This window comes from Mustela lutreola, chromosome 6 (assembly GCF_030435805.1).
Source record: "Mustela lutreola isolate mMusLut2 chromosome 6, mMusLut2.pri, whole genome shotgun sequence".
Lineage (NCBI taxonomy): Eukaryota > Metazoa > Chordata > Mammalia > Carnivora > Mustelidae > Mustela > Mustela lutreola.
The window spans coordinates 154909463-155052928 of NC_081295.1; the positions used below are offsets into that span (position 1 = coordinate 154909463).

Consider the following 143466-nt stretch of genomic DNA (forward strand, 5'->3'; position numbering starts at 1 on the left):
TACTTGTGATGTCTCTCTCTGTGTCAAATTAATAAATGAAATCTTAAAAAGAAAAATAGAGCTACCCTATGATCCAGTAATTCCACTACTGGATATTTATCCAAAGACAATGAAAACATTAATTTGAAAAGGTGTATGCACCCCTATGTTTATCGTAGCATTATCTACAATAGCCAGGATATGGATGCAACCCAAGGGTCCCTAGATAAGTGGATAAAGAAGATGTAAGAAATATACATATATCTTGCACATATTATGGAATATTTCTCAGGCATAAAAAAGCGGGAACTATTGCCATTGGCAACAACATGGATGGACCTAGGAGATAGAATGTTAAGTAAAATAAGTCCGAGAAAGACAAATGCCATATGATTTCGCTTATGGAATTTAAGGAACAGATGAAGCAAAACCAGAGACCAACACAAAAACAGACTCTTAGATACAGAGAACAGACTGCTGGCTGCTGAAGGGACGCTTACAGTGACGAGCACTGAGTAATGAACGGAACTGATAAATCTCTGTCATACGCCTGGAACTAATCTTACACTGTATGTTAACTATAATTCACTTTAAACATGAGTGAACTCTAGGAAAAAAAAGTATTCATGTAAATAAAATGTTAATGATGTGAAAACAAAAAAGACTAAGAAAAGGGATATAGGTCTATTTTCTTGTGTAGATAGATAGAATACCTCTGGAAAGATACAGAAGAAGCTGCGACTTTTCTAAATCTGATGTTTTCTCCCAGGAGTGGGCAGCTCCAAGCCCCACACTGCTGGTTTCAGCAGAGGCGAGTGTCCTCACTGACTGAAGGCGTTGGGGAAAATAAATAGGATGAGCTCAGCTTGGCTCTTCCCTTCTGAGGAGAGGAGGCTTCCATGGCCTCTGGGGCTCCTCCAGGGTCAAAGGCAGGCTGAGGCCCGAGATCACTCAAGAACAACACAGGGTAGATCTCCAAAATTTCATCTCATCGTTCTTCCTGAGGATACTAGTGGAAAACTTGCTCCAAATCCAAATGTGGGTGTGAGCCAAAAAAGAAAAGCACTAGTGGAAACAGAGGGTCCTACATAGGAGGGGCAGCGGGGATTCCTGGGTATGGAAGGGAAACCCTAAAATATCTGTTAGCCGTGTGGCAGGCCCAGATCGGAACAAAAGCACGGTGGGCTCCGCGATTGTGGGTGGCCTTCAAGAGGAAGCCAGAGCTGACGCTGCCTCCGCTGCCTCCGTGTGAAACTATTGAGAGCGGAGAACAGCTCTACAGAGTGGGAATCAATTAGTGAAACTGAAGCCACAAAACAAAGAAACAAGACTCCAGAGAAAACAGAGTTGTAGGAAGAAGAAACTCATACTACACGATACAACTTAGCCCTGAAAAAATACTGAAATATTCCTATTTATTTTAATTAACAAGTTACATAGGTAAGTAAAAGGGATATAATTGATTTTTTAATTTTTTTTTAAAGATTTAATTTATTTATTTGACAGGGAGAGATCATAAGTAGGCAGAGAGTCAGGCAGAGAGGAGGAAGCAGACTTCCTACTGAGCAGAGAGACCGATATGGGGCTCGATCCCAGGACCCTGGGATCATGACCTGAGTTGAAGGCAGAGGCTTTAACCCACTGAGCCACCCAGGCTCCCCTAACTGATTTTTTAAAAAGATTTTTATTTATCTGAGAGAGAGAGAGAGAGAAACAGGAAGAGGAAGAAGTAGGCTCCCCGCTGAGGAAGGAGCCCAAAGCTGGGCTCGATCCCAGGACCCCAGGATCATGATCTGAGCAGACGCTTCACCGACTGAGCCACCCAGGCGTCCCAGATAATGCCTCTTCCAATGATGGCACAATTATTCTTGAGAGAGGAAGAGGAGGGGCAGGGTTAGAACCCCAAGTCCTTATCTGTCCTATTAAGAAATAAAAGGAAAAATACCTAAAATTGGGGGAAAAAATTAGCAATGTGTAAGTCGGACCTGGGTGGCTCAGTCATTAAGTGTCTGCCTTTGGCTCTGGGTCATGAACCCCTGGGACTGAGCCCCGTGTCTGGCTCCCTGCTCAGGGAGGAGCCTGGTTCTTCCTCTCCCTCTGCAGCTCCCTCTGCTTGCCCTCTCCTGCGCGCTCTCTCTCTCTCTCTCTCTCATAAATAAATAAAATCTTAAAAAAAATTAGCAATCTATGTGAACTATTTAGAACTATGGAGGTAAGCAAATACCAGAAGAAAGAGCCGAAAGGATTCAAACGGTCCCCTCGGGGAGTGTGGCTCAGGAGGGGGTTCGGGACTGCTATTTCTCCACCAGAGGCCTTGCATTATTTGACTTTTTAAATCATGCATTACTTTGAAATACATTAAAATTTAATTTAAAAAGCATTTTTTTAAAAAGCAATTTCTCACCCTGACCCAGTCTCTCAATGGGACTTCCAATTTCCAACCTTTAATCTACCACCATAAATGAATGGGATTCTGGTTGGAGAAACTCTGAGCTCACAAAATCCAGCACGGATGAGAACATACTGTCGCTCAGCAGAACACAGCTCCGCCTGGTTGAAGGGCTGAGAACACGTCCCCCGAGAGGCCCGAGGAGTCCACGTGGTGTGACTTGCGGCCCGCTCAGCATTCCCGAATAAATACAAGCAGGGATCCCAGAACCACACCACCTGTTTAACAGGCTCTTAGGCAAGCTGGAAGCGTGAAGTCGAAGCCCAGCGCCGTCAAAGCTAGTCTGTGACGAAGCAAAGTATCCAGTCAGCCCACGATGGCTGCAGCGTCAGCTAGGGGCGCCTCTTAGTGTAGCCGGAGAAACCACAGGAGCCCATCCTTTAGGCACTTGTGATAAACACTACTTTTTGCAATAATTTTTCACGAGCCTGGGGAACACCGAAGTCAAGTGCAGGTTTTGCGTTACGTAGTCCCTAACAGAACCGAGAGGGAGGGTGCACATCTTTGTAGGAAAACCCAAGAGCTTGTCTAGGTGTCGGAAGGCACGGCACCCCATCTCCATCTGGAGCTCGATCACAGGAGTTGAGGGCTGCTTTTCTGGAGTGTTAATTCCCCCAAACTTCCAGCCGCCTCACCTACAACGAGATCACAAGATCACGTTCTGGTAGCGAGAAGACCCTCTCTCTGCCAAAGGGGCGGCAGCTGGAGAGCGGGACCCGAAATCATTAGGGCTGAAAAGATACTGGTGGGGTGGGGGGCAGGGTGAGAGTGTCCTCCAGGAGGGGGAGCTGTGGGTTGGTTAGGATTCGGCATTTCTAGGTGCCTTGGCTTAATGTCATCTAATAACCACCAAACATACTGTAGCTCCTAACAGTGGTACACACGTCTCAACTTTCAATTAATTCCCATACTATGAACCTAATTCTCATGAGGTCCTTTTAACCAGCGGCGCTTTTCATATGTTTCGTTTTTCCAGTAACTGTTGAAGATTTATACAGAATTTCTTAACTACCTAAAAGGAAACCCCGAAGAAGACTATCGACTTTCTATTAATTTATTTCCACTTTCCAGGCTACCGCAGCAGCCCAGTCAGCTGCACGGGGCCCCTGCCTCGAGAGACATTAATTCCTGTGAAAACCAACTAGGAAATACAGCACCTCCGCGAAATTCTCAGGCCACCCAGCCCAGTTCTCGGTCGCCAGTATTTGCAAGTGGTATTTCAGAGTATTGTAGTCTCTAAGCTCCTTCATACAAGACGGGTTATTGCACGTCATGACGGAGAGCACGTAGCAAGTCCAAAATTTAACCAGGAGGCTGCTGTTTATTTCACTTTTGACGGTGGAGTCGAGTTTGTCCTCAAAAATCTCAGTGAGGATGGGAATAAACTTCAAATGTTTGGCTCTTTTCTGGCTCACGGGGTTCAAGTAACACCAGCAGGCTACACTCTGCAGCAGCAAGACTTTGGCCTTGAGCGGCATCTCACGATCTCTCAACAAGTGAGCCACTTCCTTCATGTACTCGGTGGCGAACTTCCCAGCGGTTGGTCCTCCTGCAAAACAAGCATTGGCACTTCAGAAGTATTTGGTTTATCTACGAGCTCCGGACATTTGAGTGGTGATGCGTCCGTATGCTTTCTCGTTGTGTACTGGTTCTTGGACTCATCTGCACTCCCCCCCCCCCCCGCTGCTGTGCTGCTGTGAACATGGAAAGGGGTGTTGGAAAGCAAAAAATGGGCAAAGCGCTGGAAATTCCTTGCCTGCCCAAGGCTGCTCCCTCGTTCCCTTATTCAAGCACGCAGGGGTCGGTATCTGAAGGTGAACAGAACCGGCCGTGCTCTCTCATGGTCTTCTTCCTGACTCGCTGCCGTCAGTACTTGGAAAATACCAGAGTATTCAAGCAAACAAAAGGAAAACCCAAACGCTGCCCTTCAAAACCAGCAGGATCTGATGGATGAGAGAAAGAGGTTCTTCATGACTTGCCGTCCACTGCTATTCCGTTCTGATTTCTCACCTCTCAGCCCAACGCTTAAAGATGGGGACCAACGTGACCTGACGAGATTTTCCTTGCTTTGGTTTCTGACCCAACCTGGTCCTAGACTCTACGTTCATCATACACCTGAACCCCCGATTCCCCTCGTTCAAATCTCAAACCCCAAGAAGATACAGCCACGAAAACATGGGGTGAAGACTGTTTAGACGGTGAGGAGTAGCTGCCGTGATTGGCCAGGTTCTGGCGGCGGGAGTTGTGACAGGGCTTGGATTTCTCTCACTGGTACGACCACAGTCCCACAGGCCCAAGATTGGAGCCAATGATAAAGCTTCCGCTGAAGCCTGGACACAAGCGCTTCCCTGCTTCCCACCAGTATAACTAAGGCTACATGACATCAAGTTAAGGAATTCTGGCCCTTTTGTAAATAGCCAGCTCTTCCCCAAAGGGTGAATAGAGCGAACAGGCACCTGGCCTTCTCATGCGGTGGGCTCCATTTCCCCTTCCTCCCCATGGGAGTCTCCTGTCTTCCTTCTCACTCTATGCCAGTGGTTCTCATGCATTCTGGCCCCGAGGAACCCCTCGGTCCTTGCAGAAGGTAAATGTTTTCTCTCAAGGACACCATTTGGAAAACGAAGTCTATCAAACTCCATCTAGGTAACTCGTTTGCCCGTTAAAAAAGAGATCAGTCTAGGCTGACTGTCCCTAGATGGAGTTTGATAGACTTAATAAAAGTAGGAAAATTCTTTGTCCTTTATTTGATGGTCTCCCTCTTTCAAAACAAGAGATCCTCGAGGAGAAAATGATCGGTCGATGTCTTCGGTCCTACAAAGAACTAAAAATGTAGGCAAAGGAAATGTCACTGGCATCTTAAGACCAGAGCTCTGAAAAAAATCACTAACTTACAGTGTTATAATAAGCAAAAAGATTTCGGAAGGGCTGTTAGCCAGCTGGTTCAGTCCGTACCTGTGAAGGCCAGAAGTCCGATTCTATATGCAGCTTGAGCTCTCTTCTCAATGGCTAGAGATTCATTCTTTAATAAATGGCCAAGCAACACAATTTTTTCTTTGTGAAAAATACTCTCAACTGAAGGAACATCTTCTTTCTCCTTCTCCTTCATGAAAAAGTGGTTAACGGTGACATTCCAGAACTTCTTCAGGCGCCAATACAGCCCCACAAAATAGTGGCAAATCCACATCCAGCATTGCACATAAGCACGGGTGTTAGCCATGGCGTGAAAAGGGCCTGTGGCGGGCAGTAGCTGAAGTTCAGAGTCAAGAACTCTGGAACACATCACTTAGCAACCCGGGAGAATGGGACACACCAATCCGGGGAAGCAGGGGCGCCTTGATTCTTCAGGCTGGCATCGAAGGCGCTCTACGATTTCCGCTAAACCGAGTTTCCTTCACTTCTCTGGTGTGTAGCACATCAGCTTCGACCACACTGGTTTCTCCTTACACACACGAGGCACATTCCTGCCTGGGCACCTCTGCTTGGGCAGCGCCTGCTAGGAGCTGGCCTGTGTGCACTGAACCTCCTCCCGTAGGACTATCCCTGTTCCGTTTATTTGTCACGTAATCCGACCTTTTCTCCACATTCCCGGTGTCCTCTATCGATCCGGTCACGCAGCACACTTCAGCCACCCCTCGGCCCACTCAGGGAGATGGCTCTGTGGCCCTTCTCTTGCCTGAACTAATTTTCCTGCTGTGACTGCATCATTTGCTTCATCAACAAGCAGGCTGTTACGTTTTCTCATTTCAAAAAAAAAAAAAAAAAAAAAACAACACAAAACACTTTCTTGACCTCATAGAACCCCTCCACCGAGTTATTGCTCTGCCCCCCTTACTATGAAAACTCTTCAAAGAGGTGTCACAGTCACCATTTCAAATATCCTTCCGTCCTCTCTTGGATGTAGTTCTCAGAGAGATTTCCAGCCCATGAATCTACTGGGATTGTTGGTCAGCCTCGCTGAGGACCTTCGTTCTGTGGAATCCAATTCTCAGTCTTCGGCATTAGATACTTATTCCTTGAGAAGCTTTTTTCGCCTAACTTCTAAGCTGTCATACTCGATTTTTCTCCTGCTTGCCACCTTCCATTTTCTTTTGCTGGTTCCACCTCTATGACCTCCAATAGCAGACTGTCCCAAGGCTCAGGCCTTGTAGGCTCTTCTTTGTTTCGATCTATACTTCCCAGATAAAATAAGCCAGTTTTCATGGCTTTCCAGTGCCATCCATATGCCAAAAACTCCCAATTTAATATATATATATCTGTCTCAAACATTTTCTCTTGAAGTATCTCCACACCCAGCATGGGCCTCCAACTCAAGACCCCGAGATCAAGAGTCACACGTTCCACCAACCAAGCCAGCCAGCGGCACCCCCGCTTCCCAGTTCTAACTGGATTTCTCACCTGAACTCCAAACACAGTCAGTCACCAACCTGACCGCCATCTAGTTGTCTGTGAGGCTTCTCCAATACAGCGTGTCCAGGTCAGACTTCCTGGTCCTCCTCTCCAAGCCTGCTGCTGCTCCCTTCCTCTGGTTTTCTGCTGACTCAGTAAAAGCGATCACTGGTATTTAATGTCATTCGGTGGATACTTACGCTCACAGCTGCATTTGAGGGGCCCGTCTGTGAGGATGCTGGTGGGGCTCCAGCTAGGAACACTCATGAATGAAGGCTCCTTCATCCTCGGGGGGGCTCACGTCTCTGCTCAGACATAACACAATTCAGAAACACAGCTCTTTTTTCTTCCACTAGCTTTACAACAAATCTGAGAGGGAAATATTATGATCCTCGTTTAAAAGTGAAGGGATTTCAAGATAAGGATAAACACAGGTTGAGCATGAGGTGTACGGTGTTGTGGCCATGCCGGTGTAAGGAGAGCATGGGAAAAACAGAACAGACTCAGCACGTGAGACTAATAATTCAAAAATAATTTTTATTTTAACTTACATGATTGAAAGAGTGATGGGTACAAATGCCACAAAACTAAAAGCACCCCTTCGAGCAAAAATAAAATGCAGAAATGAATACAAAAGATATGGAATTACTCATGCAATATTCAAAAAATTAGAAAAAAATACCCAACAAACCAAACAAAAAACTCTGTAACATTGTGATTTGAATTTCTATAAAAAGAATCATTTCAACATTTAACATAGACTATAGACTATATATACTAACTGTAGACTGTACAGTGTACCTTTAAGATGAAAGATATATGTATATATAATATTTATAAATATACAAATATATACACACATTATAACTTCACAGTTGAAAGAACTATTTGCCAGGAAGCCTGGCAAACAATTTTTACTTTTTTTTTTTTTTTTTTAAATGTTAAGTAAGCTCTACACCCAATGTGGGGCTCGAACTCATGACTCTGGGATCAAGAGTCATGTGCTCTACCAACTGAGTCAGCCAGACACCACGACAATTTTTACTTTAAAATGGAATATGAGTTGCTTTTAAAGGTCTTGCTAAAATGTAAATATTTAAAACGACACCTCAATGATATTTTATACAAACACATCCAGAATACGGTTGATACTGCACAGTTTAAATAACACTCACACATATTATTTTGAGATCTTGGCATATCCCTTCTTGTCTACTCTTAAGAGGAAGAAAAGCTACTGAGTGGTCTTGTCCTTTATTAAGTGGGCTTGCTACCCTGATAGGGAAGCAATAAAGGAAGCTATTATTTTAATGATTTGGCCAAGAGATCCCACCCAGGGATGAAGGATTTCTCTGGGGCCAGTGACTGTCCCTCGGGGCATTCTTCTTCTTAATCTCATGGCAATTCCTGCAGAAGCAAGGATGGTTTGGATCATCCTTCTGCCCTCACCCCATTAAGAGTCCTCCATTTTCCAAATTCTTCTACTGGAAACAGCATCACAGCTTTCTGAATCCATGACTTTTGGTTTCGTTTGGTCGTAGCAGCAAAATATCTCTATTGTAAAAGTATTGTAAAAAAAAAAATGGCTCTTGTTTTAAAAAGCTTAAACTTTGAATGTTTTTTTTAAGGAGTACGGGTATAATCTTTATAAGGTAGGTCTTCGTCATCCACCTGTCTTTTAACCATCATGGAAACATGCTTTGGGGATTTTCAGGATGGAGGAAAGAAACAAAAGAAGTAGTGGAGGCTTGAGGAAAATGAAATGAAAAGAAACATTAACTTCTTACAATGTGTCCCTTTTACCAAGTTCTGCAGGCAAACTTTTATTTGAAGAAATTCTTTTTTTGTGCTTTGCATGAAGGTGAAATTAGGTAGCTAATGGGGCCACTCAACCCTGAGAACACGACAGAGAAAAACTGCAAGGCGTAGGACAGTCATCAAAGCATCACGTGACTATTTTAGGCTGCTAGAAGAACTTCCAAGAAAGTACAAAGATGGCTGTTTTAAAGATCCATACGTATGAGATAAATGGACTCTTCTACTAAGTATGGTCAGACGCAACGGACAGTATAATCTACAGAGCAATACACATCCGGATTCGCCTGGCCGAAGGAAAGGCAGCCGGGTCCTGGGAAACTCGATTTTGAATTCCATCTATCACCTGTGAATTTCCAGACAACCTCAGCAGATCTCGCTTCAAGTCGTAAGCCTTCCAGCTCGATCCCAGCACCAGCTTGATGAACGGGGCCACTCAGGAAGACAGCTGTGGGGGACAGTTCCTTAAAAAGCCGTAGCGACTTCGGTCCCATGGCGTCCTCCACCGGGAACACCGTCTCGAGGGAATTTGTCTAGCTGCTCATACGCCAGCCGCCCGTCTTCTCCTGCACACAGAACATCAAAACAAATGGCAGCTGGAAGGTAACTTTTTTATTCATCACTCAAGGATAATGAAACCAGGTGTTTGGAAATGGATCGCTAATGTTATTTCGCTAATGTTAACTTTAGGTAAGGAAACCATCTTCTGAGAATCTTTTCTTTTTAAAGATTTAAAGTTTTTTTTTAAAGATCTATCTAAAGATTTAAAGAGAGGAGGAAGCAGGCTCCCCGCTGAGCAGAGAGCCCAACGCGGGGCTCGATCCCAGGACCCCGAGATCACGACCCGAGCTGAAGGCAGAGGCTTAACCCACTGAGCCTCCCTTCTTTTTTTTTTTTTTTTTTTTTTTTTTTTAAGATTTTATTTATTCATTTGACAGACTGAGAGAGAACGGGTTAGCTCATTTCATCCTCCCACGGCCTCCATGAGGGAGAAGTGCAGATGCTCCCATTTTATGGAGGAGCACATCAAGGCCCAGCTCACCTATGGACTCCCAGACCTGGGAGGCACTGTGATGGAATCCGGACCCACCTAGACTCTGTGGGACTCTAGGGAAAGAACTGAACTCTTCTAAACTGTAGTATATCCATGAGCAAACTAGGAACTGGCCAGATATTTGCCGTTTCTTAAATAGGGTTAGTTGGCCAAGGTATCTGGGGTGGGTGCCGCTGTGGGAGGAGCATGGTAGGAATGGGCCCAACTCAGGCAGGCCCTCTGTCACGGTCTCTGTCTCACCTGGAAAAGTGCTGTATTCAGTGTTCTATGTATCAGGGTTTTGGGTAAATACTTTGTTTCAAATACAGGGTTCTATACCAAAGCAATTTAAAAGGTGGGGAAAAAAATAACATTTGTCTCCGAAAAGCCAAGGCATGCAGAAACAGTCAACAGAAATCTCCAAAAATTGGTGGCCTTTGCTTAGAGAAGAGTTCACCATGTTCTTTGAAATGCAGGCAAATCCCTACTTTTCCATCTGATGTATTACTGAAAAGCTTAAAGGTACCGCCCCTAAAAGCAAAAACAAACTTTTGGTTGATCAAGAGGCTTCTGGTTCCAGGGACTACAGTGTATTATAAAAGCCATAATTACACTCCTTTTCGAAAACCCACTAACATCAATGTATTCCCAGAATTTCATGAATCTTTTAAAGTTTTTTTTTCTTCGCAATGAACTTGTGATTGAGCATAACTCATCAGCCCCATCTTTGTTCCTCTTGTATTAAATGCATGAATGCCTGCTTCTTACTGCTATTTGCCTGTGATTTCCACCGCACCCCCCCCATTTCCTAATCATTGTTTTAGACAGAAAAATCAGAAGGAAGTATTCAAATAATTTGCAAATAAATGTCATCTGTTTGAGATAACAACTGACGGAAGTGACCGAGCCCAGCAGGGGTCCTTTGCAAAGAGTGATGTTTCAGCTCAAGTGTGAAAGCCTAACTTTGGCTTTTATAAAAGACCTGTTTAGATGTGCCAGCTAGGTCATGTAAACAAACAAACAAAGTCCAAAAAGTCCAGGAGAGGTTTCAAGCTTTGAAGTCAAGGACCAGCCATACTGAAATCCCTAAACACTCTTAAAATATACTCTGTATGACTTCTCAGGAAGAAATTTATTATGCAAAGTTACGGCCATCAAATGCCCGTAGAGCTTCTGTCTCACACCCTGGCATTCTTTTAGTCTCTGGCATTCCCTCAAAAGTTCTTGCTTGTTCTGTAAGGGATAAAAGAGACAAACCCCCAAAGCGGACTCTTTTCACTCTAGAGAACACACTGCTGGTTACCAGAGGGGAGGGGGCTGGGAGAAGGGGGAAGAGACTCCTGGGTCCTGGGAACCTGCTTCTCCCTCTTCCTCTGCCCTCCCTCCGCCCATGCTCTCTCTCTCTCTCTCACAAATAAAATACTTTTCAAAATATAACATATAAAAAAATTTCTTGGTCATTTAAACAGCACCTAGAAAACAACGTAATTAAGAATCTCAGAATATGGAGCACCTGGGTGGCTCAGTGGGTTAAGCCTCTGCCTTCAGTGTCCTGGGGTCGAGCCCCGCATCAGGCTCTCTGCTCAGCGGGGAGCCTGCTTCCCCCACCCCACCCTGCCTGCCTCTCTGCCTGCTTGTGATCTCTGTCAAATAAACAAATAAAATCTTAAAAAAAAAAAAAGTTTAAATGAGCTAACCCATGCAGATCCCTCAACGCGGTGCCCAGCCCAGAGCAAATCCTCTACATTACGGCAGAGACACGACTAGGCTGGGGCTACCAGGCCACCTTCCCCCACGGACATTCAGTGCGCAGTGGTCTGTGCTGGCTTCTCCTCTGTTTTTTTCTTATTTTTTTATTTTTTATTTTTTTAGGATTTTATTTATTTATTTGACAGACAGAGATCACAAGTAGGCACAGAGGCAGGCAGAGAGAGAGGAGGAAGCAGGTTGATCAAGAGGCTGAGATCATGACCTGAGCCGAAGGCAGAGGCTTTAACCCACTGAGCCGTTCAGGCGCCCCCTCCTCTGGTCTTTTAACAACCCTGTGAAGCAGGTAGGATGTTGAAGGAGAGAGGGCCGGCACTCTGGGGCATCAGGCAGTGTGGTCCAAACCGGACTGAGATCCAGCCCGGACGCAATGGAATGTCCACAGCTAATGGGGAAACTGTTCTGCCCAACATGGCGGCGACCAGTCTCCTGTGACTGTGCAAATGTAAACAGTCACTACTCAAAATTAAATAAAATTAAACTTCAGTTCCCCATTCACAGTAGTCCCACGGAAATGCCCCAGGCGCATGTGAGTACTGGGACAGCCCCATTATCGCAAGGGGAGCTGGTGGGCACAATTACTGATTCAGCCATCTGTGTGAGACTCGATTTCTGTATCAAAGGCGATTCAGAGTGTTGAGTTCAAACTTGTTACGTATTAGAATCATCTGGAGGCTTGTAATAGTCCCAGGGCCGAGGCCAGTGGAAACAGCATCTTTGGAAGCAGAGCCCAGACCTGGGTCTATCTTCAAGTTTCCCTGGTGGTTCGAATGCGCAGCTGGAGTCGAGGACCACTAGCTGGTGGTGTGAGGGGGCCCAGGGACTGGGGGACCCACGCAGGTGAAAAGCCAAGGTGAAGGGGCGCCTGGGGGGCTCAGTTGGTTAATCGTCTGCCAAAGGCTCAGGTCATAATCCCAGGGTCCCAGGATCAAGCCCCACATCAGGCTCCTTACTTAGTCTCTCCCTCTGCACCTCCCCCTGCTCGTGCTTTCTCTCTCTCTCTGTCTCTCTCTCTGTGAAATAAATAACTAAATTATTTAATAATAATTGGAGATACTGCTGGGGGTGCAGCTGAAGGGAATGTCGGGGCACACCCGGCAGGAACCGGCTTCTTCCTCTGGCACTGGACTGAGGGGCTCTGCTGGCTCTGCGTCACTAACGTCGGGCTTACCTGCATCGTGGTTTCAGAGCATGAAGGGATAAAGGAACCTCGAACTAATAACACCCTGGGCACATTTTTAGGGAATTAAATAATCTGTATGCCTAAGACTGCCATAAGGAATAACTGTCTCATCCTTTAAAACAGACGCTGGCTGGGATTTCTGCGCAGCAGGCAACATATTCAATAGCAGAAGGAAGTGTTACTACCCCAGTAGCTGTAAGAAAGGACACCTCACAATGGACGGGTTCTCACGGTCATCATAAAGGCCCGGAGAGTCTCCCTTATGCTATTAAGCTACTCTAGTCAAACCAGAGTGGCTCTTTTCCAACGAGTATTATCACCCGGATTAGATTTGAGGACTTTCGGGAGTCTGGTATTTACACATTAAGAACAGGTGTAGGATTAAAACAACAAGTCTCTCTGGGGGCAGGAGTAAGAAAGCTTCTCTCCACCCTCGGCGCAGCAGGAGTAAACGTATGCAGCTCGGTAGGCGGGACGCTTTCCCAAGTGATGCGAAGGGGGAGATTTATCTGGGTATTCCAGAACGGAAGAAACACTTCACTTCCTGGTGTCAGGGTTCATGTGGGCGTTGGCCCAGGGGGCAACCAGGGGGTCGTCGGAGAGCCAGGGTGAGGCCCTGGAAGCAGGGGGTGCAGCATTCCTGGGGGCACAGCCCCGCAATGTTGGCCCCTCAGGGCCCCCCTGCCCCGCGAGTGCCAGCCCTGCCGTCCTAGCAGCATCCCTGACTACTGCCCCCACCTCACGGCTCCAGATAGTGCACACCTGGATCCATCTAGAAGGGCTCCAAAGAGCGACCCTCCCCCTCAACAGCCAGATGGTGAGAACGGGCCATTGAAGCAACATGGACGTTGACCAGATCCTCATACCCCAGGTGTGTCACATGCCCTGTGTGTGTCACGTAACCCATGTGTCACATACCCTGTGTGTGTGTGTCACATACCCCATGTGTTACACACCCCACATGTGTGATGTACCTTGTGTGTGCGAGTGTGACATACCCTGTGTGCATGACATACGCTGTGTGTGAGTGTGAGCAGAGAGCCCACAAAGGGAAACCGCTCAAACAGTGCACACGGAGCCTTTCCTGCCACTTCCCTCCGAGAGCGCCGAAAGGAAACAAGTGGGTAAAAAGAACTCACCGAGGGACAAGAGGGTCTCTGAGGCCACGTCTCTGATCTCTTCGGTGTCGGACTGACACAACGTCAGCAGCAGTCTAATGCTTTCAGTGGCCTGCAGGGAGAAAGTGGTGAGACAGGGCTGACAACTGTGACTGGGCTCCCAGAGCGCGCAGTACCCCGCAGCTCGAGGGGACAGTAGGGCCATGTCACTCAGGGAGCCCCAGCCAGTCTCCTTGGATGCGCAGTACCTGACCTTCCTGGCACGAAGCCCCCACCATCCGCTAAGTCCCCCATTTCCCAGAGGACTCGGCCGTGGGGAAGCCGACCGACTAGCCTGCCTCGCCAGGCGCGCCCGCTCCTGGGAGTCCTTTCCGCTGTGCCTCCCTGCTCCCCACACCGCGCTAATGGAACGATTCCTAATGTTTAGCTTAGAGACCAAAACAGAGGCGCAGAGCCAAGGTCGGTGGTGGGAACTTGTCTGGGTGTTTATCACTCATTCATCCAGCACTTTCTGAACCGGGCAGTTCGCCAGGCATGGGAGACTCTGCGATGAACAAGACAGGGTTCTGGCCCTTAAGCGTATACTTGGCCCATTGCTCTCAGACACCACTTCCTCTGTGAGGACTCCCCTGGTCAGACCAGGTCACGGTTCCCAGCCATGTGCTGCTCTGGCCCCTGACCCGCCCTCCCAGGCCTTTTAATAAGCGGGACTGTAAACACTCAAACAAGACGAAATCAGAGGAGACAAACCATAGGAGACTCTTAATCACTGGAAACAACCTGAGGGTTGCTGGGGGGGTGGTGGTGGGGGATGGGGTAACCGGGGGGCGGGCCTGAAGGAGGGCTCCGGATGTAATAAGCAGCGGGTATCACACAACTGACACATCACTGAGCTCTCCCCCTGAAACTAGCACAATGTTAACGACACTGAATTCAAATACAGAATTAAAAAAAGAAAAAGGAAAGTGAACAAAAATATCCCCAAACGAATACACAGTTTACACAGCAAAGGAGGTCGGACATGCCGCTAACACCCGTGCTTCCGAACACGGGAAGAGAGCTGCTCCATGTCCTTGGCCTGGACTGGCTCAGAGCTGACCCGCTGGGGCTCTGAGGCTGGGTTTTACCTGCAGGCTTTTCAGGGCCAGACAAGCCGCCTTCTGGAGCTGGAGGTTTGCCTTGGTCAGCACTTCACAGTAGTAGAGCAAGGCCTGAAACAGAGGGAGGGACACCGTTTGTAAGCTTCAGCAGCATCCCTATAAATAAGACAGGTCACACCACCTTCAGAGCAGGGGGAAAAAAAAGCCATAAAAGTTTGTGTTTATTAAAAGAGCTATCTCTTAATTGAATACATTAATTGCTTATATTTTACCAGGTCACTGATCCTGGGAATCTGAAGTTGGAAGATCCGAAGTTACATTTGCAGCTTTCCAGGGACCCTGAGGCCTAGGGAAAGTGCTATGAGGGTTTACAAGGAAGGAGAGAAGAAATGTGTTGGCCCCGTGGAAAGCTGCACCAGGCCAGGGGAGATCCGGGGAAGACAGTCACCTTCTACACTTCCCAGGGCAGATTCAGGAAAGGGATGTGTGGACTGGGCCAGGAAGGGTCAGATGTCAGCTGGGAAGCTCAGGGGGAAGGGGACATTCCAGCAGGACGGAGGAGCGGAGCAGGCAGGACGTGGCGTGATGGGAGTCTGCCTCACGAGTCTCAATGTAAAAATGAGTTCTTGTTTTAACCAAGCTCACGTCGTTCTCAATGTCTTACTTTTCCTACATCTATTTCCCGCGGCCACATGTCTCGTCAAGGTCTTGATTTCGTGCCTGGATCACCACCCACCCATGTCTGCTTCCAGCACCGGACGACAAGGGACCCCTTCTTCAAGCATGCGTGGTGTCCTTCAGGAGTGCACCCAGCAGCTCCTCTCTCAGAAGAGCAGAGGCCTCCTTTCTTCATTTGTGCCCAGCACTGATGTGGAACGCCTGCCTCCTTCTGGATTTTTCCAGATCCTAGGAAGTCGGCTCCCCACTCCCAGCTGCTTGCTGTTCCTGCCACGCTCCCAGATGTGCCCGGCGGCCGTTCTCTGCACAGGGAACCCCATGAGCTTTGCTCCCCTTTGGAAAGACCTTGTTCCTGAAGATCTTAGAACTGGTTGGAGAACCAGGCCCTGCTTCACCAGTCACCATGCGACTGGCTCTCTACCATCTTCTCTCTGATCTCCTAGGACTCATTTTCCTTCCTTCTTATCAAGCTAAATATCATTTCTTACATCTGTGCTTATAAGTAGCCATCTTTCCAATACACCTCTCCACTTGCTCATGTGGGATTTTGACATTTTACTCAACTTCCTGTGCTTTGGTCTGTTGATCTGCAAAATGGTTGGAATAATAGGCCGCTCACAGGGCTTTGTGAATGTTCAGTGTGGTGACACGGCTCAAGAATTGAAAACAGGTCCTGGCACAAAGTAAGCCCTCCATAAACAGAACTGTAGGATGACTTTTATTCTTCTACTCATCTGAGTACTCATATAATTGCTTATAGGGAAAGATACAACAGTGACTCCCTGTCTGCTGAAGCTCCCTGAAGGGGAAGACCTTGGTTTTTGGTTGTCTTTTTAAGGAGTTATTTATTCATTTTAGGGGGGAGGAGCAGAGAGAGGAGGACAGGCAGACTCTCCAGCAGACTCCCTACTGAGTGTGGAGTCTGAAGTGGGGCTCGATCCCAGGACCCTGAAATCATGACCAGAGCCATAAGCAAGACACAGATGCTTAACCGACTAAGCCACCCAGGTGCCCCTGTTTTTTTTGTTTTTTAAATTTATTTAATTCTCAGCACCTAGATTGAGACTTCTACTTAGTGAACGGCCATGGGATGTGATGACACCACAGTGCCTGGATGGAAGAGCCGGACACTGTCGCCAGCCGTCTGCTGGTGTGTTTGCTCACGGCACGGCGTACAGCTGGGGTTTGACGCCGCCTGTTTCCTCGGTTCTAGAACAATCCCACACTCTTAAAAAATGGAGATGTGATTCACATTCACAATTTATACCCTTTCAAGCATATAACTAGGTGGTTTCTCGTGTGTTCAGACGCCATCATCACGACCTTGTTCTGGATCATCTTTATCGCTGTGCCGGCTGCAGTCCATCCCGTTGCTCCTCCGTCGAGTTCCAGCCAACTCTGCTCGCTCTCTCGCTCGCTCTCTGTGCATTTGTCTGGTCTGGCCATCTTGTGGGAATGCGATCACATGATACATGGTCTTTTATGTCCTGTGCCTTCTGTCAGCCTCGCAGCTTTGCGGTGCATCCGTGGGGCAGCCTGTGGCAGCATTTTATTCCTTTCAGGCTGAATGAGACCCCACTGGAAGGAGAGATCCGACTGTGTACTCGTCATCTGATGGGCATTTCGACTATTTCCAGTTTTTGGTTGTTATGAATTAATGATACTAAATGTCTCATTTCACTTTGGCTTTTGCAAGGTCCTCATCAAGTGTGAGCACATAAAGCTGCTCTCTCTTCCTCCATTTCCCTCTGATACCCCGCCAAGAGCCTCCAAGGTTAAACCACCAAACCAAAATTTAACCAGTCCCCCAAACAGCTTACATGGTCCTTGCTCTCAGGTGCGTTTGCGTTATAACAATGCTTCCAGAGGGCTCAAGTGCTAGATGTGGGCCCAGGTCAATCCACCCCTGGTAGTAGGATCTTTGGAGAAGACTTCTGGACTGTCCCTTGGAGCAGGAGGCCTGAAACTCAGCAGTCTTGAGCAGAAGTGGACACTGTTTTCCGACTCGAGAAAGCATTTGGCCGTTCCCTTGGCCTTGCAGAGACATATGATCTCAGAGAGCAAGTCGGCCTCCTCCTGCTCATTGGGAGTTTGAACAGCTGCCCGAGAAAGGGTGACAGTTGGGAGACTCAGCTTGGTAAGAGCTCTGGGAAGCAAATAGGAGGCGCCCTGGAAAGCAAGATGTCCCCATCACCTTGCAACGTAGTAAGCATCCCCTCGGCTGGGTCCTAGATGATTACAGCAACAACAACATCTCAACAGACAGAAGAATAAAGATTTCCCACTTATCTGGGTGCAGGGTTTGGGGTGGGTAACAAGCATAGAAAATGAACCTATATATGACATTCAGTTTGTTTCAATGGCTACAGTTTTCCGAAGGTCTGAGATTTACAGGAACGCCAGCTCTCACCGACGTAGTTGTGTGTGGTGTTAGCCTTTCACATCTGGTGATACAGAATTAACGTACTAACTTTTGTTGCTTCATATGCGAAAACATGGAAAGAACTCAAGGCTTGGGGAGGGCGGGTCATACATTTCTAGGTGGTATCTAAGTTACACCTCCTGACGAGTGTGCCGCCGAAGCCGTCTTCAGTTAGCGAGGCTCATGCGTGAGAAATGACTCTGTGACCTAAGGATGAGAGCTGGGCTGGAGATGCAAACACCCCGCCCTTCCCTTGCTTAGCTAATGCCTTAGAAAAGCTAAGTGCTGGGCGCCTGGGTGGCTCAGTGGGTTAAGCCGCTACCTTCAGCTCAGGTCCTGATCTCAGGGTCCTGGGATCGAGTCCTGCATTGGGCTCTCTGCTCAGCGGGGAGCCTGCTTCCTCCTCTCTCTCTCTGCCTACTTGTAATCTCTCTCTGTCAAATAAATAAGTAAAATCTTTAAAAAAAAAAAAAAAAAAGCTAAGCCCTTCTCAGAGTTCAACATTTGACCTTTCCCAGGACAAGAAGAGGCCAAGTTTAATTTTCTTGACCTGATCTGAGGATTGACATGAGTTATTTTTTTATTTTTTAAGACTTTAAAAAATAAAGTCTTCTTTATTTCTGCTGCAGGGGGAGCAGCAGAGGGAGAGGGAGGAGCCAAGCAGGAGCCCGACACGAGGCTTGATCCCCAGATCCTGAGATCATGACCTGAGCCAAGGACAGATGCTTGATCGACTGAGCCACCCATGAGTTAGTTTTGAGAAGAATTATTCAGATTGTCAAGGGCTCCCCAAGGACCAAGGCTGCTGCCTGTACAGGGCCCCCGTGTGTTTGAATTACAGATGCTTGTTACCCCTGGATGGTATGGAGTTAAAGCCACAGACGAGGTCTACTGCCTCTTCCCTGGCAATGTGCAGCTATAGCTTTTAAAATCACAAATATTCTTGTTCTCTGAGTCAGTAGCATGATGACTTAGCCCCAGACCACTCATAAAATGTGCGTGCATGTATGCTCACCGTGGCATTTTTCAGAGTTGGAAACTCGACCAATGCCCATCAGTATGGAATGAGAAAATAAATTATGGAGTATCCCTGAGACGCACAGTCCTCCGTCAAACCAGACGAAGGGGATTAACATGTTCTAATAAGGAAAATCACTGCGATATAGTACATTTAAGTTACACAACAGAACAGTGTGACCTCATTTAAGAAACAATCAATCATATATGTGAGCAGATACATAGGAAAAAATGAGAAGGAACATACGCCAAATTATTAACAGTTCCTGGACCTATGGATGTTCAAATATTTACAGTATATTTTTGTAGTCTATATAGTATTACATATAATAATACATATATATAATTATATATTGTTAATAGGCAGTAGAAAGTTATTTTGATAAAAAAACAGATGGCAAAATATGCATAGTAAATGGCTTGCTGGCTTGCTGTCCATGATTTGGGGCTTTACCTTTTCCCTGAAATGCTCATTTCTGGAGGCTGCGGCCAGGTAAAGCATCACAGCCCGGCTCACTTGGCCGTCGTCCCCCGTGAGCAGCAGAGCCAAAGTCCTGAGTACTTCCTGCTGGGCGGGGAGACTGCTGGGCGCAAGGTCACGTATGGCCTGGAGCAGCTTCTCATCGCTCAGCGATTGCAGAGTCTGAATCAAGGAAACTAGCAAGTGAAAAGAAAGCAGAACTTTCTAGTTCCATCCATGTCATTGCAGTAAGTCAATCAGAGAAAGACAATCATTACAGGATCTCACTCACATGGGGAATTTGAGAAATGAAACAGAGGATCATAGGGGAAGGGAGGGGACAAGAAGATGGAATCAGAGAGGGAGACAAATTAGAGAGACTCTTATTTGATCACAGGAAACAAACTGAGGGTTGCTGGAGGGGCGGGGGTGAATGGGGTAACAGGGCGGGGGATGGGCAGGAAGGAAGACACGCCATGGGATGAGCACTGGGTGTTACACGCCACTGATGAATCACTGAATTCTCCCTCTGAAACTAATAATACGCTGTGTGTCAATTAATTGAATTTAAATATTTTTTTTTTTTTTTTTAAAAGAAAGCAGAGTTCATCATCTGACCATAGGGTAACAAACTCACTAAACATATAAATACGACTCAGGTATATATACGATCAAAGGCTCAAGTATGAAAAATGAGCCCATAACAAAGGTGATGTTTCCAAATAGTGAGAAATTATTATTTTCACTCATGAGTGAACATTTTCACTAATATTTGAACTATTACATCACTCAAATAACTATATGAAGGCAAACAGCAAACCATACGAGGGTATGAAGGTGGACCTCCGTCTCGTATGGCCAGACTGAAATAATGGGCAGATGAATAGTCCAACGTAAAAATAGAGAGCAAAGAAAATACAAGCACACACTTTGTCCAGTCTTCCTGATGATAGCAAACGCTGCTGTTCCTCTTCTAGTCTTACCCGTATCGCAAGGCCCTCACCCCGAGTGACCTCAGCTATCCGTTCTCTCTGTCAGCACTTGGGCAGAGAGGCAGCCAACTAGGAGAAATCCAGTCGGTTGGTTGGAATATGGAGAGGGCATGATAAAAATCTAAAATTCTGAGTCCTGTGTGGACACGCTGACCACGTTCCAGGACTGAGGAATATATTTCAATCCCTGACGAGGAATCCAGCATGGGTCTCAATTAGCCACACAAACATTAGGGTGAGAGCATGTCTCATCAGTGCAGATGGGAAAATATAACCTAATATCCATGTTCCATCGGTAGAATGGCATCCTCTCTACTGTGGACAAGAGTGAATTTTGGAGATTTTTTTTTCTTTTAATTTCCTTTTTCCTGCTGGGGATGTTTTGGTCATTTTACTGCTTTATAAATAAATACCCAAGCAGGAGGTCTCGAGACAGTAGTATGTATAACAACCAAACAATGGAAAACGATCTTACTGTTCAACAATCATCAACCATATTAGTATGCTTCCAAAGGCAGGGGTGCTACAAAACTTAAAGAAGTTTCAAAGAATAACATGAGATAGAACATCAAAAAAACCCTAGGTTAGGGGTGCCTGGGTGGCTCAGTCAGTTAGGTGGCTGTCTTCAGTTCAGGTCATGATCTGGGGGTCCTAGGATCGAGCCCTGGATCCAGCTCCCTGCTCAGTGGAGAGCCTGCTTCCCCCTCTCCCTCTGCCTGCCGCTCTGCCTACTTGTGATTTCTCTCTCTCTCAAATAAATAAATAGATAATCTTAAAAAAAAAAAAAAAAAAAAAAACTACCCTAGGATATACTACTCTATCAGAAATCATCACAATTTGGAAATTTACCCAGAAAACTGCTTTAGTAAGACCACGACAAACTGAGAATAAAGAAATGACAACTATCCCAAGGTGAGAGCCTCTGGTCTCGGCCTTCGCTCTCCTTCCAGAGCTCCGGACCAGTGTCTGCGGGTGGCGAGGGCTACGCAGGCTCTCCCATGTTCCGGCTGGTGTGGCCGCAGGTAGAGGAGGATGTGAGGCTTCTCCCTGGGACGAAACCTCAGGGGCAGACATGTCCGTGCAGGGTTTGATGTTCCAGAGAGAAGAGCTAAGCCCGGTGCTGTGCCAGCCCATCCGATCCTAAAGAGCGTACCTCCTTCCCACCCCTTTTCCCCAGCGCTGTCAGGCCTCAGTGGGTTTACAGAGCATGGACGTGGGAACCAGAATACCAGCCCCTCACGTCCTGACTCCACTCCTAAAGGAGTTTTCCCTCCATGCAGGTGCTTATTTTATTTCCAATACTTGAAGCCCCACACTGCTAGGCTGGTGGCCGTTCGTCTGACTCCTTGGATCCCCAGCTGGAGATTCAGTTTCCATCGTCTGTCCTTTCCTTATCAACGTGCCACTCTATCTGTTTCTTCTTTTTTAAGATTTTATTGATTTGAGAGAGAGAATGAATAGGGTGGAGGAGCAGAGGCAGAGAGAGAGAGACGGACAGACAGACAGACAGACTCCCCGCTGAGCAGGGAGTCCAATGTGCGACTTGATCCCAGGACCCTGGGATCATGACCTGAGCCGAAGGCAGAGGCTTAACCGACTCGAGCCACCCAGGCACAACCCCCATTGCCTTCTTGTGAATCTCGCTTCTGCTTATACTATAAAAGCACCACCCAAAAGGGCAACCTGAAATAGTCCCCACTGTAGGCTTGATCCCACAAATGGCGAATACAGTACATTACTGAAGAAAAGAAATGACATCGGTAAGTCATTTAACAGTTTCTCCATCAACATTACACCCCTGCTGGGTGACTGAGACGCTCTGAGTAAACCCCCGCTTCTTTGACGCTCTGAGTAAAGCCCTGCTTCTTTGACACTCTGAGTAAACCCCCGCTTCTTTGCCAAGAGGCTCACTAATGTTAAGGGTCCAAAAGTCACTGAAAAGGCAGATCTGAACCCAGCTGTGGACTTGGGGGAAATGAAAAGGCTCCCCTCACTAAACACTACACCTAAAAAGCCCAGAGTGGACTCCAAAGGGAGCCAGTGCACAGTGTGACAAAGAACGCGTCCCACCTTGCTTGGCCAGCTGGTTCAAGTGAGTCTCGAGGTCGCTCACACTGTGGCTGGTAAAATAAACGTAATACTGGAAAACGGTGACGACTTCCAAAGGGAGGCTGGAGGGGAGTAGTGGCTCAGCCCGGTCCAGGATCTGGGACACCAGGGTTCGGAACACTGTTTGGAAGGGAAAGATGGAAAGCAGCTTTGAAGAGACATGACCGTTCATTCATGTTTTACTGCGGTACGTGGCAGAGAGAAGTCTGGGAACTGAGCTGGTCCTCAGCATGCCGCTCGGTGAGTTTCGCATTGATGTGTACACACACCTGTCCCCGCCATTAGGGACGAGGTGCAGAACTCGCCTGGCTCCCCATAAGGTAAGCTTGTGCCCCTTCCCACCGTAGGTTACTAATAATCTGACTTCCATCCACATGAATTAGCCTCGCCTGTTTTTGAGCATCATGTAAATGGAATGATCTAGTAGGTGCTTTTTGTATCTGGCTCCTTTTACTCAACAAAATATCTGTAAGATTCATCTACACGTTGCTTAGAGCAGTAATTGGTTCTTTTTAAAAACTGCTGTGTAATCTCCTACTGTGGGAATCTGTTACCGTTGATATAAGCACAATACATAGAGACGATACTATGCATATGCACATCTACATACATACATATAAACCCACAAAATACACTCATTTTCTTGCCGGTGGGCATTTGAATTGTTTCTGATTTTCGGCTTTTGTAAATAAAGCTGCTACAAACTTTCCTAGGCCTGTCTTTTTTGTGAGTATAAGCAGGTACTTTCCTTGATATATTTAGGAGCGGAATTTCTGGGTCATAGGGTAGGGGTACATCTAGCTTTAGTGGAAATCGCCCAACAGCTTTTCCCAAGTGGTTATTTCCCGTGGCACTCTCAGACTGGGGGCATTTTAATGAAAAAAGCCTACAACCACCTAAACAGCAATATAGGAAACACAGAGCTTTTAAAAGTCATTGCTGATATTCTGAAAGACTGTCCAAGTCTTTCTTTTCTTAGATGGTACTGAGCGGATGCTGCTTTCTCTGCAGAGTCAGTCACTGTCCCCGGGGAGGGACCCGCTGGTGCTCGCTCACAGGTCAAATGGCAGAGGTGCTGCCCCCCGATGGCCGCCCCTTACCTGAGTCTGCAAGCCCGGGGTGCTCTCTGTTGATGGTTCTGGCAAAGCTGGCTTCCAGCTGCTTTATAACTCGTTCGGCCGAGCTGTGGTAGACACCGGCTGGGCTGCAGCACTTGGTCCAGAAGGACAGCAAGGACAGCTTTTTGTGAAATTCTGGGATGGCTGGAAGAGAGAGCAACCCCGACCCCACGTTGCACATTTTGAAAGAGGCAGGTGAAGAGATGAACCTGTGTGGGGGCGGGGCAGGCACCAGGACCCCCTTTTCTCTCTCTTTTAAAAAAAAAAAATTTTTTTTTTTTAAAGTAGGCTCCACACCCAGTGTGGGGCTTGAACTCACGACCCCGAGATCCAGAGTCTCGGGCTCCACCAATGGCCAGGCCATCCAGCCGGGGGCGTCCCCTGTGGTGTTGAATCGGAACTACAAGATCTCTCTGTACTTGGCAGATTTTCCAAAGGACCCAGAAGTTATGACCCCTCCAGCCTGGGCAACGGAGGACATGCAGCCAAAGCAAAACTGTTTGCTTTCAGTGAGAGAAAACACAGCAGCTCTACTCTGGAAGATGTTCTCACTGTGTCCTCTCTGGTAACTTGGCAGCAAAACATGGGGGTAGGCTCAGAGAACGAAACCTGGGGCGGGTTTTCTGAAGGCGCTGAACAGAGCTGGCGGGGGCTGGAGGAGTCTGAGCGGGGCCGGGGGCCTCTCCCACTGAACTCAGGAAGAGTATCACGCCAGGCAGACCAGGGTCAGCATCTCCCTGGTGTGTGGTTGTGATGGCCTGGGAGCGCCTGAGAGCAGGGAAGACACGAGTCACTCACACCCGGAGTGTCTGGTCCCTCTTTCTGCCTCTCAGCCATCTGCCCGGGTCCCCTTTCTCTGGCAGAAAAAGTCTGTGAGATGGCCTACACGGTGGATGCTGGTGCTGTTTATGGACTAGTGTCTGATGTCCGGGGCTGGCCGGCCCTCTAGAAAACACAGTGTCTGCTGGTTGGACTCCGAGGTGTTCAGGAGACCACACCGGGGAGGGGACAGTCCTTTATTTTATGGCCCGAGCATGCGCTCCTGCAGTCCGGAGGCAGCAGGGAGGAGATGCGGCCAGCGAGCACAGGCACGGAGGTGGGACATGCACGCACTTACCTTCGATGACGGAACTGATGTTCCCAATGTTCTCATCGCTGACTGCTGACAGCTTCTCCACCACCTGGATTTGCCTAGAAAGCTTCTCTAAGAGACTGCTCGCCACGAATGGGGTTTTGCTTGAGAAGACAATTTGCTGAGGAGACAAACAGAACCAGGGGGTCAGTTCCTCTGCTGTCAGTGGAGGTTTCCTGGCCCAATCGCCTCCTTCCTAACTCAGCGGTCAGGCAAACTCAACCCGTGCGGTGTTTGAGTTCCGGCTTGAGAATGTTCCTCATTCCAGGCTGATGACAAGAGCTGATGAAATCACACATGTTTTTGTTGCTTTATAACCTTTTTTCCGTGCCTGCATAGATTCTGGAATGTTCTCAATAACAGAGCTGCAAGGTTCTGATAAAGTTGCCTTAGCTTTTTATGTATCGTAAATCTTGTAAATCCTCTTTGAGATCATGAAGGCATATTTAGGCTGCTTATCTCTGTGCTAACAGAAAGAAAGATTTATTTCACAAGTAGTAATTTTTCACAGCATGGATTGAGTTCCTTGTTTTCAAGCTGAACATGAAGAACATGTTGTATAATAATCATGATTATAATCAAGGCTATCTCGTTCTAATTAATGAGTGCTTTTTATGTATCTGGCACTGGTCTGAGTCCATGTATTAGCTTGTGTGATTTCCTACAGCCACCCTGTGAGGTGGGTACTGTTGATAGTGCATTTTAAGCATTTATTTATTTAGTGCCCGAGCACATAGAGGGCAGAGGAAGGAGGAGAAAGAATATCCCAAGCTGAGTGCAGAGCCCGACGCGGGGCTCCATCTCATGACTCAGAGATCACGACTTGAGCCGAAACCAAGAGTTGGATCCTTAACCCACAGAGTCACCCAGGTGTCCCTTGGTATTCCATTTTACTGCTGAGGAAACTGAGGCCAGAGAGATCAACTAATGTGCCCAAGACCAAATACATAGCAAGTGACTGCACCTACGTGCAGGTCACAAGAGCAAAGCGCATGAGAGAGGACCGAAGTCAGTGGCTGCCTGGATGTTCTCGTACTTTCTGTGTCCCTTGGAGACCTGTCTCGGTCACGTGGTGGGCATGGAGGCAGGATGCATCCTGTACTAAATCCCCTAGAACACACAAACAGGATTTTCAAATTCAGAAGTCTCGTGAAACAGTTTTGTACTGATGCCTTTCCTGTAAGTAAATACAGGAGAAATGAACTGATTTGGGGCATGATTATAACTATTATGATTCTTATGGAATGCCCATTTTTATCTCTTTGCAATTACATGCCAAATGCAGGCATTCACTCACCGATTCAGCAGCAGATGGGAGTTAGAAATTAAGTTTCTAATCCTTACTTTATTCCACATCTTTTATATCTACCTCTTTTGTTTTCCTGGCACTGATGTCCCCCCACCGAAGAGCTGACGTGTGATAACCATGGCCTGAGTCTGCACAAGAACACGGCACCGCACAGTCTGCTGATTGCTCTTTGAGAGAAAACATCCATTCATTTACGGCAGACAATTCTCCTACATTTCACAGAAAAATGACTTTCCCTCTAAAAGGCAAATGGATCCTTGGCTCAAGCCAGAATCAGGCTCAGCAAGGAGGAAGGATGGTGAAAACTGTCTCATTCAAGGGCTTGGGGAATCGAAAATAGCTAGAAGTAAATCACAGTCCTTGCCCATTTTGGTCTGGAAAAAAAAACTAAAGAAAGCACCTCCTGCCAGGCTGCCGGTAAATGGCTTGCAGGAAACAGCTTACCAACTCGGCAGTCAACGGAAGAGATCAACGGGGATGGTGGCCAACTTAGTGACAAGAGTCCTCACTGCCAACCAGTTTCCCACAGCGTCTGAGGTGACTCTGTGGCTCTTGATTCGGGGAGGAGAAGCATGTGCTACACTGCCTCAGTATATTACGGAAGAAGCACACTAACCCAGTTCTGGTCCCTCTGCGGCCCCTTCCTCCTGTCCCTGCCTCTATCTTGCAGTGGGTCCCCTGCTCTTAGGAGCAGGACTCCTCCTTTTAGGTCCCTTCCTGCCGACCTTGACATATGCTCTCGTGTTCTTCTCCTGTCCCCCGCACGTGCAAGCAGGCTGGAGCACACAGGCCACCAGGCACCGAGGGTGCATTTAAATAGATGCTCAGGAGAAAATGCTTTGTCAAGACAGCGACAGCACTTCCTGCAACCGAAGAATTCCCAAATCTGTGCTCCACTACTGTAAAACCTTGACCGGTAGACAGCCCGAAATGAAAAGAGAGTTAAGGCCCACGGTGCCCCAGAATGAGAGCTAACTGGTAATGATAATGCCCTGTGAAAGTGTTCTTTCTCGTCGCTGGTAAGTCTTTATTCCAGATCTGGAAAGCTGGGGTTATATGCTGCGGCAATTTGCCTTTAGCTGTCCGGGGGGTAGAAAGCCAAGTCAGGACACAAGTACACACCAAAGGACGCTCAGTAACTCTCACTTTCAAAGTCCATTCATTTATAGCTGGCAGAACACAAAAATTTTTCCTTAGTCACATGACTCTTCTCTTTTATCAAATGATTTGACATCAAGAACTAACCTAGGACCTCTTAAAGTGTGGAGAGCTAAGGGAGTGCCTGGGTGGCTCACTCAGTTAAGGTCTGTCTTCGGCTCAGGTCATGATCTCCGGGTCCTGGGATCGAGCCCCACATCGGGCTCTCTGCTCAGCAGGGAGCCTGCTTCTCCCTCTCCCTCTGCCGCTCCCCCTGCTCTTTCTCCGTCTCTCAAATAAATAAAATCTTAAAAAAAAGAATAACGTGTGGAGAGCTGGGTTTTATGATAAAAAAACCCAGGGCTCAGGGAGGATGGCCATGCCCATGAGAATGTTTGAGTTGCCCCAACTCAAAGGAAGACGGTTCTCTTATTCCTGAATTTTCATTTCTCTGGCGTAACTGAAAAAGGAAGCCCACCTTGGTGCGTCCACGGCCTGGGCTCTGAGGCACGCGGTCAGCAGTCCTACCTGAACGAGCTGGGTGCAGTACTGAAGGTGCCTGACGATGGTGATGTCCAGGCTTTCATTCCCCGTGGTCAGCGGCAGAGGGCTTCCCGCCACACTAGTCCCGACCCCTGTGTCCTCTGTCAGTGCTTCGCTAAGGTGCCCCCTGGCTTCAGGGTGTGTGGCTCTGTAGGTCCTGGAGCAGGAAGGGGAGCGAGATGTTAGTTTCTTTTGGCATGGAAACCCCGGGTCACCTCAACAAAACTCAAGAAAGGCCCCCTCTGGCACCCATTGAATGGGAGGCTTTCGCTAAGCCCGCCTCGAGAAGCCGAGCTACCTTTCCAAAGCTGCTTCTTGGTTCAGCCTGGTCAGCCCATGTGCCTTGTTAAAAGATCGAGCAAACAGATTGCTCCCAGAGTTCTCTGGTTGTTGCCCCAGCACAATGAGCCCTTTGTAAAGCCAGCACACCAAGGAGTCTTTGAGACGGGCTCTCGTTTTTGTGCTTGTTATACTTGCTTGCTCTGTGGATGGGAAATTGCCAGATTTTCTGGGATTAAACTGTCCTCTGTATTTGTGGTCGCCCCAAGAGCAAGACCATTAAGAAGTAAAGTCAAGGCTTTTTCTTGGCCTCAGATCAATTGCTCCTTGAAGAAAAGGAGAAAGTTGCCAGCAGGAGACATGACGTTTTGCCCCAGACAAAGGCTACAAGGGGGCATCTGAATCTTCCCAGGCGGGGCTGGGGTTCTGCCTCTCATGCCTGGTTTCAGCCTCGCCGTGGAGCTGTCTCAAGTTGTATCGTGACGGGCACTTAGACTTACAAATAAAATCTGTTGCCTCTATTATCTAATTTTGTTCTGAAAATTAATCTGTGTGGGAAAGAGGGAGTAGCTGTCTCATTTCACACATGGGAGGGCTGACTGGCACAGATATTCACCACCGTGTCCTTTTATACAGCCGGCGGCAACCGGGCAGCTAGTGGTTTCTGGGTTCACAAAACCCCCTGCCCAGCACCTGGGATTTAGAAAAATCATGCACCTGAGCTTAGAGGCCTTGAACATTTTCCTCCAATTAACTTTCACCTCCAAGGGGAAAGCACTCTGCTTGTGTCCCGGCCATCAGCACATATTTAAAACACACACACACACACACACACACACAATTTCCACAATTTCACCTAATCCCGCTGATGACATAAAGTCAATCAGTTTAGACAATTTAATATCAGTGGTCTACAAAATGTACAAAACCCGTGATGGTTTTGTTGTTGAAATGATTCTGACCGCAGCAAAAATGGAAGTTTAGACTGAGGTCTGACTTTGACCTACCATGTAACAGCTTAAGCTAATGAGTAGACGGATTTTTGGTTTAGAAGCACTTCACAAGTTCAGTCAGGCTAGAAAAATCTCAGCACAGAATGTAGGAATATAACAGCAGCCTTCCAGTCATTGAATAAATTTTGTTGGCCAGGCCCTTGGCTTGCTCAATGGATAAATCTGTTTCTCACTTTTTTGTTTCCTGATTTTGAAAGAACGACCCCTCCAGGGATAAGAAAGCCCTCAAAAATGTTATTATAACATCACCTAGGGAGGTTTGTGAAGATGAGACAGTGGAGTTCCTCATAGCTGGAAAACCTGTTTGCATAACACATCAGCAGTAAAGATGGTGAGAATCCACGCGTTCCTCTGGGGAAGTATGTGTGTGCATCTTTTCTCCCCCGGCAGTTAATGAAGGTGGGTAGGCTCGACTGTGTTTGCTTTGTTTCCGCTGAAGTCACAGAATGGACCCCAGACTCTAGCTCCAAACACAAGTTCTGGCTGTCCAAGAAAACACGATTTCACCTTCATCGCCCCCTCCCGCTCACCCCTGCCTGTCCGAGAAGATGCAATCAGGTCTCAGCCACCAGTCGGTCATCCCTCATGCTAAGGGAAATATGTGCCGGGGCTGAAACCTGGCTTTGATATGTGCACCAATAATCTTGATCTGGAACTACTTTGTCAAAGGGAGCAAGAGATAAAGGGGTGGGAAAAGGCAGAGACTGATATAATGAAGACATTAGAAATAGGACCCAGATGGAGGAGAACCCAGTACAAAAGGGTCATCCAGTAGGACTCCTCCGGAAACACAGCATATCTAGTTAATGTGGAATTAATTACACTGGGGTCAGGTAGCAGGCCCCGAACCGTCCGGGACATACGTGTATACACACAAACACGTCCCTTTCGTTTATGAGGAAGAAAAGCGATTCAGTTGTCCTTGAACAGCACAAAAGAGGTGAATGATACGAAACATCGTCCTGGAGAGTAAAAGGGAGCTGAAGGTCAATGGCCGTTCCCGGGGGAAGTTCTCTCCTCCTGGGAGGGGCCTGGGGGGCGACGGACAGTGACAGAGAACCACTCTCCAGACCTTAGAGGTGCCAGCACACACGAACTTTACACTTACCTATTTTTCTCGGTCTCGGTGTCCGAAAATACCGAGTCCGCGCCTCCGCCAACATTACAAACCTCTTCCCCGTCCTCCTCGTCAAAATCAGAGGTGTTCAGGAAATCAAAGCTTTCTAAAGCACTTTCGACTGTAAGACTTAAACTGGAAGACCGGCTGCGGCCTCCGGCCGGCTTGCACTGCAAAGGCAGAAGGCATCAGGGAGAAGATCAACATAGCCAGAGGCAGAAAACACCACACGCAGCATTCAACTTGAGATGCGACACTTTCTGGGTTTTTTTTTTTTTTTTTTCAAGCTTTTATTTTTTGTTGTGGTTGGCGTAAAAAAAAAAAAAAAATGCATTTAAACTCTTCATATTAAAAAAAAAAAAAGTACAACGATAGATTAAAATGACACAGCATCTGGGATTTGTTCCAGAATCATCTGGCGAGAAAGAAGCAGCAAGAAGGACAGAAAAAACAAGACCGGCTCTGAGCTGACACCGTGGAAGCGGGAGATGAGCACACTGGGGCGCTTTCTAGGATTCCTTCTGTTTCTGCCTGGTTTTATAATGGGAAGTTGAGGGACTGTGATAGCCCAGAGAGCCCTGGGAGACAGAACTGCTCTAGCCCTCCCTCTGCCTGGAGCTGAACCCCAAAGGAAACACAACCAGCAGACGAGTCTGAAGAGCCATGGCGTCAAGGCCAAATATAACCGATCCGTAACATTACACGGCCATGTCTGCGCGGTCCCGAGACAGAAGCTGGCTGCCCAAGGAACCCATTCTGGGGCTGGAGGATTCTGTATCGCCAAACACAGACAGAAGCAGGACAAACAGAATAAGGCCAGTTGCTATGGGCACAGAGACGGAAAGACATCGTCCCAAAGTATTCAAGAGGACGGACGCTGGGGTGGATTGAAGAGGACCGGTCCTGCAAGGCACAAGAACCAAAGGCCTCCTTCCAGTGAGGTGGCTCTCCTTGCTGACTTCGTAACACAAGGCAGGCAGCGCCTTGCAGGGGTCTGTCTCTGAGACTCAAGATGGCACAAAAGCACGGGGGAAACCGTCTTTCGGTCTTTAAATCAGAGTTGTTTCATTCACCCTCATTGATCTCCGTCCCCGAGGCTGCATCACTTAGTCTCTGATCCTCAAGAGGCTTAGCATCCTAGGAACGTGAAGGGGGAAAAAGAGAAAGCTTTGTCTAGCGGATGCTTCGATTCTGGCTGGATCCACAGCCACTTGCCCCAGGTCTAAACTCAAATGCTGTTTTCCATCTCAGAGAGAGAGAGAGAGAGAGGGTGCCAGTCCAGATGCAACTTACTTCTAGGTTCTTCTTTCTTAACCAGCTATCTGCCCAACTTAACCTCACCCACTACGGATGCATTTAAACATTGATCCTAACAAAGGGATGGCCCAACACTTAAGGATTTTCAAGGCAGGATCATTTTGGAACAACAGCAGATGGAGATAATACTCTGGAAGGAAATCTGTGACCCCCAGGCTGTTATGACTCACAGACGGCTTGCTCAAGGTTCGCTGGCAGACGCCGCTATCTTAGTCAGCTAGATGCCTGCAGATGGGAGCTGCTCTCCCCACTCGCTTCTCTAAGGCTTCTGCTGGAGGTGGGGGTCAGTTGTGTCTTTAAATTTCACACCTTTTGCCCACTAAGCGAAGCTGGTCAACTCTGCAGACCAGGGTCTATTGAGGTGGCAGAAGATGTTTTCACTGGAGTGTTAGACAAGCAGCCTCTATGCAGGAGTCCTGAGCTGGGGCTTCGGAGAAGTGTTTTCCAGAAAGCAGAGGCAGAGCGCCCTGGCCTGCTTCTTGGTCTGTCCTGAGTGCTGGAGGACCTGGAGAGTCAGGGCAGGAAGTCTCACCTGCCCTGGGGGCAAGCCCCCTCCGAGGTCGTGAGCACCATCGAGAGGGATAAGACAGTCCGAAAAGCCTTGGAAATGTGCTCCCACGTGCCACTGAGAAGACCACGCTTTACAGACACTCGCACAAGGGGATGAGACAGCCTTCTGTGGGCGGAATCTCAGCCAGCCCCCTGCACCGCCCCTTCTCCAGTCTGGTCTGGTTGATAGGTCAGGTCCCCAAAGAACTGCTCTTTTGTGGAAAAAGGAGTCAGTTCGCCTTCCGTATAGCAAGGCCAGAGTGGCAAAGCTGAGAGCACAGGAGGTGGCCGTGGGATTTGGGACAAAACTCAGGTTCTGTCTTCCTGGGCAGTGTTTTAGAAAGTTTATGCCCGGTGGCAACACAGACATTCTGGTGCGACAACAGCAGCCTCCTTCCTGGGGCCTCCTGCCTGAGGGGATCATCCCTCTCGCTCTCCTCTGCCACCCGCTCTACCCTGAGCTGTCTGAGCAGGGGTGAGGCTGAGAGAGAGCGAGCTCTGGTGGTGGTGGCATGGGGGGGGGGTCCCTGGTTTCTAGAGCACAGGAGATGATGACTTGCAAGTCCCGACTCACTGGTTGGGACCAGACCAGACTGGAGAAGGGGCGGTGCAGGGGGAGGTGGGGTGCAGGGGAAGGCAGGGCGAGGGGTGCAGGGAGAGGAGGGGTGAGGGGCGTGGGGGTGGGAGAGGGGAGGTGCGGGCCCGTGGCTCCCACATCACAGTTGCCTCACTCTTGACTTCAGTCAGAAAGGGACTCTCTCCGGTAGCATCTCAGGGAGATTATGATCCCAAAGTGCCTCCAGCTCCCTTCTGGGACTGCGGTGACTAACCCCGGGGCTGGAGGGGTTCAGACCTTCCGCATGCTGGAGACTGAACTCCTAACCAACTCGGGGGAAACTCATCTGTGTGAGGGAAATAAAAACGAACTGGTGTTTCAAAGTCGGGGCCATTCAGATGACGACCGTCCCTCAGTTCTGTGATGCAGGGGGATAAAACACCAAGACACACTACTTCCGAGAGAAAGCTGGCTTCAGACGCCTCTCTTCGCACCTAATCTGATTTCCCTAAAATGGTACTTACTTTTAGGATGTCATCCAAGTGCATGACTTCTTGGTTCAGGTCCTGAAACTCTTTGTACTGCTCCTTGTGAGGCTCCAAGGCAAGGAAAAGCCCGCTAAATGCATCCTCTAGGCTTCCATCCAGGAAGGAGCGACAGCCTTCGGATTCTCCACTGACGGAGCCCTCCAGGGCCAGCCTCTCCGTGGCCCCCGGCACCTCCGCCGAGGTCAGCCTCTTGACCAGCTGCTTCGTGAGGTTTCCTTCAAACGTGTCCAGCTCCACAGGCTTGAGCTCGGAGGCCTCATCAGACTCCTGTAAGAGGGCCTCTGCCATGTCCTTCTCCAGGAACAGGGGGGTCCCGGGCCCGTCTGTGTCCCCCTCCACATGTGGCTGTGGCTCTTGGCCTTCTCTGGAGGAGTTTCTAGAAGATGCTGAGCTGGAGTCACCCGAGCCCTCGTTCCGGGAGGCCAGGCTGCTGTGGTTCCGCTCTGCAGGGGTGATGGTAATTTCTGGGTTTGCTGAGCCTGCGGTGGACAGAGGGCCGGCTGCGTGGGGGGTGTGGGCACAGTCCCCGTTGGGCAGGTCACTGAAGCTGAGAGACAGGGGCGTTTTCTCCTCAGCTGCCTTTCCGTGGTCAAAGACGTCATCAGGTAGATTAGACTGTGGATAAAAGGCATCTTGTTATTATTTTAAATACAAGCGATATGCTGGGTGGGATTTCTTTCCAGACAAGATGCCAGGCAATTAAAATACACAACCAGCGCTTTCATAATCCTAACATGTTAGCTGTTGATTCGGTCTGTGCGCGTGTGTGTGTGAGGCGAAAGAAAAGCCTTTACAAACCATTTCTGGTGTTGAGTCTCGGTGAAAGTTCATTATTCTATTCCTAGGTTCAACAGTTTTCAGAAGAAAAGATTGGGGGGAGGGGAGGGAACAGAGCCTATTTCCTAAAATCCAGAATCTCACAGTATTTGGCAGCCAAGGTTATGAACACTACAATTTTATTTTTTGGCATTTATCTTAAAAGACGTTCCAACACTCATGCTAGTTCACTCAAAAGATGTGATGCTTTGTTCTGCTTCAGTTCTCATAAATTATTTTAAAAGACCCTCTACCCACAACTCCCAAGCCCTTGAAAATGTTCTATTAATTTAGTCACCGTGCCACAAATAACCGAAGACCAGAAACATAGTTGCAAAGCCTCCGTAAATATGGGAGAAAAAGATGAATAAACTTAAAGCTCTCCCAGAGCCGCATCTAGAAATACAACGTCCTCTTGTCAAGCCGACCCAGGCTGGGTCAAGTACACTCTGTGATTCATGAAGCAGAACTCGGAAGGGAGAGAGGTTACAAATACCCAGGTAATCAAGATCATTTGTTTATGCAGGCATCAAAATGATTTCCAAGTCATCGCTCCCTACGCTGTGGCCTGTGCCGTGTCTCAGGGCCAAGAGCTGCTCTGTGGGAAAAGTTTTCTAGTGATTGGAGATCAGCTCCTTGGAAATGGATCATTTCTCTTGGGCTCTGGACTGATCTTTTAGGTAAATGATTAAGTACCAAGTGCATGTCTATTTGAATTCTGTGGGAAGCAAGGAAAAATCACAATATTGCTGGGAATAAGCCCAGGAAACAAAAATGTTCCTGGTAGTGAAATGGAGTAGACAGAAAGACAAAAGCTCCTTGTCCTCCCCGGCAGTCCTCCTGGTCCCCCCACCACTGCTGGACTGGGGACCCCCAGATCCTAGCCCGTGCAGTTAGTTCAACCCTAACTTTACATTCTCATCTGGCTGGAGGGCAATTCATTTTAACCACGGGGATGAGTGAAGGGACGTGTCCTTGGGACACTCAGGTAACCTCTGTAGGCTCAGGGTCGTCTCTAGAGAATGCTTTCTTCTGTGACCACCCCCCACCCCCGAAGGGTGCTGCTCAGAGTTCTGGGGGGCGGGCCTGAGAGTGGAAGTTCTAGAAACTTCTCAGTAGCTGTCGAGGACCAGGTGGGGCTCCAAGGGCCCCAGAGATTGTTTAGTTCGGTGCCCTCTGTCTGCTCCCCGCACCCTCCACCTCGGGGGGAGAGACAGGGGGAACTTCTGGAGCATCTCCCATTAGCTCTGGGCCCTCTAGGTGGTCCTGCCCATCTCATCTCATCTTCAAAGCACAGCCCTGGCCACCCGGGGTGCAGGGAGGCTCGGTGAAGGCAGGGGGACCGCTCAGTCGGGCTCTTATTCAAATCCCGAAGTCCTCGCCAGCCATTTACCTAAACCCGACGTGCACCTGTGTGAGTGGCCAGCGTCAGGAGTCAGACTGAGCTGAGACGCTCTGGTCAAGGGGACTTCCGGGGCGCCAAGGGGACCCGCCCACGAATGGGCACACGACAGGACAAGGGAGTGAGCTCTAACGAGACGTGGCATCGCGAGGCAGGACCCCGACACGGGGATGGCTGCCAACCGGGAAACAGGTGGTCCTGGAGCTCAGCCCCGCAGGATGGGGAGGTTTAGGCGAGCAGGAGGAAGTGTCTTCCAGAGGAGCAGTGGCTGTGCACCGACGGGAGCTCAAGAAGGGGGAGGTGCAGCTGGAGGGTGCTTGGGGCTCTGGGGGCTGCAGTAGGGGACCAAGAACGGGCAAAGGCAGGCGAGGCAAGCTTGCTGAAGGCCGGACAGGTACAGCCGCTCTGAGGGCTCTGCCTTTATCCAAAAGGCTCCAAGAAGCCGTGGAGGTTTTTCAAAACTCGCTCTCCTTTAAATTATGCTATTAAAACCCCTACCAACTCCCTCCAGAACTTACAGTACGTGAGCATGAACATATACATTATATCGATAGCTGTGTATACAACAGCATCTGCTATATGTCCATTTTTGGCCCATGTGTTCATGCACTTCTTCCTTCTAGAATGTTCCTATTTGCCTTGGAAACTCCACTAGGTTAGCCTGGCCCTTCTCATCTGTGTCTTGTAATTCACCGAATTAGAAGCAATGATTATCATCGTTCACTAGAAAACTTTTTAGTCCTTTCCTTTCTGGACGTTCAAAGACTACTCTTATTTTTCCCCATAGGTAACTTTTCTATGTCTGTCAAGAGCAGACCCTTCCACGTCCGTATGTTCATGTGTGATTTCTCTTGGGACAGGACGCATGACACAGGAACCGTAGGTCCCCCGCTTTATTCCTGACTACAAATGAAAGAGCTTCTTTTACTAATGCAGAGAAAAATTAACCCACACGACCACAAACTAAGGCGAAGACCATCTTTAAATAAAAGTAGCTCTAGGAAAGTGGGTGCGAAGGCTTCTGACTCCCTCGCACGCCAGGTCTAAAACTGAGACTGTCCCCAGCGATAAGCTCGCTTAATCTGGGAACAGACACCTTCTCCGATGGTGGGGGGGTAACTGCATTTTTCAAAGACGATGATCTTGTTACCATGGATATCTTCGCCACCGCGGAGAAAATCACGGCACAAAAGCAGGGCTCAGGGACGAGAGGGCCACGCCGGGTCTGTGACAGAGGTGCATGCAGGAACACGCTTTGCGCCCCAGGAACAGGACAGCTGTGACCACTGCCCCGCAAGCGAGACAGAGGAAAGAAGAGACACACGGAAGCAAACGCGCCCCGAGCCCCCGAGGCGAGCACTGCACGGCGGGCAGGCCACCCACACTCACGGAAAACTCTAGCTCGGCCTTGGGTCTCAGCCTGAGGGAGGGCAGGTCGCTGAAAGAGCGGCTGCGGTGCAGCTTGGCAAAGAAAGTGTCCTGCAAGGCACTCAACACACACAGCCGCCGCGGCTTGGCCGCCGAGGGATGCAGCCACCTCTTCGGAAGTCAAAGCGAGACAGCGGAGTTAGCGGAGTTAGCGGGAGACAACGGGCACCGTGTTTCGTGAGCATTCTAGCAAGCATTTCTGATGACCGCAAGGAGACCCTTACTGACACCCGTTACCTAAAAGGCTGACCTCAGAGACTCTCCGGGAAAGTCTGCACATTATCAAAGCCCTGGGGGGCGGGGGAGGCTGGGGAGAGGGCAGACAGGAGGTGGTGTTTGTCTGCGTGCAAATGGCCCAGGGCCTCTTGGAATGTGCTTTTCTTAGTCTCTGCTTGATTAGGGGGAGCTCTGAGATGAGCATTGCTAGGAGTTATCGAGAACCCGTGACACCAGACGTCAGGTGTTTCACATCCTGGGGTTTCACATCCTCCTCCAGAAGCCACAGGGAACTTACGAAAAAGGAGTGATCCTTCAGAGTGGGGGTCTCCGGGGTGCCCTGGCTGTACATGGACATCCTCCTCTGGAGGGCTGCCGCTTTGTTCCCAGCACCTGAGGACGCCGTCATGTCCTCCACGTCGAATGGGCTGCAACACAAGGAGTCCCGTGAACGTGTGCCCATTCCAGCCCCCCCAGCCAGACTGTGGGCTGAGAAGGCTCCTCGTTACGCCAAAGTCAGTGCAAACCAGCGGGTGCAGGGAACTGAAAACGAGCCGCGATAACAGAAAGTGGAGCAGAGCACGACACCCAGACCCACGCAAGGGACCACAGATCAGCATCGTAGCTCTAAGGGCGACTTATCTAGGAGAATCTGTTTCTCCGTTCATGTTAGAAATGCAAACATATTAATGCTTGCCCAACACATGACGTTGAAGTCTATAAAATGTCTCTGGCTTTGCAGGAACAGACGCGTTAACAGTACAAGAGAGCAACAGATCACTGTTCTAAAGAAAACACAGACCCCCTCTCGTCTCAGCGGACACAGAGACTCCTGCTTGATGGGAGCAGGACAGTCTGTCCTGCCCGACGTGACGACATTTACCATCGTGCGTCTGGTCCATCCAGCAAGAACGACTTTGCATTCCATAGATCAGTGACATGAACTACAAGGAGGGAAGGCTGGGCGGAACACGGAACGCGCGGGAGAGTGTTCCAGTGACAAGACGGCAGGGGGTCTGCTGCTTCCGTGGTTCGCCCCCATGTTGGAAAGGGGACCCTGAACACCCGCACTCAGCAGGTCATGCTTACGTGGTAATCCACCAGGGGCGTTGTAGCAAACTTTGAGAGCAACCCGTGTTTAAATAACACATGACCTTTCTCGTGAGGCGACCTCAGAAAACCACCTTTAAGTTCGCTGCTCTGACAAGAGGTATCTCTTGCCCTTTGGAAATGTTCTGTTGCGGGAGAGCATGAAGGATATTGAGAAGTTTCCCTGAGCAGCATATGGGGTAGAGCTGAAGTGGGACAGGCAGCGAAAACCCTATAGTGAGAATTGGGATCTTTCTGAGGGTGAAATATCTTCTCCTGGACAGTTATTTTCCTCCCAAATTAGCTTACTTGAGACAAGTAGTAGAAGTAGAAGAGAACAGTGGTAAGACAGAAGCTTCTCTGACTTATGGAGACGACGGTGCACAACCGTCACATGGCAAGCCAGGGGACACATCCGTGTCCCCTCCGAGGTTCTGACACAGGTCTTGGTTGGACCCAAGTCTCCTTCTGCGACGAGCTCCCTGGGGACTCTGACTGTCCAAGGGCCACCCTTGGAACAGCCTGACCCTGAGGCGTGTATTTCTAACAGGACCCCACGGAAAAGGGCCACTTACTACCAAGTGATCTCCAGGCTCAGTTTGATGGTGCCGAGGTCGTTGATGTCAACGGCCACCACCTGAGGTCGGGCGGCAAACAGCTCTTTGGTCTCACACGTCACGCTGCCGACCAGGAGGTGCGTGGCGAGCCCTTTGAGTTCTGTGACCTGGTGGGAGAAGGAGTGGGAAGGCCTTACAGGGAGCCCAGGAGAAAGGCCAGGCACGCTTCCCCGTGTTCTTCACAGCCCGCTCTGTGAGACAGCAGTGGTCTTCGCCACGGACTCGGGGTGCAGAGAGGGGTCTATGAGGTGGGGGTCGGGGGCAGTGGGCAGAAGTCACGAACACAAATCCCCACCTGTGGGCTACCCAGCCAAGCAGTGGGAAGACGGGGGACGGCGGAGACAATACTGAACCTTGATGGAGATGAATCCAACGATCAGGGGCAGGAACACCACCTCCTCCCCGTCCCAGCTCTGCTTGCCATTGGCTTCTATCTTGCCTTTCAGTTTCCACCTCTGCCGGCCGTACTTCATGAAAATCTGCAGAAAACCACACCTCAGTTCCCACGGCCCTCGCCCCCCTCCCCCACCCCAGCACCAAGATAAAAAAGCAGGGAAATAAGGCAGCTGCCCTTCTCCCTCCTCCTCCGGCCACCCCCCTCTGCTGGGTTCTTCCAAATGTCCTGGGGCCTGGGGGGTGGAGCAGGCAGGGGGCAGAGAGGAGGCTTTCAAGGGCGGGGGGGGAAGGTCTGTTCCCCTCCAAGAGGGCATGGAGGGCCTCCTGTAGTAAAGGGTCATCACACTGTGTCCTTCCGCGTCACCGCGGTCATCATGGCCAGTTCATTCCCCCCATAAGTCTATGACAACAGTCACTGAACTCCCCAGCTCGGTGATAGGGAGGAGAAACCATCAGCTAAACCTACTTAGCAGCCAGAAGCAAGAAGTAAGACCCCTCCTCCTGGATGAAGACAGAGCGAGACAGTCCCGAGAGAGGGTCTCCCGCTCTCCTAGCTCCGACAGGAAGATCCCCCTCCCCTGCCCTCCCCAAAGACGATCATGGTGGGTTTTGGAGGCAACAGTTAGATGAAATAATTAGGGGAAGTTCCCTTCTGAAGGGGGAAAAGATGAAAGGCTTTTATACTTTCTGGAGTATATCTTTATAAAGAAAGGTCTAGACACTAGCTTCTTCATCCCACGATATTTAAAAGCACTCGGGATCTGGGATGGCTCTTGCAGCGGGAGAAAAGAGAGCTATCATTGGGACACCAGGGAAAAGACGAGACCGATTGTATAAAGGCATAACAAGCAGCCGTAGCTAAGGGCCATCGCTGAGTTGGTCGCATGGACAACTGCACAGTGCTGATAGGACAGCGTGTCCTTCTGTTTTTAGGAAAATCATTTCGGGTGAAAGGTCTCCATGTCTGGGAATCAGTCTAGAATGTTTCAGCAAAATAACAACAATCATCGCAGTAGTAATAACACCAGTGCGGCAAAATGGTAGAAATTGCTATCTGGGTGAAGACTACATGAGGGTCTCCATCTCCAAATTTTCTCACTGGCTTAATTTTTTTTTCAAAATAAACAAACGTAAAAGAAAAAAAAAAAGGGGGGGGGAATTTAAGAAGCAAAATAATGACCACCTGACTCTTGTCCCTCAAATCCTCGATTCCAACCCGCAGACCGACAGGACACTTACCTCATACTGATCTCCAGGACAGAGGCGGGCAAAACCAGCCAGACCTGTAAAGCAAGCATTGGGATATGGGGCGCAGAACAGATCTCCCCTCTTCGCAAACCCACACTAGCACAGTTAAAAAAACCCGGAGTGTCAGGACTTTGCGAAAGCTCATGCAATAGCTTTGGGGGAGCACCAGAGGGCGCTGCGACGCTGGGAATTCCATCTACCCCAGCCCGGGAGAACATTCCTGATTGGATCCATCAAAGACGCTGCTTTCCGGGGCAAAGAAGGCTGGTGGACCGGGCTAGAACTCTGTGTGTATCCTTGGTCAGCTGAGGGTCCACCCGTGTTTCAGGATCAGAGAATGAGGGCCAGAAAGATACGTGCCTTTATTTACCCAAAATGCTCTCATGAACATAAACAGCTCTCTTGTTTTTCTTTCTGTCCCAAGATTCGTGATTTCTGATAAGTGTCTCTCATTTGGGCGAAGAGACCCCGTACCCCTGCCTCTCTCCAATTCACTCATTCCCGTGTTTTCCTTTTCCTATTTATCCGGCATAATGATGCCCCCATCTAGCGTATTATGAAACCACTTGAAATGGGTTACCGTCTACACAAAGCCAGTGATTCAGAAAACAAAAGCCAACCAACCAAAGGACAACAACCCAGACTCCCCGCGTGGAGATGGGGCTTCCCTCCGATGGTACCATCGCACCACTGGTTCGTCCTTGCCAGTCTGAGATGCAGCCCCTTATTGGCTGTGCCAGCAAGAACACAGCACGTCACAGCAGTGCCGTGCGACAACCCAAGGACTCTGGGTTTCATCAGTCGTTTTTTTTTCTTTCTGTAGATATTTATGGAGACTCCATGTATGGGAGGGTCTGTGTCCTGGGGTAACGATCTGCAAATTAAAGAGACTTCACGGATACCCAGAAAACAGAACAAAATGCAGTTTGGGGGATGAAACAGACAAGGACAAGAGACAGCAGAGCAGTTAACGCTGAAGCAGATTTCTTTTTTCTCTACCAGCAAGTACCCTCCAGATGTGAACTCCACTTTCTTCCCCTCTCAAAGGAGGGGAGCCGTGTCCACCTCACAGGACTGTTTGTAAAGACAATGGACGGCAATGACTGTGAAGACAATACACAGTAACGATTATATATTGGGCAGCGGGATAATACTACTCATCGAGCATGTGCTAGATACAGTTCACTTAGAAGAGGTTATCAGTATGAAAAGACAGCAAATGATACACATCAGAGAGGGGAACAGCAATGAAGAGACAGTAAAAGGAGGTTTTTTTTCCTATATTCTGAATTTTTGTAACAACGTGTTACTTATATAATTAAACAAGAAATTCTATCTCCTTTAACATAGGGTCGTTAAATGGAGGAAGGTGGCATGTGAACGGAAGAGTATCCCCACTGGCGCACGAAGAAGGCACAGGGGAGAGGATACGGGTGGGTGGAGTGAGTGGCCTGTATTTACTCAGCAGTATTTCCGGAGTGCCTACTGTGTGTCAAGCACGAGTAAGGTTATCGGGAGGAAGGTCCGCACATCGGACGTACACGGCAAATGGAAGGGACTATACTTGTTAACAGAAGCTCATCAGTAATCCTGGCTTTGGTTCTGTGCCAATCACAAAGCAAAGTCCTTTACCCGAATAGGGAGACGAAGACAACACTGTCATCAAGGAATGAGACAAATTGAATAAAAATGGGCAAACTCTCTAGTACTTTCTTGCTAATTAAAAAAATATATATACAATAAAGAATTCCAGTTAAGAATTCAGTACAAATGTTTATATACACCAGAATATTACTCAGCCATAAAAAAGGATGCGATCTTGCCACTTGTGAGAACATGGATGGAGCGAGAGACTATAATGCTATGTGAAATAAGCCAGGCTGAGAAAGACAAATACCGCATGATTTCATTTATATGTGGAATCTAAAAACCAAAACAAGTAAACAAAAAGCAGAAGCAGACCCATAGATAACAGAGGACAAGCTGATGGTTGTCAGAGGGAAGGCAGTGGAGGGTTGGGCCAAATGGGCGAAGGGGAGTGGGAGGTACAGACTTCCAGTTACAGAGTAAATAAGTCGTGGGAATGAAGAGTCCATCATTGGGAACACAGTCGATGGCATTGTCATAGTGTGGTATAGGGGCAGATGGGAGCTACTCACACCCAGCAGAGCACAGCATATAAACCTGTCAAATCACTATGCTGTATGCCTAAAGCTAATGTGACATTGTGTGTCGACCACTCTTCAAGTAAAAAATTTCAGTACAGGTGTTTAGATATCTTTAATAAGATAATGTTTATAAAGTAATATTAAGTTAAAAAAAAAAAGCAAAAAGGCAAAATATAAAAGCTATGTAGAGGATGACCTCCACTACATAAAAACATATCCTTAGGAAAAAATTCTAGAAAAATATATCAAAGTGATAAAAATAATTATCTCTGATAAGATGGGATTGTGAAGCAAGTTACAGTTTTGACATTATATAGTGATTTTTATGGGGCTTTTTAAAGTATCATGCATTTATTTTATAAGAGAAAAGACAAAAGATCATGTATGTTGGCTGACAAACAGCATATATGCAGAGGAAAGCTTATTTGGGTATTCACGACAATTTTTACAAAGTTTAGCACTGGTGGGGTGACTATATTATGAATTTAACATTTTTGGTCTACTTGCCTGTATTTTAAAAAATGAGAAGGTACCATTTAAAAATTTTAAAATAGACTCGAGAAGAACAGTCCCTCCCTTTTGATAGAGGTGGCCAGAGAGGAAATAGCGGGTACAAGACCAGCCCTGGGACTCATGTTCCTTCACACGCAGGATGTCCGTTCGACCCACGGATCCCTTGGTGGTTCAGTCTCAAGAGGCCATTTATGACCTTTCAGTTCTTGGTTGTTTTTTTTTTTTTTTAAATTTTTTTAATTTGTTTATTTGACAGACAGAGATTACAAGTAGACAGAGAGGCAGGCAGAGAGAGAGAGAGGGAGGGAAGCAGGCTCCCTGCTGAGCAGAGAGCCGGATGCGGGACTCGATCCCAGGACTCTGGGATCATGACCTGAGCCGAAGGCAGCGGCTTAACCCACTGAGCCACCCAGGCGCCCCTTCTTGGTTGTTTTTATAGTAGGTTAAACATGCTTTTACCCATGGAAAGATAATGTGGATGGTATGACACCAGGCATTTTGCCTTCTGTGTGAGACGGGAATGGAGGGTTCTGCTTTCTGCCCATCTCAAGGACACTCAGGGTTAAAAGATCATAGACGAGGTCCAGGGAGGCTTAAGAAAGCACCTGCTGTTACCACCATCTGTCAGTAGATGGCAGCACCTCACCAGCTGGTTCTGCCTCCCCACCACTTTGGAGCCAGTTCCGCGAACGGGCCTGACAACTAGAACACAAGAAGCCACTTGAACAGATTTCCTAAAATATGAGCGGAACTTAAAAAGTCAATGTTCACTAATTATTTTCTGGAGGATTTAATTTTTTTAATACATCAGAAAAAAAGCACAATTGATGGGTTTCCACAAATAGGAACTGGTGAGACACGCCAATTCTAAGACCCAAAATGCCCTTTAAAATTTCTGCAGAGGGACGCCTGGGTGGCTAAGTTGGTTGAGCATCCAACTCTGTCTGGTTTCTGCTCAGGTCATGATCTCAGGGTCCTGAGATCCAGCCCCGAGTAGGGCTCAGGGCTCAGCGGGGACTCTGCTTGAGGATTCTCTCTGTCCCTCCCCCCACTAGAACTGGGGTGTTCTCTCTTTCTCTCTCAAATAAATGAGCAAGTCTTCATAAAATAAAATAATATAAAACCTCTGCAAATAAGTTCAGGTTTTATCCTTTGCCAGTTTACCTTGCAATTACAACAGAAGCCTGGTTAAAAAAACAAACAAAAAAACCAAACAAAAAAAAGAAACCGACCAGGTATTCGTGTGGGTCAAGGTATGTATGGGGGAAAAATGCTTTCAAGGGTTTCCACCCCCCCTTTCAAAATGACCAGAAATTTCATATCTGAGTTTATCCAAATGAGAGAAAGGTACTTGGTAGTGATGGGTTTCGAGCTTATAAGCCCAGGTTATTGAAGCAAAACCTGTTGAAATTGTTCGTAGCAGTATCACCCACGGTGCTGATTACTGGCTTAAGGTTGCAAACCAGCACCAGCCAGGCCGAAGCAGGTCTGGGGCTCTGCTTCCTCAGGTTCTAGCGGCTTGTGTAAGCCAATCACCACGCTGCTTGCAGAATTGAAACCCACGGTGGGGCAATTCCAGTTGCAGCTTGATGTCTTTCAAACCTGGTCAGTGGCCTGCTGGGATTTTCACCGCTGGGGGAAGATTCATGTTTTCTCAGCAGTTTTGTGATTCCTATTGCACTGTCTGGAGAGCTTTCATTATGGTCACTCTGTAGACCATCGTGGGGGTAAGCATCTGGCGGGGGTGGGGGGGGGCTTTTGTTTCTATGATCCGTCTTTCTGCACCTTTTTGCCTGTTGTACTGTAAACACCCATTACTGAGAAAACGGCTCTTCTCTGGCCTTGTTTGGAAGGCCCAGATGCTACACCTTTCCTTCCTGTGCTCAGAGACTTTTCTGCCGGAAGAATGCTCCCCATTTTTGCCAGTTCTATGAAGACCTTCCTTTCTAAAGATAGAGCAGATCACGCATGCTGACAGCATATACACACAGAAAAGGATGGCTGGGTATTCGCGATAATATTAACAGTTCCACAGCGGATGGAGAGTGATCGAGGTAAGGAAGTCACACTTTCTGCTCTAAGAAAAGGAGTCAAGCAGCTGAACAGACAGGAGTTCTGTTCCAGGCCTTCCTGATTTATTGACCAGGTATCAATAGTGCAGATTTACGAGCTCATGGGTAGTTCTTCCCTCTGTCAAGGTATGCCCTGCCCTGAAAGCTGGAGAGGCAGACACAGGCTTGGAGATACCCACTGCCTGGAACGTCACTGGAATGAAGCAAGAGCTGGGAGAGGTAGTTTTCCTTGAGAGACCACTTTTCATCTAGGTCCCGGCTAAGCAGAGTCTCCCTCGTTAGCCTGACATTCAAGGCACATTAAGATCCAGTGCCCATGGACGGCCATAGCTCTTCTTCTAGAATGGGCTCCCACCTGGCCCGTCCACCAGCCATTTGTCAACATGTTTTCCCCTCTTTGGTGAACACCATCCCATTGCTATTCACCTGCCCAGAACAGTCCCTCTCGCTGTAAATCAAATGTTAGAGTGGGGAGTTCCTCCTTCCTTCTTGCTTCCCTCCCTCAAGATAGGTGAGTGGCGCCCTTCTCCTTGTCCCTGCCCTGCTGGAGGCTGCGGAGACAAGCCAGCCACCCCACTGGTCCAAGGGGTCATTCGTTCTACCGAATTAGAATGCACTGGTTCCTACATCCATTTTTCTCCAGTGGACTGTGTGGAACTCAAAGCCAGGGGCCACTCATGGGGATGCAACCTTGTGCTGGGCCGAGAGCAGGAGCTCTGTAACCCATCTGTTGTTTTTATCATCAACCTACCCACACCCCAGGAGGCCACACATTCACACAAAACCAAAAGGGTTGTTTTCTTTGTGTTGGGTGTGGCAGAAAGGGAAGTGTGGAAGGGTGTGGTGGGAGGAAGTTGGGTTACCAGGTCTGACAATATTATGAAATCTCCTCCGGGGACATTAGTCTGCCCGTTGGGGGGTGGTTATGTTCTACCAGAAGGAATCACAGATAAGAAAGTAGCTGATTGCGAAGATGTAGATTTCTTGGCAGCCTGAGGAGGCTTCTCTTTACTGAGAGAGAGGAAGATTTCCACGGAGGCGTTCCCTCTGACAGGCTTCCTGGTTGTCATTTCTGAGTTTTCATGTTAGATTAGGGAAGTGCAAAGGGAGAGTAATGTGTAATGAAAAAGGACAGTATCTTTCAGGCCTAGAGTCCCCTTGGGGGAAACCAAGGGCCTAGATGGAAGCGAGGGAAGCAGACCAGGCAGGAGAGCGGGAACAGGGAAAGGCAGAGATGGAAGAGCTCAGCAAATGGGAGGTTCTGTCACCAGGACAACCCTTTAGGACACAGGGCTGTGATAGAGCTGGTGCCCAGGTCCCTCAGGGATGGCGGGCCCCCAGCACCATTGTCTCCCTGACCACCATGCTGCCTGTGGGCTGGACTGGAGATGACCTTCCTACAGAAGAGACCATGCTTTGAGCAACAGTTTCTAGTTTGGCTCTTTGAACCTCCTTCCTTATAGGAGATTGAGCCTGGGAATGTTCTAGAAGCCAGAGCCCTGGAATTCAGTCTCAAGTTTGACTCCAACTTGCTATGTGACTTCTGGGACAAGTCATTTAACACCCAGGGGGAAATGATCACCCCGCCAAAAATGAGTGCACTGGATAACAGAAATCAGGGAAATCTGGTCCTCCCTGTGTTCACCACCAGAAGATGTGTGTGACCTGAGTCTCTCTCAGCTGTGAGACCCATCGGGCTGCATGGATGGTGCCAAGTGTCGGTGGACACAAGAGGAACGTGCTTTCTGCTAAACACTGATTAAAGGCAGTTATTTTCCAGAACCATCCCGCTAATGAAATCATCCTGACTTGCTGAGTCCGCAACAGAGCCTGAGTGGTTTTGGAACCTGCAGCTCAGGTGAGGACCCAACACGAAGACAGTAAAGGAGAAAATGATAAACGGAGAACTTCCGTGGGACCCAATTCACACTCAGGTCTGCTCTAGGGAAGAATGCAGCCCCTGGGGAAGCTGAAGGCCAAGGTCATTGTTATTCCAGAAGTAACTCCTTCAGAGTGGCTCTCACATTCTCATGGGGGTGCCCAGCACTTGACAGAAACAGCGCCCTGCTGACTCATTTGAAAAATAGAAAACGAAGCTCTCCTGTTGAGCACTTAAAAAAAAAAAAGTGCCCCTTATCTATTCCCTTAATTGCAAAAAGTCATGGAGAGGGTGATTAAGTCTCCATTAGCAACAACCCAGGGATCAAGGTGCTGCAGGAACGTGAGGACCAGAGCGCCTGCGCCCCAGCCCTCTTTACCACAGTTAATGGGCCCAAACTCAAGACAAAGGGGGCTGTGGCTGATCGGAGAGCCCTGCCCGCAACACTGGGCCACGCTCCGTTTCCCAGGCCTGGTGGGCCTTCTTTGTTCCAAACACGCCACGGTAAAGAGATCAACAACCAATCTACACGTCGAGGTCAGAGCTTTCCAGAGCAAACGCCGGAAACACACTGGGCAAAGGAAGAAAACGCAGTCCTCTGTGGGTTTTACACTAAAAATAAATACCCTTCAGTAATGGGTGGGTAGTTTGCAGAAAACACGAGCAGGAAGGAACAACTGAAACACCACAAAGAAGCCAAAAGACAAAGGGAGAACGTGGGATATTCTGTACAGCAGCAGTTTCAACGGTAGGACGAAAACGGGAAGGGTCTGCTTAGATGAAAGGAAGCCCAAGAGACACCCCATGACCAAGCATGACACACGGACCTTATTTGGATCCCAGCGTGAACAAACTAATTGTACAAAGCATTTCTGAGGCAGCTGGGGAAACTGGGTAATGGAGTGGATTAATAACAGAGCTGTATTCATTTTACTAACATGCGATAATATTGTTGTGGTTATTTATGTAAGAAGTCCCTGTTCTTTAAGGGATTTTAAATACACCCAGGCAGACTCACATATCTGGGTTATATATCATCAAATGGAAAAACAGATGAAGTCAATGTGGCAAAATCCTACTAATTATTCAGTCTAGGTGATATGGGGTTCATTGTTAACATTCTCTTCTGTGTACGCTTGAGGCTGTGCCATAATAAAGATTTAAGGGTGTAGGCAAGTCTCGGACTAGAAGGTTCTAGAACATCAACACATTCACAAATGGGGAGGGCTGAGCATGGGTGGCTTTGCAAGAAAAATAAAAATAGTGAGTGCCCTCAAACTCCAGGGAGCTCTGTCTGTGGAGATGGTGCCTCACTGTCTGAAGGGGCGGGGGAGACACAGGGTACCTTTCATCTTGATGGAGAACTCCCCCAGTAGATTCTCCAGCTCTGCTTCGATGGTGCACATATTCTGTGACGAGAACAGAAAACTGGCATCAGCGCAAGACTTTGGTCACCAACAGCTCAAAGCCCGTGACATTCGAGCAGCCAACAGACAACTAAGGCTGGAGGTCTTGAACACCAGGGGGCACTGACCTGTTTGCAGGGAGCTACCCCAGCCCCAGACCAAATGTCCCCTCCCACCCCGAGTCTACGCCAGCCTTCTGGTGTACTGGAAATTCAGAGCACAAAGGAACCAATTCACTTATTTCCATGCACAGTGATGAGGACGGGATGTTAGATAAGAAAAAAAGCAGTCTGGGGGCACCTGGGTGGCTCAGTCGGTAAAGCATCTGCCTTCAGCTCAGATCATGATCCCGGGTCCTGGGACTGAGCCCCACGTCAGGCTCTCTGCTCAGTGGGAAGCTTGCTTCTTCCTCTCCCTCTGCCTTTCCCCCACTGCTTGTGATCTCGCTCTCTCAAAGAACTAAATAAAAATCCCCCCCCCCCAAAAAAAAAAGGAAGAAGGAAAGTAGTCTTCTCCTAAAGGGAGAAGATCAAGGTTCTTAAGTCTCTGACCCTGGGATCTCCTACAGCAGAAGACTTGCTGTGTTGCATTCAAAGGTTACATCAATGAGCTCATCAAATTGTATGATAAATCGATGAATCCAGAACATGATACTCTGCAAGAAGTGGTCTGGATTCTACAAAATGGTAATGCGGGGGAAAAGTTCCAGACAAAAGGGGCTAAGGAGGCATAAAAACCAAATGCCACCTGTTACCTTCCATTAGATCCTGACAATTAGCAGGACAAGGCACTAGAACAGCTCTCAAGGACATGACCAGACCAAAGAGCGGGCGTCTGAAAACGCACAGGCTATCCAGTAACTCCCTCAGCTGGCTAATTGTCTTAGCTGTGGGGATGGCCTGTGTTTGTCCCCGGGAAACACAGGCGACCACTGTGGGTTCTGGGTTCTGGGCTCAAATACTTATGGGGTCAAGTGTCGCGACGTCCATTACTTACTGTCAAATGATTCAGCGAAAACATAAGGATGAATGAAAAATGGAGCAGAGGGGAGAGAAGCGAAGGAAACACGGCAAGACGTTCCCGGGGTAAAGGTCGACGGTGTTGATGCTAGTCCCCACTTTCCTGTGGGTGCAAAGTCGCCACAGGGCTGTCCCCTACCGAGTGAGTGCGGCTGGGTTCCTGCGGCAAGGCGAGGGTGCCCCCCAAAATGACTCCTGGGCCTGACCACAGTCCCCCGCTCGTTCTGCTGCTGAGGGACCCCGAAGGCAGAAAGGGGGACACTATTTAAGAGTGTGGCTAGACCTGCCACTACCCCAGCCCGCCCTACTTCCTCCTGATCTTAGGACCTACACGGAGCAATCGCAGCTCGAGATCAAAAAAGGAAAAGGGCGGTCAGCGGTCAGCGGCTCTCCCCAGTGGGGCCCTTGGGCAGCTCAGCAGGCTTCAGCTTTGGAAGCCGCCTTGACCTTGGCTGTCCCCACCCCCGAGAGTGGGGGTGGGGTGGCACCTGCTGTCTTCTCCCTCAGCAGCCGGCCTCCAGGGTGGGGCCCTGCCCCCAGGGGTGGCCACGCCCACGAACCCTCCCCGGGAGCCCTGACAGGGAGTGGTCCTGCTTGCATTCTGGGAGCTGAGGACTTCAGGGTTGCTGAGTGAGGTGACAGCTTCCTGTTCCTGTTTGTGCCTCCGCCCTTTCAGAAGATCGCTCTCCCACACTGGTGTGCGGATGGGGTGCAAACGTTGGGGTGCCTGGGTGGCTCAGTGGCTTAAGCCTCTGTCTTCTGCTCGGGTCATGATCTCAGGGTCCCCTCATCGGGCTCTCTGCTCAGCTGGAAGCCTGCTTCCCCCTCTCTCTCTGCCTACTTGTGATCTGTCTGTCAAATAAATAAATAAAATCTTAAAAAAAATAAAAGAGAGAGAGAATGGCACTTTGCCCTTGTGCGCTCTTGGTGCCTCGGATCGCTTAGCATACGCTGGGGAAACTTCCTGAAGTCTGAGCTCTGCGCTGCCTGAAACAAAGTCTCAGTATCGTGAACCCCTTCTCTTAGAGCCCTGCACGGCTCGGGGAAGGAACACAGGACACTTTCCCCAAATGCCTGTGATGTCAGCGTGCCAGGCAGGGTTGCCACAGGTGACTTCCAGAAAACCTGGGGCGGGGGCTGGGGGGGGGGCACTGGTACAGCCAGTGAGGACTTCTGCGGTCTGGAGGCTCTTCTGTGGCACCCAGGCAGCTGGGGATGAGTCCTGGCTCAGCCCCCCGAGGCTCTCACCCAAAACATTCTCTCTGTGTTCAAATCCCAGACCCGCTGGGTCACGAAGATAAAAAACCAGCCATGTCAGGCAGGACGCTACGGAACTCTGACTCCTCTCTCCTCGAAGGCACCATTCCTCTGGCTGAAACAGTCCTCTACATCTCCAGACGTGGGAGCGAAGTCAGACGCCACGTGCTGGCACCTGAGCAAGGATGGGTATTTCGGAAACGAGCCCACGAATGTTCTAGAACGGGCAGCGTCTCCGGGCTGTGGGTCAGGTACTGCTCCTGGAGTCCAAGGGCCCGTTTTAAGTGCTCTTTGATTCCTGAGCCATGCACAAATGAGGTCTCACGAACCGGGGTGCTTCTAACCCAGAGCCTCGACCCCGGGGCCCATAAACTTGGATGCGGGAAGAGAAAGTCCCCGTGATTTCACAACCTCTACGTGAAATGCATGGCGTGGAAGTGTAGAAAGATAGGAAGGGAGCCCCAGTGAGGCGGGCCTGCGGCTCCGACTGATGGAAATCACCTGCGTGCTCACGCCAGCCGGGAACAGTCGTTCAAACTCTGTGCTGCTTTAAAATTTCATAACTTCCAATAACTTGTGGCAATGTTAGAGCTGATGATTTAATTTTGATGCGCTAATAATAACGTGGCATAAACAAAACAGTACTGCATCAAAATTATTTTGCTTTCAAGGTATTTTGATAACTGGACTGCTAATACTGAAGTAACTATTTCAGTATCATGGGTTTCCTTTGAGTTCCTGGATTCCACGTGTTGTATTTTATGTGTCTAACAAGCATTCATCTGAAAGGGCAACATAGGTGAAGAAGCCGTGTTTCTGGACTACAGAAAGAGACAAACAGTTCAGACCAGAGGCGCTCCCGGAGTGACCGTACAAGGCAACCCACAGGGTCCCTCCTGAGGCTGGGACAGGGGCTCAGCGCTGGGAACCGCCTGGCAGACCCTCATGAGCCCCCAGGAGGCTGATGACTTCATTCATGAAATTTGATCTCTGAGCAGACCAGGGGATAGTGAGCCCTGCTGCTTGAATAATTCAGTCTTTCATCAAGGACACTTGGTATCAGGTGACCCCAGGAGGAGGGAAGGGCTCCCTGTGTCAGATTCAGGGGCCTCAGAGGCAGAAGCCAAGCGAGGCCCACTTCTCCTGCCAAGGGAGGCCCACTTCTGCTCGTGGCTCTTTGTCTTGTCTCCTTCAAGAAGGAAAGGGACTTCCTTACGATAAAATCATCACAGGCAGGGGCGTTGGTGATACCTAGCTTTCCGCGCAGCTATCTTAACCGCTGGGGCCGTTCCACTTCCAGGAATAAAGCCAGATTAGCCTGGACGTTAGAAAATTCTGGCGTGTACTTAGAATCTCAAAAACCAAGGCCTCGTGGCTTACTCCTGCAGCCCCTGAAATGTTAGACGGGCATCGGTAGCCTGCCTGTGCAAAGACTACAGGGCAGCAGGGAACCCGGAGGACTTTAATCAGTGAACGGCTTCGTAGCTTCTGACCTCGTGTGTGTTTTCAGGGTTGTGAGCAAGCACGTTCCAAGGCACAAGGAGATGAGTGCCCAACAGCGACGCTCAGGGACCAGGAAAGGCCAGTGAAGACTGTGGCGTCCAGGGACGACTCTGAGCCAAAATACCAATGGAACGGCCGGACGGTCATCTTAAACGATCCCACGGACTGCCCCAGAACAGTGCGGGAGAGGCAAACAGTAGGACATCTCCCTAGGGCAGAATGACCTTGCCGGGCAGTCCACCCGCCGGCCAGTCCACCCGCCCCACTGGCCGGCACCTACCTCCGTGTACTCCCTGTGGCTGCGGCCGATCTCCGACAGGCTCTCCCGGGCAGCTCTGCTGGTCGGCGAGGCCGCGAACGCTTGCTTCATTTTGCTGGCTCCGTCCTGGAGGCGTCTCTGGATACAGTAGGCTTCGTAGAGTTCGTCCACCTGTCGGGAGTCACAGGAGGGAATACAAGGGACAGCACTGCTCAACCCCGTTCGGAAGGAGAGACCCCGGCCATCGTTCAGTCCGGAAGATGTTTAGTCTCTGACCCCCGCAAGGAGGCTCTGATAGAAGCATCATCCTCTTACTTATTTATTTATAAAGAGTTTATTCATTTATTTGGGGCACCTGGGTTACTCCATTGGTTAAGCGTCTACCTTCGGCTCATGTCATAATCTCAGGGTCCTGGGATCGAGTCCTAAATCAGGCCCCCTGCTTGGTGGGGAGACTGCTTCTCCCTCTCCCACTCCCTGGCTTGTGTTCCCTCTCACTGTCAAATAAATAAATAAATAAAAATCTTTTAAAAAACTATTTTAAAAGCTTTTTATTTATTTGAGAGAGAGCAAGAGCATAAGCAGGGGGAGGATCAGAGGCAGAGGGAGAAGCAGACTCCCCTCCAAGCAGGGAGCCCCACATGGCGCTCCATCCTGGGACCCCGAGATCACGACCAGAGCGGAAAGGCAGCTGCTTAACCGACTGAGCCACCCAGGCCCTCCCTAATCCCTGAAGCATCATCCTTTGAGCCGGAGACAAATCACCTTTGTTTTAGCCACTGGGATCCATTTTCTCTTTCAAAGCAGATTTTAACCTGAGCTTTCTTTTCAAATTCATGAAATAAAAATGAACTTAACATTGGTAGGCTGTGTAAGCCAAGTACTGGGTGATGGAGACCACAGTCTTCTACATAAGGAACAAGCATGGGAAGGATTTCCACAAGGCTCCTACCATTTTATTTTAAGAGTATTGTCACAAGGTGATATTCACACATCTACATTTAGCATTTTTTTAAAAAAGAACTTGAGTCAAGACTTTACAAAATCATCTTCAATAGGGCCTCTGCCTTTGGCTCAAGTCATGATCCTGGGGTCCTGGGATTAAGCCCCTCATCAGGCTCCCTGCTCGGCAGAGAGCCTGCTTCCCCCTGTCTTTCTTCAAGGGACAGCACTCTCCTAGCTCTTGCTCTCTCTCAAATAAATAAAATCCCCCCAAAAATCTTTTTAAAGATTTTATTTATTTGACAGAGAGAGCGATCACAAGTAGGCAGAGAGGCAGATAGAGAGAGAGGAGGAAGCAGGCTCCCCCCTGAGCAGAGAGCCTGATATGGGGTTTGATCCCAGGACCCCGAGATCATGACCTGAGCTGAAGGCAGAGGCTTAACCTGCTGAACCACCCAGGTGCCCCCCAAAAATCATTTTCAATAAAGAGCCTCAACAATAGAGAAAACAAATCTGTTAAATTATTCTTAAAATGAGATTGAAGAGGGGCACTTGGATGGCTCAGCTGGTTCAGTGTCTGCCTTTGGCTCAGATCATGATCCTGGGGTCCTGGAATTGAGTCCGAGTTGGGCTCCCTGCTTGGTGGGGATCCTGCTTCTTGCTCCCTCCCTCTCTCTCTCTGCCTTTCCCGACCGCTCATGCTTGCTCTCAAATAAATAAAATCTTTAAAAAAAAATGAGGGTGAAGCACAACGGTCAAAACTTGATCAAACACTGAACATTTCAGAACTAGACATTTCTCTGCTATACATCTACGCTTACACTTCCAAACAATAATATACTGTTTGTAAGTGACTGTGGATCGGACACATTCTATAAGCGTGATAAGCGCTTATTGTCTCAGAGACAGCAGTTCCCCATCAACCCAAGGCAGCTTTGACACCCAGGGGACATTTGGCAAAAAGCTGGAGCTGTTTTCTCCAGCATCGCAGCTGGGAGGTGTTACTGCCATCTGGTAGGGACAGAGGGCCGGGATGTCGCAAAACGTCCCTCAGGACAGGGGACAGTCTCCTACAACAAAGACCAGCTCCAAGTATCGATAGTGCTTGAGGGGAAGACACCTGGTTATTGCTGATCGTATACACGTCCACGGTCTTGCGCTCTCCGCCATCGTCAGCATGCGTGCCAGCTAACCACAGGAATTTGCAGGCAGATGAAAAAGACACGAACATCAGCCTTTGGCACAGGCAAAGGAAATTTGGGACTTCTGCGAGGCAGGAACCTGCCTCGGACAACTTGAATTTTTCATTTCAGGACAAACTTTATTCCCTCAGATGGCCGTAGACCAGAGGAAGGTGGAGATGAATATGATGGTTTCAGAGGTTAGAATCCCTCTTTTGTTCTGAAGGCAGGTTTTCGGGGGCTCACGACAAAGTGTCAGGAGGCCCCGTTAGAGTAGGCAGAATTTTCCACCGTTGCTGTCTCTGTCTGGAGGTCAATCACGCTCAGCTCAGAAGAGGCACATTAACAGACTAAAATTATTGTCTGGTTACAGGACTCTCTGTTGCTCTTTCCCTCAACAAGTCACTCCACTTTGCTGAGAGCAATGACCAAACTCTGGAAAGCAGCCTTTTATCTGTGGGGTCGATGGGTCTGTGTCTGATTAAGAGGCAGATGTAAGGTCTTGGGTAGTGAATCTGCTGATGAAATCTTGGGGTTGATGGCTGGCTGGGTGGCGGGGTGGGGGGCTGTCATACACGAATGCCAAGCTAAGACTCGTCTGGTGAGCTTGTTACAATGCTGATGCCCAGGCCCCCTCTCTGGGATTCTGGATTCGGTAATTTAGGGCTGGGCTGGAATCTGGAATTTTACATAAACGTTGCAGATCGTTCTCATGGGGTTGGCCTCCACAAAACCCCTAGAAACACAAGAGCGGATCCTTCTTCCAGGGCCACCCAGACTGTTTCACCCACGGGGTACCCTGGGAAGCTGCCCCTTCTACCCTTCTCCCCACTACTGGGTTTGCTCAAGTCTGAGACTGTAATTCTCTCTACAGGAAACTGCTCATGCGGACACCGGTTTAGCCCTAAAGATGCAGTCTGTTACTTTACATTGGAGGAGAGTTAATTCTTTGTTTTTACTTCAATGCCAACCTATCCTAGCCAAATGGAACTAGCCCGCAGGATAAAGGGTAACTCTGTACCCACTCGAGTGGGAACTGCCAGTCTGTAGGCAAGTGTTGGTCTCACCCCTATGTCAGCAGAGACTCACCAAGTCAACTGTTGGGCTTGTTCAGTTCAATACCACTTGGAAGGTGTGCTGTGCACAACAGACGACTCCCCACCTTTCGTGACCCCCAGGATGGTCCTGGCTAACGACAATGGCTAAAAGATGGAGAAATACTCTCCCACCCGAGTGCGATTTTGTTTCCTTGCTGCGCTTCAAACCAAACAAGAGTGATTTGCCAGCACCTGCCTGCCACACAGATACCTTCGAAGTAAAGTCACTGTGTTAGTCACAGAGTTTATCAGAAATGGGAGTAATTTCAGATTCACCCAGGTAGTAGATATTTTTCAAAGTGGGAACATGCAAAGGCAGCTGCATGTACGTCCGTTTCTATACATCTAACTCATCACAGAATCTTAAAACGAAAGGCTTCTGAGGATCATGTAGATTGAATGCATGTCCCTTCCCACACAGGGCGGAAAGTCAAGGTTTGCATGGGTCCGGTTCAGCCCAGAGAGGATGTGACTGGAAATGATGGCTTCTGACTCCTCGCAGAGAGATCGGCTGAGGGCTCTAGTCTCTCTGCTTGCAAGAGAGACCGATGCACGTGGTTGGACACAGGAATTACCATTGGTGGGATTTAGTGGCTCCCAAGGGGAACTATTGTCAGGTTGCCCGGGGAATGCGTGGTAGTGTCCAGAGCAAGGGGCTGAGAGTCCCAGTCCACGCGAGCCTGGCTGGACCATCCGTGAACCACCTGTAGGGTTTGGGGCTGGGTGTCAGGGGTCCTGACAAAAATGGCCCACATTGAGGCGACAGAGATGGAAGAAAATGTGCCTGGAAACCACGCCATGCGAGGAAGGACAGGAGCCGGGAGCTTGAGAATGAGTTTGGGGACATACATGGCAGCTGTTCTAAGTACTTTTAAGGGCTTCATGAAGACGTTTATGGAGTACAAGTTAACACAAGTGTGAAGTGTCTGGTCAAGTTAACGCAAGTGTGAAGTGTCTGGTACGGTGAGTTTGGTTCAATCTTGAGGAAGACTGCACAGAGCTGAGAGCCCAGCAGGAGGCTCCGTGGGAGCCACTTAAATGTTTGCTGAACTGCAGGAGAGTCAGAGCTGTGCCAGAGTGTCAGGTCCTCTCCTGCTTCTCCATCTTTCCTGCCTGTTGGAAGAATTAACTGCGACTCAGCTTAGGAGCAACTTAGGTGAGCAATTCTCCATGGACTGGATGCCGTGCTTAGACCAAAGGTGTACGGATTAGTGACTGAGAACAGAAACCCAGCAGCCCAGACAACAGGAACTTCGTTACCTTACTAATGTGAAACTCCAGGCGTCTCATGGCTCTTTCAATCGTTTTTATTTGCTGAAATTAAAAGAAGTTGTTTGAAAAAGTACAGTCATTACCAGTTTAACTGATCTCGACTGGCACGAGTATCTTCTTCCCAATCTCATCCTCCAAATTACCAGAAAATGCTAAATATCTCCCCTTTCTGCCCATCTTGGCTATTTCAGAGAATCTCTGATAACAATTCGGAAAGCATCTTCTAAAATATCAAACGTGTATTCCGAGAGATGAACTGGAGTTAGTCATCGGAATCTTTGTGCTAAACACCGAGGGAGGCCAATCAAATGGAAGTTGCTGGATTTCGGGCAAGACAGCAACATATTTTTTCATCTTGAAGATGAACTCACCCCCCTACAGTTTGGTGTCTCCGAAACCGGGGTGCATTTTGAAACTGCTGTCTATACGTGCTCAAATATAATGATAGTGGTTCATGGGTCATCTCCTCGTTGGAGTTATAAATATTGTTATTACATGCTTTAAGTTTAATTACCCTTTCAAATGTCTTAAAAAAAAATTACACCGTGATTCAGCATTAAAATGACGTGTATATGAAAAGGCACGCAGGCAGGAGCACTTGTGAGTAATTAACACAATCTACATTTAAAAGAAGGCTAGAAGAGTTTTGTCAGGAAGTACAAGATACAGATTTTAAGCGAATAGAGCAAACCATGCCAGGGTTTACCTGGAATCACTTTTTTGGCCCTTAGAGCCATAGAAAATAACGCGGTGTTTTCCCATCAGAGAGGTCTTCAATTTGATGAAACACGGTAGTCAGTTAGAGAGAACAACAGGTAAGGGCCTCCCAACACTTGGAAGTTCTTGAACTTACCAGCACGCGGAGAAACCCTACAACCAGGTGGCATTTTTATGGACATGACCTTGAAAACATTATTGGAGCTACAGATCATGGTACTTATTCAAACCCCTCATTAGAGAAAAGCATGACCTTTACTAGGCTGAGAAAAATCATCAGTTCTTGGAGATCTGATTATGCCTAAAAAGGAAATCACGGATCTCTCCGCAAACATGCCGTGTTTTGTTTTCCCCCAACACTCCCGCACAGGATGGTAACTTACCTTGTCTAGATCATATAGCACACCCTAAAAAAAAAAAAAAAGGTGTCTGGATTAGAACATAGTTTCCTCCAAACTGCTGTTGAGGTCAACAGAGGGATTCAGTGTTCGTTTCTGCATTACTGGGGAAGAAATGATCACTCCTGTCAAGTTCTGCTGGGTTATTTGAAAGAGCAGTCAGAGTACTTGCAGGAGCTGATATTTATTTATTCTCCGTGTCTCCAGAGTTCCACTGTAATATCTCTGCACCCAAAGCTCTCACTTGCTTTCCCCTCTCCTCTCTTACTCCCTGAGGGGCACACACATTCATGTTAACTTTTCAATAAGGAAAACAAGTTAACAGAGAACGGAGCAGGGGTCAGAGGGAAACAAACACTCGCCCTCCCCTGTAAACACACAAAAGTGGTGTTTGAGGAGCGTCCTGGAGGGCCGTGATAAGCCTTTCACAAACTGTTTTTTAAGCAAGTTCATTTCCTGTGTGCTCATAATATCACAGAATAATCGACACGCCATTCCCACGTCCCCCATCAGGAGGTGTTTTCGTTTTTGTTTTTTGTTTTTTTTTTTATGGAACACCAGGTCCCAGCCGGAGCTCCTGCATCCATTCACCATTGTTCTCCAAGGAGAAACATGTGTTGCCACTGAGGATGGTCAAGGGCATTCGGAAGTGTGGAAGGCCATCCTGTAAGGAGTCACTCCCCACAGAGATGGGGTGGTTCCTACTCTAACATCATCGGGGTGTAAAATCTTTAACTTCTATAAAGCTTTTAGTCTCTAAGCCTTTGTGAAGGACACCACTGCACATCTTAGCAGGTGTCTGAAAGCAGCAGGAGGCGACAGCCATTAAGGCTTTGCCGTATCTCCTAGCACGTGGACTTTTTCTAGGCTTTCTGACACCTTGAGACATGAAGGTGTAAGATCACTTCGAACTGAACAAAATCATTTAAAATAGTACACAGGTGACCTGTAGGTGTAAAGGTCAACCAGACAAGTCCTCACAAAGCCATCAGACTAGAGGCCACCTGCCAGCTGCTGGAGCATAAGGAAACAGAACGCAACGGGCATAGGGACTTCTCCCACCTTCTCATAACAGGTGCACTTGGGTCCCCTCACCCTCGCTGATGTCACTAACCTACCCTGTTTTCTTAGTAGTTCTGGGCTCCAAATTCTGTGTTAACAAAATGCTAGGAGCACCCCAACTTTTCCTGTCCTTTTATGATTTAGAGGAGGACCATGCAGTTGCTTCTGTTTAATATTTTTTTTTTTCCTGATTATAAAGCGTATCCACATCAACATGCTTGGAAAATACTGAGAAGTATTCAGAATAAAGCATTAAGAAGAAATTTAACCTCTTTCTCAAACACACATCAGGGAGCAGATAGTATTCTGCCCCTTGGATACAGCCCCATCCAGTAGGAAGGAAAAAAAAAAGATTCTTAGTCCAAAAAGGGAATCCTGTGTTAACCTCCTAATGACTGGACGGTACCTACCAGGCGAGAGTTTCTTCTCATATCTTTTAGCTGAGCCGTCAGCTTGTCCAACTCTGTCTGGTGAACTTCCAGATACTCACTGCAAAAACAACAGGACACATACTCGTGAGCTCTGTGCTGGCTTTGACCTTGTCCTTCCGAAGGGGACGAGGAAGCCGGGACCTGCTCTGGGGAGGGCAGAGTCGGTGGGGGGAAGTGGCTGTGTGTTTCCTAATCTCTCGGCTTTCTGAAAGCTCCAGGAGTCGCTTCTGGTACCACCCAGGTAGCCAAAAAGGACAACCCTGGTGAGGCTGGAAAGTCCGAAAAAGAAAAAGCAGTGGGGGAGGGAGTGCAGCCAAACAAGGGTGGTCCAGGCTCACAGAACTCCGTCCCCTTACATACAGCACCGGCTCTAGACTCTCCCCGCATACCAGGGAGATCTTACTCTGGGCCAACAATCTTGGGATCATAGGGCATAATACATATACAGAATACTATGTAATAAGATAACTCGGGAAGGTTTCAGAATCCTTCCTCAGCGATCACCAAGTCAGAGCTGTCTGTCCACCGCTGTTTACGTGAAACCCAACACTGTGCCGAGTTAAACACAGCACTAGTTCGGATCTCCTTCAAGGTTATGGATGTGATGTAGAAACCCAACATATTTCCCATATTTGAGACTCATTTAAGGCTTCCTCGATTACAGTACGAGAATAAAATACCTACTACAGCAATAGACACTTTACAATGATCTCGAAGAACTTTCCTGCACTCCGCTCCTGGCCCCCGAGGATTTTAGAAAGGAAAAACGTTGTAGGCGGCTAATAGGGTCTATGGTCTTACTCGAGGCCGTTTTTCAAGGCTCTGATGACCTCTTCCACTCTCTGAGGCTGAGGCTCTTTGGGGAGGTTGTTGTTTTTGTGTCCTAAATTGTGCATCTTCTTCAGTTTGGCCTGAGGCTTCTTGAGCGCAGAGGGATTTTCGATGAAGGAGTTACATCTATGCGGAGGAAAAGGAAATTGTGAGTTTACCCTCTGAATCATCTTGTGTTTGTGTTCGTGTCATTTGGGGAAGGTACGGGGTCCCCAGTAGCTGAACAGCTGAGCCATCATACATGTGGTTTATAGGTCAATTTGCTATGAGATTTATAAACTGCCGAAATCTGGAAGCTTGACATGGCAGAGGCTCCCCAGAGTCAGGTCAGGGACCCTGAGAGAAGATATCCTGCACCCCTGAAACCTTACAGAAAGCCAAGGACAAGTGCTTCCAAGGAAACAAAGAAGCAGAAGGGTAGAAGCCAAAGAAAAGAAGACGCTTGCTGCGCAGCTTCTGGCACAAGCGTCCACTAACCTCAACCAGGATGTGAACAAGGAGTTTCTGGATAAAGGGCCACGCCAGACGGTGTTCAAGGAAGGCTCATGTAGCCGAACCAACGGCTTTTTTAAGCTTGCTTTCTCTGGAGGGCATTATCTTTAGGTGGAACACAAAACTCAGTGTTCCTGTTAGTGGCAGGGAGCAGCCCGCAGGGGGAGACGGACACCCGACAACTTAGAGCCCAACCACAGATCTGACTGGGAGACCGCGAGGCCAGAACCTCACCGAACCACTGTCTAAGGGAAAGCCGTGACCCCGGGGTCCAGCAGGTGCCTACCCTGTGCCTCCGAGGTGATTCTTTTCCTCTGTGTAACCGTCTGTACCAAAGGGGACATGACAGGCCAGAGCACGTAGGCCCCTGAGTGCCCAAAACCTCTGTCGCGTCAGAAAAACTGAGGCCAGGCTTATTCCATGTACCTATTTCGTGACCCATATGTTCCTGCTTGAGTTCCCCGAAGTCCTATTTTAGAGGAAGGGAGCTTCCAGAGAAACCAGAGGACTGACTTTCCCAAGCCTGTTTCTGAAGGACATCTGTTTCCCAGAGCCGCTCTGCAGAGGCTGTCTTTCCCCACCGCACAACCATACAGCAAACACAGTCTCCCAGCGTGCCCGCAGTGGGAAACGTGCGCACCAAAGGCTGGGGGCGGGGAGAGCCAGGCGCTCAAACTGCTAGCTTACCCCAAATCCTCAGCCATCTGCTTGGCAGGAGGAATCCTAGATGACAGAAAAGAAACTACAGCACCTAATGTTTGGTACGTTACATCTTCTCCATGAAAGAAATTTAAATAATCTTATAGCGTGTGTGTGTGTGTGTGTGAGAGAGAGAGAGAGAGAGAGAGAGAGTTTTGACAAGGCTGCACGCTCACAGATCCTCTTGAGGGCATGAGCACACATCCTTCTGGAGCCGCATCCCAGGACAGAACCACGCCCGACTTGCCTGGACCGTCTCTCCTGCAGGCCGCTGAACCCCGCGAAGGACTGGCTTCTGATGATCCCATTGGGGCCCCCCGGCGAGAAGGACTGGGATCCTACCAACATGATTTCTGGGAGTCTGGCTGGTAGTCCTGGAAGAGAGTGGAAAGATTAGGGCAAATTACAGGCAGGTCCAGACAGAAAAAACACTCCGCTTGTCAACAATGGCAAAGGTGAGGTGAGGTGAGTCATGAGACCATTAGGTCCTACAACCTGCTCTTTTCAAGCCAAAGGGTTCAGCTCTCGGGTGAAGAAAAAAAAAGGTACCCACCTCCTGAGACAGAAATAGATAGAAACTGCACACAATTATCAGTCATTTTAGGTTTAGGTTTCTTTTCAGGGATAGATATAGATCTATCTATCTATCTATCTATATTTAAGACAAAGTTCAAATACATGAACACTTTGGAATGTTTACCTCTGTTCAACAAGAAAAACAACAGCAGAAACACACAAATAGGTCAAGTCAAAGCGTCAGCCAGGTCCTGAATCACGTTCAAAACCCAGTCCAATCGCAGGGGAGAATCTGACACTGAGAAGCCAGATGGCTGAAAACACTAGGTTTCTTTAGTGATGAATTCACTTCAACGTGCCCTCCTTTTCTCTACCCCTAAGTCTCAGATAGGATCACACACTATCGTGGCCTCACGGAAGGAGGCGAGTACAGAGACCCTCCTGCAAGGGCTCCTGTCAGGTTCTGAAGATACGCACACCCGAGCACAGGGACCGAGGGCGAGGGGAAGACTCTGGGAGGCACCCATCCCGTTCTGCCCGCTTGCTTGGCTCTTGTCTCAACTCCCCACATAACGACTAAGACGGACTGTCCAAACACAGCTTTGGCGGGACGCGAGTCCAAGGTCATTTCCCCCAAAGGAAGGGTCTGAGCTGTCTGGGAACTCTATGCCCCTAGGTCAGGCGCACTGGAAGCACATGGTCTTAGCAGGGACCCTCAGCCCAGAGCCGGGGGCGGTGGAGGAGCAGGCTCCCAGGGGCGGGGGAGGCAGCTACTGTCCAGGCTGAGGGCTTCCAAGGTGGGCAGACACCATACTGGCCCTTGTGAAGGCATCAACCACTGTCCTCGAAAGACCCAGCCAGGAAGCGAGCTAAGCAGCTAAGAGACACGGCCGCAGAACTTCCCGTCTATCCAGATGTGCCAGGAGATAGGATAGGATGCCAGGGTGTGAGGGAAGAGCACCCCCCCCCCCCCCCGCCCCCAGCCAGGCCTTACTCAATGCTGCTACTCGTGGCAGCTCCGCAAAGGAGGGAGGTTGGCCTGAGTTGCTTCCCCAGAGAGAGAACGGAGGGCCCCTCCCCCAGAGGGCGGCTGGTTGTTAAGTCCCCTCATTCCCTCCCCTGCCCCCCAGAAGAACCGCTCTGGGCTCTGCAGGCATTCTTGCAATGCACAGGTGCTGAGTCACTCCCAGCCCAGCCAGCCCCGCAGGAGGCAGCCCGCTCGCTCGCTCTCTGACCTGGATGGGACTGGGATTGGTGTCCCACCCCTTCCATTCCAGCCTCGGGAGGGGCTGGGGGGGAGTCTAAGTTTCGCAGGCATTCTTTAGAATTTTCAAACTGATAAAGTGGAAGTGTGTGAGCGCAGTAAAGTTCGTATCTAGTGCACCGGTGGCAGGACAAAATGCAGGACTTAATGAGGTTCTCCTAAGTGCCCTTGGCCGCTTACGAAGGGGTCTGTCCACTGCTCAGATGCAGAAAGCATGCCTGAGCGACCTTGGTGTCTACATGCAAACTTGTCATGAACATCAAGAAGACGCTACAGTTTGTGTTATTTCTGTACTCGTGTTATAAACAAAAATGCGCCATAAGGTTTAAATCTGCAAAAAAAAAATATTTTCAAATAGGTGCCACGTCCAGCATGGAGCTCAATTCAGGCTTGAACTGATGACCATGAGATCAAGACCTGAGCAGAGATCAGGAGTCGCAGGCTCAACTGACTGAGCCACCCAGGTTTTCCGAAATGTGACAAATTTTATAAGTATTGTATCTCATTCTTTAAATTACTGTTCACTCGATCTACTGTTGCATTATGGAATTCTTTGACCACAGGAAAAGAATGAATGCATTTAGAATATCTTAATGGCACAGTTATCTTGTACTTCCTAGAAATTTTTAAGCCAAAAAGATTTTTTTTCTCTTATCCATTGGCTTGGTAGTTTCCACTACAGGCCTCTGGTTCCCCTTTCCCAGGCATTCAGTTTAACTAATGCAGAGTGCCACGTGGGGATCCAGACTTTGAAAAGGCCCTCAGGTGATTCTTAGTCTCAGCAAAGAAAAGGGGGTGGGGGGACGCCTGGGTGGCTCAGTCGGCTAAGGGTCTGTCTTCAGCTCAGGTCACGATCCCAGGGTCCTGGGATCAAGCCCCGCATCAGGCTCCCGGCTCGGTGGAAGCCTGCTTCTCCCTCTCCCTCTGCCTGCCACTCTGCCTACTTGTGGACTCACTTGAGCTCTCTTTCTCAAAAAAATAAAATCTTAAAAAAAAGGGGGGGGGGTGATGTTGGCTGAAATTTTCGATTTTTTTTGAAACTTTGAAACTTCAGTTAAAATAATCTGCTACAATTTCTCAAATCCAACTTTTAAAAAGGACTATTCAGTTTTAAATAAGCCTCTCTTTGCAGAGTTTAACTGTCTTGTTAAATGAATTGAACAGTGAGCGAGTAAAACATATCAACCAGATGGCAGGATAATTCACCTTCTTCCTTAGTTAAGCGATAGATAAGGAAAGGTCATGAGCCTAAAACAAACCTTTGCCCAAGGTTCTCAGAATGTGAAATGCTTTGGGATGGATAAAACCCTGAGAAGCTTTTCATGATACTTAGAGGTTGAATGGATGATGGTAGGAATGAGCCTTTCTGGTCTTAGAAATGATCATTAGCGAGAAAGAATTTGGCCGAGAGCTGGTTTAGGCTGAGATCTCTATCCTGCAGGTCCATTCTCCTGGAGGCTGCCCCGCCGCCCCAGGAGAGTCATAAGACTAGTGTGTGCGGTCCCTACACATAGTCAGGCTCCCGGAGGAAGGGAGAAAGTGGGAACGGGGTAGACAGAGGAGGAGGTCTCAGGAAAGAGAGTAATCACACACGTGCCCCGTCCACACCCTTAATTCTGAAGCAGGGTTAGTTCCCCCAGTTCTTCCAGACCCAGACCCGTCTTCTAGCTCTCCCAGCTCCTTCCCACTTACAAGCTCTCCCACAGACGCTCTGTTATCACCTTTTTGGTGACTCCACTCCCACCTCGGGCCGATGAGTCAGCCAAGTCTGCAGGCTCCTTCCTGGCTTCCTAGAAATCCCACGGATGCGGTGTTCCCAGCATCCAGCCAAACTATCACCAAAACGACACGGTTGCCTTTCAAGGCTTTAAAGACTTAAAACCAGTCATTTCCTCGGGAAAATTTACATCTTAACAGTGGATGCTCCTTTGGCCTAAAAGCCTTAACTGGAAAAAAAGGACCACAGGGAACGGCAGTATCATTGTCCTTAGGGGTAGAAAGCGGTACCCAAAGTTTGGAGGTTAATTTGGCAGCAGGTGTTCGAGAAGTAAAACATACATCTACTCTTTGGTCTGTCCTGTAGACAAAGACTCAAGTTCACCAAGGGGCCTCTACGGGGTTGCTCACGATAGGCAATGTAGCAGTGGAGAAATGGACAGGATAGGCACGCTAATCTTTCAGGCAATGGTCAGTACGTTAAGGCAAAACGATGGGACAGGATCTTCTGTGGCAGTTTTAAAGTCAATAGACCTACGTAGAAAGATCCGAGGACAAATTGCAGAACAAAACAGAGTGTGACACCAGGAGTGTTACAAACAGAACAACATACAATCGTGTGCGTGGAATATAAAAGTTCAGAAAACGTCCCCAAGACTGTCTACAGAGCAGGGGGACAGAGGGGTCAGCCATCTTTTAATATTTGTATTCGTTTTCATAAAGGAAATATATTTATGTATGATTTGTATGATGCAAAATAATTTTTTTTTTTTTTTTAGATTTTACTTATTTATTTATTGGAGAGAGAGAGAGAGAGAAAGACGGGGGGCAGAGGGAGACGGAGGAACAGACTTCCCAGATGAGCAGGGAGCCCGACATGAGGCTCGATCCCAGGGCCCCGGGATCATAACCTGAGCCAAAGGCAGACACTTCAGTGACTGAGCCACCTGGGTGCCCCGCCATGCAAAAATCTTTTTAGGAATTGCAGACATTTGGAGCTGCCCCGAGTGAGGACTGGAGGAAAAAGAATGTCGCACAAAAGAGTACATATGATGGGACCGATGGCAATGAGACTTCTCCTGGGGGTCACTTCATAATGTGGAAAAATGGTGACTTGCTGTGATGTACCCCTGAAATTCATAGGCTATTGCTTGTCAATGATGCTTCAATTTATAAAAGGACAAAAAAAAAAAAAAAAAAAAAAAGAACATACCTGGTTAAGTGTTGGGTAGCAAGTATATTTACATTGTTGTGTACATTTATAAGGCTTGCAAAGGAGAAATGTGATTTCTAAGAAATGATGTGGTTGGTGTCACAAATTCTCAGGCCTCTGATCAAGCTGGGGGTCTGCTCCTCACTGTGCTTTGTCCCAAGAGACCCAGAGGTTTTACCAGGCAGTTCTCCCCCCTCACCAATCTATGAGAAAGATGGAACTCCTCTGGAAAGAATCCCAAGAACCTTGACTTAAACACGCCCTCCCGTTCGGAGCTGAGCCTCTTCGAAAAACAAGCCAGAAGGCCCCAGCTGTTTCTCTCGGCTGTTTCTGCAATGAATCCTACGGCTTCTTCCTCTCGTGCAAAGTGATAGGATCCCAGCACAGACCAGGGGCTTTTGGATCTCACACATCCTAACGCAGGGATACAGGTGCCCTGGGCCCCTGTGGGCGCTAGGGACCGCCGCCACCCCTGGACAGAAAGTCCTCGAGTTTGTTTAAATTAGAAGGTAGCTCCTCCAATCAGCAGACAGCTTTTGAAGAAGGGCACAGAGCCTGGGGATGGCAGGGTCTGGGGAAGGGGCTGAGGCAGATAAAAAGAGCCCTGGGGATCAAGGACACCCCCTCCCTCCCTCCCTCCAGCGGGTCTCCTGCCGTGTTTAGACTGGAAACAGAATGTGCCCATCTGAGTGTAATTCAGGGTGGGGGGTTAGAGCCAGCTCTCTGGGGAGCGTAGCGGCGGCCAACTGTCAAGAAGAAATGAATGAGTGGTAGAAATCACCCCCAGAGAGTTGCTTGCGTGGCAGGTGATGAGGGCTTTTATGGCTCAGCAGGGCCCTACACACACAGCCCATGGTTACACTCCCAACAGAAGTCATAAAAGAGGAAGAAAAACCTTTGAAAAGCTCAGTCCTGGTCACAGGTCTGTGTTCCACTGCATTTTTATCAGCGGCCTTGTCCGCTTTTGGGAGTTTGACTGGCTCGAGCTGGAACCCGCCCTCCCCAGACTGAGGCCGTTCCTCTTGGGGCCCCGTGAGGTTAGGGCTGCTAAGGTAAGAACCCCGAGAACCCAGTCACAGGCTGACCTCCTTTGGGCAAGTCTCCATGCCGACTAACTCAGAGAGGCATGGAGTCACCCATAAAGGAAATGGACAGACGGTCTCATCTGCTAGAAGGAATGTGAAGATGACCGTTAAAGTATACTGAGGTTCGTTGGCAGAAATGGGAATTATTGGGTTATTTTGAGTTTTTCTAAGCATAAAAGCACTCTGCTATATCAGGAAAATACAAAAGTGGAAAGAAGGCAGGACAGAGACGGTGAGAGAGAACCAGCCTGCTCCGTCACCCGAGGACAACCACCAGTAGAATTTCGGTGTATTTCGTATTCCTCGAGTCTCTCCTTTCCATTTAAAACATAAAGATTTGGAACATAATCCATGCTAAATTTTGTAACCTGCTTATTTTTATCAGATTCTTTTTATAGGGCCATGTCGAGGGGTTTATAAATGAGCCTTTTCCTTAAATTATCTTTAAAAGGGAACTTGGGTCTACCCCAGAGTTCGTGTGCTCCTTTGGAAAGTAAAAGGAAATCCAACCAGTCTATATGATACATGCTTTTTATTTCTGATTTAAAGATGTGCCCAAAGGCAGGGGGACCCTGCAAGGGTGACACCAGGGTTTCTCTTTGGGAAATGAGGGAACAATTAGCATTAGCTCATGCTTGAGTCGCGGGACACCAAAGCTCATGACGTTGTCCTAACCCTTGAAGAGAAAGGCTTTTAGGGTGCTTTACTCTGTTTATTTAATCAAATCTTCTGGTTAAGAACACATATGGGTAATTTTGGAAGATTCCCACCAATGATAGGCGATATGACACATCTGAGATTTCTGAATGATGCCAATAGGGGTATCTCTGTTCTCACCAAAGCATTTCTCATGAGAGGAGAAGGTCTACTTAAGAACCAACAGTCGCCACAGTTCCAAAGCTATACTCTCCCCAGAAGTGAGACTGAGACCAATCCTCTGAGATGGGACCATGACCAGCAGGTCAGGTGGAAGGTGGCTGGGGCAACACGCCGGCAAAGGTGACAAACGCTCTCATCAATGCCAGGGTTTGCTTGGTGCCAAGGAGGGGAGCAGGCACAGGGGCAGGAGACACCTTTGAGGGGCCGTGGGGTCATGCTAAAACTGTGCTCTGGTCATGGTCAGACAACTGGACACACTTCCTAAGACCTAAACTGTACACTCAGGATGAATGAATTTCACAGTATGCGAATTCTATATCAATAAAGCTATTCAAAAGTCATTTTTAGAGAAAGTTACCATTCCTTCTGCCAGAGGAAGTACGAAGAAACCAGGGCTTGAAAAGGGAAAGGCTGAATCAATGACCAACCACCTGAGAGGTGATGGCTTCGGGATTTGATCCCGAGGCCGTGTAGGACGCTGCACGCGGCTCCCCCACCCCTGCATCTTCTGAGTCACTTCTGCATGCCCGCTTTGTGCTCCTCGGCTCTGCTTCCTAACGGTGCCATCCTGTTTATGCTCCCCCACAGCTTGGTCAAGAGCAGAAGTATAATTCAGTTGTCTGAAAGAGGCATGTGGGCCAGATGTAAATAGCCTGCTATGCTAAATGATTATTTAAGATGAATCCTAAAAATAGGTGTCTGCTCATTATATGGTTGCAAGGTACCTATTACAGAAGTTGACTAATCTTTAAAAAAAAAAAAAAAGTAGATATATTTAAGTCATTGGCTATTTTTTGTAACATACTGCTTTAAAATAAATGAAGTCAATGCTAATATTTGCTTCTGGGCTGCCAACGTTGTTAACCAGATAATAAGTGCATGCATGACACGCGACACTAAGAAGTGACCTGGAGGGATACAGAAATCTATAGAACCCAGCGTGGCCTCATTCCTCAAGAGACGGAAAAGCCAACATGGCCTCTTGGGCGAGTCCCAAACTTGCTGGATCTCCAATCTGGTGTCCATAGATTGGGAGTAGTATTTTCTCCCTGTGTTAACAGGCAAGGATTATGAGGTCCAGCTGAGATCAAGGCATCATTCAGGGTTACAACTGCAAGGCTACTCAGACATCTCAGAAACCTGACTTCTCATCATTCCTGCAGATGGTAGGATGTCTGCCTGAAAACATGCCTAGAATCTAGGAGTGCTTTCTAGAAGGTAAAGTTCAATGAACTTGGGAGAAATGGAAAGAAATTCATCTTCAGCATCTCTGGGAACTGGGATTATTTCTCTCAATTGAGACATAATGAAGTATACATATGGGGTGTACTCAGCACTGGCGGGCTTCGACCATCGTCCAAGATCCAAAGAGAACCCAAACGGATCTCTGCTTTAACCAGTCTTCATAATGTAACTGGAGAGGAAGATACGGCCATACCTAAGCAGGTGGGAGACAATCGTTGATGTGGGGAATAGCAAGGAGTAGGACCTCGGTCTCAGGCTCCAGGAAAGCAGCAGGGTAGAGAGGACAGGAATCTGGGCTCAGTCCGGGCTGGACACTTAATGGTTGTTGGAACTTTCAATATGTTACTTTTCTCAACCCCAGGGTCCTCATTTATATAAAGGACAAACCCTTAGAAGATTTTTGTGATGTGCCAATGAGCAAACATACACAATGCCTGGTATGTAGTCAGTGCTTAAGAAGTCTCGCTGTTAGTAATAATGTAAAATCTAGAGCATCACCCCTGAGAACTCACAGATTCAGGGATCCACCTGTATTATAACGATTTTCCTGAATATTTTCTCTCTTCAACCAAGCTATAAACTTCTCTCCATAGAGAGGAAGATCAGGGAGACAGAGGCCACCAGAAGTTTCATAAAAGAGGTAAAACTGGCTACCTCCAGGATGGGAATGATCTGGAGAGGTAAAAGCTACAAAGCTGGAAACTAGCATCTTTCTGAATATAGCAATTTTTAGATAATTACAAAACTGTGCTACTTTAAACACTGATAAGTACTAAACACATGAGTGCTTGGGAAGCATAGTTCAAAAACCAACTTAAAAAAATGTGATTTTGAAATAATTTAAAGCTTACAGAAAAGTGGTAAAAAAAAAAAAAAAGTACAAAAAGCTCTCTTATATCCTTTGTCCAGATTCGTTATTTGTTGATGTCTGTCACATTTTACTTTGTCATCCTCCCCACGTACACACACACACACACACACACACACACACACACACACACATTATTTCCTAAATCATTTGAGGGCAGTTTGCATATACATATTTACAAGTATATTTGCTCTTCCCCATTGAGCAATTTGCAAATAAGATGCAAATTTACTTTTAAATACAACCATGTGTACTTCCAAAGAACATAGACATTCACTTACATGGCCATAGTACGATTGTTAATATCAGGAAATGAAACATGAGCATGATACTATGATCTAATGTGCAGAGCTTATTCAGATTTCACCAATCGTCCCCAGTACCGTCCCACAGGCTGTCCCTCCACTCACACGACAGGAGCCGATCCAGAATCGTGCACTGTCTCTCTTGTCACGTGCCTTTTAGTCTCCTCTAATCTGGGATGGTTCCTTGGCCTTTGTTTGTCTTTCATGACATCAACACTTTCTTAGGGTACAGACCAGCTGAGATCTAGAATGTTTCTTAGTTTGGGTTTGTCTGACATTTTCTCCTAATTAGATATAGGCTCCACATTTTGGGCCGTGACATCACATAAGTGATACTACTGTCCTTTTAAAGAATTGCATCAGAAGACACAAGGAGTCACGTGGCCCCATGGCTGGTGATGTTAACGTTGATCACTAGGTTGGGGTGTGGTTGGCCGGTTTCTCTCCTGGAAAGTTACTATTTTTGCCTCTGCAGTTGATAAGTGGCTGGTGAGGAGGTGCTTTGAGGCTACGCAAATATCTTATTACTCTGACTCAGGAGTTTCAGCCTCCATTGATGGTTCTTGCCCAAATCAAGTATTACTATGATAGTGGCAGAATGGTACTCTTCAAACTCAATAACCTTTCTCTATTATGAGAAAGAGCTTTCCTTAATCGTTTTTATGTATTTGTTTGTTTATTCCTTCACCATCAGGATGGACTTGTGGATTCTTATTCGATGAGTTTGACCCATTACTTTCATTGACACAAAGACAACTGTTCTCTGTAGTATTTTCTAAGCAGTTCAGCTAAGGGGTCTTTCCTCATGAACAGCAAAACACCACATCACTGGGGGGAACTCACAGATTCAGGGACCCCTTTGTATTATAACTATTCTCTTGACTATCACATCTCTTCCACCAAGCTGTAAACTACTGAGGGTTGGCACCATCTATCCACACCCCTTCTTTGATTCTTAGTACAGAGTAGGATAGAAAACATGGGCTGATCCAGGTTTCACCCAAGTCACCGGTCCCCTCTACGCGCCAATTTTTCTCAATAAAACGAGGACAACAATATCTAAGTCACCTCGTTGGTTGCAAGGAAAAAAATGAGATAACGTATGTAAAAGGCTCGGTGTGAACTACTGGTTTCTCCTGTTAACTAGAACTTGTCCTTTGAAGATGCATCTGACTTTTCTCATCAAGTGGAATGTATTAATTGTAAAACCATATACATTTTACAAGTGAAGAGACCTATAGAAATAATTTGATGTGACTGCTTCCTCCTTTCTCTCTCTTTTGTCACCGCTCGAAGTGGTGACAGCAGAGCACGGTAAAGCTATTTTAAGGTTCTCGCTGACTCATTTGAAGAGTAAAGAAGAAATGTTAATAGCATGTCTCTTCACTGGTACCATCAGTTGCAAAGGCCCGCAGGTAACTGACACCATTTCAGCCTCTGGAAAATGAAAACTCTGTTTCTTCTATCCTGGTGGATCAAATAAATGCAGGGAGCGGCAGCTGGTCTGGTGATAATTAGAAGAGAAACGATTCGGGGCGCCTGGGTGGCTCAGTGGGTTAAGCCTCTGCCTTCGGCTCAGGTCATGATTTCAGGGTCCTGGGATGGAGCCCGGCATCAGGCTCTCTGCTCAGCAGTGAGCCTGTTTCCCCCTCTCTCTGCCTGCCTCTCTGCCTACTTGTGATCTCTCTCTCTGTCAAATAAATAAATAAAATATTAAAAAAAAAAAAAAAAAGAAGAAGAGAAACAATTCGGGACATAAAGCTGCAATCCTAAGAGGGGCTGAGTGGATTTTGACTAATGTTGTCATAGCTCGTCTTGAAACGCCAAGTCTAGAATACTTATGGACCTTCATGTGGTGCAGGCTCCGGAGCAAAGCAAGACCACCTGTTTCCCGGTTCGAAGAAAAGAACGTTCTGTACTTCAGTGAGGCTGAAGCTATAAGCAATAGTAAGTCCAATGACCTATATGTATATTAAAAACCACGCCTATCAAAAGGGGAAAAAACCTCCTGGGAACACTGTCCCCAAAGACAGCTTGGCTGATCTTGCCGAGAGAAACAGACGCCCACCACAAAGCCTCACTTTCTGATCAGCAGATTAAAAACAACGCCCTGATAGAGAAGAAAATGGCCCCGTGCCTGGTACCATCAACTCCTTCAGGCTTTCCCAAAGGCGGCCTGTTTATCCCTACAGCTTAGCAACTAATTTCTAGCTCACGGCAAGTGCTGCTTCTCTACTTCAAAGAAACATCAAAATGATACTGACATCATCTATTGCTATTTGCCTCTACAGATATTACCATTTTAGTAAGCTCTTATTTTTTTACTGTTTCACTAGAACCAAGCTACATATTTGGAAATCGTAAGCAGAAGAAAACCCCCCTGAAGTTTCTAGGAGAAAGTACCCAGGAGTATGCTGGGAAACTGAATTATGCACAATGTGCTTGACCCCTTGTCTAGCACGTGTGACGAACACTGATATTCATTAACGAGCATGAGATGTAGGAAAAGGAAAAGTGCCTTGTAATCAAGCTGTGTGGTATGTTTCATCTCGGAGAAAGGATAAATTATCTTATTTTTTCTAAGATTTTTTTTTTTTTAAAGTAATCTCAACACCAAATATGGGGCTTGAACTCCCAACTCCAAGATCAAGAGCTGATCTTGATCTCGACCGACTGAGCCAGACAGGCGCCCAAAAGGATAAATTACCTTAAAGCTTTTCAGATATGACTTACATAATCAAACTGAGACATATTACTGCATATGGTCCATTCATTTTTTTTCCATCTGAACAAGTAAACCGAATTGATGGACGATCACGTGATGGCAAATACTGTTAAAACCGAAGACTCGATTGTGGTGATAGTGAAGTGATCACGCCTTCATCTGAGGAAGGCAGGAGGTTACTAAGCTCTCGCGACATGAAGGCGACACAATGGACTTAAAACTCAAGCAGTTCTTTCAAACTCGAGTTACTTTCGTCATTTTATTCCTGTTGTTATGACAACACTTTTAAAAGCAGCACTTCAAACGCTTAGCATTCAGGCATCTTATTATAGATTTGAAAATGACACCTAAGGGTATGCAGGGCTGCTCCTGGGAGCTTTGGGGGACTGGAAACCAAGAAGAGACCCAGTTAGTGCACCTGGACTTCTTCCCGGGTTTGGCCCCCAGAGTCCCTAACTTGGCTTTTTTCTACAAAAACAAAAAGCCAAAAAACCAAAAACCCCAAAAAACTAGTGAGGGCTCATCCAGAGGAGGGAAGGGTACAGAATTTATGTGGGAAGATATGTATTATTATTCACAGTCTGTGTTCCTAGTTGCATATGTGAACAAGACACACTTTCGTGACCTTACATATATCATTTTCTTGGGTATGGCCTGTGTCGTGGGCTTTTATAAGTCTGCACACACAGTGTGTTCTGTTGTTGTTGTTGTTTTAAGATTTTTTATTTATTTAACAGAGAGAGGAAGATCACAAGCAGGCAGAGAGACAGGCAGAGAGGAGGGGGTGGGAAGCAGGCTCCCCATCAAGCAGAGAGCCCGATGTGGGGCCCGATCCCAGGACCCTGAGATCATGACCCGAGCCGAAGGCAGAGGCTTAACCCACTGAGCCACCCAGGCGCCCCCTGTTGTTGTTTTTAGGTAGGCTCCACACTGGGCTTGAACTCCCAACACTGAGATCAAGACCTGGGCTGAGATCAAGAGACAGACACTTAACCCACAGAGCCCCGCAGGCGCCCCAATGATAATAGGTTCTGATGGCTCACAGTTGCTTATTGTTAGCTATTGATGTAACTCAGCTTATAGGAAGATTTCTCATAGCACAGATTTATGATGAAAATTAATAATTAATAAAGGGATATTGGAGTTGGAGTGAACCCATTACATGAATCAGCTGCTCAAAGAGCAATCACACTACAGTCTGATGAAGGTGTAGAGATGTTTGTTAGACTTCTTAAGTTTTTTTAAGGAGCCTATAAACAGAGAAACGTTTTTGCTAAGGGCACGAGATGGATATTGGCATTTTCCAGTCATTATGTATCCGTAGGGAGAACTTGATCTGTCATGTTGAATTCTCCCTGCCCTGAAGTACATTCCTCTGATAATTCTACCTTGGTCTCCCTACATCTGGGGTGTTTGGTATGACGGCATGTGAGTTATTACTAAACAAAGTGTGGCTCAAGTAAACTGTGCTGATGGGTTCGTTTTGGAAGAAGTTGGCATCGGTGTTATTCTGGGATTCTAACAAGTTAGGCTCTGCAGGAACGTGCCGCCATGTGCCAGCAGCTTCTGAGTTGAGTGGCTTTTCAGATTTGTCCTCTGGACACATGTTCTCTGCATGGTAATTTTGGCAAATTAAGCAGCTATAATAAGGATTGTGGTTTTTGCTGCTGCATACCAAGAAGGTAGCCATGTGAATAACATTTGCTGAGTTATTTTTGGTTGCCAAAAACAAATAATTTATCATTAGAATGCAAAGCAGTTAGGTAGAGCTAGATTCTCAACAAAGCAGAATTAGGTTCCTTTTTAGGGTATACCAAGACTGGTTAGGAATTTCTTACTATCCTGTGCTATGTCCAGAGGATCTGAAGCTGTAAAAACAGCAATGAAGCAAAAAGTCCATGCCTTCCTTAGCTTAAAGTACAATTTAGTGCAAAGAAAGAATAAATGTTTATGGCTTCTTCCTACAAAGAAAGATCCACACCAAAGAACTGGGTCCTTCCACATACAGTAAATTTCTAACACGCAAGACAAAGGATATATGACAGACTTCTTTGTACACATGTGAAATGCTGTATTGCTCGGGTCTGGAGCCCAAAAGGCACAGTCAGGATGCTTTCCCTCTCAGGTGTCCGCACGACCACCCTGAGCTCTCTCACTCAGGCTAGTAAGTTAACTTCTGCTCTTAGGGACCAACGATCCCTTCCGCCCATTCACCGTCCTGAGTCAATTTACCTAGAGGGGGTCAGGTCCATTCTTTTCTTAAAAAGATTGTTTATTTGAGAGAGAAAGAGAGAGTGAAAGGAGGAGAGGGGAGGGAGAGGGACAACCAGGCTCTGCACTGAGCTCAGAGCCCAACGCGGGACTCGAACCCAGGACCCCAAGATCACAATCCAAGCAAAACCAAGAATCAGACGCTTAAACAATGGAGCTACCCAGGCACCCCAGATGCATTTTCATAGAGCAGGAAGATGAGGGGTTGGAAGACTTCCCAAGAGCACCTGTCTTCTCTAATGCCCCTCTTGACCACCACTTCTCACCAGCTTGAACTCCTGTTCTCTGCTAGACCTTCCCTATGATCCCTCACAGAATTCACCCCATTCGCTGGGTCACACGAGAGCTGTGTGAGGAACTACTTTTAGTTTTCTAGGACTCAGATCTCACTCTGCAATGCTTGGCCTTCCTCTGGCGCTTGTCTTCTAAAGTTTTTCCTTGGTTCACTGGTGAGAAAGTGGCTGTCACTCGTTTTCATGGGTCTTTACCCACGGTCTCTACCCTCCCCCTCCATCAGCCTGGGCGGTATTCTAAACAGAGTGAGACCGATGATTCTTTGGACAACCAGAGAGAAATAAAACAGGGAACAGACTTCCCCAGGGACCATTTTGCAGGACCTCAGACATCTCGCCGATCAAATAATTTCTTGAAGGAAACATGAAAGGGAAGGACAAGAGACTCAATGGACACACTAACCCGATGTGACGTGTGGATCCTGTGTTGATCATGACGCCAAACCGACAGAACTAAGGTCATATTTTCGACACTTGGAACATTTTTTAAAAAATATTTTATTTATTTATTTGACAGAGAGAGAGAGATCACAAGTAGGCAGAGAGGCAGGCAGAGAGAGAGGGGGGGGAAGCAGGCTCCCCACTGAGCAGAGAGCCCGATGTGGGACTCGATCCCAGGACCCTGAGATCATGACCTGAGCCGAAGGCAGAGGCTTAACCCACTGAGCCACCCAGGTGCCCCGACACTTGGGACATTTTAATATGAAGTACATATTAATCAGAACTGTTGCTAATAGTTTAGGTATGGAGTGGAACACGGATTATGTAAGAAAATGTGCATACTTTTGAGACACACACAAAAGGATGTAGGAGTGAAAAGACCTAAGGTTTAGATTTACTTTAAAATGCTTCAGCCACGGACACTTGGGTGGCTCAGTAGGTTAAGTGATTCCCTTTGGCTCAGGTCATGGTCCTGGAGTCCCAGCATCAAGTCCTGCATGGGGCTCTCCGCTCAGCGGGGAGCCTGCTTCTCCCTCTGACCCTTCCCCTTCTCATGCTCTCTTTCTCTCACTCTCTCTCAGATAAATAAGAATCCCAAGACCCTGGCATCATGACCTGAGCTGAAAGCAGACGCTTAACCAACTAAGCCACCCAGGTGCTCCAGAAGAAAATAATTTTTTAACCTTTTCCCCCTTTATAGGGCACTTCAGGACACGATAAAAGGCAAGATGGATGGGATGCAGGATAGTCCTTGAGTTGCTCAGATCCTGGTGCAGAAAAAGATGAAGTCATCAAGGAGGGAAATTTGTGTCTATTTTCTCTAGAAAGAGGAGGAGATTTTGTTTGGCCTTTTAGCTTGGTGGGTCTACTCTATCCCACTTCAAAGCAAACAAGAAGTCTATAATTTGACCACATTGATGGTCAAATTAACTGGCTTTAGGTTCCAAATCCACCTAATTTTCCACTGCCCTCGGGCCAACATCTGTGTAAACACAGGCACTCCGAGCTGGAACCATGTCTCTTGGGCCAACGGAAAGGGAGCTGTGTGGTCAGGGAGCCTCAGAGTTTTCCTCTGTTTCTCTGGCTTGCAGGAGGAAGCTCGTGGGAGTACCTTGAGACTTTTACCATCAACAAGGGGACAGGGAGGTCTAAGGCTGTCAGGACTTGCAGAAACAAATGCATACTTCAAGCAAACTGGGGCTGGGCGTGGGACTGGGTAATAAGAGCCATGCGAAAACAAACAAAAATGAAATAATCTCCACGTAGGGAGGGTAGGCATCCAAGCCAATAGACAGAGACCTTCTCCAGCATATGGCGCTTCTTTCCAAAGAATGTAGTATCAGGTGCTAAATTAAAAAGAATCTATGGGGGCGCCTGGGTGGCTCAGTGGGTTAAGCCGCTGCCTTCGGCTCAGGTCATGATCTCAGGGTCCTGGGATCGAGCCCCACATCGGGTTCTCTGCTCAGCAGGGAGCCTGCTTCCTCCTCTCTCTCTGCCTGCCTCTCTGCCTACTTGTGATCTGTCTATCGAATAAATAAAAAATTAAAAAAAAAAAAAAAAAAAAAAAAAAAAAGAAAAAAAAAAGAATCTATGATAGGTGACCCTTTGGAAAGAAACAGAACAGTTCATCTGGTGGCTAAGCAGCTCTGTGTGTCTCTAGCATAGCCTCAGGGCCTCGAAGAGGAGATGGGTAATAACATTTTAGGTCTGCAGATTCCCCCTTTCCAAACACTTTGACAGCTACTCTACATCCCGATAGCAACTGGGTTGGGTATGATAGTTACCACAATGCCTGTTGTTTAGGTAAGGCAACTGACCTGCAGGGCACGGTCCACAAGACTGTTGGAGGAACAGAAACTAGAATTTGAGTGTCTACCCCCCAGATGGGCTCTTGTGTCTACCCAACTCCATTTTCTTTCAGCTGAGAAGGCAGAATTCCTCGCCTAGTTTTCTTCGCCTGTTTCTTAACGTGACTTCCTATCAGCCTAGAGGGAAGGGTCATCGGTGTTCAGAATGCCCCCAAACATCATCCGTTGGTAGTAATCGGGTACTCAGATGGCTCAGGAAGAATGGCTGACACTTGTCTATTACCCTCCTTGTGTTTTATTTTCTGATTTTACAACCAGACCTACAATGAGGCGCTCATTATGGGTTGACAACAATAATGACAGTATTTTATATATTTCTAAGATTTTATTTAGTTATTTAAGAGAGGGAGAGAGAGGAAGCACGAGCTGGGGGTTGCGGAGGGAGAGGGAGAAGCAGGCTCCCTCTGAGCAAGGAACCCAATGCAGGGCTCGATCCCAGGACCTTGAAATCATGACTTGAGCAGAAGGCAGCCTCTTAACCCACTGAGCCACCTAGGCATCCCACGATGGGATCTTAGATTCAACAAAAATAAATGGGCAATCCTTGCTATGCAGAGGTAATCCATCCCTGTCCATTATACTCTGTGGCTAAATCCAGAAAATCATGACCACTGTTAGCAACTCAGTCATTGGTTTATTTGAAAACATTTGCTACCCTGAAATAAATATTTAACCTACATCCCAGCCTCTGTAACTTCCTATTGAAATAACTCTCACTAAACTCCAGAAAAAGCCTAATATACTACAACATCTAATTTAGAAGTCCCCAAACCTGGCTACATAATAGAGTCACCTGGAGAGCTTTTATTAATTATTATGATTATGATTATGATTATTTTTTATCTGGAGAACTTTTAAAAATGTCTGAGCCTTAGCCCCAAAGATTTCAATTTAGCTGATCTGGGGAGGGGCCTGGGGATAGGTATCTTTTAAAAAAAATCTTCCCAGGGCTTACATTTTCTTTGCACACATGGTATGCAGCAATCACTGACCATATCTCCCTTCCATTCTTTTAATATGTAAAAAATTAAGTCATTAATGGGTCCCTGGTCACCTGATTCCAATTCACTACAAAAGATATTTGAAAAAGGCATTGCAAGTGTTTGCCAGGAAAAACAGGATATAATTGTATTTTTATTGAATGACACAAAAAGCGAAAGATTCTGGGAATCCTAGAATTTAAAAGAAAAACTTTTCCATTCTTGCAAAGGCTTAAAAGTAATGCCTTCTAGTGGGCGTTTGGGTGGCTCAGTCATTTGAACCCCTGACTCTTGATTTTGGCTCAGGGCATGACCTCAGAGTCATGAGACCCCGCCCCCACTCCCTCCAACCCCCTCCACCCCTGTTGGTCTGGCTCTGCGCTTAGCGGGGAGTCTGCTTGGGATTTCTCTCTGTCCTCTCCCTTTGGCCCTTCTCCCACCCACGCACACATGTGCATGCACACGCATGCTCTCTATTAAAAAAAATGCAATGCCTTCTATCTCAGGGCTGTTGGGATGAAAGAACTCAGCCTGCCTGGGTTTGTGGCCAGCAAGACTACTTTTTATGTGTATCCTTGATAGGTTGCTTAGTCTCTCCAGGCCTCAGTGACCTCACCTGTAAAATGGGGATGACAGTAAGAACAAGCTCACTGGTTGCCTGAAGAGTAAATAGACCAGGGAATGTCAAGTGCTTAAAAGATTGACTATGCATTTGTTATTTTTATTGTAACCATGATGAGACTGTATTATCAAATCATTCTTAGTTTAATAAAGTCTAGACTGAGATTCCTAGGCATCTCCCAGAGGAGAAAAGCTTCAGAGGAGTTGAAGGCATGAGTTTTATAATTTACCTAAGTACTGTGCGTCTCTTGAAAACTGAATTAGTAAACTGAGCTAGTATTCAACGATAGAGACTATATGATATATGCAGAGGGAGTCAAAAACTGTTGGTTTTCCTGTTTAAAAAGTGCAGCTGGGCTGTGCCTGGCTGACTCAGTCAGTGGAGCACGCTACTCTTGATCTCGGGTCGTGAGTTCGGGCCCCACACTGGGTGACGAAATTATGTAACAATAAATTCTTTTTTTTAGGGGCGCCTGGGTGGCTCAGCGGGTTAAAGCCTCTGCCTTCGGTTCAGGTCATGATCCCAGGGTCCTGGGATTGAGCCCCACGTCGGGCTCTCAGCTCAGCAGGGAGCCTGCTTCCCCCTCTCTCTCTGCCTGCCTCTCTGCCTACTTGTGATCTCTGTCTGTCAAATAAATAAGTAAAATCTTTTTTGAAAATCTTTTTAAAAAAATGTGGTTGGTGTTAATATGGTGCAGGATCCTGGATACTTTACCCTCTCAGCAGGCATTTTTAAGAGCTGATTTCCCATGGTATGATTTGCTGTTTTTTTTAGTGAACACCCTCCAGACAATCAGCCTGCTCTGAACATTTTCTTTTTTGAAGGATGTCATCCACACTGTATGTTTCTCAAACCTCTGCTCAGACTTGGGAATTCAAAGTACAGAGAACACTGAATGTGGGTGTTGAGTACAATCAAATGGGGTGAGCACAATTCAGAATGTGAACTATGTAACGTCTTTCAAAAATGACATGAATTCACATAAGAATGTATTTTGATCCAGTGGAGGGATATAATTTTTCTGTGCCCCCTAAATATATCATTTTGGCAAGATGGTTCTATTGTTTCCAAGTTAGCAGGGCAGGGGTTCCAGCCCCAAGAGTAGATGCCCTCCAGCTTTTCAGCCTGGGGTACCCAGGGTGAAGAGGAAAGGGGGCACCAGTGTGGACGGGTGGCCAGATGCGAGTAACCACACCCCTGCCTTTTGCCACCCTCCAGAGCTGGATTCCAGATTACACTGTATGCCACAATTAATATTCGCCGCAAGAAAAGGTAATATTAAATTTATAGTCACGCCTCTGTTAGTACGTCCAGAGTCAAGGAATATGGTTTACGTGAGAGCATTTGTCCCAGCAAAATGAAGAGCACATGTAAACGTACATGTAATTATCACGAATTTGCTGAGTGGACTCAGCCATTTCATTCCCCCAAAGCTCTGGTTGATAGAGGGTCTCAGGTTATACAGCATCTTAGAGAATCCTACAGCCAGCATCTTCATAAGGAGTAGAGAGAAGGAGCAAGTGAGAATAAGCAAGCAGCAAGACCTAGAGGTTTAAACACATATGCGCACACAAAGACCCATCAAGCCGTATGGTATGTGGTTACAGAATTAGTCAGCATTCACCCAACTGGTATGCATCCTCCCCTTGGGACACTGACCTCGGGACAATGGTTTCCTCTGCTGTAAAATGGAGACCATATATCTGTGTCTTAAAGTCCTTATGAGGATTAAGGGACATCAGGCTTGTAAAGCAAAATGCCAGCCACAAAGTGAAACTGATGCCGATCCCATCATCACCATAATCGCCATCATCACTGCCATCATCATCACTGTCATCCTCATCAAAGTCAAGAATAGAAACCCCAATGGCCTTACCTAAACAATGCAAGTTTTATGTTTTTAGGCTCTGATTTATTTTGCTGATTGAGTTGGTCGTACTAGAACCTAAAATCTCAAGTGAGAAATTCTGGCACAATAACCAGATTATCCTGGAACTGCAGCTCCATTGTCTGAGCTGGGCTCCCCTGGGAGGGGTGCATGAGGAGGGTGGGCAAGGGGTGAGTGATGCTCAGCTGCACCTGAAGACAGAATCTGATTAGGGCATGTCACGTTGCCTTGGAAAACGGGTCACTGCTTTCCAAACAATAGCAACTGAGGGCCAAATACACATGTTCTTTTTCTCCTTCATGAACTGTCCTCTGATTGTTCCTTTTGGATCTTAGGGGAAACCCAGTTGGAAGGATAAGAAAATTGGAGTGGAATTCAACACCCAAGGTGTTGTCTTTTGAACTTCATTGCAAGGCATTTGTTTAACTAGCTCGGTTTAACCACTTCTACATGTAAGTTCCTATATAAGACATTTCCTTTTTTTTTTTTAATTAGTTAACTTATTTTTTTAAAAATTTTATTTATTTATTTGAGAGAGAGAGAGCGCGCACACAACCAGGGGAAGGGGCAGAGGGAGAAGCAAGCTCCCCGATGAGCAGAGAGCCCAACACAGGGTTCTATCCCAGGACCCTGGGATCATGACCTGAGCCGAAGGCAGACACTTAACCAGAATGAGCCACCCAGGTGCCCCAAGAGATTTCTTTTATAATTCAATGCCAGGGGAATCCACCTTCTGAGGAACTGCTGCTCTGTATGTCCATCTTTCTGATGGCAATAACTTAAGTGATAATCTACCATGGACTCCCTTTTGCCTGGCTTCAAGGAAGTTCAGAGCAAAAGTCACAGCTCAATTGTAGCATGAACATTAATTCTTTTTAATAAACTGTACATTATTATAGCCTGTCTCAAATGCTTGAAAAGTCACAGAGTATAATTTATTTTTTTTTTAAAGATTTTATTTATTTATTTGACAGACAGAGATCACAAGTAGGCAGAGAGATAGGCAGAGAGAGAGGGGGAAGCAGGTTCCCCGCTGAGCAGAGAGCCCGATGTGGGGCTTGATCCCAGGGCCCTGGGATCATGACCTGAGCCAAAGGCAGAGGCTTTAACCTGCTGAGCCACCCAGGAGCCCCGATAGAGTATAATTTCTTAAGCAAACTTTTACCAAGTCTTATTCTTCTCTGAACTACTGTATAGGAGTTCAAACCATCTACTGCTTGACAGAAGTCACAAGGATATTTCCACCCAACTGGTTTTAGGTTTAGTTTTCAGAAGCCACTGGATCATGGAGGTCTGGAGACAGGGTGGAAGCTAGCGATCCAGGATTCTAAATCCCCCATCAGTGTCGACAAAGGAAATCATTATCATTCCCATTGAATTATTCCCACAAAAGAAATTAGACTCAGGCTAACACGGGGCCCAGGAAGGTAACTTATCTCACACAGATTTAAAGAATGGGCACTTCTGGAAAAGATGAACCAGGAGTTAAATCAGTCAATTAAGGCTATTGTTCTGGGGATCCTATTCAAATGCCGTCAAGCTGATCGGAGGGCTCCACTCGTGATGCACATCAAAGGGAAAAGAATACTCCATTTAACAAGCCCACGCAAGTGTGCATCTCCCACACACTGGCTGCAACTTCGAATCTTTTTCAACAGGGAGTCGGAGGGGCAAACCATCCAACAATGAGGCAGAGCTGACAGGATTCATTTTTTTCCACCGCAGGTAATTACCCCAGATACATCTCCCATGCATCACTTAAAAACTGTATGAATTAACAATGATCTTGTTTTCCTACATCCAGGAACTAAGACAAAACAGATCAGGGGATACTTTACATGTGGGTATGGATCAGACAATAGTCTTTATGAAAAGGAGTGGATAATTCCTTTTTCCTCGGCTTTGTCTCCATTTCTGTCCCTCTTTCTGGAGTGGCCCGGGCCTCTGCAGCATCGCGAGGGTCGGCAACCCGGCAACCACAGCCCAGCTCCGTCGTGTAGGGGGGCCCCACTTCCTGAGTACGCCCCTCCCTGGCAGTTCCCGTGGGAACTCCGAATTCGGGGTCTTTGTGTATTTCCGCCCACGGCCACAGCCCAGAGGACCCCGGTTTAAAACTGGGCTCTGTTCAGACCAGTCTCGCTGGGTCTCATGTCTCAAACCTATAAACTGGTGATGCTAATAGGAATGACCTCAGAACCTCGCGAGGACTCTGGGAATTAACACAGGTGCCTGACACACTGTAAATGCTATTCAGTGGTCACTGTGACTCCTTAGGTTACTGTTACAGAAAACATTTTTATTTAGATTGGGTGTTTCACAACATAAGTGGGGGCTTGGTGTCAGCATGCCGTATGACACACATGTACCCGCATCTATAATTCAGGATTTGCATTTATTTTATTTTGTTTTATTTATTTTATTTTAAGATTGTTTTTTATTTATTTGACAGACAGAGATCACAAGTAGGCAGAGAGGCAGGTAGAGAGAGAGGCAGGGTTGGGGGAGGGGGAAGCAGGCTCCCCCTGGAGCAGAGAGCCCAATGTGGGGCTCAATCCCAGGACCCTGGGATCATGACCTGAGCTGAAGGCAGAGGCTTTAACCCACTGAGCCAGCCAGGTACCCCAGGATTTGCATTTATTTTAAAAAACTGCAATGACTTGGGGCACCTGGCTGGCTCAGTCATTAAGCATCTGCCTTCAGCTCAGGTCATGATCTCAGGGTCCTGGGATCAAGCCCTGAGTAGGGCTCCCTGCTCATTGGGGAGTCTGCTTCTCCCTCTGCCTCTGTCCCCTCCCCGACTCATGCTCTCTCTGGTTCTCACTTAAATAAATAAATAAGATCTTTAAAAAAAATTGCAGTGACTTCAGATACCCCTGTGCCCTGGAAGGCCTGGCCTTCAGGATCATGTGATTTACCTACAGGCAGGTGATGGAGTATGCGTGCAAGGCCTACCTGGGTCTACTCTCCCCCTCGTCAGACTGTAAAGGATAAAACGATCTCCTTAAGCGATAAACTACACACTTCCTCAATCGGGTTTTCTCAGTACCTCTAGCTTGGTAACTGCATATCCACATGCATGGAAGCATTGTGAGTTAATGCAGTCCCTTAGTCTCTTTCTGTTTTGAATGTCCTCTTCCGTCAGTGGGGAAAGGGTCACTGCAACCATCAGAGCCAAAAAAAAAAAAAAAAAAAAAAATTACATCTGGAAAATATTTTAATATGAAGACGCACACACTGAGGATCCTCAAAACAAAACCCAACACAACAGAAAAACAAACGCTCGAAAAAGAAACAGCCCATGTCATTTCAATCCTATTTTAGGCCGAAGACCGTTATGACAAAACTCAAAGGTCAAACTTCTTTGGAAATGTCATGGGAGCCTGAAACAGGAACAGTTCCTGACATCACAGGGGTAGGTCTCCACGTGCAAAATACAGATCGGGCTGAGAGCATTAGACAGGTGATGAGGGAAAATCATCAGACTTCAGGCTCCCGATGAATGTGGGTTCAAATAGGCCTCACTATGGTGGGAGCCTGTGGCAGGCAGACAGAACCAATCACCTCTCCCTCTCCCCAGCTTCACGACGTTTTTGCCACACAGGCAGGTTGAGTGGACCTTCTGGGGCCAACAGGCCCCAAACGAGGAGCAGGGACGGACACTCAATGCTGACTCAGCCCCTTTAGCGCTGTGACCTTGGACACCCCACTTTACCTTCACGTTCTGTTTCCCAATCCAGGGGGCCAGGGGCATTAATGGGAGTCCTGCTACGTCACGGGGTTCTGTGGCTTCAGTGGGACACAGTGTGAAAACCACACACATCTACAGAACATATGGCAGTATCATGGAGTCTAGGGTCATGGGGGTCTTGAACTTGGACTTCAGGAACAGTCAACTTTAGGTGTCAGGAAGAAGGCATGTGCAGAAAAGAGGTGTTAGAAAGAGAAGCAGGCAGTCAGCCTGCAGGGGCTGGTCCCTGCAGGCCAGCAGTGGCCAAGTCCTCAGTCCCCAAGGTGAGGACCCTCACAAGGTTTATGGCACCTCTACTGGCCACACTAAGGCAGCTCTACTTTAAAAAGAAGTTCTCTGGGGCACACCTGGCTGGCTCTGTCAGGGGAGTGTGCAGATCTTGATCTTGGGGTCATGAGTTCAAGCCCTGCGCTGGGCATAGAGATTACTTCAGTGAAAAGAGAAAGAAAGAAACAAACAAACTTAAAAAATATATAAAAAGAAGTTACAGGCTCTTTGCTTATTCATGTTGGATTAGGCTAGTCTGAACCCCTCAATGCTACCTGTTCCATGCAAACAAACAAACCAAAATGTGTGCCAGTGGGCGTCAGATAGACATTTTTTCAAAGATCTTTGTACTTATTCATTCGAGAGAGAGAGAGAGAAAGGGAGCGAGCGCACGAGCCCGGGGGAGGGGCAGAGGGCAGAGGGCAAAGCAGGCTCTCCTCTGAGCAGTGAGCCCAACAGGCAGCTCAATCCCAGGACCCTGGGACCGTGAGCTGAGCCCAAGGCAGACGCCCCCCAGGCGCCCCCTTCAGATACACATTTCAGGAATGAGCTTCTTAGGCTGAGACTCTACAGGAGGGGAAGGTGGGTTTTAGCTCTGGTTATTCTACGACTAACAACGTCATGGGGTTTCTTCAGAGTGAAGAAACACAACGGGAATAACACAAGATGGTTTTAATTGACCTTTGTTCTGCATGTGACTGTGTGGATCCATCTGGCTATTTCTTGCCCGGTGACAAACCGTCCCCACACGGAGTGGCCTAAAACAACAACAGTGAGTCAGGAACTGGGAAGGGCTCCCCCACTGGACGGTTCTGGCTCAGGGTCTGGTCTGCTGTCCGATGGTGGGCAGCCGGGAGCTGCTCAGGCATGTCTCTTTCTCCCTGTGGTCTCCAGCCTATCCCTGTGCTTGGCGGTTTGGGTGTCCTCCGGCTGTGGTAGCTTCGGGAAAGTCAGACAGCTTTCAGCACAGCTAACACCTTCAGGAACCAGCATTCCAGACAATAAGGGGGAAGCTGATTTGCCCTCTAGGACCCATCTAGCCTTGGAGGTCACGTTTTCTTTTAGTGGAAAAAGGAACAGTTTACTGTTCCTGAAGTCCAAGTTCAAGTCTCCGAGTCACTTGTCGTGAGGTTGATATACCGTTGGAGACATCTTTGGAAAATATCATCAGCCCTCCAGACTGACCGTATATAGTTTAGAGTGAAGCTACAGAAAACCAGTATTTATCCGTGACACTGATCTTTATGTACAATCTCTCCTTCATCCCACCCAGCCAAAGATCTCCAACAAATCAGACAGGAACGTCTAGCATGCCTTCTGATGCCTTCTCCTCTCCCCCCGCCTTGGGCTTTGATGACTTAGTGACACTTGTTAAACTTCCTGAAAATCTCAGGCATCTGCTTCTATTCTCCCTCGTGCTGCGGTCCCTCCGACCAGGCTAGTTAGGAGTGCCCTGCGCACACTTGTGTCTGCCCAGGCTCCCGTGACTTCCCACAGCAGCTGCACTTGACATCGCCCCAGCCCCTGTGTAGATGCCTTCCGGCCGAAGCAGGGAGCACCAGGGACATCTGCTAGAACCCCCTGCAGCTAGGATCCCGTGTGACGCAGGGGAGCTCCACCAGGAGCAAACCCATGAGATCTGCAGGCAGAAGGCTGCATGTATCCGTTTCCTACGGCTGCTGTAACAAATTCCTACCAACTTAGTGGCTTCCGATGTCACACATTTCTTATCTTACAGTTCTGGAGGTCAGGAGTCCGACATGGGTCCCCCTGGCTAAACTCAAGGTTTTAGCACACTGTGTTCCCATCCGGAGGCTCCATGACAGAATCCGTTTTCTTGCTTTTTCTGGGCTTCTAGAAACCATCACATTCCTTCTCTGTGGTCCCTGGCTTCATCTCCAAAGTGGGCCATGTTCTCTCTCTCTTGCCCTCTTCCATAGTCCTATGACCACAGCTGGAAAAGCTTCACCACTTCGAGGGACCCATGCAAGGAGACTGGGCCCACCTAGAGAATCCAGGATAACCTCAAGGTGCTGAATTTCATTATAGTGGCCAAGTCCCTTTTGCCACATCAAATGACATGGTCCCCAGTTCTGGGGATAAGGATGTGGATGTCTTTGAGGCAGGGGGAGTTTATCTTGCCTGCTGGGCTGTATTTCTGCTTCTTCATGGGGACTGCTGGCAACCACCCTCGTAGACCACCTGGTTTTTTCTGTGCTGGCTTCCTGACTGGCTGTTTCTTGACCCTGGCTGTGGCACAGCCTCATTCCGGAGCCAGTGACTTCTCAGATCCCCGGCAGCTTCTTGATGGTTGTTCAGACAGTGAGGGGCTCCATTAGTGACACAATGTGACTTTCAGCCTTGTTCTGGAAAGTTCGGCCTGGAGCGTGACCCAACAATCCTGCAAGCCATTTTATTTTAGCTGAACCCTGAGGCATGTTCACAGCGCTATACCTTTGCACCTGTATCTCTCTCTTTTCTAAGCTCCGCTTGTTTCTGGGGATGAAACATCACCAAGACAACATGACATTAGCTTAGAACTTGGGAAGACAGGAGTCATTCCAAAATGGCTTAAATGCTACCGATAACCTTATAAATGAAAAGTATGGCCACTGAAGGGTTATCGGCTGGTCGTTGTCCTGGAGTCTTCACTTAGAGCCCTCAACCTTGAACCCCCGCAAACCCCAGCAGGGCACCTAGTGTGTGTCACCTTAATTAGAAGGCAGACCGGTGCAGTTAAAGCCAAGGCCATGACAACCCCAGGCCTTCATATGTAGCAAAAAACAGTCAAATCAAATGTTATACTGGGAATAACCTCCCGGGACTTGCATCAGCTCCACAAAACGATCACTTTGAACTGACTCCTCCAATTAAGAGAAGGGGAAAAAAAAAAAAAAAAAAAGCATATGCTTTTTTGTGTTCATCTGCATTGCTTTTGTATTTTTAAGGCACCCCCTGCCCCCCCGTCCGCCCCACACTCCTGCCCTTGCCTCCCTTCCAGAAGCGCTCCTAGAGGACAAGGACAGAAGACAACAAGCTTAAAGAGAATGGGGTCATTGTTCCTTCAGCTGCTTCCTGGACAGTTTGCTGGAGACGGAAGAGATCACCTCCAGGCTAGAGGTGCACACCAGTGGCATTAAACCCCAATGACACGTGGCCTATACAAGAAAGAGTTACACGACATCGCTTCTCTGCGCATAGACTGGTTTTTGGAACAATCACTGCCAGCTTTGTTTTAGCATTCTCGGCATTATTAATAGCCTCACTTCATAATTGTTCCCATCCAATCTTTGCCAGGCAGGCCTCCTCACTGCCCTCAGCATTCCTACCTCCGGCCTCAGTCTCAAAGTAAGTCACAGGCAGTCAGTTAATACTTGATGCCTCCTATTTGCTGTGCAGCAAGCCCTGAGGTCATAGGAATGAGGGATATGGCACCTTTGTGTCCTCGGGGAGCTTACGGTCTGTCTCATCTTCCCATGTGGTGCGTCTCCCCTTTTCCCACCCGTTCATCTGTATGCCTACAACAGGCTCAGCAATGAAATCTCTCCTGCCCAGCCTTCTTCTCCTTCCTCGGACCTCAGAGCCCTTACTTCTAGGGTGACTGCGGAACTTACTGTCCCATGCACACAGGACAAACCAAGACGCGCGTGGACGGCACACCATTCAACACAACTGGGTTCTTCCTACTTCTCTTCCAGACTGTGCATTCCCCGGAACATGGAATCAGTAGCTTACACTTTAATATTGAATGAAAAAGCTAACTTTGGCCAGATCCCAGAAGAGTTCTTAGTAAGCAGGTGCTTAAAATGAAGAAAAAAAAATCAGTACTCCCCTCAATTACATAACGCTGCAGACCTGGACTTCAAATCCACCTCAGAAATAAACATGATTGTTAATCACTATATTCTATTTTTGAATGCTAAATAGTGTGAAAAGTATTCCCTTTGTCTAAGGCTCCTCCCTCCTCGGTCTAGCAGAGAGCTGGTTTTGATCTTGGGGAACATAACACAGACACATTGCATCTCATTTGCTTTCACTGTTTAAAAGAAAATCTAATTTCCTTTTTTAATTAGTGTAATGAACGTGTGAAAACATTCCCCTCCACACAGTCCTCATCAGTGTCACGTAAGTAATGCACAATAAAATCAGTTGGAGTCGCTTCTTTTCCTGACGGGTCCAGGGTTTCCTCCGAGGGAGGGCAGCCGAGCATTGGGCCATATGCAAAACAATCTTTTCTGGATAGCCTGCAAAACTCTGAGAAAAACATTCCTCATTTTTAGGAAACATTTCCAACTAAAGTGGGATGAGTGGACTGTGACCAAAAGACCCTGGCCTTTAACCCAGAGAGGGCTTGTGGGCTCAGAGAGAAGATCCCAGGAGGGAAGAAGACATGTGGGTGTTTCCATATTAAGTCACTGAAGATCAATGTGTTGAGTGATTGTGTTCAGTTGTATCAACTTGAATGTTTCCATGTGCACAGGGGTGAGGTCTGCACTTTAGGGGGTAGAATATTGTCCCAAGAAACTGCCTCTCAGGATATGATTTTGAAAGTGGAGGGAAATGAAAAAAAGGAAAAGAAGGAGCGGGGGGGGGGGGGGGGGGGGAAAGGGAAGAGCAAGGGGGGGAGGGGAGGGGGGAGGGGGCGAGGGGGAGGAGGAGGAGGAGAAGAGGGGCTCCTGGGTGGCTCAGTCAGTTAAGGGTCTGCCTTTGGCTCAGGTTGTGATTCTGGGGCCTGTGATCCAGCTCCACGGTGGTCTCCCTGCTCAGCAGGCAGTCTGCTTCTTCCCCTGCCCTTCTCCCCACTCATGTGCTCTCTCTCTCTCTAATAAATAAAATCTTTTAAAAAGAAAGAAAGAAAGAAAGAAAGAAAGAAATGCCTGGGTGGCTCAGTTGGTTAAGCATCTGATGCTTGATCTCAGCTCAGGTCTTGATCTCAGGGTGGTGAGTTCAAGCCCCAAGTGGACTCCATGCTGGGTGTGGAGCCCACAAGGAAGGAAGGAAGGGAGGGAGGGAAAGAAAAGAAAGAAAGAAAGGCACATACTCATAATCATTTTCCTTTCGGAACAGATCTTTCTGACAACCACATTGTGGGGTTCGCATGACAACAGCTTTATGACATCACTGCACGTTGCGATTTGCCCTTGGGGAACCAATTACGTGCTGCTGGCCTATCCGCACCTCCTCTCCCCACCCCCACCCCCTATTCCCTTGCTCCATTGTCTGTCTTCAGCTGGTATTCTTTTCTGGTTGAATGGCCACAAACACAAGCTGTCTCTCTCCTCCGGCTGGTGGAGTCCGGCTCGGCAGAGGAGACAGCCGTGGTCGTGGTCAGGAAGCCCTTCAGGAGCACGAGGCCCCGCTCCGGCCACCAGGGCAGAGGAAGCTCCATGGAAGTCAAACGTGCTGTTGCCCCCAGGAGCACCCACTGTGTAAATAAAACAGACTTTCACTTCTGCCACCACTTCCTCCCCCAGAGAAGCAAGAAAGTGGTTGTAGACTTCTGCCTTCATTTCAGAATGAAAACAAAATCAGCTTTCTTATTTTTTGCCCCAACGCACTGTATGCAACCAACAGTAAGATAAAACACTGGTTTGCAAGCTCTTCAACCCGAGGGACTGCTGTTTGCTGATCTGACCACTTAGTGTGAAGCCTGCAGGCCGCTCTGCTCACTCTCTGTAACCGCTTTTGTCTGGGTTGGCGTCTCTTGACGCTGAAAGATGAGCCCATAATCTGTGAATTAAACCAAAATGCAACAGAGAAGTGGCTCAGCCGGTGGCTGGTATCATAGCTGGGCTGTGGGCTCTTGCCATAGTTGGGATGTTTCCCTACAGTGACTCAGATGTGGGGTAGGACACCTGGCAGTCACGGGCAGGACCCCAAGCCAAAGGACTTCAAGACTCAAGGCTGGAATTTTTATGTGAGTTTAGCTACCAACATGTAGAGACATAAACAGCTCCTTCCCAGCCTCTCCAGCTTCTCCAGGTCACCCGGGAAAGGGGAATGGGTCCCTTTCCTGCTGGAAAGAATTTTACTTTGCAGTCAACAAAAGGAAGGAGAGCCACTTCTGGAACCCGTGTCTGGGCACTCAGAACGCTGTGCATGTCCTTAGCACGTGCTCTCGGTTATTCTTTGCCCCGGCTTAGTATTTCTTTGCGTTTATACTAAGGATAGAACATTCACAGCGAAATCTCACATTGGCGTGGCCGAGAGAGAGAGGAGCAATACCATTTGGGGCGGGGTGGGGGGGGAGTCCTTCTGGAAAAGCAACACAGACAGCACATGCATGTGTTTACTAAACTGACCACTGGAGACAGTTTGCACAGGCACAGGCATTACCTTCCCTGGGGAAGAGCCGTACTTTGGCAGGATCTCAGCTGAAGGGCAAGCCCAGCACAGGAGACGTGACCCTGCGGGCTGGGCTGGGAGGAAGTGCTGAAGAGAGGGGAGGCCCTTCCCCTGGCTGCCGTTACCCTGCCTGGACACACCCCTGCAGTTTGCCCCTACAGAAGGGATATGGCTACTGGCTGCTTCCTAATTAACCACTGGAGAACAGCCTGGCCACGCTGGTTCTTACAGAGTTCACGGTGACGCCCCCTGCTTGTGACAGCCGCGGAACAGAGAGATGGAGACAATGCCTGGAGCCCGTGGCTGCTCCTGGGCCAACTCAGAGTCTGGTCCAACGAGGCTTCGGGAGCGAGAGGGAGAGGCAGCTAAGTGAATACCCGGGTCAGGTACATTCTCAGACCCAGAGAAACCTGACAGAAAGCAAAAAGTAAGAACTGATTGCATGTCAGGTAACAAAGAGGCAGATGCTGACCCAAGCTGCCCAGCCCAGTCCCCTAGAGAGGGCCAAACGCAGTTTCTTTGGAAATGGGGGCAGTGATCTGCCTCAGTCCCAGAACTTCAACCAAGTGCATGATCTGAGCACTTTAAAGGTGGAGCAGGAGGAAAGATGGCCCAGCCTGTTTCCGGGGACAGTCATAACCCCACAGTCACAAGCTTAAGCCTTTCCTCTCAGCACTCAAGCAACACAAATGTCTATCTCCAGGATAAGAAGCTTTGACACTGCCAATCCTCTGCAGACCCTTCCCGGCGCCCCCATCAGCCTGGCTCTCCTGCTTTTCCGAGGGCTCTCTTGCCCCGCAGGGAGCTGCCACCTCGCACCAAGGACTCTAATAGGCTTCTGCCTCCTTAACATCTGGAGGGTGCCGCCTGTGCAATTTCAGACATCCCCCCACTCCCTTATAAATGAGGTGTCCTCTCTCTGCTCCCCAATGCCCTGGGGAGGAGGATAGGCGGCGACAGTCTCGCGGTGACAGAGCTGCAGTTGCCTCTCTTCTCCAGACCCCTCCCAAAACACAGAAACTCGAAGGGCGCTCCTGGCCTCAGGTGCATCGCCCCTCCCCCCACGTATCCAGCCCCAGGTCGGCATCCGCGCACCGCATTTCTCCTGCCTGCCTCTTCTCTCAGTTGTCATCTGGGTCCCCCACCCCACCCCACTCCACCCCACCCGCGTGGATTTAGACCCCCGATGAAGAGGCTGGCTTCTACCCAGGCTCAACCCCACCGCCTCGGGCAAGCGAAGCCGCTGGACACTGAGATCCCGGCCCTCGCTGGACACGGAACAGGCGTGCAGAGTGCCGGAAGTCACTGGGTGACAGCGGGTCGCGGGGACCCACCCGAGGGCATTGGCCCTGCTACTCCCAGAGCACCCACCCGTCGGACCCGACAGGTCCGCGCTCCGGAATGTCTGCCCCCCCACCTCCCCAGGCACTGCCCGGGGCTCCTTACCATCTCTGTGGTCGGTCAGACCTTCTACCCACCCACCCCGCCCCACCCCCACGCCCCTCTCCTCGGCCTGCAGAAGTGCGTGTGCCCTTTCCCTGGGCAACTTCGCGGCCCGCCCCTGTGGGCGCAGCAAGCCGGGGACCCCCACTCGGAACGGCTCCAGAACCCGCGGCGCTCACTCAAGCCCAGCACGCCCCCTGGCCACTCCGACCTCACCCGGGTTGCAAGCAAAATCAGAAGCAAAAAAGAACCCCCGAGAAGGCGCACATACCTAAAGACGAGAGCTCCTTCTCATGACAAGGGGACCCTTGGGCTCTCCGGCGTGAAACAGCCTCGGTGCCAGCGCAGTTTCCCGGCGGCCAGCACCCCGAGCTTTGCAGACCGCTGAGCTCGCCCACGGGGGAAGGGACAAAAGGCCGCAGGAGGCAGCGGTGTCCCCGCGAGCAGCCCCCAACGGCCCTCCGGCTTCGCGGCGGCTGCGGCCCGGGGTGCAGTTGCGGGGCCGGCGGGCGCGAGGCTGGCGGAGCGGAGCGGAGCGCGCAGGCGGAGGGGCGGGGGCCGGGGAGCCTGCGGAGGGGAGGCGCGGCCGCGGGCCCGGCGGCGTCGTGTGAGCAGGGAGGGGGCTGGGGGAGACAGCTGCTTGACAGTCACTTCAGTGCAACTCCGGGGAGGCTGCGCTTTGCTCTCTGCCTCCAGCTGATCGCCGGCGCGCCGAGCTGCTCAGCGGAGCCGGTGGGGCCGCTTCGGAGTTACCCGGGGAATTCGCGCCGGCGAGCGAGCCCGGCATAGAGCGCGTTGGAGGGAGAGGGCAGGGGAGGCCCCGCGAGGAGAGACCCTTTCAGCTCACCGTCTGGGATTTGGAATGGAGAGTGCGCCTTGAAAACATTCCGCGGGGGCAGCCGAGGCGGCGGGTGTGTGAGTGTGTGTGTGTGAGAGAGAGAGTTGAGAGTGTGCGTGTGTGTGTGTGTGTGTGTGTGTGCGTGTGTGTGTGTGTGTGTGTGTGTGTGTGTGTGTGTGTGGTTGGGGGCGGGGTGAAGTTGGTTGTTCCAGGCAAGGGTAGTGTTGGAAAGCCCCCCCTGGGGAGTCCCGCTTTGTGTGGGCCCTTCACTAGGTCCTGTCGGGTAGACAGATCTTGATCTGATGATGAGGAGAAACGGTGGGGGTGGTGGTGGTTTTGTTTCATTTTGGTGGATTTGAACTATACATAAAGCTTTCCTTTGGGAACGCGTGGGTCTGTCTGACAGCGCATTTTGGAGTGAACGCATACTGTATGAGACTGGGAGTCTGTAAGGACCCTGAGACAAGTTCTCTGCCACCCGCTTAAACAGGGAATGTATACTAGGCTTCGGTTTCCCTGCCTGTAAATCCACTGAATACACTGTGTATTTAGGATATGTTAAATAACACAGAACTGCAGGTGCATCTCTGCAGCCCCTCACCCGACCCAGCTTGGGATTCAGTAACTTTGTGAGTGAACTGGTGACAAGCGTAGACAATGACCCAAAGGGAATATTCCAGGGGACTGTGTCAACATGGGAACCCCTATATCCAGTTGTGGGAAGGAGACCACCTCCTCAGGCCCTGGATAGGAAGAGCCAAAGATCTAGCCTGATCCACGGATCCCGGCCCACCTAAGGATATAACAGCAGCGGAGCGTGTTTTACGTTTAGAAAGCTCACCCGAGGGGCGCCTGGGTGGCTCAGTGGGTTAAAGCGTTTGCCTTCGGCTCAGGTCTGATCCCGGGGTCCTGGGATCAAGCCCCGCATCGGGCTCTCTGCTCGGTGGAGAGCCTGCTTCCTCCTCTCTCTCTGCCTGCCTCTCTGCCTACTTGTGATCTCTGTCTGTCAAATAAATAAATAAAATATTAAAAAAGAAAGAAAGAAAGAAAGAAAGAAAGCTCACCCGAGAGCAAGCCGGCTCTGGTCTCCACTTCAGACCAGGAAGGGCGGCCTGAACCTGGAACACCTCAAACACCTTGATAGTCAGAGCCTTTGGTTTCTCAAGATGCCACCTGTCTTTGCCCTTCTTCTAACTCACAACACAGTTTCTCAGTCTTCCCATGAGGGCATTCCTTGCAGAGGAGAAAATGTGTCAACCGCATGACGGGAACATTGCAGTGGGCCCAGCAGGTTATCCCATGTGTTCAGCGTTGGTATTCTGGCCAACACGTAAGTCCCTGGCAAGGCTGGTTGTCTCGAGTCCGGCCTCGCTGTGCCAAGCACGACAGTTCATGGACTGTCTTCTCCTCCCCTTCTGTCCTCGGAGCAGGTCCTTCTCAAGCACTGTATCATTTATTCCTGATTGTACCTTAGCAGGGGGCGTTATCACTCCCATTTCATGGATGGGAAAACCAAGATTCAAGAGTGTTAATGAGACTTGTTCACAGTTGTTTGAAACAGCTATGTTTGTGACGATTTCTTACACAGGAATAGATAACCGATACAGAAAAGTCATCTTTTAAAAGAGAAATACGTTGTGGTCCCTTTCCTGCTTAAACCCTGTATGCCCCATTTATTGTAGAATAAACCCAAACTCCATACCAACGCTCACAAGGCCTCCTGGTCTCATGAGTACCCCCTCGTCCCCTTACTAAGCTCAGGCCGCAAGAACCTTCTTTCAGTTCCATAAACAAGCGAAGAGAGGTCTTCCCTGACCACCTGCATCTCTAAGTATCTGCTTCCCTCCAGTTATTCTTTTTCAAAACCCCATGTCTTATGGAGTAGTGACTGTAAGTTATAATGGTCTAATTTGCCTTTGTGCTTGTTTCTTGTCTCTTTCCCTGGACTGTGAGATCAGATGGGTGGAGACCCTTTCTGTCTTGGACACTGTACCCCCAACACAGGGCAAGAGCTCAGTACCTACTTACTGAATGAAGGATGAACCTAGCATTCCAGAACACTCCTTCTTCTTACTTAATACTTTTCTTCCCTTGTCAACCCAACACCAGCCTACACCCACTTGCTTGGCCTTTGCCTATTTCCCAGCAGAGGAGATTTATCAATATCCAGTTTAAACACTCCAGACTCTGTTCTTCCCAGATCCCTGCCCCTTTCCTTGCTCCCTCACCTCAGACGGTCATAATGTCTTTGATCTTAGCATCTCTGCAGGTGCTTACCCCTTCTACTGCGGACTATAGCTATTTATGTAGGATCTGATGCTTCCAGACATTTCTCCATTTACTTCCCTCAGAACAAACAGACCTGGAGGGAAGCACAGATACACAGTAGAAATTTGGGGAGAAATGGATGAGTTACTGCTGGTCAGCATCAGTGCTAATAGGTCTACGCAGAAAAATTCTGGAGGGAAGAGCAGGGGCTTAAACGACAGATGTTTATTTTCTCAGTGCTGGGGGCTAGAAGTCCAAGATCAAGGTTCTGGCTGCCTTTGTTTCTGGTGAGGACTCTCTTCCCAGCTTGCACATGGCCATCTCCTTGTTCTGTCCTGACATGGTCTTTCCTTGGTGCCTATGCCCAGAGAGAGGGTGTGAGGTCTCTGGCGGTGGCTTTTTTACAAGGACACCAATCCTCATGCATCACCTAACTTTAATTACTTCCCTACTCCAGATACAGTCAGACTGGGAGCGAGGGCTTCAACATAAGAATCTGGGGGAACACACATGTTCAGTCCCCAACACCCACCTTTCCAACACCACTGCCTTCCTGATGAGGAAGGGGACCACTGTAGACATCATACGAATTTTATGGGAGGGAGTGGGCCAGAGGATTTCACAAGGATTATAGATGATGCCTGGTGCTTGCCAGACATTGTCTCACCTAAGCCTACTACACTCCCTCTTTCTATTACTGTCCTCATTGTAGACTCTACAGTTAGACCCTTCCCTAAGATCAGGGACACATACGAGTGAGGGACTGGGCGGCACAGGGCTACACAACCAGGACACAATCCTTAGTGGAGTGTCTAGTCTGAATCCCAGAGCCCAGACAGAGTCAACACCAGAACCAAGATCTTAAGGTACAGATATTAGTAAAAACTCGGCTGACTCAGACTTTATGTCATGCCCCTGGAAAGACACGGGTCTTCCAAAGGAGATAGAGTTTAACACAGGTCCCTCTGCCTGCCTCCCCAGATGTCAGTCTTCATTGAAAACGCCCCGAGGTACCAATGAGAGCTACTATTTCAACAAGCTGTTATTTCAACTAAGGGCAGGAGACCCGGAGGTAAACACGACAGTCATGTAACCCAACTCGTGGAGGCTGGCATGAGGACAGCCGGACAAAACTGAGGTGGGTGTTAGGAAAGAGGAAGTAATCCGGGTGCTATGGGAACTGTGATTATTTCTGGTTTCATGAAACGGGTTGTTTGAACTCCAGAAGCACTGAAAATGGTCCCTTTCAATAACTGAGTTTTATTCTGCTTTTTGCTCATGGGTGTTTGTTTAAGCCCCTTTTGTGTTGGCGAACAGCACGGCCAAGCCAGCCTGATTGTTCTTTCTGCCACCAGTCGAGCGTCGTAAATATGTAATTCCTTGGTAGAAAGCAGAAGAGCATCCAAAATGTGACCAGTTTAGTTTCCTGACGATTTAGACGATTAATACAGAACTTGGAACGTGCCAGGAGACCACTGCTGTCATGAAGTGAAACTGACAGAAGGTCTTTGGGATTTGGTCCTATCTAGTGATCCCTCCTCATTTATGTTCCTGTATAAACTCCGCCCGTGATGCTAGTGCATTCTGGCTTCCAGCCGGTCTAGCTGACTAGTCCTAGGGGTAGCCAGATACAACTGAGATCTAGTCTCTTATCATAACTATGATGCTTAGTATCCATGTGGACAGCAGATCTAATATCCTGATTTCGAAATTCCTTCTCTACTCTTCTGACCTTCCTCTATAGGCATTCGGCCACCCAAGTGCACGGCCAGACCGTGGCTTGGAAGGCTGCCAGCTCCAGAATTCCCGACCCCCTCCTTATACTGTAACTCTTTAACCTCCACCTTGCTCACCCCAGCTGAGTTCTCCTTCCTTTGCTGCTCTGGCCAGTCTTCCCCTATTTCTTCTTATCGCTGATTTTCTAACTTAGGAAGCGCAGGAGAATCAGTCTGGGAGTTTAAAGTGCAGATTTGTGAGTCACCCCTTCTCCCATTCCAAGTCAATCATTTCAACAAGCACACAGAGGGCTCTGGCACGTTTGATTCAGAACGCACTTTGGGAAACTCTGGTCTGGATAAGACCCGAACAGGAGCCCAGCTCACCTAGCACTACCGTGTGTGGTTCAAGAACTCTTTCCAGGGCACCCACTGCCCTGCACTGCCAGCCCTAGGGTCGGCTCTTCCAGCCATGCTCAGTGTTCAAGGAGCAGCCCTGCAGAGTCTCTGACCTGGGAGACACTTTAGTTCTATTTTGGTTCTGCCAATAGAAAACTCAGGGCCAGTCTTGACCTTTGCAATCTGTGTCCTCACCAGTCAAACGAAGGGTGTGGACAACTTGATTGCCAGGCATCCTTCTGGCTCTGACATTTGACCATTCCTTCCTCCACCATTTTGCTCAGGTCATTTCCACTGCCTGGGAATTCGCTGCGGAGAATTGCCCAATGCTTTTTCTCTGATGCTTGTCTCCAGAAATCCTGCCCAGCCTCCGAAGCCCTGGTCCACGACCAGTTTCCTCATGAAGCCTTCCTTCGGCTGCCATGCTGTCCCTGCATTCTCCTGTAAATGCTGTGTCCCCCAGAGGACAGACCCAGTCCCATAATTTCCTTCCGTCCCAGATATTTTAATTCTCTTCATAGTGTTTATGTTCCTGGATATCAGAAACTGTGCGTAGGGCTATGGACACTAGCGGGAGCTTTATATTAATGAGTGTAGAGGAGTCAGTCAATGAGGAAGGAGAGCGCATCACGGGCCCTGCTGGTGTCTGTATCTTTTCCTCCAGGAAGAGCACAACATGCCTGCATTGACTGACATCAGAGCTGCACCTACAGAAAGAAGTATGCTGCAGCTTGACAGACGACAGCTGGGTCCTGCTTACTGCTTGCTGAACTGCGGAGAGCAAGACCCCATTATCCCTTGCCTGTGCCTGGCACTGATGATGAGGTTCCCAAGGGAGCAGACATCTCAGGCTGTGGCTTCCTCACCACCGTTACACTGTCTGCTTGCACAATGGGGAACGTGTTCAGCCAACCCACTTAGCATTTCAGTGTATCCCAGGCACGTATGCCTAAGGGATGCTGAAATCAGGCCTATCCGCTTGGGCAAATGATCCCAGGCTGAAACCCTACCTCCACCCCTCACTTCTAGTTTCTACACCAAGTGACCTGGAAGGCTACGTGGGTAGAAGAGAGTCAACAAAAGGTTCAAAGCTGGCAGGAAACAAAATATGCCTTAAATGTAGCAAAGAGTCCCCTTCCATCCAGAAAGTTGACATTTGGGTTGCTTGTACATTATTATGACAGGGAGAGGTCATTTTCTGCACTAACAGCATTTGCATCAGCAATTCCCAGTTTTTTGGTCTCAAGACCTATTACACAATAACATAATCTAGACTAGCCAGTTTATATTTCATGTAACATGTATACGTGATATATATGCATGTATGTATCATATGTATATAGACATAAGTGTGTATGTATATATATATATATATAGATAGATAGATAGATATAGATATATATCACATGTAATCTAGACTAAACCCCTTTATTCTTAAGGATCTTTGGGACCTTATAAAAGAATACTGGTAAACCTTAGGAGTCCTCAGACCCCATATGGAGAAGTTCTGATCTACCCTGACAAACATTTTGGCAGAATGTTAACTTTGCAAATTCCTATAGCTACAAACCCTTTAAGGCTAAAGGTAAGTGGTATAAATGCAATTCATTAAACATAGTTGCACAGACACTAAAATAAGTATAAAATAATTTAAAAATGACTGTAGAAGTGATTAGAAATGGTCAGTCTATATGTGTAAACACAACGCTTCGGTCCTGATAGATAAGCTTTTTTTAAGGTTCTAAACCGATTTTTCCTATAGCAAACCCATGCCCTTTCTCTCATCAATAGGGGAGACATAAAAGAAGAGATTTCTCTGTACGGTTCTCCCGGGTGATCTATTTCTACCGCGTCCCTGGGCCCGATCCTGTCCCTGGCTCGCAGGGTATCCTGCATCGCCCCTTCCTGTCCTTTCTTCCAGGCTCTGCCCTCTGTCCCGGGATCTGCCCTGCCCTAGGATGCCCAGTTGGGTTTGGCCAATGGGAGTCCAACAGGAGACAGGTAAAAGGGAAGGGAGTGAGGTGAGGATATCCATTCTTTGGCTCTTCCCTGTGAGGTTCTGCTGGGCTGGCTGTGTCCCCTCTTAAAAGATGACTGGTCCCTGTGGGAGCCCTCTCACCTCCATCCTGGAGGTTCTAGCCACTGCTTTGTCTTCCCTCCTTTGGACCCCGCAGTGGCACTGGCCCCACTGGGTCCCCTGGTTCCCCACAGTCTACCCACGCCTTCCTGAGCCATCTCTTTGGACAGAAAATTCCCTTGGATTATTCTCATTGGAGCGAGCCGTCAGTTTCCTAATAGTGCCTTGCTGGACACACGTTAATAGTTGCCTATTGCTTATCAAAAAAGAGGTAAAATCTGGTTGTATTCAGTCATTCCTGTTTTAAAATTCTTCCTTAGTTAACTGTTGTTGTTGTTTTTTTTTTCCTCTCTCTTTTTAAAAGATTTTATTTATTTTAGAGGGTAAGCAAGCAGGGGAGGGGCAGAGGGGAAGAGAGAGAATCTCTAGGAGCGCACCCCCCATCCCAGCACAGAGCCCGGTGTGGGGCTCCAACTCATGACCCTGAGATTGTGGCCTGAGCTGAAACCAAGACACCGAGGCTTCACTGACTGAGCCATGCAGGCGCCCCTGTTCCTCTTTCAATTTTAGGCCAGGCCAGGGTCATCCTTGTACACAATCCTGCTCCAAACCTCTCCCTCCTTCCTGCCCCCAGGTATGCAAACTGTCTTCCTACGCATCAGTCCTTCCGTAATTCAGGAGAGTGAGACCATGAACTTCAGGAGGCTTCCGGGGCCCAGCAGCCCCATTGCTGAGAACTTTGTCACTGCTGTGAAGCCTCGCCATCTTTGAGGACACTGTGTTGGGGTCCGAATCAGTCTGAAACAGGTCTCTACGAGGTGACGTGAGCTGTCACTAGGATTCAAACGAGAGCTAGACGCTAGGGCGAGCTGCCCAGCACCCGGTCAGCTTCGCACGTGGGAGAACACCCTTCCCGGAGCTCCTGCTCCTGCTCCAGGGGCGGAGGGAAGCACCTGCAGGAAGGGATGGCCTGTGCCCCCTGCCCCAGGCCTGGAGAGCATTGGCTGCCCTTGCTAGCTTCAGGGTCTAAGCCTCTTTCTTTGTAAATCACCACTTCCCATCCTCCACCCCCACATACATTTTAGGCAAAATCGGGATACTGTATAGACGACATCCCTGTCTCCCCAACCCCATTTCACTTTGCAGAGGTGAGAGTGGAAATCTGACTCCGGGGGCACAGCCCGCACAACCCGCAAAGCCTTCTCTGGTAGCAGGAGCCACGTCCCGGTCCCATCCCCCCACGGCCCTTGTCTCCTCACGGGCGATCCCACAGCTCCAGCAGCTTTGGGTGGGAGCTGTGACGATAGGACAGGGCGCTGTCACCCTCCCTAATTAGCCAGGCAGCAAGGCTGCTCTACTATCCCCAGCTGACAGCGCTCTCGAGCCTAATGAATTAGTCACGCCACCAAAGTGTAATTGGCTGTCACATTCGAAATAGGTCATTCACGCTAAGGCTGCTGGAGGTGAAGATTTCACCAGCCAAGCCAAGGGCTTTGGTTGAAGCAAATCTCCAGAGAAAGGGGCTTCTCCAAGCAATCCCCCATTAAATATCTTTCATCGAATCCCAGTTGTTTTCATTAGCGGCGGCAAGAAGGGTCTGGAACAGCTGTCTGCTGGCTCCGGTGTGTATGTGTGTGTGTGTCGGGGGGTAGTGGGACGGAAGGCTTTGTTCAGCCTCTTCCTTCACTGACCCTTCCTCAACGAGCCTCAGGGGGCTCCTCGAGGAAGAGAAATGTGAACACGTGCTCTCGTTTGTCCTCTGCACCCAAGACCCTGGCCAAGTCAGAATTAGGAACGGGTCCCGCAAGCAGCAGCAGGTTTCGGAAGCGCGAGTGCACCCAGGCCTCTGGGAAGAGTGCCTCTCTGCCCTGGGAGCCACATTCAAAGAGGAATTCAAGGTCAACAGCTGTGACTGAGTGCCCCTGCATTTCATGTCCTAATTCACAGACATTCGACCCTCTTCACTGCTCAGAATACACTTGCCCTCTCGTCGGCAAAGATGTATTATTCAACTCAAGTGCTTGCTGGGATACAAATATTTGACCGGCTATTTTAGGGTTTGGAGACTTCCTCGCATGTTCATCTGTTCTTTTAATGGTTTTCGAGGATACCCAAGGTGCTCTTACGGAGGAAGAACAGTTTTCCCAGGATTAGAATAAAAAGAGAAGTGACTGAAGGCGTCGCTTGGGGGATTTGAGTTAAAATCAAAGCGAATGCACGGATTGCTAGCTCTTGATGTTAAATGGATGTGGGACTGGGAAAAGCTGATAAAGCTCCTTGGGGAAGGGAAAGAAGGGAGGGAGTTTAGCAATGAGATTGACCCTTGCCCGCCTTCTGTTTAGGAAGATAGACCGACAGCCTCTGGAGGTCTCTTGCAGCAGAGAGTCTATGGCTGTAGAGCCTTGAAGCAGAAGGTCAAGAAACGCGAGCATTTTCACCGGGTGAGCAGAGCACGTAACTCAGGAGGCCCCGTGTCGATGGGAGTCACGCTCTTCCACGACTATCAGACGTGTCATAATGCTGCTTCCAACGACATCGAGGTGTCACCTTGCGAGACGCCTGCCCTGCTCCTCCAGGGACCCCCCCCCCACCGCCCCCCGATCTTTCCCTTTAGTCTGCCCTGCAGTCTCGAGTGCCCGGTTTTATGAACAGCCCGTCTAAGTCATACAGTCCAATCCCCACAAGCTAGAGCTGCATCCATGCATAATTTCCACTGATGTATGTTCCACAGATGGTTCCCACGTGCCCACTGCTGTGGCTGCTCGGAGTGGGACTCCATGAAGTCAGCCACTGTGTGCACCTATCCTACAAACGTAGCGGTCTGAACCGGACTCCTGATTCCCTGTCATGGCCACACGCCTCCCCACCGCCAATCCCCACCTCCAGCAGCCCTCCTCTTCTCAGTAAAGAGCCATGTAGGCCTTCTAGATGCTTGGACCGAAGCATCTAGATGCTTGGAACAAAGATTTATCCTTGGCAACTCGCCCCACCCCACCCCTTACTTCCGAGTTAACAGTGTCAGGCCTGGGAAGGGTCTCATCCACTTTCTCCTGGAACAGCAAGTCTCCCAAATGACCTCCCTGCCTTTGCCCTACATGCCCCCCCCCACAACTTCACTTTCAAGACAACAATCAGAATCATCCTTTATGAAAGGCAAAGCAGGTTCTGTCACTGTGCTCAACACCCACCAGGGTCTTCCCATCACCCAGGGAACAAAATCTCAAATCCTTACCATGGCCTGTAGGGCTTTGTAAGGACTGGACCCCGCCCCCCCCCAAAACCTCTTGGTTCTCATCATGCACCCCTCTTTGCTTGCACACACCAGCCTCTGGCTCTTCCTGGAACCTTCTCCCCCAGAAGTCCAGGTCAGACCTACAGCACCAGCAAGAGTCTGGCTATGTATCAGCAAAATCTTCTCCAGCCGCCATGTTCTATCCTTCTTCCCCTGCACTTTTCTCCAAAACCCGTCCTTCCATCAGACACAGCCTGTTCTTTCTTGTCTACTGTCTGTCCCCCTCCGAGGCAACAGAACTTCACCAGGGGAAGGGCCGTGTGGCAGTCACCTCAGGTCCCAGGAACTGAATAGAATCGAACCGAACACATGGTAGACATTCAATAAGTATTCTTTTCTTTCCTTTCTTTCTTTCCTTATCCTTCCTTCCTTTCTTAAGATTCTATCTATTTGAGAGTGAGAGAGAGCGGGAGAGCACAAGCTGGCAGAGGCAGAAGAAGGAGACTCTCCACTGAGCAGGGAGCCCAGTTCGGGGCTGAGATCATGAGATCCTGAGATCCAGGATCCTGAGATCATGACCTGAGCTGAAGGCAGAGGCTTAACCAATGGAGCCACCCATTATGCCCCAATAAGTATTCTTTAAATGAGAGATAAAGTAAATCTCATATCCTTAAATAGTTCATAAGCTCCTGAAGTGGCTCTTTTCTGATGATTCTACTTCTTTCTAGAGGAGCCCCAGTAAGTGCTCATCTCAAAACAGTTATGCGACGATTCTAAAAACTGATTCCCAGCCAGGCAGAAAGTGGTCAGCAGGGTTCCCATCCCTAACTCTTACGCGTTCTGTTACGAAGAACAGTCTTTCTAGGATTGTGTTGGCTAAGTCCAGCCACAGTCACAATCAGCCAATTTCTATCTCTCATGGAAATTCAGTTCCCTCCTGTGACATGTATATGGTTCGAGAAAAAGTAACTATTGTGCAGACTTTCAGGAACTGCCTGGTACTTTCTGTTTGTCTGAGTGTAGTTATTCCTAACTCTTTTTTTAAAATGTGGAAATATGTGTGTGTGTGTGTATACATAGATGTATGCATAAGAATGACCACTTTAATAAATCTTGGGTATAGTTCAGAGGGTTAAATCCATGTTGCTCCCTTCATCTTGCAAAACTAAGACTCTACTCTTATTTTTTTTTTTTTAAAGATTTTATTTATTTATTTGACAGAGAGAAATCACAAGTAGATGGAGAGGCAGGAAGAGAGAGAGAGAGGGAAGCAGGCTCTCCGCTGAGCAGAGAGCCCGATGCGGGACTCGATCCCAGGACTCTGAGATCATGACCTGAGCCGAAGGCAGCAGCTTAACCCACTGAGCCACCCAGGCGCCCTAAGACTCTACTCTTAAACAACAATCCTCATCCTCCTCTTCCCAAGCCTTCTTTCTGTTTTCTATTTCCAGACATTTGACTACTTCAGCTACTTCGTATAAGTGGAATCATACAGTATTGGGGGATGTTTTTGTTTCCTTTTCGTAACTGACTTCTTTCACCGAGTTTAATGACCTCCCGTCCCTCCGTGTCATGGCAAGTGTCAGAATTTCCTCCTTTCTTCCCGACTGAAGAATATTCCAGTGTATGCAGAGGCCACATTTCGCTTGCCCGTTTGGCCATCGGTGGGCAACTGGGTTGCTTTGCCCCTTCTGACTGTTGTGAATGATACTGCTGTAAACTCGGCTGTACAAGTATCTCTTCAAGACCCTGCTTTCGATTCTTCTGAATAGATACCCAGAAGCGGAATTTCTGGATCATATGACAGTTCTCTATTTTTCATTCCTGAGGAGCCGTCACACTGTTTTCCAGAGTGGCTGCACCATTTTACATTCTCACCAACAGCGGACAATGGCTCCCTGACTCCTTTTGACAACAGATATTTCCCCCTCCAGCAAGTTAAAACCACTCAGAGATGCCCAATAGAGCTAAACATTCCTGCTGTTTCTAACGCTTAGCAACCAGGAGCCAAGCGGCCCCCGCTAACTGTGTGTCAGTGTGTGTGGAGCGGTACTTTTCACTCACTCCTTCGTGCCTGTTTTGAAAAGGCTTCCTTGTCCTCGAATTGACACGCAGGCTAAGTGGACATGCCCTGGTCTGCACTGCAGGCAAAGGGCAGTGGGCAAGAGTCAGCTCTGTCTTGGGGTGGTCGGAGCTCTGCTAATCCCACGTAATCTTCTCATACAAGGGTGATGTGTTTCCATGTGTGGTTTCTCTGGGTGATTCCCCCCGAGGCCTGCCACAGTCACCCCACGGTGAATCGGGAGACTTGGGGTGATGTGTGTGGAAGAGCTGAGAAGACTAGAGTCAGGCTCACACATCCCTGGTTCCTTCCCATGAGTTTCCAAGGACTTCAGAGCGTGGACACCTGTCAACCCAAAGAGACAAATGGAGAGGAAAATTCCTGGAGCTGACGCAGAGATGTGAGGGGAGAAAGGACTCTGGACACCCCCTGTGCGCCCTCGTTCAGCTCATTCACTGCTGGGCTGGGGGTCCCTAGTCCCACTCTGTCTCCCTCTTAAATGACGTGGCCTTCCTTGTCCGGCCTCCCCAGCCCAGTGCTCTCTGCTCTGTCTTTGGTTTTGTCTTGGACCACGGATTTTCCTCATCCTTCCTGTTCGTATTACACAGCAGTGTCATATGGCGACGTGTGTTCTCTCTCTCTCTCTCTCTCTTTTTGCTGCATAGAAAAAAAATGTATTCACTTTAGGAACATGAAAGGATGAAAAGACTGAAGGGTAATAAAGCTTATCCATTTGGGGTGCCCTCAAGGGGCTGTTTTATCAGGCTCGGTAGTTCGAAAAGTATCTATAATCGCAAAGAAAACCCTAAGTGGGTGACATGAATTCTCTTAAAATGAGTAATTTAAAACAATAAGAGGGAAAAGGGTGATAAATGTTCTCTTAAATGGGGACTTAACAAGACTCTCCCAGCAGCTGGGAAAAGGGGAGGAGCTGGAGGGAGATACGGTTAAGAAACTCCCAATGACCTCAAGAGGCAAAATGATTTGGAATTTGATAATGTAGTCCTGAGGTCAGCAGACTTTCTCTAGAAAGAGCCGGACAGCAAATATTTTAGGCTTTGTGGTCCAAGAGGCAAAAACAAAGAAATTACATTGATACCTCCATATAACAAGAGAGAAAATAAACTTTCACCTATTTTGACTGACAAAATTTAAAATATAATCAAGCACTTTCTCTTTTTCAGTGATCCTGGTCAGTTTGGGAGAAGGATCGAATCCTTTTTCTTTGGGAGAACACTTTGCATAGTTGGTGTTCAAGGTTTACTGTTCCCCATCACCAAGTCAATTGCAAATGTTCACCTGTAAAAACCACTCCCATCTTGCAGGCTATGAACAAAAACAGGTTGCAGGCTGGGATTGGCCCACGGGCCGTGATTTGCTGACAACTCCTGGCTAGGTCAAGAGAGGGCAGAAGGCCACTGACTCACAGCCTGCCCTTCTCAGCAGTGCCTGGGAGATTGTAAAAGCTGGAGTGGCATCACCGTTAGGACACACAGGGCTTTTTACATCCTCTGCCCTATAGCCCGCGTTGTAAATAACCAGAAGTTATATTGTCTTTTCTCATACAAATGGCGATGGTCCTAACCCACCACCATCCATTGTGTCTCCAGGAGAGGGGACGATTTGGGTTAATCCATTGGCACTCACCCCTGCCACAGCTGGTACAGCTTCTAACCTAACTGACCAGTTACGTGCATCGGTCACAACTCCCATGGAGTGGGGCTCTACCAAAATGTGTTGATTCGCTCCCAGAAGGTCAATCCCATCCACTTGTTCCCTGCCCCACGCAGGACTACTATTAAGCAACTGAGCTACTGCTTGTCTTCCTGTATGTGTGTGCATGTTCATATATTTACAAAAATGTATACACAAATAGATAACCACAATTTCCTCCAGGAGGTTTCTATCATTGAAAATGTTTTAAGAAGCAGTGGAAGTAAAAACCAAACAGAACACCAGGAGAGAGGACGTTTGTTGTCGAAGCTTCGTTTACAATCCTAACTGGTGTCCTAAAATATTGTGACATGTGTATAATTCAAATTTCAGTGGGGGTTATCTTTAAATTAGAAATGTTTTAACAGCTATAGAAAGCTTAGCCTTTCTCAGGGAGAAAGATGGGGGAGGCAGTAACTGTGGTATGTTTACTGTAAGTAAGTATTTACCCAGGAAATAGGGACTGTAGGTCGTTATAGATGCTGTTAGAGAGGTGATTCCTGACCTCCAGAATTCCTGACCAAGGCGAGGGGACTCTCTCCACAAGAAAACTGCCTTAGCGTATATGACTCTTCAATACTCAAATTAATTTTCAGAGGGAGACCAGATTGGTGAACCATAAAAAATGGGTAGGAAATCACATACTTATTTTGTGCCAAATGATGAGGTTATTCTGAGCCCTGCCTTGGTCACATGGTGGACATCAGAGAGAAAAGCCAGGCTTTTTAATTTGTGAGCCAGAAACACCTTTATATTCCCAGGAAAGCATGTGGAATGAGCAGTCTAGATAACTCTGTTCTCATCAGCTTGTGTCTTTGTTGGTCACAGATCAAGAGGAAGAAAGGGTAATTGCATAGACTGGGGAGGCTGAGGCAGCTGAGAAAATCAGTTTGATAATAACTGACATTTACATAGTAGACCCTTAATGGTTTTCCACTACCTCAACATTATCTCCTTTAACTTCACAGAAATTTTCTCAGGAGGCGACCACCACCACCGCCATCACCGCCATGACCACCACCATGATCACCACCACCATGATCACCATCATCATCACCAAGACCACCACCATGACCACCATCATCATCACCAAGACCGCCACCATGACCACCAAGATCATCACCACCACCACGACCACCACTGCCATGACCTCTCATCATCACTAAGACCATGACAACCACCATGACCATTGTGACCACCACCATCATCACCATCACCACCACCATGACCACCATGACCTTCACCACCACCATGACCACCATCACCACCACATGACCCCATCATCATCGCTATCACCATTACCACCACCACCCCAACATCATTATCACCATAATTGTCATCATCCCCACATGAAAGAAGGAAATGAAGCTTCTGAGGGGTTAGGTAACTTTCCTAAAGTCAAACTATGAATAAATTGAAATTGATCTTTTGAGTCCAAATATTATGCTCATTCTACTATACTACCTTCCCTCAGTTTGGAAGTCTGAATGGTAACAATCGAAGATTTAGAAACAATGGTAGCTCTAGAATTTTTGTAAGCGAAGTACTTGGTATAGCAACAAGGCTGGAGAAGGGGTCTGGCCCTTTGCTAGGAGCTGTTTGCATACAACTTTGTACACAGAATGCAGATCATTTAAAATAGCTGTGTTTTCTGAAAAAGCTTTTTTTTATTATCATGTTTTCTACTAAAAGTTAAAATTCTAACTTGTGTTTCAGTTTTTAGGGATACTAATGGAGATGAACCAGGGGCTGAAGTCTGCCCCACCCCAAAGACATCCTTGGTAACCCTCAGTGTATAAACCAGAAATTGAAGAAGAGTTTGTTTTTCCTAATATTTCATCACATAATTTATCTGAAAGTGGTTAAAAGTGTCTTCCACAAATTACATCTGCATATCTGATTCTCTGACATACTTTTCTTCACATACCATTCTAATCAGTTCGTTGTGCTGATATAAATAGGAAGAAAAATCCCACCGTGGAAAATATTTTCATTTTTACTCCCTCTCAGAGTTTCCTGAATGCCAATTTATAGAGGAAAAAACAAATCTATTCAACTGCTCAACCAGCTGACTCCACTTGTGATCTGGAAGTCAAGGTATTCGCTTCCCGTTTTTAGCTCATTACATCTTACACTGAATGGATGGTTTAGAATGAAGCTGAGAGGGAGAAGGGTCCAGCTGGTTTTCCGCTGTTGCTGTTTGAGTGGCATAGTATACTGAGACTTTTAACCCCCGATGATCCAAAGACTAGGAAGGAAAACATTACACTGAAAAGACAGCACCATAATCTCATCACTGCAGAAGGCAGCAGCAACCTGCTCTTTCATTTAGAAATGTTTATTTCCTAGGGCTACACCTCATTATTCAGCAGAAGATGAAATACCAGATCTTTTTCTGTTTGATAGGTTATCTATTACTGACAATCTTTATAAAGGCGACACAGTGTCTTCTTCCTCTCTCAAATTCTTACTCTGTATCCATCAATGATCTTTCTGGGTCTTCTGCCTGAAGCATTTGCTCAGGGAGGTAAAGCATGGAAAAGTGTAACATGTGGAAAGTTCACATGAGAGTGATGGTAATATGAATTATTTTTGTCTTCCAGAGTAAAACTGGCCATTATATCCGCCTTTTGCTATCCCAGCATAGGTCAAAATCTTTCTCTTAAAAATATCTAAAAATGATCAAAAAGATTGTTTTTTCCCTGGAAGGGAAATTCTAGATGCCCTATGAGATACATTAAATGACCTGGTATGTCTACCAGCAAGGACTGAACACTTCACATTCTCATCCGATCCCTCCCTCCCTCCAGGGCTGACGCCTGCTGGGGAATCCTCCCTTTCCTGGTCATCCAGGCTCATTCACACCTCAGGCTCCCCAGAAGCCAGGCGCCAGGATACTCTGGAACATACGGAGTACGTACAATAGCCCACCAGCACCTGGGTGCCTGGGTGGCTCAGTCAGTTAAGCATATGCCCTCAGTTCGGGTTTGATCCCAGGGCCCCACATCGGAATCCCTGTTCAGCAAGGAGTCTGCTTCTCCCTGTGCCCCTCCCCCCTCATTCGTATGCTCATGCTCTCTATCTCTTTCAAATAAATAAAATCTTAAAAAAAAAAAAAATCCCACCAGCACCTGCATTTTGGGTTTCACTTTCTTCTCTCCATTTCACTTGCCAGGACCAGTCACTATTTTTTTTTTTTTTTAATTCCTCCCTAACTCTTCTCTGTCCTTCTTCTGGTAGTGGAAATAGTCATTTCCATTTGGCTCAGCTAATACATTTTTCTTCTTTAAAATCTCTTCTGAAACCCACTGAATCACAAACATCGCTGTTGAACGTCGCAGCTGTTTGGCAAACAATCAATAGGCAAAATTTAGCCGTCCAAAAATAAATGAGAAGTTGAAGAAGCTGACACTTGCTGAGCACACTAGAACACGTGAGGGGCCGTCCACTGGGGAAACCACAGCTCTAACACATACGCTGACTTGAGTAAGCGAAGTGACTTCCATCAAGGGGGAGGGGAAGGCTACCAGTTTCTCTGTTTTGGTCATAACAACCATACACTTCTTTTGCTTAAAAACATTTTTTTTTTTTTTGGACCACACATAAATGGGTGTGCTTATAATTTTCATTCTCATGTCCTATAAAAGACATGCTTGAGTATGTCTTATACCATTCCTAAAAGGACTTGGCTGGCTGCTCATAAAGATATGAGATAAGCATTGAAAATGCTTTATTTGTGCTATTGGGCCCCTTGGCTTTGGCCTGATCTAAATAGGTCACCCTGAGGTCATTGGAGGCCATAAATCGGGGCGGGGGGGCTGGTCAGGGGGGAACTCGTGGTTAAAACAGCCCACATAGCTTTAGTGCAATGTGCTATTTTAGTTTGTGCCCCTGATATGACACCATCTCTTTGGCACCAGCAAAGAAAGCTTCCTAGACATCTATGGGAAGGGAATGTTTTGTAGTCATCTAAGACATAGGTCACAGAGGCATGAATTACTGCCGAGAGGTCTGTGTCTGCTCCATAACCTGAGACAAAGGAGGGAAACCAAGTTCCAAGCAGAGCATTTCTCCAGGACTCTGAGGGGTGAGGCTGATTCAAGCAATCTTGGCAAATCACGAGAGCAAAGAGGGACCAACTGTTCTTAACTCAGGAAACTAGGGCAGCTCTTCCTGCCCATTTTCCAACCCCATTACTTGGGTGCACTTGAGAACCCCAGATATGGATTTTTGGAGAAAGGTCCAACATAGCTAAATACCAATTATTATACTTATAATGTATAAAGTGTACTATGGTCAAATAAAAACTCCAACTCTTCCAAGCCAAGAGGCGTATAATTTTATGCCCTCTCTAAGATTTTATTTATTTATTTGAGAGACAGAGAATGGGTATGAGAGTGAGAGAGAGCACAAGCAGGGGGGAGGGAGAGGGAAAAGCAAGCTCCCCACTGAGCAGGGAGCCTGACATGGGGCTTGATCCCTGGGCCCCAAAGAGCAGACGTTTAAGGATAAGACACTTAAGGCAGATGCTTAACGGACTGAGCCACCCAGGTGCCCCTACATTCCATCTCTTCATATTTTTTCCATAGAGGGTATGACTTAACCTCTGAACTTGTAGGATTTACTGGCTTTGTACATATTCTTAATTTAATCTCTTCTTCTTTTAACTTTGGGAAGGGCACAAGTTCAGGAAACGACAAAATACGCCAGATTAGACTGCATAATTGTTTCCCTATTAAAAAAAAATCTCTTTCTAGGGGCGCCCAAGTGGCTCAGTGGGTTAAAGCCTCTGGCTTCAGTGTGGGTCATGATCCCAGGGTCCTGGAATCGAGCCCCGAATCGGGCTCTCTGCTCCGTGGGGAGCCTGCTTCTTCCTCTCTCTCTGCCTGCCTCTCTGCCCACTTGTGATCTCTGTCAAGTAAATAAATAAAATCTTTAAAAAATTTTTTTAAAAAATCTCTTTCTTGGGGCGCCTGGGTGGCTCAGTGGGTTAAGCCGCTGCCTTCGGCTCAGATCATGATCTCAGGGTCCTGGGATCGAGTCCCGCATCGGGCTCTCTGCTCAGCAGGGAGCCTGCTTCCTCCTCTCTCTCTCTCTGCCTGCCTCTCCATCTACTTGTGATTTCTCTCTGTCAAATAAATGAATAGAATCTTTAAAAAAAAAAAAAAAAAAAAAAATCTCTTTCTTGGCTTCATAAGCAGTAGAGACAGAAAGTGAGCATCTCTTCTACTTATAGTTCTCTTTTTTTTTCCCTTTGGTAAATCTTTTGCAGTTTTCTTGCTTTCTCTAAACAGAAATTTCTCTTGAATGGGAAAACATGCTAATTTACTTGGCCTGGGGAAATGAGAGAGGTTTGGTTCTAAGCGAGTGGTATTTTGTCCTCAGTGTCTGCTGGTCTGTCCAAGAGCGACGCACAGCTGCTGGTTGAACGCTCTCCCTTTTGCCCGTTCATCCACAGCCTGGAGGCACTCCTCCTTTGGGGAGGTTGAAACAGCGTTCACAGACACAGTGGCCCACGACGCAAATATTTTCTTGCTGTGCTACATTGTACCAGCCCCGGGGAACATTTGAAGGTCCTATGAAAGCTTTGCCGTGTCCTGTGGCCTTTCTAGAAGCAAGGCCTTACAAGGCACGTGAGTCTCCTGGGACTAGAGGAACCCGAGAAATACTCTGCATTCCTAACTGTGAACTCTTGGAGCGTTATTATTCTAACCATTGACTTATGAGAGAGCACTGAGTGGGGCTGAAAATGGGGCAGTGACTTGTGGCTTTGAGAAAAGAAGCAGTTTTAACCGGTGCCAAGGAGTCATTTTCGTCTTCTGAACCAGCGACTGACTGCCCCTGGGCGAACTGTTTCCTCCCACACATGTGCTCTGTTCTGTTCCTGAAAGCTGGCCGAGGGCCTTCGGTGTGCACGACACCGTTTTCTGTTACGAGTCTGATCACCGCCAGAATAGTTCTCGCTATCATTACTCTTACCGTCCATCCAGCTACCTCTACTCACGGACGCCACGCTAGCTGTCAAGAAGGCACAGTGATACGTTTGAAATAATGATGGGAAAAGAGCATCTCATTCCAATGACTAACTGTTCTGTACCTTGGTAATCCTATCAATCAATTTCCCAAGAAAGAATAAAGTCTACCTGAGAGCAACCATGTTCTGGAGAGCCTGATGATGGTGGGGTTATTTGGAAAGCAAACCCAGGGTGCTCTGGGCGTGAGCGACGGGGCCGGGGGAGAAGGGAGAGAGGAGGAAATAAATATCAGGACTTCTGGAGGGTAGGTGGAGCGCTGCTTCTCTCTCTCACTCACCATTTGCAACTCTCCCCTAGAACAAGAACGGAGGGACACACCAGTGCCTCTTAATTCTGTGACCTTAACATTTTCTTTAACCACAGAAAACAATACCCGAAGCAAACAGGATCTCAGAAAGGCAGTTAAAAAAATATTGTGAGCATGACTCATTTTTTTCCCTCCTCAGATCTCTATGTGGTCCATAAACCTAAATGAACTTCTATATACTTGTAAGCAAATGGACCTAAATTCTAAATTTGTGTTCCTTTAGGGGGAAAGGGTTCTTTAAAAATGTGTCCATTGCGAGGAAATATGGTTGCCTTAGTAACAAGCTCCTGGGCATTTTCCTTCCATTATGTCAGAGAAGACTCATTGTACCAAAAGCTTTCTGCTCTCCGAGGCGTGTTAAGGGAGCAAAAAGCACGGATGAAACACAGAGCAAGCATGGATTCCTGTAGGTAAATCCAAGCCACCGTGCAGAAAAGATGAAGTAATAGAATGCTGGAGTTTTTAAAATGAAATCTTACAGACTGTGTAATCACCCTCTTGTTCTAGATGAAAGGAGAGGCTCAAAGAGATGACACGACCTGCCCAGGGCCCTACACCACGTGACAACAGGGTCAGTGCTCCATAGACGCTGCCAACACCTTGTCTGATGCATTTTCACCATCTCCTACCTCTGAACGGTTGTTTACGAAGCTGAAGTTCCGTAAATAAGCCCTATTTTGAAATACGTGAGGTTAACCCAGCATGTGGAAAACTCCTGGGCATGACCTTCTATTCCACTGTAGGAACTGGTACTTACTGAGCACTTAACTATGTTGTAGGTATTATTCTAAGCCCTTCCCTGGAACAACATTTAATCACCACACCACCTGGGAGGCTGGCCAGTCCAGTTTATAAGTGAGTAAATTGAGGCACAGAACGATGAACAAATCTGCTCACAGTCACAGCATGATTTAAAGGCAAAGCCTGGGCAATGTTAATTCCATTGCTGAAACGCTCGACTGTCACCCCCAACAGAACTTGTTTAAATGAAGCACCAGCCAGACAGGGCTCGTGGAAAATGACAAACGTGAGCCAGAACTCAGAGAACCCAATAAAAACACACCATCCGTTGGACTTAAAAGGATTCTTTCGCTCAGCTCTGGAGAGTAAGCTCCAGGAGAAATGCAGCCCAGAAAGTATAAAGCATATCACACGTGAACTGTAGCGCAGATATTACAAACCTGTTGTGAAGGAGATCTGTGTGACCCGACAGGTATTACTGTCCCACACCAGCACTGGGAAAAGAGGGTTTGTGTCGCTAGTTAAGTAACCAGAGCAAGTCGCAAAAGGAGTTTGCGGCACATGAGAATTCCAATCTGCATCTTGTCTGACTCCCTACTTGACTCTTTACCTTGCCCGTTAGGTTGAAATAATCCCCTAAATCATCAGGAATGCTCACGGGAGACATCCTACAGGTTCCCCTAGCCTGCATTACTCAGGTCTTAACTCTTCCGAGGGTGGGGCCGCAACTAAACCGTAATGTGGCGTATGGGCCTATAGATGGCGCTCTTTGGCACAATCGTCAGACAAAGAATCCCTTTGGGGGTAAAAAATGTGATCTGGGCATTTTGGGAATTGGGTGAAAAATCACCAGATTGTCCATTCTAAGCTTATCTTCATAGCTGTAAACATTTTTAAAGTTGTGCAGGGAGTAAATATCTCAAGTCAAACTTTGAGTGGCTCTAAATACCTCTCATCAAAGGAAAGCAACAGATTGAGAATTTGGCAAACACCAAGGAGCCCGAATAGGTATTCTTAAACCTGATCTCAGTGATGATAAAACTTCACATTATGATTTTAAACATTTCTGAGGCCAGAACAAAATACTAGAAAGACATCGAAACATTGGTAGTGGGTACAACCTAGATGAGCAGGTTGCAAAGGAGTCTTACTATGCTACAGTCTGCAGTTTTCTTCACTGGGTTTGTATTACTTGAGTGGTCCCTCAAAATTTTGCTAGTGCTCCTTAAAAAACAAAAAAACAAAAAAACAAACAAAAAAACAACAACTACTTGATAGAGTTTTCAAAAACTTACCAGCTATGGTTTCTCACGGAAATCAACCTAAGTGATGAGGTCCCTGAGCCCAGCTTCCCATTTATTTAGACAATTTAAGTTCTAGAAAAGTTCTTTTGCCTGTGGTCCCTTCTCATGGGCAGCATTTGACCAAGACATCTGTAGGTTACTAGATTAGCCACAGAAAATCACAGCCGAACCCCAGCCCACAGGTCTGCTTGTGGAAGGACTGCAGAGTAAGAAGAGAAAACTCCACGGTCCCAGTGGGAAGAAAAGGAGGAAGGCATGGAGAGTTGGGCTGCCAAATACCTCCGAGGAAGAGAAAAAGATCCAGACGGAAAGGGAGAAGGGGGAGAGGCAGCTAGTGCCACGGAAAGCAATATGGCGCCACGGAGAACCATCCCTGGCCCATTTGTCCCTCTGTTAACCCTAGCAGCTCTGCTGTGTGCAAAGCACCATGACAGGCTTCCCTTGATGTACTAGACAAGAGAGCACGGAAGGACAAGGGGAATAATCGAGCACTCATTTCCTACCCTAAACATTTATCTAGTCATGACTTAAGAAGAAGATATTTGGAGGAACCATTCAACTCCCTTGTGTCCTGCTTTGCCTTATATTCCCTGGTGCCTAGACTGATGCCCACAACCACCAGGATGCTTTCAAAATAACCCCCCCGCCTTGGGCAAAGGTTTCAAAGCTAAGCAAAGTCGACCAGAACAGCTTCTGCCAGAAAGACATTTACCTTCACCAAAAATACCATCCTCTTCCTCGCTCAGGAGCTCCTCGGGGTCCAGATACTGCATCTTGGAGAGGGCAGTCCACAGGCCACAGCAAGAAGGTGGCTGCGACAGTCCCCACTGACAACAGTGCTCCCCGGGGGGCAGTTTCCTCTCCCAGCGCTGGGCTGGGCTGGGCTGGGCTGGGCTGGGCTGGGGCTGCAGGTTGTGAAAGCCCTTGGGGAGGCAGCTTCCGCCTCACAGCTTCATTCATACAAATAAGCTCCGGGAGCCTTTCGAAGAGTGAAGAGTGCATTCCACGGGGCTAATTCTTGTCCCAGAGAAGAAAGAATTTGGGGGTAAGGGGGCTGCAGATCAGGTTTGACCTGAACACAGATACCACTATAAAGTCCGAGTGCAATGAATTCTTTCAAAGCTATAGCTTTCAAGATTCTCTTAAAGAGGAAGTCAGACTTTTAACTTTCTTATGAATTTGAACACAGTGGGTAGCATTGGAAAGAAGGGGACCGTTCCCATGCCTCTTATCTGCTTCCATGACCATGTCTCTGAGAGCTCCAACGGTCACTAAGCCACACAGAGGAGGCGTCTGGGGGGAACCGAACTTCTAGCGTGCTTCTAGTTCTTCCTTTTGGCAAACCTCTTGCGTTTGAGGAAAAACTCTACGAATCTTTAAACCAAATTCAGTGCATGTGTAGGTTCTTATGAACTCAGCTAATCAATGGCCAAGCAGCAGATAACTTGTTTGGGTCAAACAACTTCCATTTCACTTTGACCAGGTCCTCAGACCATCACTATCGTAGAAGGCAGAGAAGGGACACCAAAAGCTGCTCCTCCCAGAGGGAGGAGTCACCAACCAGTAAGCTTTCCCAGGAGAACAGGGTGGCGTTCCCGTATGGAACTACCCAGAGTGCCCTAGGTTCCCAATGGTCGCTAAACCCCAGTTTCGGACTGGTGCTGCCGCTTCATCTGGGGGCTCCCAGAGCTCTCTATTGTGTTGCAAAGACCTCACAGAGGGTCAGAAGCTCAGAAAATGCTAATAGAGGAATTGTTAGCCTCCCCATATTGACTTCCAACAACTTTATTTACTGAGTAGGGGGTTAAAAAATATACATATTCTTTATTTATTTGAGAGAGAGAGAGTGAGAGAGCTCAGGAGAGCAGGTGAAGAGCAGACGGAAAAACAGACTCCTCACTGAGCAGGGAGCCCGATGTGGGGCTCAATCCCAGGACCTTGAGATCATGACCCAGGCTGAAAGCAGATACTTAACCAAGTCACTCAGTTCCCCCCAAAATATATATTTTTCATAGGCTTTCTTTTTTAGAGCAGTTATAGGTTCATAGTGAACTTGAGAGGAAGTAAGAGTTTTCCCATACATTGCCTGAGCATCGGCAGGCACAGCCTCTCCCATTAGGCAGCCCCGTCCCCACCCCCAGCAGCCTCGATCAGAGAGGTGTGTTTATGACAACGGAAGGACTCACGCCCGCACATCGTAATCACTCCGAGTTCATACTTTGCCTTAGGGTTCACTCTCGGTGTTGTACACTCTAAGGAGTGTGAGAAATGTTGAATGACGTGTGTCCACCATTACAGTATCAAACAAATTAGTCTCAGTGCCCTAAAACCCTCTGTTCTCTCTCTCTTCATCCCTCCCTCCAACCCACCTCCTGGCAACCGCTCATCTTTTTTAACCGTCTCCATATTCTGCCTTTTCCAGAATGCCACATAGTTGGAATCATACAGAATACAGACTTCTCAGGTTGGTTTCTTTCACTTAGTAATATGCATTTAAATTTCTTCTACATCTTTTCATGGCCCACGAGGTCATTTCTTTTTAGCACTGAATAATACTCCCCTGTCCGTATGGACCACAGTCTCTTTATCCATTCTCCTCCGGAAGGACGTCTCGATTGCTTCCGGTTTTGGCAATTACAAATAAAGCTGCCAGGAACATCCATGTGCAGGCATAGGTGTGGATATAAGTTGTCAACTCCACTGGGTAAATACCAAGAAGCACCATTGCTGGTTGCAATGATAAGACTATGTTACGTTTTGTAGGCAGCTGCCCAACTGTCTTCCAAAGTGGCTGTGCCATTTTGCGTTCCCACCAGCCACGAGCGACCACTCCCATCGCTCCACAACCTCGTCAACACTTGGTATTCACAGTCTCCTAGACTTTGGCCATTCTCATAGGTGTGTGGTGGCTTCTCAGGGTCTTACTGAGCGCTTTGGAGAGACCACCACTCTGCCACCTCAGAACCTGTCTCCGCCTCTACCAACTGCACTCTTGACATTATGCCAACCAGCTTCTCCCAGGGAAAAGGACGGAAAAATGGGGCTGCAAAAGTCCAGCCGTGACAACGTGTAACCAAGCTCAGGGGGTTTGTTGCTTGCAGGGCATTAAATTGAACACAACCAAAGGAAGTGTTGGAAGCAAAGAACTTCTCATGACTCCTTATAAGTAAGGAGACAGGGACCTAGCTCTCAAAACACCATCTCTCCCTGGAGTGAGCACGGGAAGCTTTCACTCACTGTATTAGAGGCTGGGGTAGGGGGCTGGCATATATATGGGGAAACTCACATGTATTCTATTACTTAGGTACTTTGGCTCAGTTGTACAAGTCTAGCATGTCAACATGCTAGTGCATATAGTGCTTTTTCCAAAAAATGTGGGAAACCCCACCCATAGGAGGAGATCTTTGTATTATAAAGAGCTATAGGTAAGTTCAGGACAACTCAGAGGGCAGATGACTTCTGCAGAGGTCCTCAACTCCAAACCCGCTCAAAGGGGCTCATAGGAGGGACTACCAGCTGGGTGTTTTACTGGTGGAAAAACCCCACATTCCTTCTCCACGTTTCCCTTACCCCTCCCTTCCGCCCGTGGCTTTCAGCATTCTGATTTGAGTTCCTCCCCGCTGCATGCTAGCTAACAGACGAATCCTTGAGTTCGTCTGACATGAAGGGTTACTCAGGCACCAGCGTGGGCTTCCTCCTGTTCTGGTTGCTGTGGGGTTCCCAAAGAGAGCCTCCCTCAACCAGGGCTGGGACCATCCCTAGGGCGGAGCTTGGAAATATGTGACTATTTGGGGTTGCACAATGCCTGGGGTATTACTGGTATTTAATGCCTTGGTAAGCTTCCTGTAATGCATGGGACAGTGGCTCAAGAGGAGGAACTGTCCAGCCCCGAAGGCCAATAGTGCCCCTCCCCCACTGAAGGAACCCCGAGAGGCCGACACTGGAGTGGACGCCTTCTCTAGCTCGCCTTCATTTCCCTCCTTCCCTCCGACCACCGCTCCACAGCCCGATTCCCACGCAAATAACTCTTCTGGTCAAAGGTTGTACTTAATTACTTAAATTAATAAAAATGGATCTGAATCGTAAGATGATACAGCTACCACGGAACAGTAGGGAGAGTCTTCAAAAAATTAAAAATTGAAAACAGATGCCATATGATCCCTCCATCCCAATTCTGGGTATAGATCCAAAAGCATTGAAAACAATCTTGAGTTGATACTTGTTCTGCTATGTTCAATGCAACATTACTCGAAATAGTCAAGATATGGTAGCAAGCTAAGTGTCCTTTGGCCGATGAATGGATAAAGAAAGTGAGAGATATATATTATCTATTAAAGAAGGTGAGAGAGATATATATCTCACCTTCATTATCCATTCCATAATGGATCCATCCATAATCCACCCAATAACCCATCCAACAACCCATTCAACAATCCATCCATAAACATTATTCTTCCTTATAAAAGAAAGAAGTCCTGTCACACGTCACAACGTGGATAAACCCTGAGGACATGATGCTAAATGAAATAAGCCAGTCACAAAAAGACAAATACCGTGTGACTGCCCTTATGACGCATCTAAAGTAGTCAAACTCATAGAAACAAAAAGAATGTGGTGGCCAGGGGCTGGGGGAGCAGGGGGAAAGGGGGCTGTTGTTTGGTGGGTTTAGAAATTCCATCATGGAGGGTGCCTGGGTGGCTCAGTGGGTTAAGCCGCTGCCTTCAGCTCAGGTCATGATCTCAGGGTCCTGGGATCGAGTCCCGCATCGGGCTCTCTGCTCAGCAGGGAGCCTGCTTCCTCCTCTCTCTCTCTCTGCCTGCCTCTCCGCCTACTTGTGATCTCTCTCTGTCAAATAAATAAATAAAATCTTTAAAAAAAAAAAAAAAAAAAAAAAAGAAATTCCATCATGGAAGGTGAGAAAGCTCCAGAGATCTGTTGCACAACAATGCACATACAGTCAACGGGGCTTAAAAAATTGTTCAGAGGGTAAATTTATGTTATTTGTTTTTAATCACATACGCATACACACAATGGGTCCAAATGCTGGAAATCTGGTTTCACACTGGCTGGGAGGAAGGGAAGGTGTGAGTTTGGACCTTACTGCACGTCCCCCATCGTCCCCATGCCGGAGATGCTGTTCTTTCACAGATGCAACAATGGGTCTCTGGGAGCTTAAATAACTTTCCTAAGAGCACATAGCTGGCAAGTGGCCGATTGGACTAGTTCCATAGCTCCCTGTTACCTTTCGTCAAAACAGCTTTAGGAGGTGACTTCAGAAGACCTGGGTCCCCACAACATCCCTGGGGCTCCTGGGGTCTCTAGCACTTCTGTCTCCTCCCATCTCAGAGCCACCAGGTTACCATGCTAACCATCACTGTCACCTCCCTTTCCACATCAGCAACTTAGCATGATCTCTGTGGGCCTACTTTCTGTATATTCCTCTTATGGGCTTAATTTTTTCCCCTCAATCCCACCACAATTCATATGTTGAGGTCTTAATCCCAGCACCTCAGAAGGTGATCTTGCCTGGAACTAGAGTCCTTGCAGGTGTAATTGGTGAAGGTGAGATCATACTTGACTAGGATGAGTCCCTAATTCCAATATAAATTGTCCTTATAAAAAAGGGGGATTTGCACAGAGACAGGCACACAAGGGGAACATCATGTGAAGATGACGGTAGAGATCTACATGTCAAGGAATGCCAACGATGGCCAGCAAACCCCCAAAACCTACAGAAGAAACATGGAATAGATTCCCCTCATCTAGCCCTGAAGGAACCAACCTTACCGACACCTGAGGCTTGATCTGAGGCTTCCAGCCTCCAGAACATGAGACAACAAATTGTAGTTATTGAAGGCATCCAGGTTGGGGTTCTTTGTTATGGCAGCCTTAGCAAACTAATACACGTAAGGGAATTGATATAGCACAGGGGACACTATACACACGTGGTCTTAATTATCCAACCTCAACCTCTCACAGGGCAGCGTGGGGCCATTTCTCTGACTAAAGTGTCAGTGAGGGTAGAGAATGAGTCGTCATGGTGCTTGGTACAAAATTTCAACAACCTTCGTAAGTTCCCCTCAGTCTCATCTTCTCCGATTTGGATATTCTAAAAACTCAGCTAACAATCTGTAAGAACAAACCACTAATGCCAGTGAGAACACTTTGAAAGCAAGGAAGATAGAGAATATGGTCCCTGCTCTCCGAAATTCACACTCACTTTACAGAGATAAGGCGTATACGTGTGATGTGTGTTAGCCAAGCCGGAAAACTAATGAACTACAGAGGCAACCAACAATATGAATAAATTCAAAAGCACATTGTCAGGGCGCCTGGGTGGCTCAGTTGGCATCTGACTCTTGGTTTTGGTTCAGGTCATGACCTCAGGGCCCTGGAATCAAGTCCCATGTTGGGCTCTGTGCTCAGTGAGGGGTCTGCTTGAGGTTCTCTCCCTCTCCCTTTCTCTCTGCCCCTCTCCACCTAAATAAAAAATCTTAAAAAAAAAAAAAAACAACACAAAACTGTTAACTAAGAAAAATTTCAAAAAAATATAAATAGTATGATTTTATTTATATAAATGCCCCAAACGGGCACAATGGAGAAAATATATAACTAAGAGCCAACACTTATATAATGCCAAGCATAGTTTTAAGTCCCTTGATTCACTTAATTCTCACACCAACCCTATGAAATTGGTATTATTATCTTTGTTTTACTTCTAGGCCCAAGAAGTAAAATGACCCATCCAAGGTCATGCGTCCCATGATGAAGCCGAGATCCTCACTCACCACATTCCATTCTCTGATACGTGGAAAACATAAGGGACAGTTGAGCCACTGGCAGCTCTCCAGCTATGGATCCTCCAAACCTTTCCCGACATGGCTCCCACCTCCTGTTTACCCTCCCAGCTTGAGATACATCCACTCATCTTTCAGAGCTTGATCTAAGGGCTCCTTCCTCCATGCAGCCTTCTCTGATATCTCCAGGTGGAAACGCTTGTCCTACTCCCTTGCCCCACCTATTTATTTCTGTATCTATTTCACCCCTGCCCTTCCCTCCTCAAGGGCAGGGCCTCTTTCCTCTTCAACTTCGTGTCTCCAATCTCCTAGGATATTACCAGGAAGAAAGTCATTGATCAATCTGCATTTTTAAATGAGTACCAGTGATGGAATGAATAGCAGAAAGCTCCAGTGTGAATCAAATACAAGAGGGCAAAAGTTTGGGGCGCCTGGGTGGCTCAGTGGGTTAAGCCGCTGCCTTCGGCTCAGGTCATGATCTCAGGGTCCTGGGATCGAGTCCCACATCGGGCTCTCTGCTCAGCGGGGAGCCTGCTTCCCTCTCTCTCTCTCTGCCTGCCTCTCTGCCTACTTGTGATTTCTCTCTGTCAAATAAATAAATAAAATCTTTAAAAAAAAAAAAAAAAGAGGGCAAAAGTTTTACTGGGGAACTCACCCTAGAATCTACAGGGGAGGGAAAAAAAAACTCTTTTCCTTTATCTTTTTAGGCCTTTAACTGGGACCTGTGAATTAAACTGATACAAGACAGATTTAGAGGAGAAAGGGTGTAGAAATTTCCATATATAGAGGGCCTTCGCGAAAAAGAAGTCAAAATCCCAGAGAAGCGGTTGACTCGGTCTATATATCATTTTAAGGAAGAGGAAGAAGCTGTGGGTCAGCGACTAGACGGGGGTGGGGGGAAGGTCTGGGCTTCTGGAGGTGGTAAAGTTGGGGGAGGGGACAAGGACGTGCATGGTCAGTAAGGGCTGTTTAATGACATCTATTAGACGCAGTCATCTCACGGTCTCCAGTGAGACAAGTGGTCTTCAGTGATGAAGAGTTATTCTTCTAGCCCCAGCTGGAGAGAGCAGACCTTGGCAAAGGGGACTGCCTGCCCTGCTTTTCAGCAGGAAGGGACAGGGCAGCGAGTTCTCCTGTGTGTGCTATTTCTCAATTGCCATCAGCTAAAAATAATCCTAATGTCAATGTGGCGTATTTTTGGGTGGCCTATTCTGAGCCTCTCCGAATCCGTACTAGGATAGAAAGACCAAGGCTAGGAAAGCTCAGTGCGTACAGCGAGGCTGTCCGTGACGGGGAACTGAAGGGTTGTAGATCACAGGGGGTAGTTGGACTAACTCCCAAGAGCTGAGTCAGGAATGACGACCAGAAGACCTTGCTTTTTCAGGGACTGAGGCAAGTAGCTCCGACCCTCAGATATGGGGTAGAGAAGAAAAGTAAGGGTGAGCCAGTGGGAGCCAGCTCGTCCATTGCAAAGACTGTTTGTGACAATCTGGGCGAAGTGTAACAGTAGAACCTCATCAAGGCCAAAGTCGCGGGAACCCGGCAAAGCTTTTACACGAACCTAAACTGTTGGTACCCACTTTGTGCTATCCTGGTTGTTCAAATTTCAAAGACATGTGAGTCCTATCCTTGCTTTGAGGAACTTTACACCTGGCTTCCGTGGTTATTCATTCATTCAGTCAGTCATACATCCATCTATCCATTTGAAAAATAACCATTAATGTCTAGTATATGTCAGGCCCAGTGGGAAACATTTAAATAAATGTGTAAGTGTACGTGTGTTGTGCTGAACATATAAACACCAACACAATATTCTTTTGTAGCATGCAACTTTAGAATGATCAACTGTTTATTAATTTCAAACATTTTTTGCAAGTCTTGCTGTTTTGAAAAAGAAATTTCCATCTGTGAAGTGCTTAAAGGAGAAAGCCATACTAGTAGGAAAATAACATCATCCAATGTGGGCTTTCATTCCAATAGCAGATGAATGTCACAATTCTTTCTCTGTCCCCACTTCTGGAGAATTTCCCAGTCCCTCTAGAAAGTGGTTTTGATTTTCAGAAACAAACACTTCAGAACAGGGAAAAGAATCTGAAATAATTAGGGATAAAATGTCCAGAAACAGAAAGGAGAGCCAAGTAGGAGAGAGGAATTGAAACTGAGGAGTGGTTGGAATCAAGAAAGAAAAAGAAGGTAAAAAAAAAAAAACAACACAAAAAACCACAAAAAACCAACAACAACCAAAAAAAAAACCACCCACAGAGCCAGAAATAATCTCTCTTTGGGTACCTTGAACTGTCGAAATGTACTTAAAATGTACCTAACGGCAACATGCCCCAACTAAGGAGCTGAGACTCAAGGAATGTGGGTTTCTTTTTTTTTTTTTTTTAAAAAGATTATTTATTTATTTATTTATTTGACAGACAGAGAGCACAAGTAGGCAGAGAGGCAGTCAGAGGGAGAGGGAGAAGCAGGCTCCCCACTGAGCAGAGAGCCTGATGTGGGCTTGATCCCAGAACCCTGAGATCATGACCTGGGCCAAAGGCAGAGGCTTAACCCACTGAGCCACCTAGGTGCCCCAAGGAACATGGTTTTTAATGACATTCTTGTTTTTAGGTTGCTAAGAGGAGATCAGACCTTGTGGGATGACAGCCCAGAGGCTTTGGAAGGCTTCCTGCAGGCTTACCAAGTTTTAGCTGCATCTCTCAGTTGAAGGAATACACTCGTGACAGATGCTGGAGAAGGTTGCAGAAGAGGCTGACTGAAGCCCTGGATGTTTCTCTCCAGTACGACTGAAGACAATGAGGATAACTGCGCAGTGAATGCACCTGCTCATTCTTCTCTGGAAAGAGGGAGAAGAGCCCAGCAAACAAAACAAAACAAAACAAAAACCAAACAAAAACAAAAACAAAAACAAAAAAACAAAAACCAAAACAAAAAACAACTCTCTAAGGCAAGACTCACACTGGGTATGATTTGTGAGGAATAGCCTTAGGCTAAGAGCCTGGCAGCTGGGAGAGGATAACCCACAACTAGTGACTTTATAAAATGGCACGAAAGGCACTGGTTCTGGGATTTGACAGAACTGAGTTTGGATCCTGGCTTTGCTACACCAGCTCTTTGACTGAAGTTATTGATTCTGACTCTGCAAGATGGAATAGTAATCCAGAGTTGTTCAGCCCTCTCCCCTCAAGCTGCTCCAAAGTAAAACACAATCTTTATCAATACCTTGTGCTAAAAACACAAATACAACTTCAAGACTCAGTCCCTGGCCTGTACCCTCTGTCTCAATCAGAATGTATTCCCAAAGCTTCTCCAGTATAGAAAGCCCATGACCACCGACAGTAACATTGACCTCCTAGAGTTTTTGTGACATGAATCGAAACGGGAATCCTTCTCTGTGGTTCTGTAACCCACTTTAGAATAATTATCAGGGATCCCTTTGCTGTGCACACCTCCTCCCCCTTTCTAACCTCAGGACCACCTACTTGGTATGCGAGCTATAGAAAGATGCAGAAGTGGTCAGGAAAGGAAACTCTGAGAGGACGGAGAGACCAGTCCTTTATATCTCTGGGAAATTTAGGGAAGTTATAATGCTCCCTCTGAGATTGTGATTCTAGACCCAAAAGGGCATTTCTGTCTGCAGAAAGGAGGCCGGATGAGAAAGTGTGACTTTCTGAACTTTGAAAGCAAAGCATACCTCTCCCCATCCTAAATCTTATGATGGGAGATTGCTCTGTGGTACATAAATCACTGAATGCCAACCCAAGGGACTGTAGGAAGTACTATAAATGGAAAACATGGGAGGCATTAAATGACTAGGACTCAATCCTTTGTCAAATCACAGGTTTTCCACCTGTTTTCAAAGAGTGGAAAGAGGATTCTCATTGAGTTGTTATTGACAGATAAATAAGCACAATTTTTGGTAATAAGTCATTATGAGATTTTTTGGCATATGATTGAGAAAAAGCTGAGAGAATCAGCTGGGATATCAGAGAAGATGGTGGAGTAAGGATCTTCAGAAACTATCTCTTCTGCAAAAGCAAAAGGAACACTGGGAAAAAATGGTGATTTGTGCTATTCCCACCTCCTCCTCCCCAGCTCTGTGACAGCTTTGAAAACCAAGAGCCTATAATCACAATGCAAAAAGACTGGCAGTCATTGGAATGGTTGGAGAATGGAGTTGGAGTTTCAAGACCCCAATCCCAGAAATGTCATGATTTGATCTGTTTTTTTTTGGTTCCCTGGAAGACCCCATTGACGAGGCTGTCATTATGCAACCTGACTCAGAGTTGCCCAGTGGGAACAGCCTTTCCTTTGGAACTGCTTGTTGAAAATAGTCAGAGGCAACTGATAAACACTGAAGCTGCCTACATCAGTGGTCAAAGCTGTAGTAAAGCAGGAGACTCTGATTTCCATAGTTCCCACATAATGTTATTACATTGCCAGTTTTTAACAAACATTTATGAGACTTGGAAAGAAGAAATTATGACCCACACACAGAAATCAAGACAAAACAAAGCTAGTCAGTAAAAACTGTCCCTGAAGAAGCCTAAATGTTGGACTTACTGGGACAAAGCCTTTAAATTATCTACTTAAACTATGTTCAAAGAACGAAAGGGAACTAAATTATGAGAACAATGTCTCTATAATATAGAATATCAACAAGAAAGTAGAAGCTATCAGAAGAAAACGAGAACACTAACTTGAAAAAAAAATGCACCCTTATGTTCACTGTAACATTATTCATAAGAGCCAAGATAAGAAAACAATCAAAGCGTTCACTGATGGATGAATGGACAAAGAAATTATAAGACATATCTATACCTGTCTATCTAAAATGGAATATTAGTCATGAAAAAGAATGAAATCTCATCATTTGTGAGAACATGGATGGACCTGGAGGGCATGATGTGAGGTAAAAGAAGTCAGACAGAGAAAAACAAAAACCACATGAGCTTTCTTATATGTGGAATCTAAACAAACAAATGAACAAGATCATAAATATAGAGTATGGTGGCTACCGGAAGTGGAGGGTGGGAGGTGACAGAAATCGGTTTAATAAAAAATATATAAATCATGAAAGAAAGAACTATATAGAAGTCCTGGAGATGAAAAGCATAGTAGAGCTAAAATAAGAAATTCACTGGAGATGCTCCGCATCAGATTTGGCAGGTAGATGAAAGATTCAGCAAACTTATGGGAGGTCAATTAAGATTATCCTGAGTGAGGAAGAGAAGGAAGAAAGAGAAGGAAATATGATCAGAGCCTCACAGAAGTGTGGGACACTGTCAAGTGTGTGTGTGTGTGTGTGTGTGTATATATGCTCATTCTCAGAATGAGAATGAGAAAAGAGAGAGAAGAGAGAAGAGAGAAAGAGAAGGGGAAAGAATATTTGAAAAAGTAGTGCCCAGAAAATTTCCAGGTTTGATGAAAAGCATTAATCTATACTTAAATAAAAACCTTCAACAAACTCTTCATACATAAGCTTAAAGATATCCACATCTATACACATTATAATCAAACTGTCAGAAGCCAAAAACAAGAGGAGAGTCTTAAAGGGGAAAGAAATGACTCACCACATACAAGGGAGCATCAACAAGACCAACAGATGATTTCTCATTAGAAACCAGGAAGGGCAGAAAACAGAGGATAACATATTTGAAGTTCTGAAAGGGGGAAAAAAATTGTCAACCAAGAATTCTATATCTGGAAAAAACTATCCTTTGGGGATGAAGGAGAAATGGATGTATTTCCAGATATACAAAAACTGAAGGTTTTCATTATAGTAGAAATATATCCTAGACCTCATAAAAAAATACTAAGAGGGATGTTTTAGGCTGAAATGAAAGGATGCTAGGCATAACTTGGAGCCTTGAGAAAAGATACAGAACACTGGCCAAGGTCATTGCACTGGCAAATATAAAAGGATTAATTTTTTGGTTTTTGTCTGTCCGTTTGTAACTTGCCCCCCATGTTACTGAAAAGACAACCACATAAAGCCATACTCATAAATCATAAATTATAAATGGGTATAATTTGCATGACAGTAACAGCACAAAGGAGGGGGAGCAAGTGGAATTATACAGGAGCAAAGTTTTTACATACTATTGAAATTAAGCTGGCATTACCCTAAACTAGATTGTTATAAATTAAGATGTTAGTTACAATCCCCAGACATTAATAACAATATAGTAAAAGAAGTGACATGGCAATTAAAATTGAGCACTAGAGAATATCTATTTAATGCAAAGAATTGGGTAATGATGCTATGACAAACTTTTCATTTATTTATTTATGTGAACTTTGCTTCTAAGTGCTTACACCTATGGAAACAAGATGTAAGGATATATAATGAGGGCTGCCTGGGTGGCTCAGCGAGTTGAGCATCTGCCTTTTGCTTGGTCATGATCTCAGGGTCCTGGGGTCGAGCCCTGAATCGGGCTCCCTTCTCAGCAGGAGCCTGCTTCTCCCTCTCCCTCTGCAGCCTGTGCTCTCTCTCTCGCTTGCTTACTCTCTCTCTCAAATAAATAAAATCTTTTTTAAAAAGAACATATAACAAAATCCTGTTTTACTAGAGCAAAAATTAACATCCATCTATGGATAGATGAATTAACTAAAAAAAAAGTCAATTTTGTCTATCTCAATAAGAGTTACAGTTGCAATAAAATTTTTGATTTTATGTTAGAAGAAGTCATTACTTACCAATATGAAATATATATATATATATATGTATAGGCTATTATGATCAATTTTGTACTACTAATAATTATAATAACTATCCAGACAAAAATTTTAATGCTTAAAACCATTTAGTCACAGGAAAATGATACATACAAATGCATATTTCTTTTCTGGTAGAGAATTGTGATAGAATAATTGAAAAAGACCTTCAAGTATAAAAATACATTATATTGTAACAAGAGAAATTGTACATCTCTTGGGCCAAAGTTACCTTGTAGGACTTACCGAGGATTTCTAATAAAATATACCATTAATTTTCTGGGAACCTGAGTGGCTCAGAGGGTTAAGCCTCTGCCTTTGGCTCAGGTCATGATCTCAGGGTTCTGAGATGGGGCCCTGCATTGGGCTCTCTGCTCAGCAGGGAGCTGCTTCACCCCATCTCTCTGCCTGCCTGCTTGTGATCTCTTTCCCTCTCTGTCAAATAAATAAATAAAATCTTTTAAAAAAAGTTATAAACATACCATTAATTTTCTAATAGATTTTAATGAAATAAGAATCTATCTGAAATATTGGTTGACCCTATCTGCTTAACTTACAGTCTTAGAGCGAGCCTAATGATCTTACACTAGAAATTCTTTAAAAAACAGAGTCTAATATACTAGTGATCATCTAAATATGTTTTCTTTCCGCTAGTAAATGTGTTACCAAATAGTTACACAGCTCTCTCAGGGAAATTTCTCTTGTAACAAGTATAAAATGAAACACTGACAATTTATCTGAGAAGTTGCCTTAACAATTAGGAAAAAATTCCGTTGGGGCGGAGGTCACAGATGGAAATACAGATTCAGGAAGAAAAAGGAAAAAATGTAAAACATCTCCAAATCTCAAAGACTAGGATCATTTAATTTTTTTGTGTGGATGATGGAGATATAGATATTATATACCCTTTGTAACTTTCAAAGCTTATCATAAAACATTTTAGACATGTAAGGGTATATAGTTTTCTAAAATTTACTATGGATTTTATTTTATTAATTTATTTGACAGAGAGAGAGAGAGATCACAAGTAGGCAGAGAGACAGGCAGAGAGAGAGAGGAGGAGGCAGGCTCCCCGCTGAGCAGAGAGCCTGACATGGGGCTCAATCCCAGGACTCTGGGATCATGACCTGAGCCGAAGGCAGAGGCTTAACCAACTGAGCCACCCAAGTGCCCCTAAAATTTACTATGGGTTTTAAAAGCCTAGACAGTTAAAGACCATTGGTGCAGACCCCATATTAACTGGGGCAGGACCAAAGCAGGCCCTGCAGGCCAGGGACCAGGAGCAGGGAGCCCTGGGAAAGCATATGGCAGCCAGGGGCCCATAGTGGCTGCGCATCGTGGAGGAAAATATCTGGTCGCTCCATCCCTTTGCAAGTACTAGCTCTGCAGGTTGTGACTGACCCGTTTATCTCCTGGCCTGCTTCATCTTTGCCTGAAATTTTCTTCTTTGTGGGGATGCCAACAAGAAAGAAGGATTTGAAATTTAGGATTTGTTATGTTCTGATTTGGGCCAAATGTGTTTGGAAACCACGGCTTCTTTTTAATATATATGTCTCAGCTACTTATGATTTTACAGAGGACAGAAAAATAATTTGGGTCAAGAGATCTTTCAATGGGGGCACCTGGGTGGCTCAGAGGGCTAAGCCTCTGCCTTCAGCTCAGGTCATGAGCTCAGGGTGCTGGGATCGAGCCCTGTGTCAGGCTCTCCACTCAGCAGGGAGGCTGTTTCTCCCTCTCTCTCTCTCTCTGCCTGCCTCTCTGCCTACTTGTGATCTCTCTCTCTCTCTGTGTGTATCAAATAAATAAATAAAAATCTTAAAATAAAAAAAAAGATCTTTCAATGACTACACTCCCCATACCCCCAAAAAAACAAAGAGGAAGGAAGGAAGTGTTGCCAATCCATTCATCACAGCCTCTAACTCAGGAAATGAATGTGAGAGCCCTGGTGCCCTGGCCAACTGCTGCCACCCCCCCACCCCAGGGAATCCCAAGGTGGGCTGGACAAATTGAAAGCAGAGCTTCTGCCTAGGTTTGCCAACAATATTGCAGAATAAATTTGGGAAAAACTCACTGGGAGAGAAGCCAGTAACTCAGCAGAAGAGGGTTTGGGGCACCAGGGTGGCTCAGTTGGTTAAGCATCTGCCTTCAGCGAGTGATCTCAGGGTCCTGGATTGAGCCCCACATTGGGCTCCCTGCTCAGCTGGGAGGGAGTTGGCTGGCTCAAGGCTTAATAACCAACTTCTCTGCTGCAAGACAGATACCTAGGGTCTTACAGGGAGAGGGTGTGTGTGTCTGTGTGTGTACCAGGGGGTGTATGTGCAAGAGAACAGGCACAGAGCCCCAAGTCACGGCTGTGCTCAGGGCTCCATCATGGGCAGGGAAGGCGACAGGGGGGTGTGGTCTTCTAGGCATTTCGTTGCTATCAGGACATTTCTGGGCAGGCTCTGGTGGCTGGGATGTTTTGGTCACTACAGAACACCTTCATCAATGCCTCAAGAAGGTGTGGTGAGGAATGAGCACGATGGATTGTAGAGCATGAGTTAAGTAAGAGTCTTGTCTGTTTCTGGTTTTCGCTGTCGGGGGTCCACGGTGGGGCAAGAGGGTTTGCTAACAGAAGGAGAGAAAAAGAAACAGCACGAGGGGAGGGAGGACTATTTTTCTTTTGGAAGGAAAATACGTCCAGACTGCATCTTTTGGGGGGGGGGGGTTATTGTTTACTTTGTTTGTGCTTTAAGGTCCTGTGGGAGACTATCCAGAGAAACCCTGGATTTAGAAATTCCAGCCGTCCTAGAAATTTGGAAACCCGGCCCTGGGTGCCGTGTGAATCTGCAGAGCAGAGAGGAATCCTGCACAAGCCCTTGAGATGCTGGAACTCTCCTCCCCAGGTTCCCAGCCCACCTCCGATGAGCTCCCCGCCTGCTTTGTCTGGCACCCAGGAAGACCTCTGTGCACGGCGTCCATTTGGATGGACCAAATGGAGAATTCTAGACTAAGGAATCCCCACTCTTCCTTCCAGGCAAGCTCCTTCCTCCTTTAATGTTTTGCTTTGAAGTGTAAATCAACAAGGCCTTGTGTTCCATGCACTGAATCCGGCACAGTCCTGCCCTGGATCACCCTGATGGAGTGAATGTCGTCATTCTCTGACTCAGCCTCCCCAGGATCCCCAGTCTAGCATTAACAGTGGTACTGAAGCTTCTACCTCTGAGGAACGGGAGTGGCCCCAACACTCCACGAAGCTAGTGGAGAAAAGGGGATTCAACTCTGATTCTTTGTAGGTCCCTGTGTCCTGTGAACTTGGGTGGAAAAGGGAACTACCTTTTCTTCTGTTCCCTAGAGCTGGAAGAGGAAAGTAGCAGAAGGGGAAGGAGAGGGAGGGGGAGGGGTAGGGGGAGGAGGAAGGGAAGAAGGGAAGGAAGGAAGGAAAGAGAGAAGAGGCGGAATAACCAAGAAGGGGCTGCCTTGCTTCTCAACGCAAGGGCCAGGCAGGTGCCCAATACGTGGGGGAGGTGCTCGGCCTCCTCTCCCCACTGACTGCGCTGGGAGCTCTGACTTACTGATCAGTTTGCATACCTCAAAAACAAATTTTCCCCCTTTAAGTGTGAGCTCAGGCTGGGACGCCTGGGTGGCTCAGTTGGTTAAGCAGCTGCCTTCGGCTCAGGTCATGATCCCAGCGTCCTGGGATCGAGTCCCACATCGGGCTCCTTGTTCAGCAGGGAGCCTGCTTCTCCCTCTGCCTCTGCCTGCCATTCTGTCTGCCTGTGCTCACTCTCTCCCCCTCTCTCTCTCTGATAAATAAAAAAAAAATTAAAAAAAAAAAAAAAAAAAAAAAAAAAAGTAAGTGTGAGCTCAGGCTGCCCGTGGAGAAGCTTTGTTACCAGCAGTGCCTCTCGACTTTGAGGCCCCCGGGGTTTCCCTTCCCTCTGCTTGCTGGGTCTGGTCCCTGCACTCTGATCTCAGCTGAGAGCATGAAAACAATCTAGATCTCATCTCCTCCCTGCCTGTCAGGCCCTCTGACTTACCTCCTCAAACAACACCTTTCTCTGCCTTTCCTAGAACTCTATCGGGAGTGACCGCTTGCTGTGGAGAGCCGCCCATCCCTGCGGAGACCAGAGACCGCAAGCCAGGGAACCTCGAAGTATAAACAAGGGTGTAGACCTGAAGAGTGTGGGAGGGGTGGGCGGGTAGGAGGGGGGACATAAGCGAGAAGAAAAACGCTCTGCAGCTCAAGGTGGAGGTGAGCAGAAAGCAGCCAGGCCTCCCACAAACGAGCATCAGAAAAACAAATGAAACTGTCCCGAGGCTGAAGGCTTTGCCAGTTGCTTCTCCTGCAGACTTGAGAGACCTGTTCCAGTTCCCTGAGCCACTTGCTCCCTGGTAAACGCCAAGGCTCCCAGGGCCAGCGGGAGGTATCTGGTGCAGGGGGAGCTCGAGGCTGTCCCTCTGCCGGGAAGCGTCTCAGTGTTTCTTGGAAACCTGGAGGGTCACCTTCTGTGGAATGCTTGGCTCTGGGCATCGTTGGGGGTGGTGGGGTGGGGTGGGGGCTCTCAGCTTTGCACTGAAACAAGCAAATTGGGAGGAAATGGGGCAGGGGTATGTGACAGCGTGGACCCCTTCCAGTGGGAACTTGCCAGAAGCCAAATGCACTCTATACAGGGCAATTTCCCATCTTCCAGTATCACAGAACCCCATGGTGGTGACGGGGTAGGAGTTTCACTAACCACCCTGGGCTGAAAGGCCCCCCAACAGCAGAAGCAAGAAAGCAAGAATTCAGAAGTTCCCTTCTCCCTCCAGTTAACCTCTTGGGTGCTCGGACCCACAGGTCAGAATGATAGATGCGTTGTTTTCTTGCAAAATTGCATGTAGTGTTTTAACCAAGTACAGAAAAGGGGAGGCGCCCAGTGTTGTGTGTGGGTGGGATGGAGGGAACCGGAGGGGAAGGGGCAGGTCAGGCTCTATCCTCACTCAACAGACGTGTGACCGCCTTTAAAACCTGTAAACACACCCAACTTCCGGTTACACCCATGTGGTTCGGTGGTTATTTAGAGAGGAGTAGAAACGCTCCGGCGGGTGTGGGACAGGGTGCCTGACAGAGCCCCCCGGGGTTCTTGGAAGAGCGCCTGCAAGCCTTCCCCTCACTGCACAACACCTTGTGAAAAGTTGTGCTAAACTATCCATTATTGATTATAGGTAGTACCTGAGGATGATAATTCTGTTGAGTCCCTGTTTCGACCCGATAACTGTGAGGGGAGAGACTTGGTGATCCTGGTCTTAAAAGCAAGATTCTTTCTCCTGCCACCCTCCCTCCCTCTCTCCTCAGCCTCAGGAGAATTGGGGGCCTGCCTTGGCTCTTGCACACACCTAGAATCTCATGGTTTACTTCATGATGATGACATTAATCCCAACAAAGGCTCATTTCTCTTCAGAAATTTGGGAATGTGTGTCGCTCGGTCTTTGGAGTTCCTTCTGAGGAAGTTCAGTGTGACTGTCCCAGGACGGAGGAACTAGGTGAAGAGGCAGTGGTGTGGTGGAATCGCTGGGGCGAGATGAACACTTTGCCAGAGCAGCTGAGCCCACATTGTGGAAATCCGTGCCAGGGAGGTTCTTATACGGATGACCAAAGCGCGCCATATTACATGAAGGAAAATATGCATCCACATTAAAAAAAAAAAAAAAAAAAGCCCCAACGTTCAAATATCTAATGGGCAAAGGCCACAGGGCTGGGCGAGGAGGGTTTGCCCCTCTGGGGCTGATCTCTCAAAGTCCTTATTTTCTGTAAATGCGGCAGTCTCCCAGAACGCAGTCCAGACCACAACTAGAAGCTGGAGGATGTAGGTCATATTTTTTCATTTTTTCAGCCAGTCTGTCCTACTCCACATTGAGCTCTATTCCAAGGCAAAGGTCAAGCATGACCTTTGCATATTTATTTCAGGTCTGATGGGAACCAGTGCTCCGGAGACATTTTCTAAATGAATGAGTAACTGAGTCCGAGGGTGATCTCTCATCTCCTTGGTGATCAGAGGCTGTAGAAGTTTCCCATTAGCACAGAGTAGGGGAATGTAACCCAAGAGAGCTGTGGGTGGTCTTGGGGGTGTTAGGAGGTTGGGAGCGCTCTTTTGCACCTTTAATGAGCTTTATCCCACCTCCCACTTCGTTGGAGGGGAGGAGAAAGAGGGGAAGGGTAAGATCCATTAACACCCAGGGCCTGCCAGTGGTTTTCAGGTTTGGAAGGATTTGTGTTGCCTTTCGCAGTAGGCAGACCCCAGGCCAGAGAGAGAGAGGGACCAATAGATATTGTCTCGTGTAAATCAATCATCTAATCCATGAGATTGACAGTTGAATAGGTGTCCGGACAAGATGTTATCTGGAGTGTGGGGGGGGGGCTTCAGATTTATTGACATAGATAAGACTTTCAGCAAAGAATCCCCATGAAAGATGCTTAGCAAGTAATTCCAAAGCAAGTTGTTTATAAAAATAATAAATGTTTCTCCACCACTTTATCCCAGGCTTCTGCTCCTAGTTCTTTTCCCTAATGTCTTTCCTCTTTCCAATGCACTGAAAGAGTACTACAGAAAAGACTTCTCAGAGAAACACTTAAAACTGGGATAAGGGAAATTTCATGGGAGGGGACATTATGAAGGCCGGATGACAAAAAAAAGTTCAGACCTGGCTCTTTGGATGATTTTCACTGAGCCCAAGTACAAAGAACAAGGTCAGCTTTAGTAGTAATGTTTAGTTCCCTTTTCTGTATACTCACTGGGATAAGATGGTGTGTGGGAACGGAACTTGTGGTGAAGAAAATCTTGCCACAGAAGGACCCCACCCTTGCTTACCTTCCTCTGGAGCTAGTGTCAGTCCAGAGTGAATGGTAAACGTGGGGCTTCCTGTGTTCTGCAGTGTGCATTGCTACACCACTATCTCCAGTGGATTGAACCAGAATGCAAAATTTATGGCTCTTTTGAAATGTGATGAAGCAACATACAATTCAGAAATAGGGTGGCCACATTTTCTGTATTATGTTGCACTCTTTTGCACAACATGTAAGAACACAACATGAGAAACCTATGAAAGAAGGAAACAGAACAACTGAGGTTGTTGGCTGGAGAGGCACAGTAGGGTAAAGGCAGAATACTAAACACCCCACCCATCCTCTGTGGCTATTATTCTTGTCTCCAAGTCTCTCCCACTCTCCCCCTTTCCATTATTCTGTCCCATTGTTCTTCTGTCCATCCACCCACCGTTCCACCCATCTGTCCATCTACCCATCCATCCATCCATCCATCCATTCATCCACCCATCCCCCACCTGTCCATGCATCCAACCAACCCTTCACCCACCCATCTATCCATCCGCACACCCATCCATCTATCATCCATCACCCACCAACTCGTGCATTCATCCATTCATCCAAACAACCCTTCATCCATCCATCCATCCATCCACCCATCCATCCATCCAACCAACCCTTCACCCATTCCTCCATCAATCCATCCACCCATCTATTCATGCATCCATTCGTCCATCCACCATTCATTGGGTACCATGATATTCTAGCTGAGAATACAGACAGCAGTGCCAAGCCGGTAAATGTTAAACTACCAGTGTTTGTTGATTTTCATGATGCAAATACCCACACCTACCACATCTGATTTCAAGCTACCAGCATTACATCACTGAACACAAAGTTGGGAAGAGATATTCAGTAGCATACAAATTATACAGTGTTTCTAACACAGAGATACAATAGATGTAAAGAACCTCAAGCACACAGATAATTGTTAAATGTGGTAATTTGGAAGTGACAAGTTTTGAGTATTACTAAGTTTGCTGTCAGTACAATTTATTAAATTGTACATTTATATAATTTAACTTTAGATAATGGCTGTTTTAATAATCGGCTCACAACATTTCTGAAAATTTAACAATTTAACAATTGGCTCTTGTAAGCAGATACAAGTTGGCTTTAGCTTACCACTGGACAGAGATAAATAATATATGCTGTCTGCTTTATGAAAAAGTTTTAGCTAGAAATAAGACACATACATAAGTAGTCCTCCAGTTGATGTGATAGTGCAATAGGGAAAGTGCTGGGCACGGAGTTAATAGGGAAGTGGGGTGCCTGGGTGGCTGGGTAACTGACAGTTAAGCCTCTGACTATTGATTTTGGCTCAGGTCATGAGATCATGATCTCAGGGTCATGAGATCGAGCCCATGCATGGAGATTCTCTCTCCTTTTCCTGAACCCCCTCCCTGACTCACATGCATGCACACTCTCCCTCTCTCTCAAAAACAAAAGCAAGAGTTATTTGGGAGACTCTCCAAAATAAACTCACCTTGAGGAAAGGGTGGGTGAGGACAGGATGGGCTCAACACAAGCACCTAAGAATACAGAGCAGGGTTGGTCTGACCCTAGCATGTGGCCCTTTCCAAGTCAATAATAGCTCTTCTTTGTGGTCAGTGTCTTCAGACCCAAACACCCTGGGACACAGTCATCCTTGGCAAAGTGTTGCCTGCAGAAGGAAAAACTCTAACTTGGGAGCTCAAGCCCACATAGCCTGGCAGGATGGGTAAGGACCAGGATGAACAGGGACCACTTGGTGCCACAGAGTCACACCTGTCAAACTCTGCAGGCCTGTTCCTCAACACCAAGATCTCATGGCAATGAAATGAACAACATACATTGGATTAATGACATTTTCCAAGTCCTGGAATCAATGGCAGAACTTACACCCTTTGGAATGAGAAGGCCCCTGAGATTTTTTTTTAGACAATTTGGCTGGCAAGAATTTAAGGGAGGCTCTCCTAATGTGACATTCTTGGGTTTGAGCAAATAGTAGGGGGAAAAAAAGAACTAAGAGTTATGATCATTTGTATTCTGACTTGTAGAGCAGATCACAGGGGACAGAATCTGCCACGTATGTATACCTGTGCTTAGAGAAAAAGATGTTGGCCAAAACACACAAGTGGTATCACTAGATGATAATTTTATGTGTGTGCATGTGCCAAAACCTGAGAGCTAAGCTAGATGATCAATTTTGGAAGGAGGATTTACTTTTCTAGATATCCTTGCATTGTTTAATAATTTCATCTATTTTTCTGTCAAAGAAATTCATCAATGAGCCATATCCACCAACCACAAAAAAGGCAAGTATGGTTAAAGAAGGAAACAAAAAGTCCAACTTTAACTCCAACAGCCAGAAATATCTGCTATTAATATTTTGCTGTTTAACCTCTAGACCTTCTGCTGGGCATGATGTATGTCCTTTGTACTCTCTCATTGGCCTTGTGTGACTCTGACTCCTGATCTGTACTTCTGAGCCCCAGGGGTAGGGAGCAGGGCAGAAGGCTCACACCTCACACTGTTGTTAAGTTGCATTTTTTTCCAACATGGTAACCCCTTCAGCTTGGCTTACATATATATATTTTAATTTAAGGGAGAGAGAGAGGGAGGAAGAGAGAGCATAAGCAGGGGAAGTGGCAGGCAGAGGGAGGGAGAAGCAGGCTCCCTACTGAGCAAGTAGCCAATGCAGGACTTGATCCCAGGACCCTGGGATCACGACCTGAGCCGAATGCAGACACTTAACTGACTGAGCCACCCAGGTGTCGCTCACACATTTTTTTAACCTATCTCAATTAGCCCTGTTTCATTCCCCACAACTATGTCATAGCTGAAACCATTCTCTCTGTAGCTTACCTCCTACTTCAGAGAAAATACAGACTTATCATATGTGATTTTTTTTTTTTTTAACTTCTGTAGGGATCAAGGGCAGGCCAACCCAAGATGGACCAATTAGGTGTGAATATTAAGTTAAAAGCAACCCAAACCCAGCAGATTCAGAAAAAGCTCTTATGTCTTCCTCAACTCCCTGCTTTCCCAAGAAGAGAGATATCAACAAAGATTCCTCTCTATCTAAGAAATTTCTATACATAATAGGGCACCTGTGTTTTCCAAACATATCTTTTCATCTTCCTGCTAATGGTCTTTCTGCACCTTGGTATCCTCAGAATCTTACCTCTCTCCTTAACTCACAGAAGCCTTTTTGCCTGTTTTTGGAATTCCCATGTCTGTGTGGATTCTCTGTACATACACTATTAGATTTGATTTTGTCATATTAATCTGTCTCATATCAATTTGATTCTTAGTCCAGCTGGAAGGACCTCAAAGGGCATAGAAAATTCTTCCTCCCCAACACTTCTTTCCCTTCCACCTCTAAATCTGTGCCCATTCTCTTTTCCTGCTGTTTCAGATGGGAATCTACATTTTACCCTAAGGTCCATGCTGTTACTTTAAAAAAAAAAATCCAAGTATGGACCCTCAATTTTTTAATTTTTTTTATTTTTATTTTTTGCTTCACAGGTAAGGTCCATGCTGTTACTTTAAAAAAAAAAAAATCACTTTTTTTTTTTTTTTTTTTTTTTTTTTTTTGCTTCACAGGTAATCATATCCATATTGGAAAATTTAGAAATATAAGAAAACACACAAGAGAAAAAATAAAGTCACTTATAATTTGACAAGACTTTAAAAGATTTTAAAGTGACAATCATTGCTAACATTGTAAATTCTTTGTTTTTTCCATGCATGCTTGCATGTAGCTGTACATTAAATAAGTATTTTTTTACACACTGGAGATTATTCCATACATACTATTTCATGCATCTCCTTTCCCTTTTTCAATAGATCGTGAATATTTTTTGCATGGTGGCTCTTCTTCTTTTTTTTTTTTTTAATTGAAAGACAGAGAAAAAGGGGGGTGGAGAAGGAGAGAGAGAGAGAGAATCTTAATCAGGCTGCATGTCCAGTATGGAGCCCAACATGGGGCTCAATCTCATGACCCTGAGATCATGATCTGAGCTGAAACAAGAGTCAAATGCTTAACCAACTAAGCCACCCAGGGTCCCCATGGCCAATCTTCTACAATGAGAATTTTAAAACAATTTTTGAAAGTTAAGAATCACTTTCATGGCTTTTCCCCTCATTTTAAACATGGTGTGTACTCGTTGTAGAATAATCAGAAGATACAGTTAGAAGGGAGAGAAACCTAGATACCTACAGCCCCATTTCTGAAGTTTGACCAGCTAACATAGTTTTATATAAACATATGAACATAAAAAACCTATGAACATAAAAATATGTTCATAACCAGATGACATAATTTTATATAGTCTATCTTATAAAAATAGGCTCAGCCAAAAGACTCCACTCCAAAACTGCTAGAACTTGTACAGGAGTTCAGTAAAGTGTCAGGATATAAAGTCAATGCACAGAAATCAGTTGCATTTCTCTACACCAACCAGAAGAAAGAGAAATTAAGGAGTCAATCTCATTTACAATTGCACCCAAAATGATAAGATACCTAGGAATAAACCTAACCAAAGAGGCTAAGAATCTATACTCAGAAAACTGTAAGTACTCATGAAAGAAATTGAGGAAGACACAAAGAAATGGAAAAATGTTCCATGCTCCTGGATTAGAAGGACAAATATTGTGAAAATGTCTATGCTACCTAAAGCAATCTACACATTTAATGCAATTCCTATCAAAATACCAGCTATTTTTTCAAAGAAATGGAACAGATAATCCTAAAAATTTATATGGAACCAGAAAAGACCTCAGATAGCCAAAGGAAAATTGAAAAAGAAAGCCAAAGTTGGTGGCATCACAATTCTGGACTTCAAGCTCTATTACAAAGCTGTCATCATCAAGACAGTACGGTACTGGCACAAAAACAGACACATAGATCAATGGAACAGAATAGAGAGCCCAGAAATAGACCCTCAACTCTATGGTCAACTAATCTTTGACAAAGCAGGAAAGAATGTCCAATGGAAAAAAGACAGCCTCTTCAATAAATGGTGTTGGGAAAATTGGACAGCCACATGCAGAAAAATGAAATTGGACCATTTCCTTACACCATACACGAAAATAGACTCAAAATGGATGAAAGACCTCAATGTGAGAAAGGAATCTATCAAAATCCTTGAGGAGAACACAGGCAGCAACCTCTTCAACCTCAGCTGCAGCAACATCTTCCTAGGAACATCGCCAAAGGCAAGGAAAGCAAGGGCAAAAATGAACTATTGGGATTTCATCAAGATCAAAAGCTTTTGCACAGCAAAGTTAACAGTTAACAAAACCAAAAGACAACTGACAGAATGGGAGAAGATATTTGCAAACGACATATCAGATAAAGGGCTAGTGTCCAAAATCTATAAAGAACTTAGCAAACTCAACAATCAAAGAACAAATAATCCAATCAAGAAATGGGCAGAAGACATGAACAGACATTTCTACAAAGAAGACCATCCAGATGGCCAACAGACACATGAAAAAGTGCTCCACATCACTCGGCATCAGGGAAATACAAATCAAAACCACAATGAGATATCACCTCACACCAGTCAGAATGGCTAAAATTAACAAGTCAGGAAATGACAGATGCTGGCGAGGATGCGGAGAAAGAGGAACCCTCCTCCACTGTTGGTGGGAATGCAAGCTGGTGCAGCCACTCTGGAAAACAGCGTGGAGGTTCCTCAAAATGTTGAAAATAGAACTACCCTATGACCCAGCAATCACACTACTGGGTATTTAGCCTAAAGATACAAATGTAGTGATCTGAAGAGGCACGTGCACCCATGTCTACAATAGCCAAACTATGGAAAGAACCTAGATGTCCATCAACAGATGAATGGATAAAGACGATGTAGTATATATATACAATGGAATACTATGTAGCCATCAAAAGAAATGAAATCTTGCCATTTGCAATGACGTGGATGGAACAAGAGGGTATCATGCTTAGCGAAATAAGTCAAGCAGAGAAAGACAACTGTCATATGATCTCCCTGATATGAGGAAGTGGAGATGCAACATGGGGGCTAAGGGGGTAGGAGAAGAATAAATGAAACAAGATGGGATTGGGAGGGAGACAAACCATAAGTGACTCTTAATCTCACAAAACAGACTGAGGGTTGCTGGGGGGAGGGGGGTTGAGAGAGGGGAGTGGGGTTATGGACATTGGGGAGAGTATGTGCTATGGTGAGTGCTGTGAAGTGTGTAAACCTGGTGATTCACAGACCTGTACCCCTGGGGATAAAAATATATTAAATGTTTATGTTAATAAAAAATTTTTTAAAAATAGGCTCAGCCAGGCATCATTCAATATCATTTTTGATATGCAAATATTACCACATTTAATCCTCATAACACCTTGTGTGGTTGCTATGTGAGAAAAATCTCCATTTTCCAGATGAGGAGACCGAGGCCCGGAGAAACTAAGTAACCTTTCTAAAGCTGCATAACAGTACATGGTAGAATTGGGGTATGGACCAAGGCAGTCTGCCTCCAGAGGCTGGATGTGAACAACTCAGCTACAGGGCTCTCAACTTATAGAGACCATTTTTCCGTGTTGATAAGTATCACTCTCTGTGCCATGCTTATAATGTTCTACCACACCTCAAATACTGAGTTTTGTTTTCTTCTGGCTCTTTTAAGATTTTCTTTTCCAATTAGTAGTTGCATAGGGAATTGCTTTTGTGCTGTGAATGGATTCTCTCTTCAGCTTTTTCTAAATGGTTAACCAAGCATCCAACTTTCACTTCCTGAATCACGTATCCTTTCTCCACCAATTTAAACTGCTGGCTTTGTTTTGGCTTCTCTCTTCTCCTGGTTTCTTTGGAAACTGATTTCACTTAGTATCCACTCTCTTCCCTGGGTTTTGAAAATATGAGCTAGTTTTGAGT

The 143466-nt window shown here is 47.2% G+C and overlaps 2 protein-coding genes across 5 annotated transcripts; both read right to left on the reverse strand.

Moving 5' to 3' along the window:
• Positions 1-1377: 1377 nt before the first annotated feature.
• Positions 1378-5708, reverse strand: ARMH2 (armadillo like helical domain containing 2). Its single transcript, XM_059179490.1, has 2 exons — positions 5381-5708; positions 1378-3977 (listed from the first exon to the last, which is right to left on the reverse strand). Exons 1-2 carry the CDS (start codon positions 5706-5708, stop codon positions 3550-3552), a joined length of 756 nt encoding a protein of 251 aa, XP_059035473.1. The 3' UTR covers positions 1378-3549.
• A 1623-nt stretch (positions 5709-7331) lies between these two features.
• Positions 7332-61910, reverse strand: RIPOR2 (RHO family interacting cell polarization regulator 2). 4 transcript variants are annotated; one of them, XM_059179486.1, is made up of 22 exons: positions 61784-61910; positions 60316-60471; positions 59494-59572; positions 58007-58030; positions 56895-56948; positions 52436-52585; positions 48316-48379; positions 40330-40373; positions 39048-39173; positions 38653-38801; positions 37287-37416; positions 36734-36883; positions 33103-33741; positions 30148-30326; positions 27733-27904; positions 24744-24879; positions 23609-23770; positions 22470-22628; positions 19402-19604; positions 14858-14941; positions 13752-13842; positions 7332-9195 (listed from the first exon to the last, which is right to left on the reverse strand). In XM_059179486.1, the coding sequence occupies exons 1-22, from the start codon at positions 61882-61884 to the stop codon at positions 9095-9097; spliced, it is 3153 nt and encodes a 1050-aa protein (XP_059035469.1). In that variant the 5' UTR covers positions 61885-61910; the 3' UTR covers positions 7332-9094. The 4 variants fall into 4 exon arrangements, with proteins under 4 accessions (XP_059035469.1, XP_059035471.1, XP_059035468.1 ...); XM_059179488.1 differs by lacking the exon at positions 36734-36883; XM_059179485.1 differs by lacking the exons at positions 36734-36883; positions 58007-58030; positions 59494-59572; positions 60316-60471; positions 61784-61910 and having other exon boundaries at positions 56895-57034.
• Between the last annotated feature and the right edge of the window lie 81556 nt (positions 61911-143466).

What these genes read in the sequence shown, in the direction of transcription:
- RIPOR2 (XM_059179486.1), bottom strand. Translation starts at nt 61,884, where the DNA reads ATGTTGGTAGGATCCCAGTCCTTCTCGCCGGGGGGCCCCAATGGGATC. An exon ending in TGCTATATGATCTAGACAAG is followed by an intron (nt 56,949 to 58,006) that starts GTAAGTTACCAT and finishes TTTTAATTTCAG; the next exon opens with CAAATAAAAACGATTGAAAG. An exon ending in TGAAGGATCACTCCTTTTTC is followed by an intron (nt 36,884 to 37,286) that starts GTAAGTTCCCTG and finishes TGACTTCCGAAG; the next exon opens with AGGTGGCTGCATCCCTCGGC.
- ARMH2 (XM_059179490.1), bottom strand. Translation starts at nt 5,708, where the DNA reads ATGTGTTCCAGAGTTCTTGACTCTGAACTTCAGCTACTGCCCGCCACA. An exon ending in CGGACTTCTGGCCTTCACAG is followed by an intron (nt 3,978 to 5,380) that starts GTACGGACTGAA and finishes CTTGTTTTGCAG; the next exon opens with GAGGACCAACCGCTGGGAAG.